The sequence below is a fragment of the Lithobates pipiens genome, unplaced genomic scaffold, assembly GCF_037356315.1.
Source record: "Lithobates pipiens isolate NorthernLeopardFrog02 unplaced genomic scaffold, aLitPip1_a1.2 Scaffold_1, whole genome shotgun sequence".
In the NCBI taxonomy this organism is placed as follows: Eukaryota; Metazoa; Chordata; class Amphibia; order Anura; family Ranidae; genus Lithobates; species Lithobates pipiens.
In genome coordinates this window covers 67,252,935-67,397,113 of record NW_027507685.1, presented here as the reverse complement: position 1 = coordinate 67,397,113, position 144,179 = coordinate 67,252,935, and the positions used below count along the sequence as shown (strand labels likewise).

Here is a 144,179-nt window from a genome sequence, read left to right as displayed (position 1 = left end):
AACCAATCTAGGCTGTTCATGTTGGGGGGTGTGAGTAGTGCAGGAATCAGGTAGGTCAGTGTAGTGGTCAGTATAAAACTCAGGTAGGTCAGTGTAGTAGTCAGTATAGGAATCGGGTAGGTTAGTTTAGAGGATAGTGTAGCAATTAGGTAGGTTAGCGTAGTGATCAGTGTAGGAATCAGGAAGGTCAATGTAGGGATAAGGTAGGCCAGTGTAGGGACAAGGTAGGTCAGTGTAGTGGTCAGGTAGGTCAGTGTAGTGGTCAGGTTAGGAAACCAGGTAGGTTAGTTCAGTGGGCAGGTAGGTCAGTGTAGGAATCAAGTTGGTCAGTACTACTGTACTAGTGGAAGGGACTCAGGGAGTGCTAAAAGTCTGGTGGGGGTGCACATTTCTTGCCTTATCCCGGGCGCTGACAACCCATGCTACACTTCTGACTGCATATGTAATTTGAGGAAAATATGCGTATAAAATATATATTTTTTTAAATTGGCAAATGGTAAACTATGTCCCCGGATTTCATTTTAAAAATATGGTCACCTTAGTTTAGGAGATTTGTTCATAGATTTTAAGTTTCAGCAATTTTTGATTAAAGTGGAACTGCAGTCTGCTCACATAATTTGTAATAAAAATATCTTTGCCATTCTGAAGCTTCCCTCCAATCACTTTGCATATTATTTTTTATATATTGTGATTCTGTACTTGCAAAATATTCTGCAGAAATCTCCCTCCACTGAGTCTGGCTGCAATCATTATAACTGTGGGCAGCTGAAGCCGCTGCCTGTTCACTTCCTGGATTTAGAGACACACAGAGGCACTCCTCCCAGCTTTGCAGCCAGACAAGAAACAGGAAATGGGCTGTATAAGGTATTTACTGGCAAAAAAAAAAATGATTTACTATCTAAAGTTAAAACAACAAGGGAAGAGGATTTAATAGATGAAAAAACTACTGAAGTTCTGCTTTAACTTAAAGCAAACGCTTTGTTTACCTTCCCTTTAATCACTCAATCAATCAATGATGAAAAATAAAATGGTATTTTCAAGTACATGGCAGTGCTGGAGCTTTACAATTGGCCAAAGAGACACCCAGTGTTGTCACATAGGAGTGGTGAGGGAAAGCCTTTAACCCTGTGTAAGCTGCAAGTCATGACTTGAAACTTACACAGGGCTTCCCTTTAGGGTTGCCACTTTTTCTTCAAGCCAAACCCGAACGTTTTAACAAAAATATATATTTTATACACTATAACAGTGGTCTCCAAACTGCGACCCTGGGGCCTTTGGTTGCCTTTATCGGGCCCTTGAGTCATTATTCCTACCATTGACACCAACAATGGGCAGTAATCCTTTCACTGACATCAACGATTGGGTATCATTTCTTCTAACAACAACAAAAATTGGGCACATTTCCTCCCATGGACACCAACTATTTCTCAGCCTAATACCAAAGATTGGGCATTGTTTACTCCCGCTGGGCACAGTCCGGCCACCCTAAACTGGCCCTTTCTTTAGAATGTTTGGAGACCTCTGATCTATAGGATTGTAACAGGCCTAGGACAACTTTGGGCACTCCAAAGAGAATAGTAATGTGGCATGCATAGTGCTCCAATCACCCTCCTATGTGGCCCTGTTCTAAGCCACATTCCTGTCTGAATATTGTGTCCGGGTTTCAGGTGGACTGAAACCCGAACACATGATTCAAAACCCGAACTGTCCAGGTGAATCCCAAACAGGTGGCAACCCTACTTCCCTTCCCTTGTTCCTGGTGATTGAATAAGGTCCTGAGGGAATAAGAATGAAGTACTGAGGAAAAAAAAAAGAAGTACGTACAGCTATTGGGGCTAGCAAGGTGAAGTTGGCATGGTTAGGTTCAATTTAAAGAAGCACCGTAACCTTCCCCATTCAAGGCAAAGTGACAGTACCTTTGAAACGTTATATTCACTTTACCAGTGCTTCCTTGCTGCTCCTGCAGCTGGTGACAATACACAGCACTTCCAGGTATGGGGCAGCATGTAATCTCCTTCTGTGTGACAGGACTAGGCCTAGCTCAAGCTAAGCCCAAGCACTTCCATATGACCAGGGGAGTGACATCACTGATTCTTAGCAGCCGACCACTTATATTTCAGTGCCAGCTGATGCTGGTAAGGTGAATACAAAATATGCAGAATCACTTTAGAGTCATTATTACTTTGTCTTGCATGGAGTGTCTCTTTAAGGGAATGCTGGCAACAAGTTCATTTTAAGCTGTTGGAATTTTGAATATTGTTTTGAGTGTTTATCATTGGTAAATTTCATTGGCCCTGAAAACTCCTGTGCCTAAACCTGGTGTGATTAATTGACAACGCCACAATGTAGCATAAGTGCTATGCAGTTGTCCTCTGCTGGCTCTAAGCCTCATTGGAACACTGGCTGGAGAAAGGGCGGGCGCAGCTGTCTCTCAGCCAAGCGAGCCGAAACCAGCTGTCAATCAGGCAGCTGGGTGAATCCTCACAATTAGTGATGGACGAACTTCCGACGGGACGTTTCCCGAACGCGGACCGCGAACGCGGCCGATAGTTTGCAAACCCTAACGTTCACGGCGGGCCCCATTGACTTCAATGGGAGGCGAACTTTGCAAACCTACAGGTCAAATTTGCAGCCACAAAATAATTACTAGCTGTGCAAACATAGTCCCACCACATGGCCAATGACATAACACATGTATGAGGTGAATCTGGGATCGACAACTAAAAGCATTCTTTTTTTATATGTGAAATTGTGACAATTCAGGACTGTGGAGCGCATGAAGGCAATGGAGGAGAGGGAAGGTCAGGGTAGGCAAAGAAGAGGGTGCAGGAGATGATCACCAGCAGCGTGACATACAGCAATGACACCTGCACCGTGATAGAGTGATCTGACACCAGCACCGTCATAGAGAGCACTGACATCAGCAGCGTGACATACAGCAATGACACCTGCACCGTGATAGAGTGATCTGACACCAGCACCGTGATAGAGAGCACTGACATCAGCAGCGTGACATAAAGCACTGACACCAGCACCGTGATATACAGCACTGACACCAGCACCGTGATAGAGAGCACTGACATCAGCAGTGTGACATACAGCAATGACACCTGCACCGTGATAGAGTGATCTGACACTAGCACCGTGATAGAGAGCACTGACATCAGCAGCGTGACATACAGCAATGACAGCTGCACCGTGATAGAGTGATCTGACAGCAGCACCGTGATAGAGAGCACTGACATCAGCAGCGTGACATAAAGCAATGACACCTGCACCGTGATAGAGTGATCTGACACCAGCATCGTGATAGAGAGCACTGACATCAGCAGCGTGACATAAAGCACTGACACCAGCACCGTGATATACAGCACTGACACCTGCACCGTAAGCAGCCCCAGGAGGAAGTCAGCAGAGCACAGGGATGGTGGGAGCCCTCATAATGAGCATAGCACAGGGATGGTGGGAGCCCCTCATAATATGCACAGCAGAGGTACAGCCCCAGGAGGAAGTCAGCACAGCACAGGGATGGTGGGAGCCCCTCATAATAAGCAGCCCCAGGAGGATGTCAGCATAGCACAGGGATGGTGGGAGCCCCTTATAATGAGCATAGCACAGGGATGGTGGGAGCCCCTCATAATATGCACAGCAGAGGTACAGCCCCAGGAGAAAGTCAGCACAGCACAGGGATGGTGGGAGCCCCTCATAATAAGCAGCCCCAGGAGGAAGTCAGCACAGCACAGGGATGGTGGGAGCCCCTCATAATAAGCAGCCCCAGTAGAAACATGACACTGCTCAACCTCTTCAAACAGGAGGGTACGGGCATATAGTACGGTGTGCTTTTTTTGGACAAGGAAGTGAGCCAAATGAAGAAAGAAGGTCTGTGTGCTCGATTAAAAAAATCATTTATAGACATATACATGGTCTACTGGTCACATGTGTTGAATTCCTCCAAGATCCATGCCTCATTCATTTTTAGAAATGTGCGGTAGTTAACACTGTCGTGAGCTAGGCGAGTACGCTTATCGGTCACGGACGAGGGGCAAGCCAACAGTTTGATTGCAAATTGGGCAAGCTCTGGCCAGAGGTCAAGCCTGCCCACCCAGTAGTCCAGGGGTTCATCACTCCTCAGAGCGTCCACATCGGCCGTTAACCCGATGTAGTCGGACACCTGACGGTCTAGGCGTTCCCTGATGCTGTATCCGGATGACACCTGCCGATGGGTCGGCTGAAAGAATGACCTCATATCAGAAGTCACCAACACATCTTCAAACTGGCCTCTTCTTGCAGGCGCTGTTGGATTGGTACCCGCAACTCCTTCTTTGTGAGTGGGAATTGCTCCTATGCCAGCGCACGCAAAATCAGAATGCAGCATTTCTCGAAGCAAGGCCTGGAAGTGCTCCATTCTGACAGCCCTCTGTGACAGCGGTAACATTTCCGACATTTTGTGTTTGTACCGGGGGTCTAAGTACGTTGCCACCCAGTACTGGTCCTTGACCCTTATGCTTTTTATACAGGGGTCCCTATTAAAACACTGGAGCATGAAGGCCCCCATTTGCACTAAACTGGAAACGGTGTGGTGGCCTGGCTCCTGCTCATCATCCAGGATAATGTCGTCCTCTTCATTCTCCTCTCCCCATCCACGCACAACAACAAGGATCTCAGAAAGGTTTAAAACACGCTCCATAAAGAAGGCATAAGGCATGTGCGTAATTTTGCCCTGTTTCAATGTGCTAAGCAGATTGGCACCGTTGTCACACACCACTTTACCAACTGTCAAATTGAGCGGTGTTAGCCACTGATCTGCCTGTGAACGCAAAGCTGAAAGGAGTGCCGGGCCAGTGTGGCTCTTGGCTTCCAGGCACAACAGACGCAGCATGGCATGGCAACGTCTCACCTGGCATGTCGAATAGGTTCTGGGGAGCTTGGGTGGCGCAGCGGAAGAGACGCTAGCAGCGGAAAAGGAGGAGTCAGCCGAGGAGGAGAGGGAGGAGGATGGTGTAGGAGGAGGAGGAGAAGAAGAGTCAGGCCTGCATGCAATCCGTGGCGGTAAAACCAAATCTACACGGGTGCCACGGGTTACATGCTTGACGGCCGTCAGAAGGTTCACCCAGTGGGCAGTAAAAGTGATATACCTTCTCTGCCCGTGTTTGCTAGACCACGTGTCTGTGGTCAGATGTATCTTGGCACCGACTCTGTGTGCCAGAGATACATTCACTTGCCGCTGAACATGGCCATATAGCTCTGGGATGCCCTTCTCTGAGAAATACTTCCTTCCTGGGATCTTCCATTGTGGTGTTTTAATGGCCACAAATTTTCGAAAGGCCTCTGAGTTCACCAGTTTATATGGCAGTAGTTGGCGGGCTATCAGTTCTGACAAGCCAGCCGTCAACCGCTGGGCAAGAGGGTTATCCAGCGTCATCATTTTTTTACGCTCGAACATTAGGCCCACGGAAGCCTGCCTTTTTGCATAAAAACGTGAGCTTGGCATGATGGAAGGTGGAGTGGAGGACAATTGTGAGGAGAGAGGAGGAGAAGGAGAAGTAGAAGACGAGGCTGGATGGTGAGAGCCTGGAGTGTGGCTTTGTGTGTTTTGTTGCTCCCACTGGGCTCAGTGATGGCAGCTCATGTGCCTTCTTAAGGCGGTCGTCCCTAGGTGAGTGTTGGGCTTACCGCGACTAATGCGTTGACTGCAAAGATTGCAGATGGCAACACTATTGTCAGCAGCGGACACGTTAAAAAAAGCCCACACTGCGGAGCCATGTGCCGGCGTCCTGGGAGCGCCAGATGTGACCGTACATGGTCGATGACTCGCTCCTGATACATTAGCAGTCTGCTTTGTCCCTCCTGTGCAATGTAAGTTATTCCTGCTTCTCCTCCCTATCTGCTGGTCCATATCTCCCTCTGAACTCCCCTCCTCTTCCTCTCTTGTGGGCACCCACGTGACATCACTAGACACGTCATCATCGACGTCACCTTCCCCACCGCTATAAGTAGAGATCTCGGAGTAGGCAGCAACAACGGGGACCAACCTCCACCTTGGGCTGATCTGGGTACTGTCGTCAGACTGCTGAGTGGCGGTTGTTGCTACCTCCTCTTCCTGATCCAATGCCAAGAGTGGCTGCGCATCAGAAATGTCTTGATATGGATCAGAAAATAATTCCTGTGACTCAAGCGGAAAGTATGTGGTGGTGGTGGTGTTGGTGGTGGTAGTGTCTTTGGGGGTGCACATAGCAGAGAGTGAAGAAGAGGGTGCAGATCGAGAGGATGAGGAGGGTACAGAAGAGTTAGGCTGAGTGAGCCACTCAACCAAGTCTGGTGCGTCCTTTAAAGTAATTGAACACACCTTCTGCAACTTCCCACTTTGGCTCAAGCCTGTTGCTCCTGCCCTACCCCTAACACCCCTGCGGAAGGGCCTGCCTCTTCCCCTGCCTGTCATTTTTTAAATGACCCTGTGACAAAACTCTCAGTCCCTATACTGATAAAGGACTGCTGCCGAATAGGGCAGCAGTCAGCAGTAGTGCACCTCAACCCTATATATTGTGGACCTATACCAATCCTTAAGGATTAGCAGACTGTACCTGACTCAACCCTATGTACTGTAGTACACTATACCTTACCAGTCCTTATAAGGACCTTTGTGGAACTAGTAGGTTGTGATTAGCAGACTGTACCACAGTCCCTATACTGATAAAGGACTGCTGCAGAATAGGGCAGCAGTCAGCAGTAGTGCACCTCAACCCTATATATTGTGGACCTATACCAGTCCTTAAGGATTAGCAGACTGTACCTCACTCAACCCTATGTACTGTAGTAAACTATACCTTACCAGTCCTTATAAGGACCTTTGTGGAACTAGTAGGTTGTGATTAGCAGACTGTACCTCAGTCCCTATACTGATAAAGGACTGCTGCAGTATAGGGTAGCAGTCGGCAGTAGTGCACCTCAACCCTATATATTGTGGACCTATACCAGTCCTTAAGGAATAGCAGACTGTACCTCACTCAACCCTATGTACTGTAGTACACTATACTTTACCAGTCCTTATAAGGACCTTTGTGGAACTAGTACCGTATATACTCGAGTATAAGCCGAGATTTTCAGCCTCTTTTTTGAGGCTGAAAGTGCCCCCCTCGGCTTATACTCGAGTCATCGCTGTCTGCCCGCTCGATCAGCGTGTCGAGCAGACAGACAGCGGCCATTCTATGATTCAAAAGCCGCGCCTCCGGCTCCGCCTTCGCCTGTGATAGGCGGAACACTGAATTTCCCAGCAGCCTGTGTTCCGCCTATCACGGGCATCTTCTCATCCTCGTACTACGGACGAGGATGATACGACGTCCATGATAGGCGGAACACAGGCTGCTGGGAAATTCAGTGTTCCGCCTATCACAGGCGAAGGAGGAGGCGCGGCTTTTGAATTTTACAATGGCCGCCGACGAAGAGGGCACGGGACGGAGGCAAGGCAAGGCACGGCACGGGACGGGACAGGACGGGACGGGACGGGACGGGACGAAGGCAAGGCACGACACGGGACGGAGGCTCGGGACAAAGGCTCGGGACACAGGTAGGCTGGACACACACACACACACACACACACACACACACACACACACACACACACACACACACACACACACACACGGATGGAGACACACACACACAGGGATGGATGGATGGATGGATGGATGGAGACACACACACACACAGGGATGGATGGATGGAGACACACACACACAGGGATGGATGGATGGATGGATGGATGGATGGAGACACACACACACAGGGATGGATGGATGGATGGATGGATGGAGACACACACACACAGGGATGGATGGATGGATGGACACACACACACACAGGGATGGATGGACGGACACACAGGGATGGACGGACACACAGGGATGGACGGACACACAGGGATGGACGGACACACACACAGGGATGGACAGGCATGTCTCACCCTCGGCTTATACACGAGTCAATAAGTTTGCCAGTTTTTTTGGGGGTAAATTGGGGGCCTCGGCTTATATTCGGGTCGGCCTATACTCGAGTATATACGGTAGGTTGTGATTAGCAGACTGTACCTCAGTCCCTATACTGATAAAGGACTGCTGCAGAATAGGGTAGCAGTCAGCAGTGGTGCACCTCAACCCTATATATTGTGGACCTATACCAGCCCTTAAGGATTAGCAGACGGTACCTCACTCAACCCTATGTACTGTAGTACACTATACCTTACCAGTCCTTATAAGGACCTTTGTGGAACTAGTAGGTTGCGATTAGCAGACTGTACCTCAGTCCCTATACTGATAAAGGACTGCTGCAGAATAGGGCAGCAGTCAGCTGTGGTGCACCTCAACCCTATATATTGTGGACCTATACCAGTCCTTAAGGATTAGCAGACTGTACCTCACTCAACCCTATGTACTGTAGTACACTATACCTTACCAGTCCTTATAAGGACCTTTGTGGAACTAGTAGGTTATGATTAGCAGACTGTACCTCAGTCCCTATACTCATAAAGGACTACTGCAGCAGAAGGGCAGCAGTCAAGTATAATATTCTTTCTATATTTGGAAGAAAGAATATTATACGTGTACAAGCCTATTACCATACCAGTCCTGAAAAGAACCTTTGTGGACCTAATAGTAACAGCTACTGATTAAACTGACTGTCCCTCACTGCTACACACAGCTTCCTGCCTGTCCCTATTTAAACTGACAAAACACAGGCTGCTGCAACAATAACTTGAATAGCACTCAAAACTATATCATGTACTACTACACCATACCAGTCCTGAAAAGGACTTTTGTGGACCTAATAGTAACAGCTAATGATTAAACTGACTGTCCCTGCTGCACACAGCGTCCTGTCCCTCTCTCTACACTGACAAAAGACAGGCTGCTGCAACAATGACTTGAATAGCAGTGCCTCAAACCAATATCCTGAACTACACCTAACACCTATACCATACCAGTCCTTAAAAGAACTTTTGTGGACCTAATAGCTAGCGATTTGGGTCACTGCAGTCTCTCCCTGCTCCACACAGCAACCTTTCCCTATAGTGACATATGAAAGAATGTAAAAAGGCCGCTGGATCGGGTCTATTTATAAGTTAGGGGGAATGTCCAAGTGTCCATGTGCTGTAATGTCTCAATTGCTGTCCTGTACCACATGATGGATGTGTCATCATAGGTCAAAGTTCTTTTACACAGTAAACACGGAAGTCCGCCGGGCGAACAGCGGCAATAGTCCGCTGTTCGGGCAGACCGCGAATAGCCGAAATTTGCCATGAAACGACCGCCGGGCGAACCGTTCGGCCATCCCTAATCACAATATGGTATGGATCATTCCAGAGCCTGGAGCAGCTCTTTACCATCAACAAACAGTGGGCCTTAGCCCACTGTTGGCTGAATGTGGGAAACAGGAGTGCAAAAGCAAGCAAACTCCTGTGATACAGCAAAAAAGTAGGGCCAAATAAGCTTTGGCCATACTTCTCTTTTAAAGCAATATCATTTTGATGGTGTTGTGACTTTGGTTGCAATTTCAGTTAGACCCAATAGCCAAGGAGGCCATAGTGCTTGTTTTTTTACTGTTCTTGGACAACAATCTTCCTGACTACTGCCACAAAGGAAGCCATTTTATTGTTTGCACCTGTGAACCTATCTAGGCACTATTAGCTGCTTAAATGTCTCTAGTCAACCGACCTTCTCACAGCTATGGTTGTCTCCAGTCAAACATATGACCACCAGCTACAATTAAATTTACCAAAGGGAATCAAAAATGGGGGCCCAGTTCCTAATTCTTTACTGAGAGTAACCTTACTTCCCCAGAGGAATCTAATGTCCCTTTCTTTATTTACATATTATTTTAGCTAGTAAAAAATACAAATTCTAGCTTTAATTTCATATTATTATTATTTCATAGGTACCACTTTGTAGCCATCAGGTAGAACAATAAATAATGTTGATGTTGTTTTCTTTCATGCAGCTGCTGTTGTGAAACCTGACTGTGGAGGGGAAGGACGCGTCCCTCTTCCTCCTCTGCTTGTGAAAAGTTAAATTTTAACAAGAAGAAAGGGCAGTGCTGGACTTTCTTATGAGAAAGCCCATCATTCCTTTTGAAACTGTCATGAATGCACTCTGAAATAAATTGCAGTTTTTTAGATATTCTACAAATATTTAAAAAAACATAGAAAACATTATATAAACTTGTAAACATTAAAATGGTAATAAAGTGATGAAACACTGATATAATACCATTGTATTAAAAAGAAACAAAAAAAACATAGAAAAGGATTGCAGCTAATGTCTTTATGATATATATCAGCCCCTTGCCTGGATCTGTGCCTGTAAAAACCCCCAGGATGACCGATACTAAGAAATCTACAACATTAACATGAAAAACGCCCCCCACTGGATTTCTTTGCATTGTATCTATCTTGGCTGTGGATAGGAGGTGACTTCCAAGGATGGGACCCTAAATATTTGCTTCTCATTAAAGCCACTTGGTTTCTAAGTTTTGAGAAAGAAAAATCCATCTGTTTTCCCTGCAGAGAAAAAGCCTGTTTATACATTTCTCCACAATATATACAGAATCATTCCAGATGTACTTGTTTCCTGGGGATTTTTTTCTTTCCTTTGATTAACTTGATGCATCTTACCAGGATGTTACACTTCAGCTTGGAGGGGATAAACATTTTCTTCCAGTGAAAACTAACTTATATGTATAAAATAAAATTTTCCAGTGTAAACCTTTTAAAGTTATGTTTTCACAAACTAAAGGCAGATTGAGAAGTACTATTTTTCAAGGGCATCTTGCCTTGGTCAGGTTACTTTGACAAAGTTGTTGCAAGTGGAATCATTTTTATATATTGTAGGGTCAATTTACTTGGTGTGTGAAATATTTTAAGGCATAAAGTAAAGCTTTTCTGAAAGAAACTGAACTCTAACCTAAAATAAATGATTAATAAAAATAATAATAGTTGAGTAATATTAACATATTTTTGAATATACAATGATTTTTTTAAGCTGTCATTTTATATGTATATATTTTACATCGATTTTTTCAATTTACACATATACCACAGGAAGACATCTTAATACAAGAAAATCAAATCCAACAAATAAAAAACATAACTACCCAAATGAACCCAATATTACAGATTTAAAATATTACTCATTCTAATCTATGCCATCCCTCTGGTTTTCCCATACAGAATGTTATTCCAACATTCCTAAGTATGTAGCATCTTTCAAATTCTCACCAATTTGGTACCAGATTGGAAACTTGAAGCCATTCTGCCCAAATTGTTTGCAATAATATAGATTTCACACATAGCCGGGTACTCGGCTGGCTGCTGGAGGAGTGTGCTGTTTGTGTGACTGCACCCACTCTCCTTCTCTGTCCCCCGCCGCCAGTATTTAGTCAGGTGTGCTGCTGGCTGCATGTGCATCTCTTCTTTCACTTCCCTGCTGGCTGTGAGTGGAGCAAGCTCTGTGAAAATCCCTCACTCTCTCTGGATTCTCCCCCTTCCATCCTTACTACAGCAGTGGAGAATCTGTGAGTAGGAGATTGGATGACATACAGTCACTAAGGATCATTAGATGTGTAGTCCTTAAAGGGGTGCTGTACAATGCAGGTAAATGGCTGCCAAACCTCCCAGGATACCTTGCAAATAAGGTAGGGCAGACAGTGTGGGGAAACCAGACTACATGGACCTGCTGCTGTGCATGTCTGCTCTAAGAATTAGAGCCTGGTGAGGACCGGAGCTGTGTGCTGCATCCATAGTGGCTGAGAGCTAAGCCATGGAGAGCCTTTGGTGATGTGGACTGTGGGACACAGACCTGATGCTTTCACCCATCTGTGTTCACCTTCTGAAGGACTGATCCTGAGAGAGCCAGTGCTGGGGCTGAGACTTGCAAGGACCCGGTCTAGAGGATTGACACTTCTGGGACAACTGACCGCCAAGCCTATGGGTCCAGACTAGTTGCATGTCAGGAGTGGTGGATAGAACTGCCAAGGTTAATCCCTTGCTGTATACAGTTAATGCTAGTAGAGGCGGTTCCTTGCTTACCGGCCCACCAGCCATCCATTGTACAGATCTAAAAAGGGACAGCTTTATGCTCACCGCCTTACAGAAGGGGCCCAATGATAGCCAATACTGACAATTAGGTGCGGGTACTTGTAACCTCCTGGGGTACCCCTTTCTCAGGATTGCATACATCCACCCACTATTGGGGCTGTATGTGTAGTGGGCACAGTAGGATGTTTATTTAATTTGATTAGTTAATACCTATACATTTAACCCTGTTTACATCAGTAAAAGTGACTTTAGTGTTGCTACAGTTCAGTTGATTGGCATCTTATGGGTCAGTGTTCATGTTCCCTTCCTGCTCGATAACCATCATTATCATTATCAGGCTTGAGTGTCACGGGTGATGAAGATGTAATTACATCACAGAAGTAAGAGGGTCTCATCAAAGTGGGGAGGAGTGATGTACGCAAGGTTGCTATATTTTGATGTGATGTTCGACTCTATCTAGAAGGATCACATCCAGCTTAGCAGGGATCATCACCTTAGTGATCCTATTTTTTGTTTCCACTGTATTAAGAGTATCGGTTTTCTAGACCTTTCTTTTGCTATTGTTTGTTTAGGGGCCATGGTCACTTGACGGACCAGTTTGTGTTCTGCCTGTGTTAAACTGGGGGGGGGGGGTGTAGATTCAGCAAGGCTAATAGAGGATCAGGTGCAAGTAGTGCCCATCAAAGTTGAAATGATTTGAAATTTGCAGCCACAAAAACATTTGGGCGAGTAATTGGGTACATATTTAGCCAGGCGTACAGTAACCAGGTACCAGTAGGTTAAAACCTTGTAGTTGTTCTCTAAGGCTATGATACTCTGAATGGAGGATTTAGTGGCAGTCCACCCGGCACCATATACAATATATTCTTTAAGCAGCCTAAGATATGTAAGAAAATTATTTATTATTACTGTATTATTATTATTGCCCTTTACAAAATACAATTAATCCTTGCTGGTTGCTAAAACCATAACTGACACATTTAAATCCAAAATGCTAATTAATATGCTACATTTTATATATTCACTGATAGTCTTCACAGAAGTTTGACTATGATATATGAGTTCCTTTCAGCACAAATAATAACCCTTTACATAATGTTTGTTTTACTAAATCTCCTTACAATAAACAGACATGAAAATAGGGTTTACTAGGGCATAAATTAAGGTAAAAATAGAAAGTAGGGCTTTGTTGCAGAATGAGCAGACTATGCAAAATGTATTAGTATTTGACCTCCATATAAATCCACGAATAGTTTATTAATGAATGTCTTCTTTTTAAAAGAACACTAAATCACAGTACTCTTGGTTGACTGTGCAGGCTGTTTGAAGACTTCCTTATTGCTGTCTGTTTTTATGTAGAGGATATGAATGGGCCAATGATAAATGGAGAATCAGCAATTCAGCATTCCTTCTTTAGAGACCTGCAGCTGTGCGGATTACCCTTTCACTTCCTGAGTTACCGGGACATCACTGCAAAGCTCCATTTTGTTGCATACTGTGGTTCGCCCAGTTAAGAAATGGTTATTATGCGTTATTTTTTTTCTTACTTGCAGCTGGTAAAGTCATCTGGCAGCGGCTGCCGGATCCTGACCCCGGTATCTTCCGTTCCTCTACTTTCCAGTTACATGAAAAGAAAACTGAAGGAGAAAACTTCCTACGGCCAAGAGCTGGGGCTAATAATGACAGAAATGTTATCTCTCTGTTCTGAGGCCGAATCCAAGGAGCCAAGTTGACTTCCAACTACTTTTACTCTTCTGCAAACAGACATCGTGCTGTTTGTAGGATGGCTTAGAAGATTTTTTTTACATATTTTTGAAGATTTTTAAAATATTTTAATTACTTTTATTACTTTTTTTTACACTTTTTTTTTTTTTATACATTTTTTTTTTTATACATTTTTTTAAAATTTCTCTTTTAATTTTTAAAAGATTGTTGGACGATTTTTAACAGATTAAAGCCCAACTTTACCTAAAAGGGGAAAATCTGCTTTTTTGGTAATATTTAGTAATGCAATTAATTGAAATGTGCCAGACAATAAGTGAGTATTTTGAGTGTCATAATAAAAAGAGCTCTCGGTGATTTATGTTAACAACAAAAAAATAGAAAAAATATGTGAATTTCCATGCACAAAAGTTACACAAATCCCTTCTTTTTCTGCAATGTCAGGTTTCATAGTTTCATAGTAGGTAAGGTTGAATAAAGACAATAGTCTATCCACTTCAACCTGTGTAGGTGTTCGTGTGTCAGTGCCTATAATTATTTACCATATCCCTGTATGTTGTGTTCTTTTAGATGCACAGCCACGAGTCTCTTAAATATATCAATACTTCCCGCAGCCACCACTAATTCTGGAAGAGAGTTCCACATCCTTATTGCCCTGACAGTGAAAACCCCCCTGCGCAGTTTAAGGTTAAACTGCTTCTTCTCCAATCTCATTGTGCGTCCCCCTGTCCTCTTACACTTCTTGAGGTATTTGTACCATATCTCCTCTCAAGCGTCGTTTCTCCAGTGAGAATAAATTTAATGCCTTCAGTTGTTCATCATAATTGAAGTCTTCTAGTCCCCTTATTAGTTTTGTTGCCCTTCTTTGGACTCTCTCCAGTTCGAGCACATCCCTTCTGAGGACTGGTGACCAGAATGGGACAGAATAATCCAGATGTGGTCTAACCGGGGTTTTATAAAGTGGTAGGATTATCTCTGAAGTATATCCCTTTTTTTATGCATGCTAATATTCTGCTGGCTTTGGTAGCTTGACATACTATTGCTCAATCTGTCATCTACTAGGACCCCCAGATCTTTCTCCATCCTTGATTCCCCCAGCGGTTCTCCCCCTAGTGAGTAGTTTGCATTTATGTTTTTTGTCCTCAAGTGCATTACCTTACATTTTTCCACATTAAATATAATTTGCCATGTATATGCCCACTCTCTTATTTTGTTCAGGTCCCAGCATCCTCTGGGACTGTGACACCATAATGGGCGGGGACATCATCCGGCGATGTCCCTATATAAGTCGGCGCACGTCGCGTCGGAGCCATTGTGAGCGGAGGATGCGACAAGGCAACATCTGAAGAGAAGAAAAGAAGAAGAAAAGAACAGAAGGCGGCGACGACAGCGGCGACAGAAGACCGGGTCACCGCCTGTAAAAGAGCTAGAAGAAGGCGCGGTGGCCCGGCAGAAGAACTGAAGAGGGGGACGAGACCCCCGAAGTCGGAAGAAGAGGGCGGCGGCGAGGAAGAAAGCCGGGCTCCTCCGCTAGTAAAAGAGCTAGAAGAAGATAGCGGAGGAGTCCGGCGAGAAGACCCCCGAAGACGGAAGACCCCCGGAGCTGTGCAATAAACGATTTTAACCCTTGTGTGTTGTGTTTTTTTGTACTTTATTTTACAGGTGAATGGGTAGGGGTACTTTGTACCCCATACTCGTTCACATAGGGTGGGGGGCCGGTATCCGGGGGCCCCCTTATTAAAGGGGGCTCCCGGATTCCGATAAGCCCCCCGCCCGCAGACCCCGACAACCAATGGCCAGGGTTGTCCGGAAGAGGCCCTTGTCCTCATCAACATGAGGACAAGGTGCTTTGGGGTGGGGGGCCACGCGGCCCCCCCTTCCCCAAGGCGCCCCCATGTTGAGGGCATGCGGCCTGGTACGGCTCAGGAGGGGGGCCACTCGCTCGTCCCCCCCTTTCCTGGCCGGCCGGGTAGCGTGCTCGGACAAGGGTCTGATGTGGACCTGGGGGGGACCCCCACGCCGATTTTTTCGGCGTTGGGGTTCCCCTTTAAGTCCATACCAGGTGGCGGGGCCAGCGACGCATCCTTCGCGGGCCCTGCCTACCTGGAGACGTGCTCAAAATGAGCGGACTTTTCTCTGGGCGGGAAAAGTCTGTTAATTTCAAAAGTACGGTGGACTGGTATACGCACGGCCGGATTGTCCGCCGAAATGCGAGTCCAGCGGGAAGATTGGAGTGCAAAACTACTTTCTAAGTCCGCCGTACTTTCGGGTCAAAAAAGTCCGCCAGAGGCTACACACGGGGGGATTGTCCGGCGGACTTGAGTTTGCCGGACTTTTCCACCCGATTGTGTGATCGTGTGTACGCGGCATAAGTGTAAATATATAAATATGTAACATATAAGGTGTCTCTGACTACTGCAGAGAGACAACTGCAAGAGCAAGGGTCCTACTTTGCAGCATGTTGGGAGGGAACAGGCTTTTTTAATCGGGTTGTGGCTGCTTTTAAATGAAAGCATACTGTAGGACTTTGAACACCTTCTGTTTCGATGCACTTGGAATGTATTTAGTTGAATTAAACTGAAAGTACAGTTGGGCTTTAAAAATAGTTAATCTGTTTACTGCTTGTTGGAGCTAGTGCCATGGTATGCAAAACTATTTAGTAAAAAGCTGAATCAGAATAACTTTCAAAATTTGGCATTGTTTAAGTCACAGAGTAGAACTGGCAGCTCATGACAGTATTAAAATTAATGCTATAACCCATATTAAGAACTTTATGGAAAGTATTTGGTTTATAATCTTCCTAAAGTAAATTCAAAACAACAGTTTTTTTCTGCAGTTGACAAAAATAAATCATATCTTGAAATTATCTCTTCTTCTCCCAAAGAAAAGAGCAATGATATAACCACTAGCCTACCGCCCACCATCATATGACAGCGGGATGGTAAGGCTCTTGTTCTGGGAGGATGTCATATGACGTGATCCCATTTAAACAGAGCACGAGCGCGATCATATGCGCGCAGCCCGGTACTGTCCATGGCAGCGTGTCAATGAGACATTGCTCGTCACCGACAGGGGTTAACAGCCACTGGGCATGGCTGTTTACCATGTGATCGGCCGTGATGAAGTCACGGCTGATCACAGGTGGTACCACCCCACTTTGCATGGCACATGCGCACGATCGGGAGAAAGCTGTGCGTGCACATCGGTGGCGGCATGTTCCCGGGAACACTGCTCGACACCGTCGGTGGTAAACAGCCAGCTGTTTACCACGTGATCGGCTGTGATCCTTTCACAGCCGATCACTAAATGTCAACAAACCGCGGTAACGAGATGTTACCGGGTTATCCTTCTCACACACCGATCGTGTGTGAGAAGGAGATTGCGGTAACATTTTGTTACCGCCTACAGTGTACACCAACACACACTGATTTCCCCCCCCCAATAAAGAGGACCTGTTACCACCCATCAAAGTACCTGTCACCACCTATCAAAGTACCTGTACAGTTCATCTGAGTACCTGCCACAGTCCATCAGAGTACCCGAGTACCTGTCACAGTCCATCAGAGTACCCGAGTACCTGTCACAGTCCATCAGAGTACCCGAGTACCTGTCACAGTCCATACGAGTACTCGAGTACCTGTCACAGTCTATATGAGTACCGAGTACCTGAGTACCTGTCTCAGCCCTTAATAGTACCAGAATACCAGTCACCAGCCCATCAGAGTACCCGAGTACCTGTCACCAGGCCATCAGAGTACCTAAGTACTTGTCACAAGGCCATCAGAGTACCCAAGTACCTGTCACCAGCCCATCAGGGTACTCGAATACAAGTCACAAGCCCATCAGATTACCTGAGTACCTATCTGTAGCCCATCAGAGTACCCGAGTACCTGTCACCAGGCCAACAGAGTACCCGAGTACATGTCACCAGGCCATCAGAGTACCCGAAGACCTGTCACCAGGCCATCAGAATACCCGAGCACTTGTCACCAGGCCATCAGAGTACCCGAGTACCTGTCATCAGGCCATCAGAGTACCCAAATACTTGTCACCAGGCCATCAGAATACCCGAGTACCTGTCACCAGCCCATCAGAGTACCCAAGTACCTGTCACCAGCCCATCAAAGTAACCAAGTACCTATCTGCAGCCCATGCCTCATAGAATATACGTTGGGGTGTTTGCTTTGCAAAATGGGGTCATTTTGTGGGTAAATCCACTGGGCTGGTGCTCAAGGACCTTCAAAAGTATGATAGGTAGGAATGAAATGAGTTTAATTTATTATCCTAGAACACCTGAAGGTACTACTTCAACGTTGGTCCTCTGTATGTGGCCAGGTTGTGTAAAAGTCTCACACATGTGGTATCGTCATACTCGGGAAGAGTAGCAGAATGTGTTTTTGGGTGTTATTTTTTCTATATACATGCTATGTGTTGGGAATATCTTCTAAATTGACAACTTTGTGTAAAAAAAAAATGCGTTTTCATTTTTTTCCCACATTTTCCAAAAACTTCAGGAAAAAAATGAACCATTCAAAAGACTTATTCTGCCTCAAAGATTATATGTTGGGTGTTTTCTTTCCAGAATGGGGTAACTTTGTGGGAAATTCCATTGTCCTGCTGCTCCAGGGCCTTCAAAAGTGTAATAGGTGGTTGAGAAATGAGATGTGTCATTTATGCTCCTAGAACGACTGAAAGTGCCACATCAATGTCGGGCCTTTGCATGTGGCCAGCCTGTGTAAAAGTCTCACAGATGTGGCATTGCCATACTCAGGAAGAGTAGCAGAATGTATTTTGGGGTGTAATTTGTTGTATGCATATGCTGTGTGTGAGAAATAACCTGATAATATGACAATTTTGTAAAAAAAAAAAAAAAAAAAAAATCTTCATTTTGCAAAGGATTGCGGAAAAAAATTACAACTTAAAAAAACTCACCATGCTACTTACTTAATATCTTGGAATGTCTACTTTCTAAAAAGGAGTCATTTGTGGGCTATTTGTACTTTCCTGACTTGTTAGTGCCTCAAGAATTGAGATACACCTGATGAGGCCTGATCAGATGTGATCAATTTTCAGTGATTGGCACCATAGTTTGTAGACTCTATAACTTTCACAAAGACCAAATAATATACACTAATTTGGTTTATTTTTACCAAAGATATGTAGCAGTATAAATTTTGGTCAAAATCTATGAAGAAAAATTACTAATTAGCAAAATTTTATGACAGAAACAAAGAAAAAAGCATTTTTTTCACAAAATTGCCTGTCTTTTTTTATTTATAGCACAAATAATAAAAATATAAAGGAAGTATAGATGGAGCCAAATACAGGGCAATCTTAGAAGAAAACCTGTTAGAATCGGAAAAAGACTTGAGACTGGAGTGGAGGTTCACCTTTCAGCAGGACAACTCCCCTAAACATACAGCCAGAGCTACAATGGAATGGTCTAGATCAAAGCATATTCATGTGTTAGAATGGTCCAGTCAAAGTCCAGACCTAAATCCAATTGAAAATCTGTGGCAAGACTTGGGAATTGCTTTTCACAGATGCTCTCCATCCAATCTGACAGAGCTTGAGCTATTTTGCAAAGAAGAATGGGCAAAATATCACTCTCTGGATGTGTAAAGCTGGTAGAGACATCCTCAAAAAGACTTGCATCTGTAATTGCAGTGAAAGGTGGTTCTACAAAGTATTGACTCAGGGGGGCTGAATATAAAATGCACCCCACACTTTTCACATATGTATTTGTAAAAAAAAAAAAGAAAATCGTTTATAATTTTCCTTCCCCTTCACAATTATGTGCCACTTTGTGTTGGTCTATCACATAAAATCCCTACAAAATACATTTACGTTTTTGGTTGTAACAAAATGTGGAAAATTTTAAGGGGTGTGAATACTTTTTCAAGACACCATAACAGGAGATATGGGTGTAACATGTTATGAAAGCTGAACTTATCCTTTAAATCTCAGTCATCGGGCAAAACAATGAGCGTTCACATTTACATACACTTTGGTCAAACTCTTGAAGCCTGCAGAGTAGTGATGGACGAACTTCCGACGGGACGTTTCACAAACGCGGACCGCGAACGCGGCCGATAGTTCGCGAACCATAAAGTTCACGGCGGGCCCCATTGACTTCAATGGGAGGCGAACTTTGCAAACCTACAGGTCAAATTTGCAGCCACAAAATAATTACTAGCTGTGCAAACATAGTCCCACCACATAGCCAATGACATAACACATGTATGAGGTGAATCTGGGATCGACAACTACAAGCATTCTTTTTTTATATGAGAAATTGTTGTGACAATTCAGGACTGTGGAGCGCATGAAGGCAATGGAGGAGAGGGAAGGTCAGGATAGGTAAAGAAGAGGGTGCAGGAGATGATCACCAGCAGCGTGACATACAGCAATGACACCTGCACCGTGATAGAGTCATCTGACACCAGCACCGTGATAGAGAGCACTGACATCAGCAGCGTTACATACAGCAATGACACCTGCACCGTGATAGAGAGCACTGACATCAGCAGCATGACATAAAGCACTAACACCAGCACCGTGAAATACAGCACTGACAGCAGCACCGTGATAGAGAGCACTGACATCAGCAGCGTGACATACAGCAATGAAACCTGCACCGTGATAGAGTGATCTGACACCAGCACCATGATAGAGAGCACTGACATCAGCAGCGTGACATAAAGCACTCACACCAGCACCATCATATACAGCACTGACAGCAGCACCGTGATAGAGAGCACTGACAACAGCAGCGTGACATACAGCAATGACACCTGCACCGTTATAGAGTGATCTGACACCAGCACCGTGATAGAGAGCACTGACACCTGCACCGTAAGCAGCCCCAGGAGGAAGTCAGCATAGCACAGGGATGGTGGGAGCCCCTCATAATGAGCATAGCACAGGGATGGTGGGAGCCCCTCATAATATGCAGAGCAGAGGTACAGCTCCAGGAGGAAGTCAGCACAGCACAGGGATGGTGGGAGCCCCTCATAATAAGCAGCCCCAGGAGGATGTCAGCATAGCACAGGGATGGTGGGAGCCCCTCATAATGAGCATAGCACAGGGATGGTGGGAGCCCCTCATAATATGCACAGCAGAGGTACAGCCCCAGGAGGAAGTCAGCACAGCACAGGGATGGTGGGAGCCCCTCATAATAAGCAGCCCCAGGAGGAAGTCAGCACAGCACAGGGATGGTGGGAGCCCCTCATAATAAGCAGCCCCAGTAGAAATAGGACACCGCTCAACCTCTTCAAACAGGAGGCTACGGGCATATAGTACGGTGTGCTTGTTTTGGATAAGGAAGTGAGCCAAATGAAGAAAGAAGGTCTGTGTGCTCGATTAAAAAAATAGTTTCTAGACATATACATGGTCTACTGGTCACATGTGTTAAATTCCTCCGAGATCCATGCCTCATTCATTTTTAGAAATGTGAGGTAGTTAACACTGTCGTAAACTACGCGAGTACGCTTATCGGTCACGATCCCCCCTGCTGCGCTGAACGTCCTTTCGGACAGGACACTGGACGAGGGGCAAGCCAACAGTTCGATTGCAAATTGGGCAAGCTCTGGCCAGAGGTCAAGCCTGCCCACCCAGTAGTCCAGGGGTTCATCACTCCTCAGAGCGTCCACATCGGCCGTTAACCCAAAGTAGTCAGACACCTGACGGTCTAGGCATTCCCTGATGCTGGATCCGGATGACACCTGTCGATGGGTCGGCTGAAAGAATGACCTCATATCTGAAGTCACCAACACATCTTCAAACCAGCCTCTTCTTGCAGGCGCTGTTGGATTGGTATCCGCAACTCCTTCTCTGGGAGTGGGAATTGCTCCTCTGCCAGCGCACGCAAAAGCAGAATGCAGCATTTCTCGAAGCAAGGCCTGGAAGTGCTGCATTCTGACAGCCCTCTGTGACGGAGGTAACATTTCCACCATTTTGTGTTTGTACCGGGGGTCTAAGTACGTTGCTACCCAGTACTGGTCCTTGACCCTTATGCTTTTTATACAGGGGTGCCTATTAAAACACTGGAGCATGAAGGCCCCCATTTGCACTAAACTGGAAGCGGTGTGGTGGCCTGGCTCCTGCTCATCATCCAGGATAATGTCGTCCTCTTCATTCTCCTCTCCCCATCCACGCACAACAACAGGGGTCCCAGAAAAGTTTAAAGCATGCTCTTCTTGCTCCTCTTCATTCGCCCCGGCACCATCCTCCTCCGACTCCTCTTCAGACTCCTGTTGTTGACTTGTCTCAGATAGAGTAGCTCCCCCTGGGAATTCATCCAGCATTGCGACTTCCTCATCTTCCCGCTCCTGCTCCTCCACAGCTTGATCAATGACACAACGCAATGCATGCTCCATAAAGAAGGCATAAGGTACCATGTCACTGATGGCGCCATGGCTGCGACTGACCAGTTTGGTGATCTCCTCAAATGGGCGCAGAAGTCTGCATGCTTCGCGCATGAGCAGTTACTGGTGTGGTGAAAAAAACCCCAGCTCCCCAGAACCTGTTCTGCCGCAGAGTTCATACAGGTAGACGTTAACTGCACGTTTCTGCTGGAGCAGCCTATCAAGCATATAGAAGGTTGAGTTCCATCGCGTCGGGCAATCACAAATAAGACGAAGGGGGCGCCTCTGGGTGTAGATTTTTAAAAGGCAATTTATTCACAGGTAAAACAAACAGATGATGCACTCACATTTTCCAAGGCATAAAAAAGCATGTAGAATACAAGGGGGGCGGTTTTTTCATCTGATTCGTCCGTCACATAGGATCCGGTCCGCAGGTGTCATGTTGTCCTCTCCTGGCGTTACCACGAGTTTGTTGTTAAGAAATGCCGGCTTGGTGGACGCAGAGGATGTGTTTCCAAAGCGAGGCTTGGTTAGCGGTGACACGCGGGTCGTGGGGTTGTGACGTCACGGCTTATGCCTTGGAAAATGTGAGTGCATCATCTGTTTGTTTTACCTGTGAATAAATTGCCTTTTAAAAATCTACACCCAGAGGCGCCCCCTTCTTCTTCTCTTTTCCTGCAACAGTCTAGGAGCCTGGTTTCAGCTCCCTGTGGTGGCAGCCCTGCATTCCAAAGTCCTACTCAAAGAACGAAAGACACTTTCACGGGACTTGAGAACTAAAAGTTCTCATTCATATTATCGTCCAATATAACTTTATACAGACAGCCCTCTGGAGTATATTATTTTCTGATCTTTTGCGCCTCTACTTGTCGTGTAATCACAAATAAGACGTCTGACCGGCAGATTGTGTCGCCGCTGAATGTCAGCAAGGCGAGCCATGGCCATGTAAGATCTTCTGAAATGGGCCGAGATTTTCCTTGCCTGCCGCAAGATGTCCTGGACCCCAGGGTATTTGACAACGAATCGCTGCACGACCAAGTTTAAGACGTGTGCCATGCATGGCACGTGCGTGATTTTGCCCTGTTTCAATGCGCTAAGCAGATTGGCACCGTTGTCACACACCACTTTACCAACTGTCAAATTGAGCGGTGTTAGCCACTGATCTGCCTGTGAACGCAAAGCTGAAAGGAGTGCCGAGCCAGTGTGGCTCTTGGCTTCCAGGCACAACAGACGCAGCACGGCATGGCAACGTCTCACCTGGCATGTTGAATAGGTTCTGGGGAGCTTGGGCGGCGCAGCGGAAGAGACGCTAGCAGCGGAAAAGGAGGAGTCAGCCAAGGAGGAGAGGGAGGAGGATGGAGTAGGAGGAGGAGGATAAGAAGAGCCAGGCCTGCATGCAATCCGTGACGGTAAAACCAAATCTACACGGGTGCCACGGGTTACATGCTTGACGGCCGTCAGAAGGTTCACCCAGTGGTCAGTAAAAGTGATATACCTTCCCTGCCCATGTTTGCTAGACCACGTGTCTGTGGTCAGATGTATCTTGGCACCGAAACTGTGTGCCAGAGATACATTCACTTGCCGCTGAACATGGCCATATAGCTCTGGGATGCCCTTCTCTGAGAAATACTTCCTTCCTGGGACCTTCCATTGTGGTGTTCCAATGGCCACAAATTTTCAAAAGGCCTCCGAGTCCACCAGTTTATATTGCAGTAGTTGGCGGCCTATCAGTTCTGACAAGCCAGCCGTCAACCGTTGGGCAAGAGGGTTATTCGGCGTCATAATTTTTTTACGCTCGAACATTAGGCCCACGGAAGCCTGCCTTTTTGCAGAAAAACGTGAGCTTGGCGTGATGGAAGGTGGAGTGGAGGACAATTGTGAGGAGAGAGGAGAAGGAGAAGTAGAAGTCGAGGCTGGATGGTGAGAGCCTGGAGTGTGGCTTTGTGTGTTCCGTTGCTCCCACTGGGCTCGGTGATGGCTGCTCATGTGTCTTCTTAAGGCGGTCGTCCCTAGGTGAGTGTTGGGCTTACCGCGACTAATGCGTTGACTGCAAAGATTGCAGATGGCAAGGCTATTGTCAGCAGCGGACACGTTAAAAAAAGCCCACACTGCGGAGCCATGTGCCGGTGTCCTGGGAGCGCCAGATGTGACCGTACATGGTCGATGACTCGCTCCTGATACATTAGCATTCTGCTTTGTCCCTCCTGTGCAATGTAAGTTATTCCTGCTTCTCCTCCCTATCTGCTGGTCCATATCTCCCTCTGAATTCCCCTCCTCTTCCTCTCTTGTGGGCACCCACGTGACATCACTAGACACGTCATCATCGACGTCACCTTCCCCACCGCTATAAGTAGAGATCTCGGAGTAGGCAGCTACACCGGGGACCAACCTCCCCCTTGGGCTGATCTCGGTACTGTCGTCAGACTGCTGAGTAGCGGTTGTTGCTACCTCCTCTTCCTGATCCAATACCAAGAGTGGCTGCGCATCAGAAATGTCTTGATATGGATCGGAAAATAATTCCTGTGACTCAAGCGGAAGGTATGTGGTGGTGGTGGTGGTGTTGTTGGTCGTAGTGTCTTTGGGGGTGCACATAGCAGACAGTGAAGAAGAGGGTGCAGATCGAGAGGATGAGGAGGGTGCAGAAGAGTAAGGCTGAGTGAGCCACTCAACCAAGTCTGGTGCGTCCTTTAAAGTAATTGAACGCACCTTCTGCAACTTCCCACTTTGGCTCAAGCCTGTTGCTTCTGCCCTACCCCTACCACCCCCTTGAAAGATTTAATTCTTTGATCAATTAAAATTTTTGTGATCAATCAAAATACCCACCTCTTCACTGGCTTCCGGGTCTTCAGGGAGTTCCAGTGACGTCACGGACATTGACGTCACCAGACTCCTCCCTCCTTCCCCAAGTGCTTCCATCTGCTAAAGAAGGGAAGTGGGGAGGAGACCGGTGATGTTGAAGTTCTGATTGAATGTAACGTGTACAGGGGAGGAGCTACGGATGACGCCACCTGCTGCTGCCCTACAGAACTAACACGATTGTTGGCTTTACATGCTATGTTTTTGTCATCTTTATGTGAGTAGTTTGTGTTTGACCACAAAAATGTAATCTTATACGTAAGCGATGAGCACTTAGATCTTTTCATTCTACCCATGACCTGGTGTCCTTGCTGAGATCTAAGGAGACGTGAATGAAGTTTAACCGTGTTAACCCTTTTGATATCCACTTGCATGACCACCTGTTTGCACAGGGGTCCATGCCATAAGGTGAGAGTGATTAGACCAGAGGTGGAGGGATTTTCACGCCACTGTGGAAAAAATTTTACTTATGTCAGTGCTACAGTTTGAATTTAAAACGTATTTGTGTGAACTGTGAAGTTAAGTCATGGACTGTGGAAACTAACTAGTGTCGGGTGATTGTATATAGTGTAGACCACATTTACCACTGACTAATACAGAGTTGCAATGCAAGAAGATCAGCTAAAAGTAGTTCTGTATGTGCGTTATAATTAATTGAAATTAGTCGATTAATTGATTAAAAAAAAACGATTAATCAAACACGAAAATTTTAATCAGTAACAGTCCTACTAGTTATACTTTATGAATGCGATAAACTGAATATAAATTGAATCATAGCATAATATAGATCCACCAATATCCAACTCTAACAAAAATACATACAGTATACCATACTAATTGTAACCACTTAAGGACCGGGAGATTTTCCCCCCTAATGACCAAGCCATTTTTTGCAATACTGCATTGTTCTAACTGACAATTGCGTGGTCGTGTGACTCTGTACTCAAACAAAATTGATGTCCTTTTTTTTCCTTACAAATAGAGCTTTCTTTTGGTGGTATTTGATCACCCCTGCTGTTTTTATTTTTTGCGCTATAAACAAAAAAATGACGACAATTTTGAAAACATTTTGCTATAATAAATATCCCCCACATTAAAAAAAAAAAAAATAACAAATTTCTTCAGTTTAGACCAATATGCATTCTTCTACATATTTTTGGTAAAAAAAAATCACAATAAGCGTATATTGATTGGTTTGCGCAAAAGTTATAGCATCTACGAAATAGGAGATAGATTTTCTAGTAATGGAGGTGATCAGCGATTTTTAGCGGGATTGCAACATTGAGGTGGACAGATCGGACATTTTTGACACTTTTTTAGGTCCAGTGACATTTAGGCCGCGTACACACGGGCGGACTGTCTGCCCAACTTAGTCCGCTGAACAGTGTTTCAGCGGACAATCCGCTCGTGTGTGGGCTTCAGCGGACTTTTTCAGCGGACAGTCTGACGAACAAAGTCTTACGGAATTTCCGTAAGACAGTCCGTTCAAACTTGGTTTTGTCCGTCCAAACTTGGTTTCAGCGGACAGTCCGCTCGTGTGTAGGCAAGTTGGACGGACTAAGTATGGCGCATGCTCAGAAAGGGTTTACACGGCCGAAGGTTGCATTGCAGTGTATAGGACGTCGTTTTTCTAGTCACGCACGCTTTCAGCGGACTGTCTGCTCATCGTGTGTGGTCAAGTCCGTTCATGCTAATTTTGAACGGACTGTCTGTCGGATTGTCTGCCGAACTTAGTTGGGCAGACAATCCGCCCGTGTGTACGCGGCCTTATACAGCGATCAGTGCTATAAAAATGCACTGATTACTGTATAAATGACACTAGCAGGGAAGGGGTTAACACTGGTGGTGATCAATGAGGAGACTGACTGGGAGTACAGAGAGATCGCTGTTCCTAATCACTAGGAACAGATGATCACTCTGTACTTCCCAGTCAGAATGGGGATCTGTTTGTTTACATTAACAGATCTCCATTCTGTCTCTCTGTGGAGCGATTGCAGGTGGCTGGTGGACATCGCGGCTGCTGACCACATGCATCAGCTCCCCCGCCGTACAGTACGTACGCCTGCTATAGCTGTAAAACGGGCTGGCGTATAGCTAAGGCGATTCGTGGGAATGAGCCGTCCTGCCACTGTATAATGTCGGTGAGCTGGTTGGCAAGTAGTTAAAGGATACCCAATTTGCTTCATGCCTGAAAGCCAGCAGAGGTTCATGAGATGTTTGTGTGATTTCTTTTGCTTTAAAAACAACTGTCTGACCTTCTTCTAAATGAGTATTTCTCAACCCTCAACCAGGGTTCTTTAGTACCCCAGGGCTCCTCCAGAGAATACTGGGTGTTCCATGAACAATAAGCAATCTATTGCTCTCAGATAAGCCACTCACAGAAATGATCTTTTCAGGTATCTGCAAGGGGGGCATAAGTCCCACCAATGTATGACCACCTTGACTGACCAATGTGTAAGTGGGTATTTCCCCACTGACCATCAATGTAAAGCTGGGCCTACAAGTATGGATACTTAGCCTTTTCAGCAGGAATTGGCTGATTTTCAGTACATGTGCTCCCCGTATGTTTAAAAGACAAGCTTCTGCCAAATGGTCGGGCTGGAAAACCAGCATTCAATCAGCGCTTTCAGCCCATTGGCTGCATTGCTGATCTGTGTGTAGCACTGACCCCCGAAGGGGCTGCTGGTTTTCTTGGGCTTACCGTTTACCTCCTCCACCTTGTAGCTCATCATTCTTGTCTAGGGGTTCCCGAGGTTGATGACCTAATAACTGCAGAGACCGACACTTGAATTCCTTTTGGAATTTTTATTTGCTTAAAACGCTGAACAGAAACACAGTCTCTCAGTTGGGAATAGAGGGTATAGGTATAGAAGCTGAGGCAGTTTGAAACTGCTGACACTTAATAAATGTCTCTCTCTAGGTCAGCAATTCTCAACCAGGGTTCCGTGGAACCCTAGGGTTACTACAGAGGTTGCTAGGGGTTCCTTCAGCATTGGGCGATTTCTCCCTCTCAGATAAGTTCCCACCAACACCATTGATCTTTTTAGCTATCTGTAAGGAAAGAATTCTTCGAAATGACCACAAATGTAAGGACCATTCTTCCCACTGACCATCACACTAATGTATCATGAGTTGTAGATGTCTAATTTTTAGCAGGGGTTCCCCGAGACTGGAGAACTATTTCAAAGGTTCCTCTGTGTTGAAAAGGTTGAGAAAGGCTGCTCTAGGTAATCCAGGAAATAGCCACTTGCAACTGGATATTTGCGCTGTCGGATAAGTCCTGGTTTATGGACTTAGTAGCCGACACATGACTCAAACTTAACAAAGTCTCTGCCACAGACTTGGTTGCAAACTTTTAGATGAACACAGAAAGTCTCTCACAGGAACTTAGTTGTAACAGAAGGATGGAAATAAGAACCTTCTTGCTACCAGTATCTTGCAGCCGGTCCGGCGATACCGTAAGAAATGTGGATTAAATTAGTGTCCATACAGCTCAGCATCCAGGGTCTTACCAAGCAGCCAGCCTCGTGCGTGGCCCTCTTCTGAAGAGTCCTCTCCTGGTTGCATGACGAGTTACTGGGCATCTACAAAACCCGAGATGGCACCGGACCACTTTAGAATCCTCCTTCCAGTTACTGTGCCTCAGACTAGCCAGTTCCGAGACTCGGAAATGGATGGATCCGCACCCCAGGCCATGAGGGCCTCTGGGGGCTGGTCAGGAGGACCAGGACCATGGAGTCAGTACATACTTCTGGACCGGAACCCAGAACCACGTGACTTCAGCACCTTAAGTACCCTCTCCCGGAATACACAGCGAGACAACACACCCACTGATTGGCTCAGAGAGAGAGATTGGTACCCAATGCGTCCAACCAGACTGCATTCCAATGCCTGTCAAAGGTGCTACCTACACCGATGACAAGGCAGAACATTAGTACAGCCCAGCCAGACTGATGCCAAAACCACAATTTAGAACAATTAACTCCAAGACTCAACTATAGTCTTGGGAAAAAACTAAATTTACAGACATAGCGTGTACTCTTCAGGAGTACTGGCACTACATGTGTATTTTGACGGGAGGGGAAGCCCGCTGTCAGAATACAGTAGTGCAGCGGGGGAGATCCCTGCATCCACATAGTTTGTGTAAATACAGTACATGAATCTATGAGTATTTTTATTTTTGTTTAATCCCAACTGTCTATGTATACCCTGCTTAAGGAGCCACTTTTTCACTGAACTCACTGAATGTGGGAGACCACCATTATTATTTGTTACATTTTAATACTATTACTGAAAATAATATTGTGGTATATTGAGGTCCTGAATGTTCAGCACACTAATTATACCACATTCCTTTTTCTTTCACTTATTTTCTCAATCTACAACCTACTCTTCACTGTAATGTCTCATGAACTAAAGATATAATATTTAATAGTAGGCAAGCCTTGAGATCTCAAGCCTATTTCAGGGATTCTTTTCTTTATGTTGAGAAATACTGCTGCAAGAAATTACAAATCAACACCGCGTTACTAACCAGAATACTGCTTTTATTGGTAGGAAAAAATGTTCCCTTGTGGTTACAAACTTATCTAAAATATTTTCATGTTTGAATCCTACGTACACATTTTTGAATATTTTATGCTGTTAGGATTACGTCCTATTTATGACCTTACCAAGTTTTACTTTTCTTTCTTTGAATCTTCTTGAATTGACTTTTTTTCTTTAGGAGAAGAGTCCACTCTGCAGCCAGTTCATCGGTTCATTTAGAGTGCACCCAACAAAGCTAAAAATGTTTGCATGCATTCTAATGGACAAACAAATATTAATAATTGCTTTTGACATCACAACATCTAGCTGTTGTTGATACAGCTGCACATTTCAGATGTCTATGCCAAAAAAACATTTGAAAGATTACATTTTACAAACAGCTAAAAAAAAAAAAGGCTAATTGTACCCAAGATACATTATTGTTATGAAAACCTCATGTGACATCTGTGCCGCTCTTCCAAGTGTTGGACAATAATCTGGACCTTGATCACGTCCTCTTATCTGGCTGATATTTAACAGAACGGTGCCCGTGTTTGAGAATTTCTCACGGGTTGGGGTGATTCATTTTTTCTCTTTGCTGTTCAGCGTATATTCTGGTGAAAGGAAGGAAGCTTTGCTGGGATGTTTATATGTTCTGTCCTGTCTGATACATCTTGGTATTTCTCCCAGTGGACGAAAATTTGGCATGGGAGTCCCATGTGGAGCATGAGAAAGTCTCTTTAGACTGTGGTTGACATCTGCCTTCTAAATAACTAAAAGTTCTCAGTGATTAGCTCAGAAAGGGGACACAAGCTCCCATATTACAGTGTAAATGATGATTCATTTTTGGCATTTTTCTCCACCAGGAAACTATGTGGTACATACAAAAGGTTATGTATTGGCTTTGCACTTTGCTGTGACAGGGCAGCTACTGCTGTGTAGAGAGGAAGCTCATTCTTTTTCTGTTGCTGAAGTTTATATACTGTATGTCATGAGAATAGATCATGTTGCCAGAAATTCAGATGGCTTCAAGACGATTCAAGAAATCACACATAAACACTGTATACGGTATACAGTGAGGGAATAAGGTATTTGATCCCCTGCTGATTCTGTATGTTTTCCCACTGGCACTGACAAAGAAATGATCCAGAAAAATGCAAATGATAAATTTATTTGCATTTTAATGAGTGAAATAAGTATTTGACACCTTTGCAAAACATGACTTAGTACTTGGTGGCAAAAGCCTTGTTGGCATTTACAGAGGTCAGACGTTTCTTGTAGGTGGCCACCAGGTTTGCACAAATCTCAGGAAGTATTTTGCCCCACTCATCTTTGCAGATCCTCTCCAAATTAATAAGGTTTTGAGGCTGACGTTTGGTAACTGGAACCTTCAGCTCCCTCCGCATATTTTATATGGGATTAAGGTCTGGAGACTGGCTAGGCCACACCAGAAACTTAATGTACTTCTTGAGCCAATCCTTTATTGCCTTCGCAGTGTGTTTTGAGTCATTGTCATTCTGGAATACCCATCCATGACCCATTTTCAATGCCATGGCTGAGGGAAGGAGGCTCTGGCCCTGTCTATCATCAATTTGATGCAGTGAAGTTGTCCTGTCACCTTAGCAGAAAACACCCCCAAAGCATAATGTTTGCACCTCCATGTACTACAGGAGGGTCAGAGCTAGTATTGCAGAGTAAGAGTAAAAAACAACCTTTTCTTGCACCTCAGAAGCATACTTGTCCACTTTACTGAACTAAAACTCTGGATGGACAAAACCCAGCAATTACATCTGTATGAACTTGAAATGCCCATATTCTGTTCACTATTCAGGTACATGAGATTGTTTTATACCTCATTAGTGATGGACGAACTTCCGACGGGACGTTTCGCGAACGCGAAATGCGAACGGACCCAAACGTTCGCGAAACCGACCGTTCGCCGCGGGCCCCATTGACTTCAATGGGAGGCGAACTTTGCAAACCTTCATGTCGAATTTGCGGCCACGTGGTAATTATTAGGGGGTAAAACGTAGTCCCACCATCTGGACAATGACATAATACATGTATGAGGTGAATTTGGGATCGATAACTACAAGCATTTTTATTTTATTTGGGAAATTGTTCTAACAATTCAGGACTATGGAGCTAATGAAGGCAATGGAGGAGAGGGAAGGTCAGGGACCAGGGTAGGCAAAGAAGAGGGTGCAGGAGATGATCACCAGCAGCGTGACATACCGGAATGACACATGCACCGTGATAGAGGCATCTGACAGCAGCACCGTAATACAGAGCACTGACAGCAGCACCGTGACATACAGCGCTGACAGCAGCACCGTGACATACAGCGCTGACAGCAGCACCGTGACATACAGCGCTGACAGCAGCACCGTGACATACAGCGCTGACAGCAGCACCGTGACATACAGCGCTGACAGCAGCACCGTGACATACAGCGCTGACAGCAGCACCGTGACATACAGCGCTGACAGCAGCACCGTGACATACAGCGCTGACAGCAGCACCGTGACATACAGCGCTGACAGCAGCACCGTGACATACAGCGCTGACAGCAGCACCGTGACATACAGCACTGACAGCAGCACCGTAAGCAGCCCCAGGAGGAAGTCAGCACAGCACAGGGATGGTGTGATCCCCTCATAATAAGAACCCCCAGGAGGAAGTCAGCACAGCACAGGGATAGTGTGATCCCTTCATAATAAGAACCCCCAGGAGGAAGTCAGCACAGCACAGGGATATCATAAGCAGCCCCAGTAGAAATATGACACCGCTCAACCTCTTCAAAGAGGAGGGTAGGGGCATATAGTACGGTGTGCTTTTTTGGGTCAAGGAAGTGAGCCAAATGAATTAAGAAGGTCTGTGTGCTTGATTAAAAAAATAGTTTATAGACATATACATGGTCTACTGGTCACATGTGTTGAATTCCTCCGAGATCCATGCCTCATTCATTTTTAGAAATGTGAGGTAGTTAACACTGTGGTGAGCTAGGCGAGTACGCTTATCGGTCACAATCCCCCCTGCTGCGCTGAACGTCCTTTCGGACAGGACACTGGATGAGGGGCAAGCCAACAGTTCGATTGCAAATTGGGCAAGCTCTGGCCAGAGGTCAAGCCTGCCCACCCAGTAGTCTAGGGGTTCATCACTCCTCAGAGCGTCCACATCGGCCGTTAACCCAATGTAGTCGGACACCTGACGGTCTAGGCGTTCCCTGATGCTGGATCCGGATGACACCTGTCGATGGGTCGGCTGAAAGAATGACCTCATATCCGAAGTCACCAACACATCTTCAAACCGGCCTCTTCTTGCAGGCGCTGTTGGATTGGTACCCGCAAATCCTTCTCTGGGAGTGGGAATTGCTCCTCTGCCAGCGCACGCAAAAGCAGAATGCAGCATTTCTCGAAGCAAGGCCTGGAAGTGCTGCATTCTGACAGCCCTCTGCGACGGCGGTAACATTTCCGCCATTTTGTGTTTGTACCGGGGGTCTAAGTACGTTGCCACCCAGTACTGGTCCTTGACCCTCATGCTTTTTATACGGGGGTCCCTATTAAAACACTGGAGCATGAAGGCCCCCATTTGCACTAAAGTGGAAGCGGTGTGGTGGCCTGGCTCCTGCTCATCATCCAGGATAATGTCGTCCTCTTCATTCTCCTCTCCCCATCCTCGCACAACAGGGATCCCAGAAAGGTTTAAAGCATGCTCTTCTTGCTCCTGCTCATCCGCCCCGGCACCATCCTCCTCTGACTCCTCATCAGACTCCTGTTGTTGACTTGTCTCAGATAGAGTAGCCCCCCCTGGGAATTCATCCAGCATTGCGACTTCCTCATCTTCCCGCTCCTGCTCCTCCACAGCCTGATCAATGACACGACGCAATGCACGCTCCAGAAAGAAGGCATAAGGTACCATGTCACTGATGGCGCCATGGCTGCGACTGACCAGTTTGGTGATCTCCTCAAATGGCCGCAGAAGTCTGCATGTGTCGCGCATGAGCAGCCACTGGCGCGGTGAAAAAAAACCCAGCTCCCCAGAACCGTTTCTTTCGCAGAGTTCATACAGGTAGACGTTAACTGCACGTTTCTGCTGGAGCAGCCTATCAAGCATATAGAAGGTTGAGTTCCATCGCGTCGGGCAATCGCAAATAAGACGTCTGACCGGCAGATGGTGTCGCCGCTGAATGTCAGCAAGGCGAGCCATGGCCGTGTAAGATCTTCTGAAATGGGCCGAGATTTTCCTTGCCTGCCGCAAGATGTCCTGGACCCCAGGGTATTTGACAAGGAATCGCTGCACGACCAAGTTTAAGACGTGTGCCATGCACGGCACGTGCGTGATTTTGCCCTGTTTCAATGCGCTAAGCAGATTGGCACCGTTGTCACACACCACTTTACCAACTGTCAAATTGAGCGGTGTTAGCCACTCATCTGCCTGTGAACGCAAAGCTGAAAGGAGTGCCGGGCCAGTGTGGCTCTTTGCTTCCAGGCACAACAGACGCAGCACGGCATGGCAACGTCTCACCTGGCATGTGGAATAGGTTCTGGGGAGCTTGGGCGGTGCAGTGGAAGAGACGCTAGCAGCGGAAAAGGAGGAGGCAGCTGAGGAGGAGAGGGAGGAGGATGGAGTAGGAGGAGGAGAAGAAGAGTCAGGCCTGCATGCAATCCGTGGCGGTAAAACCAAATCTACACGGGTGCCACGGGTTACATGCTTGACGGCCGTCAGAAGGTTCACCCAGTGGGCAGTAAAACTGATATACCTTCCCTGCCCGTGTTTGCTAGACCACGTGTCTGTGGTCAGATGTATCTTGGCACCGACACTGTGTGCCAGAGATACATTCACTTGCCGCTGAACATGGCCATATAGCTCTGGGATGCCCTTCTCTGAGAAATACTTCCTTCCTGGGACCTTCCATTGTGGTGTTCCAATGGCCACAAATTTGCGAAAGGCCTCCGAGTCCACCAGTTTATATGGCAGTAGTTGGCGGGCTATGAGTTCTGACAAGCCAGCCGCCAACCGTTGGGCAAGAGGGTTATCCGGCATCATCATTTTTTTACGCTCAAACATTAGGCCCACGGAAGCCTGCCTTTTTGCAGAAAAATGTGAGCTTGGCGTGATGGAAGGTGGAGTGGAGGACAATTGTGAGGAGAGAGGAGAAGGAGAAGTAGAAGACGAGGCTGGACGGTGAGAGCCTGCAGTGTGGCTTTGTGTGTTCCGTTGCTCCCACTGGGCTCGGTGATGGCTGCTCATGTGCCTTCTTAAGGCGGTCGTCCCTAGGTGAGTATTGGGCTTACCGCGACTAACGCGTTGACTGCAAAGATTGCAGATGGCAACGCTATTGTCAGCAGCGGACACGTTAAAAAAAGCCCACACTGCGGAGCCATGTGCCGGTGTCCTGGGAGCGCCAGATGTGACCGTACATGGTCGATGACTCGCTCCTGATACATTTGCAGTCTGCTTTGTCCCTGCTGTGCAATGTAAGTCATTGCTGCTTCTCCTCCCTATCTGCTGGTCCATATCTCCCTCTGAACTCCCCTCCTCTTCCTCTCTTGTGGGCACCCACGTGACATCACTAGACACGTCATCATCAACGTCACCTTCCCCACCGCTATAAGTAGAGATCTCGGAGTAGGCAGCAACACCGGGGACCAACCTCCTCCTTGGGCTGATCTGGGTACTGGCGTCAGACTGCTGAGTAGCGCTTGTTGCTACCTCCTCTTCCTGATCCAATACCAAGAGTGGCTGCGCATCAGAAATGTCCTCTTGATATGGATCGGAAAATAATTCCAGTGACTCAAGCGGAAGGTATGTGGTGGTGGTGGTGGTGGTCGTGTTGTTGGTGGTAGTGTCTTTGGGGGTGCACATAGCAGAGAGTGAAGAAGAGGGTGCAGATCGAGAGGATGAGGAGGGTGCAGAAGAGTAAGGCTGAGCGAGCCACTCAACCAAGTCTGGTGCATCCTTTAAAGTAATTGAACGCACCTTCTGCAACTTCCCACTTTGGCTCAAGCCTGTTGCTCCTGCCCTACCCCTACCACCCCTGCGGAAGGGCCTGCCTCTTCCTCTGCATGTCATTTTTTAAATGACCCTGTGACAAAACTCTTAGTCCCTATACCGCTGAAGGACTGCTGCAGTATAGGTGAGCGGTCAGCAGTGGTGCACGTCAACCCTATCTATTGTGGACCTATAGCGGTCCTTACAGAACAGCAGACTGTACCGCACTCAAGCCTATGTACCGTAGCACCCTATACCAAGTTACCAGTCCTTATAAGAACTTTTGTGGACCAAGCAGGTTGTGTATTAGTGTTTAGCAGACTGTACGTCAGTCCCTATACCGCTGAAGGACTGCTGCAGTATAGGGCAGCGGTCAGCAGTGGTGCACGTCAACCCTATCTATTGTGGACCGATAGCGGTCCTTACAGAACAGCAGACTGTACCGCACTCAAGCCTATGTACCGTAGCACCCTATACCAAGTTACCAGTCCTTATAAGAACTTTTGTGGACCAAGCAGGTTGTGTATTAGTGTTTAGCAGACTGTACGTCAGTCCCTATACCGCTGAAGGACTGCTGCAGTATAGGGCAGCGGTCAGCAGTGGTGCACGTCAACCCTATCTATTGTGGACCGATAGCGGTCCTTACAGAACAGCAGACTGTACCGCACTCAAGCCTATGTACCGTAGCACCCTATACCAAGTTACCAGTCCTTATAAGAACTTTTGTGGACCAAGCAGGTTGTGTATTAGTGTTTAGCAGACTGTACGTCAGTCCCTATACCGCTGAAGGACTGCTGCAGTATAGGGCAGCGGTCAGCAGTGGTGCACGTCAACCCTATCTATTGTGGACCGATAGCGGTCCTTACAGAACAGCAGACTGTACCGCACTCAAGCCTATGTACCGTAGCACCCTATACCAAGTTACCAGTCCTTATAAGAACTTTTGTGGAACAAGCAGGTTGTGTGTTAGTGATTAGCAGACTGTACGTCAGTCCCTATACCGCTGAAGGACTGCTGCAGTATAGGTGAGCGGTCAGCAGTGGTGCACGTCAACCCTATCTATTGTGGACCGATAGCGGTCCTTACAGAACAGCAGACTGTACCGCACTCAAGCCTATGTACCGTAGCACCCTATACCAAGTTACCAGTCCTTATAAGAACTTTTGTGGAACAAGCAGGTTGTGTATTAGTGTTTAGCAGACTGTACGTCAGTCCCTATACCGCTGAAGGACTGCTGCAGTATAGGTGAGCGGTCAGCAGTGGTGCACGTCAACCCTATCTATTGTGGACCGATAGCGGTCCTTACAGAACAGCAGACTGTACCGCACTCAAGCCTATGTACCGTAGCACCCTATACCAAGTTACCAGTCCTTATAAGAACTTTTGTGGACCAAGCAGGTTGTGTATTAGTTTTTAGCAGACTGTACGTCAGTCCCTATACCGCTGAAGGACTGCTGCAGTATAGGTGAGCGGTCAGCAGTGGTGCACGTCAACCCTATCTATTGTGGACCGATAGCGGTCCTTACAGAACAGCAGACTGTACCGCACTCAAGCCTATGTACCGTAGCACCCTATACCAAGTTACCAGTCCTTATAAGAACTTTTGTGGAACAAGCAGGTTGTGTATTAGTGTTTAGCAGACTGTACGTCAGTCCCTATACCGCTGAAGGACTGCTGCAGTATAGGTGAGCGGTCAGCAGTGGTGCACGTCAACCCTATCTATTGTGGACCGATAGCGGTCCTTACAGAACAGCAGACTGTACCGCACTCAAGCCTATGTACCGTAGCACCCTATACCAAGTTACCAGTCCTTATAAGAACTTTTGTGGAACAAGCAGGTTGTGTGTTAGTGATTAGCAGACTGTACGTCAGTCCCTATACCGCTGAAGGACTGCTGCAGTATAGGTGAGCGGTCAGCAGTGGTGCACGTCAACCCTATCTATTGTGGACCGATAGCGGTCCTTACAGAACAGCAGACTGTACCGCACTCAAGCCTATGTACCGTAGCACCCTATACCAAGTTACCAGTCCTTATAAGAACTTTTGTGGAACAAGCAGGTTGTGTATTAGTGTTTAGCAGACTGTACGTCAGTCCCTATACCGCTGAAGGACTGCTGCAGTATAGGTGAGCGGTCAGCAGTGGTGCACGTCAACCCTATCTATTGTGGACCGATAGCGGTCCTTACAGAACAGCAGACTGTACCGCACTCAAGCCTATGTACCGTAGCACCCTATACCAAGTTACCAGTCCTTATAAGAACTTTTGTGGACCAAGCAGGTTGTGTATTAGTTTTTAGCAGACTGTACGTCAGTCCCTATACCGCTGAAGGACTGCTGCAGTATAGGTGAGCGGTCAGCAGTGGTGCACGTCAACCCTATCTATTGTGGACCGATAGCGGTCCTTACAGAACAGCAGACTGTACCGCACTCAAGCCTATGTACCGTAGCACCCTATACCAAGTTACCAGTCCTTATAAGAACTTTTGTGGAACAAGCAGGTTGTGTATTAGTGTTTAGCAGACTGTACGTCAGTCCCTATACCGCTGAAGGACTGCTGCAGTATAGGTGAGCGGTCAGCAGTGGTGCACGTCAACCCTATCTATTGTGGACCGATAGCGGTCCTTACAGAACAGCAGACTGTACCGCACTCAAGCCTATGTACCGTAGCACCCTATACCAAGTTACCAGTCCTTATAAGAACTTTTGTGGAACAAGCAGGTTGTGTGTTAGTGATTAGCAGACTGTACGTCAGTCCCTATACCGCTGAAGGACTGCTGCAGTATAGGTGAGCGGTCAGCAGTGGTGCACGTCAACCCTATCTATTGTGGACCGATAGCGGTCCTTACAGAACAGCAGACTGTACCGCACTCAAGCCTATGTACCGTAGCACCCTATACCAAGTTACCAGTCCTTATAAGAACTTTTGTGGAACAAGCAGGTTGTGTATTAGTGTTTAGCAGACTGTACGTCAGTCCCTATACCGCTGAAGGACTGCTGCAGTATAGGTGAGCGGTCAGCAGTGGTGCACGTCAACCCTATCTATTGTGGACCGATAGCGGTCCTTACAGAACAGCAGACTGTACCGCACTCAAGCCTATGTACCGTAGCACCCTATACCAAGTTACCAGTCCTTATAAGAACTTTTGTGGACCAAGCAGGTTGTGTATTAGTTTTTAGCAGACTGTACGTCAGTCCCTATACCGCTGAAGGACTGCTGCAGTATAGGGCAGCGGTCAGCAGTGGTGCACGTCAACCCTATCTATTGTGGACCGATAGCGGTCCTTACAGAACAGCAGACTGTACCGCACTCAAGCCTATGTACCGTAGCACCCTATACCAAGTTACCAGTCCTTATAAGAACTTTTGTGGAACAAGCAGGTTGTGTGTTAGTGATTAGCAGACTGTACGTCAGTCCCTATACCGCTGAAGGACTGCTGCAGTATAGGGCAGCGGTCAGCAGTGGTGCACGTCAACCCTATCTATTGTGGACCGATAGCGGTCCTTACAGAACAGCAGACTGTACCGCACTCAAGCCTATGTACCGTAGCACCCTATACCAAGTTACCAGTCCTTATAAGAACTTTTGTGGAACAAGTGAGTTGTGAATGTTTAGCAGACTGCAGCAGAAGGGCAGCAGTCAAGTATAATATCCTTTCTATATTTGGAAGAAAGAATATTATACATGTACAAGCCTATTACTGTACCACTGATACCAGTCCTGAAAAGAACCTTTGTGGAACTAATAATAACAGCAAGTCTTTAAAATTACCCTCACTGCCTGACAACACTGCTTCCTTCCTGTCCCTATACAAATTGGCAAAAAAAGAGAACGATTAGTGGTTACTGGAACAGCTCTTTTGTGGACCTTGATAGTAACAGCTAATGATGATGATGATGATGATGATGATGAAAGACTAATCTGGCTGTCCCTGTAGCATACACCGTCCTTTCCCTTTCTCTAAACTAACAAAAGACACTCAGGCTGCTGCAAGAATCAGCAGCACAGCAAACCTATCAACACCTAACACCTATACCAGTCCTGAAAAGAACTTTTGTGTACCAAATAGCTAGTGGTTTATCTCTCCCTACTCCACACAGGAACCTGTCCCTATCTTAACAGAAGAAAGAATGTAAAATGGCCACCGGATCGGGTGTATTTATAGGTTAGGGGGAATGTACAAGTGTCCATGTGCTGTCATGTCTCAATTGGCTGTCCTGTATCACATGATAAACGTGTCACCAAAGGTTAAAGTTCTTGTATACATTAAACACGTAAGTCCGCCGCGGCGAACGACGGAAAAAGGCGTTCGAACGTGCGGACCGCGAATGTCGGAAATTCGCCGCGAAACGACCGCCGGGCGAACCGTTCGGCCATCACTATACCTCATTTACTGACATGGGATTTTCATGTTTGTTTCTGTTGTTCCTACATGGTTTATTAGTTTAGATTGGATACCAAACATCCAGAGTGGTCATATCTGTGTACACATGCAAATCTTTATTTCATACCAATGTTATATCATAAGGGTCTGTGCACATGGGCTTTCCGATCAGGCCCAGCTGTCAGCTTTTCAGGTGGACCTGATCAGAAACTTAATGTAGGTCTATGGACAGGCGAATGTAGGTGGACATATTTCCATATCCACCCACTTACCTCCAAGTCTGTCCAAGTTCCATTCTGCTATAATTTAGCAGGGGATCTATTCATGGATTCCCTGCTGAACAGACCCGGCATTATCTATGTGAAAAAACCTAACTATCATAAACACTCCCAGAAATAGCACAGCCTCCCTATTTCAGCTAAGACCCCACCACCACAACTACCTCAACCAGAATCATCCCAAAAAAAAAGGCAAATTATGCCTTCCTCAGACCACTCATTGGACAGTTAGGGAGCAGACTCAAAATAATTTGTTTTGATTAGTTAATCTCTGTTCTTTCTGCTCCTGTGAACATTTTACAGTGTTTGACTGACAACAGTGTGTAAAACCCCTGTGCAATTGTGGGACCCCTATTTAACTTTGGCCAAAACAAATATCTATTCATTATAGATATACAGTATATACCTACATAAAAGTAATCTTCAGTCTGCAATACCCTAAACTCTTGTTATGGTCCATAAAAGGCAAATATGGTCAGACAATAAACATATCACTTACTTCCAGTTCAACATTTCAAATTGTGTCAAAACAAAGAGGGTTAAAGCCTATCACCAAATAATAATAAAAAAAAAGTCCTTCCCACTAACCCTCCTTTAACTACTCACAATTTTGTTTTAAAAAGGGTTCTATGACAAGATTTTACTTTCCCAAGAACTTTGTCAAGTAATGATCCCCTTCACTTCTTCCTGTAGTAGAGACACAAGTTGGAAGCTGCAATCCAGGCCCACTGTCTGGTCTTATTGCTGTTCCACACATCATAATGTCATGATTACATTGCTTGAAATGGACACCTCTGACATGGGAAGTATCCACCTCCCCCAGCAAGGTGGGCACTAAAAAAACAGAAATTTTTACTCTAAGGACCAGAAAGAAGAAGACTGGGGCCTCAGCCTGTTACATGACTGTGATTTCTAGTGACTAGATAAATTATGGTGGGGTAGGAAAGGGTAGTGGGTTCGATTTTCTTTTAGATCAGCTGTAAGCCCCTGTACACACGGTCGGAGATTCTGCCAACCAAATCCGTCGGATTTTGTCCGTCGGATTTAGTCCGACGGATTGTGTCCAAAACTGTTGCATACACACGGTCGGACTAAGTTGTCGAAAAATCCGATCTTTCAGAACGTGATGACGTAATTTTGTTAAGATGGGACTACATTCAGGCTAGTAGCCAATAGCTTTGATGTAGGAATTTGATCTGAGCATGCGTGGCACTTGGTCCGATCAAAATTCGCTACACATGATCGGAGTATGTCCGATCGAACCAGTTGGTCGGGAAATATTTCCAACAAAATTGGGTCCGACGGATATTCCGACGGAATCAGTCCGATGCATACCACACACAGTCGGATTATCCGACGACACGGTCCGATAGGACACATTCCGACGGATTCTCCGACCATGTGTACAGGGGCTAAGACATTTTATATGTCTCAACCAATAAGTGAAAGAGATAGTCACTGGCCAACATCACGTGGATATTACAAGAGAACATTTAGAGCAGTGGTTGTCAACTTATGAGCTAAACAGGGCCTCAAATGTGGCTCCTTACATCACCAAACATAATGTTCCATATACAGTGGATAAAGAAAAGAATCATCCCCCCTTAAAATAATCACATATTGTTTCTTTGCAGCCTGATGAACACAGACACAGTTTTTGTTTTATCCAGCTGTATTTACTGGTACAACTTATAACATCCAAGAGAAAGATATTTCACATTCTAGAAGTGCCAACAATATTTCAACAGTCTAAATGCTGTAATTAAAGCAAAATGAGGTTCAAATTGTTATTTTTTTCTGACATCTTGGTTTTCTATCTTTCACTTGGATGTTATAAGTTGCACTAGTAAATACAGCTGGATAAAACAACAACTGTGTCTGTCTTCAATTAAGGCTGCACAGCACCAAAATGTGATTATTTTAAAGGGGAGTGATTATTTCTATACCCACTGTAGATCTAGGTGACAGCAAAGGTGGGTTCCAGCACCTGTCTGATCCATATCTAGTATAAACAGGCCCCAAAGTCCCAGAGGGTTTTTGTGCAGCTGCACGGTCTGTACAAATGGTACATTCTGTTAACAAATACATGTACTCAAACAATAAATATTGTTATAGGAAGTATATGGAAATAAGTGAATAGTAGAGAAAGTACGCTAAATTAGGTTAAACAGCTGTAAGAATGTGCATTGTATTTTTCTGATTTCTGATTTAGAGCTACAATACAATAGCAAGGCTGACAGTATCTGTTTTATTGTTTTTTTTTCACCCAGGAATAAAGTCCTGACTTGTTGTCTAATCCACTTGACACTGGAGCAGACACCTGTGTATTACTCACAAGTCATCTGCTGAATGTCCTGAGTATGCCTGAGTAAATGCTGAGGGCCAACTCCAGCATTTGCAGCTGCAAGGATGTGCTCTTCAAAATCAACCAATTCTATTGTATTTTTTAAGGTGTGTTTCTATATAATTTCCTTTTTCAAAGCACAGTATTAAATGTTGATCATCTTTATAGTATCAACACCTAAAGGAGAATTCACTACAACAATTAATTTGTTTTGTTTGCTTTTAAAAGGCTTGAAAGCTTGAAAGCCTTCTTCATTTACTTTTCTGGCTCTTGATATTTTTTGCTGCTGCATTTCCTGTGCACATAACTGCACTTCACTATTGCAAAACCTATTTAAAAAGTTGTAAACCAGAGTTGGTCAGCAGATATAGAGGGTATCTAGAGCACCCCCTGAGAAGGCCAATGAGCCGTTTATAAATTTTAGTGAATGTAATGCTACAGAACGCTGTCAGAGACTGCAGATACGCAACAGGAAATGGTCAAAGACTATCAGCAGACTACAGATATTCTATAAGAGATGGTCAGAGAGACTGCAAACATGCTAGAGAAGTTTAGACAAACAGATATCCGGATGGCTGCACTCTATTAGAACATCAAAGCAGCATAAAAACATCAACCAAATCCCATAGTGAGAGAAGGCCAATGCATTTTGCACTTCTAGCGTTTAATCATGACCTGGGCAGCCATCCAGATATCTGTTTGTCTACACTAAGCACAATGAGCTGGGCCTTGCACCTGAGGACAAGGGAGTTATGTGGGATCTGCCAAGCAAGCCAATCTGGTGCAGCGTTGCTTTTGTTCTATGCTATCGAAGATGTTGACGACTGGGACTTCATTCAGAAGACAGTTATGAACTAGAGCAGTGATGTCGAACCTTGGCACTCCAGATGTTTTGGAACTACATTTGCCATGATGCTCAACTACACTGCAGAGTGCATGCGCATCATGGGAAATGTAGTTCCAAAACATCTGGGGTGCCAAGGTTCACCATCACTGAACTAGAGATACATTACTTGAGACTGCTAGAAACCACTGCTAATACTTTACCTTTAGAAATCAATCCTTATAAATGTGCTCTACAATCCCCTCAAAAATTACTTGTGCCATGTGATATTTCTTTCAGCATGATTAATTATAAAAGATCAGAGTAAAGGGTTGACTGCAAAGTAAAAAGTAACATAGTTTAGTGAAGTGACAATTTACTCACCATGCTCATATGCAGGTGCAGGCCCTTTTAACTCAATTTTCCACAATTCCTCGGGTTCTTGGACACACCCATGGCATTTCTCATGAAGATATTTCTTGATGCTGACAACCGTGGACCATGAATGTGTAATACGTGTTGAAATGGCCAACTGTAGTCTCCATCCAAAAACCATGTGACAGGGTGAAAATCTAGAAGTACAACTGGCAAATAAGGGCAGAGTATTGTCACCCTTTAACGGGAAGTTCTGAACCCTAAGCAAGGACCTTCATGGTTTGATCACCAGGTTTTATCTTAATGGAAGCTGCAGATTTCAGAAATATGGAACTTACTTTCGAAATGCCATTAACGTGTTAAAGTTTGTTAAAGTTTCTATGATATTTTAGTGATTGGGTACACTTTAATTCCCTTTTTGATGGAATGTGATGGGGTGATGTATATGGTTATCTTTGAAATTGTGATGTAAAATTCCAATTCTGTAAAAGCCCTTCAGTGATTTCATCCTTAGGTGCTGTGACATAAATAAAATAAGGGTTGCAAAGGTGTGAAATAACCAGAATAACTTTAGTTCTTTCATTTAGGATGCATTTGAAAGCATTTTTCTAGAAAGTCTTGTAACTGTACTTTCAAATTAAAGTAAAGCTGTAATGAGAGATATATGAAGGCTGTCATTGCTGACCTCTTTTTGCAGATGATGAAATCCTGGTTGTCTTTGGTTTCAATACCTTGGGCACTGTCCTGGAAGAAACATATAGCCGGTTCAGTCAACGTAAACTCAAAACTCCTGATCTATATACTTGCTATGGGCCAGTAACTTATGTAGTACTACTCCTGTAGGAGCTACTGGAATTATGCCCAGGTTTTTCCCCAATGGATAGCCCTGAAGCCAGGCGCACAATCACAGCCATACTTTCCTCCAATGACCAGTCTAGGGGCGTTACTTTAATTTTTGAAGAACTTGGATAGAGATGAGGGAATTGTGTGGGAAACTGAAAAAACAGAAACTTTATACAATTTGAGGACAGGGAATTCATTTTTTGAGAAAGCTGTAGTAAAAATCATTGTTTGTATCAAACAGTGGACTCAGCTTTGTGGCAAAACATTTAAATGTAAACTCCTTTCTTTAGAGTCATAAGAGCAGAGTCCCTTTACAGAGAACCAAGTGGACTAAGCTCTTCAGAACACCAGCTGGTGTCCACTTTAAAAGACCCACATCTGACGCTCTAGCACCAGAGGGGTGCGAGCAGCCCAAAAGTCTCTAAGATCTCTTAAACCATCTGTATTCACACAAGGCCCAAGGACAGCTGGTTGCCACCTTCTAACTTCCAAGCGACACCTTTCTCTAGTGATACCAGACCAGATCTATAGCAGACAGCCCCTTAGTCAGCTCTCTGGAGTAGAGGTCGACCGATATGGGTTTTTCTCTGGCCGATGCCGATGCCGATGCCGATATTTAGAAATCATGGCGGCCGATAGCCGATATATGATGCCGATTTTTTTGGGCCGATATGTTAGGCCGATTTTATTTTATTTATTTATTTTTAATCCCCCTTGATCTAACACACCTTTCCCACTGGGGCGTTTTTTAAGGCGCTTTTGGGCTAAAAATAGCGCCTGTAAAGTGCCTGCAAAATGGCTCCCCTGCAGTCTGTGTGAAAGACAGAGTGCTTTCACACTGAGGCGATGCGCTGGCAGGATCTTAAAAAAAAAGTCCTGCAAGCAGCACGTTTGGAGTGGTGTATACCGCTCCTCCACCACTCCTGCCCATTGATATGAATGGGCACCACTGCCGAAGCGCATGCAATGCGATTTGGCAGCGGTGCTTCATGGGGGCATTTAACCTCTTCCTTGGCCGCTAGCTGGGTTATATGTGCCCCACTAGCAGCCAAATAGCACCGCTAAAATGATGGTAAAGAGCCGCTAAAACTTGCGTTTTACCATCAACGTCTGCCCGCTCCAGTGTGAAAGCAGCCTTCATAAGTGATACAGAAAATTTCTTACACTTAAAGCGGAGGTCCACCCTAAAATGGACCTTCCGCTCATCGGATTCCTCCCCCCCTCCGGCGCCACAATTGGCACCTTCAGGGGGGAGGGGGGTGCAGTTACCTGGATAATCCAGGTAACTGCACCCACTTCCGGGCTAGCTCTCTGCGGAAAGGGGCGTACATTACGCCCCTTTCTGCAAGTGCCCGCCTCCTTCCGCAAGTGCCCCGCTGCCTGCTGGGAAACACACAGTTCCCAGAGGCAGCGGGGACCATCCTCATTGCGCAGCGTGGCTCGCGCATGCGCAGTAGGGAACCGGGAAATGAAGCCGAAAGGCTCCATTTCCTGATTCCCATACCCAAGATGGCGGCGGCAGCACTCGAGAGATAAAAAAAAAAAAAAACCTATATATTAAATAAAAACGGGTAGTCAAAACTTTTGGACAAAAAAAAAATAAAAAATGGGCTAACTTTACTGTTTTTATTTTATTTTTATTTTTTAAATGGTGTATTTTTTTCCCAAAAAGATGCATTTGAAAGACCTCTGTGCAAATACCGTGTGACATAAAATATTGCAACAACCGCTATTTTATTCCCTAGGATCTCTGCTAAAAAAATATATATAATTTTTGGGGGGTCTAAGTGATTTTCTGGCAGAAAATACAGGATTTTTACTTGTAAGCAACAAGTGTCAGAAAAGATTTAGTCTTTAAATGGTTAAACTGAGAACTTCTACACAGAGATGACTTCATTCATTCAGAAGTGTAAACATTGTATCATTTAGTTCTTTTCTTGGCAGTCTGCCCAGAGAGGAGGAAAGTGTTGCTATGACGACTCAGGCAACTCACACTGACTTCTTACAGAAGTCATTTCAAAGTCCCGCTGTAGAATTGGCTTTTTATCAACACAATCGGCCGATGCCGATTATTTAAAAAAACGGCAAATATCGGCCGATATATCGGCCGGCCGATATATCGGTCGACCTCTACTCTGGAGTCCCAGCATCCAAGCCCTTAGTTCATCCATCTGAGGCCTCACAGACAGCAAGCACATGGCAGTATTGTCTTGGAGGGCAGCAAGCCCTCCAGGCTGGACTGGTTCTTTCCAAGAAGAAAGCCAGAGCTCAGTGTGCTCAGAGAACATATACATTCTCAGAGCATGCCTTCAGTGCACAGTTCCCTGGGGTTAGCCAGGGCAGTAAAAATATTCATGCTGCCATCTGCATAGATCCACACCTATGATCCAGAAAGTTCTCACAGCTTTTCTGGAAAGTAGAGGGAGTGAACAGACTAGCAGCAGCTGAGCACACTGAGCAGACCTAACTAGTCAATGGATGTACCTAACACAGCAATTAAAGCCACACTGAATACAGTGCGACAAGCTAAATTTACCTATCAAAAACACAGCTCCACAAAACAGAGTGAGCCAAGCAATACAAGGTCATCCAGCACCCAGGGCGAAGATGCCAAAACTGTGCCCCCTTCCCTTAGGGTTAGGGTTAGCAGTGATGATGCTGTCACTACTCCTATCAGCCTTGTAACAGAAGTTACTGGCACAGAGAGCTCCCCTCCCTGCAATAAACCATTGCGACAAAGGACAGCCACCCCTCCTGCAACATCCCTTGTCCCAGCCCTAGATCCAACACTAAATCTATCAATCTAACCCTAGCACCTATCTAGTATCAGCAGGTAATTGAATAATTATGCGCTGGGAGCTTGTCGTATGCAGCAGAACACCTTTACTGTCATGGAGGATATCTTTATCAATGTCTTTAACCCCCACCGTAGCGGCACTTTGCCAGCGGTATGGTGGCACTGCCCAGTGATTTCAATGGGCAGGGTAGATTTAGGAGTGGTGTATTCACTTCTCCTACAGTGCTGAAAAGAAGCTGCTTTCAGGACTTTTTGTGACGCTCCCCCTGCCAGCGCAGCTCCCCAGTGTGAAGGGGTCTTACTAAAGCCAGAGAATGCAAAATAGGATGCAGCTCTGCACAGAAACCAATCAGCTTCCAGGATTTTTGTCAAATCTTAATTGAACAAGCTGAAGTTAGAAACTGTTTGGCTACCATGCATATCTGCATCAGATTTTCTAGTCTTAGTAAATCAACCCTAGTAAGTCAATAATGGGGAAGGATTATCTACAGGGAGACAACAGTCTGGCAGTCTTTTTGGCACAGCTTGCAGAGTTCAGTTCCTCTTTATTTTGTCATAGAATAGATGGGGCATTTTCAAATGAGGGCACATTCCAGTAACAGCTTTCTAAATGGGGATTCATTTGAAGGGATTCACTCTCATTTCCTGTTCTGTCTACAGGACAGGAAGTTAAAGTGGTTGTAAACCCTTACATATACCTAGTGAAGTGACTAGCCTTAGGTGATACAGACATGAAATACATGTGTTGTCTGTTTGCCTACCACCCTTTCTCCTATACATCAGTTCAATGTCCAGAATTACACAGTGTTTCTGAGCTTCCAGCGGCAGAGGGCAGGATCTGACATCACACACTGCACAGCTCAGAGAGGAGAGCTGAGTGTAATATGATACCTGAGTGGAGGGAATGTACACACACCCCTCTACACAATCTCATAGGGAAATATGCACAGCTGAGGCTGTCAAACACAGGCTGTGTGCTGGAGCTCCTGTCCCCTAGATCCCTTAGGGTCCACACAACCTGTCAGAAATTACTCATGTGGTACAAACTGTAGTCAGAGGTTTTCAACCACTTTAAAATAACTCTCCCCACAGGAACACAGGTGATAAAATATCTATTCCCTGCTTTGTCCAAAACTAAAACAAATGTTTTGGCTATAGAAGCACTTCATACATTAGATATTCTTTAAGTGTCGAGCGTAGTTTAGAAAGGTGAAACAGCACATGGAAGTCAATGCAAAATTCATGCAAGCTAAAACAGGCAATTACCCAACCAGACACTAGATGGCAACCTAAAAACCCAAAGAGCAATTCTGACTTGCAGAAATCTAGATCTTATTAAATCTCATAGGAAAAATGTATGAGTGAGCGTTATCACATGGTGGAGAAGAAAGCAGCATTGATTCATAAAGCAGTGGTTTCCTGAACTGACAATTTAATCAGCTTCAATCTTCATTTAGCCTCTTGTATAATGTGTAATGTATCTGTGTAGTCAGAAAATAATGCTTCAGCATCTCCACATATAGAACAATATTTCTCAACTTTCGAAATGTCAGACTGAACCAGTCCTGTCTTGATAGTGTCCCTGAAGTGCTAGGAACAGCTTAGTGATATCAAACAAGCTACGTTAAAAGGTTAATGCTAAATTAGATTGACTATGAGATACATCCTGCATCATCAAACAAATTCAGTTCAGGCCATGATCATGTCTGCCAATGTTTTATATAGATCTGCACAAACCTAGATGTGGAGCTAGGGTATCTCATCCATTCATGAGAAATACTGCCCCAGTACTACACCATTACCTCCATCATGTTATGACACTTGAATTACTTTGACATGCTCATTTAAAAATGTAATTAGCATTTAGTATATATTGATTATTAAAAATGAAAAATCTTAATTAAAAAGGTCCCCAGAAATATAAAAGTATGCTAAATTGGCTAATACGCTTTCAAGCTGGACTAAAGCCAAACAGTTAAAATACTTACTTGAGAACTGACAGCCCAACCAGGTTCTAGATCCCCCAGTGCAGTCTAAGCACAGCGTGGTTAAAGGGATTGTAAAGTGAATTATTATTTTTTATTTTAAATAACAAACATGTTATACTTACCTCCACTGTGCAGCTCTTTTTGCACAGAGTGGCCCCGAACCTGCTCTTCTGGGGTCCCTCGGCGGCTGTCTCGGCTTCCTCCTGCAGGTGCTTCTCACGTTCATGCGAGCTCCCTCGCATGGTGAGAAGCATCTGCGGGCACGCTCCCGTGATACAGCCGGCGGCTATAGCCGCTCGCTGTATCACACGGCCCCGGCGCTCCGCGTCAGTGGATGTGATTGACAGCAGCGCGAGCCAATGTCTGTGCTGCTTTCCATCCATCCACTCCAGCCAATCAGCGGCTAGGCTAAACGGTGGAAAGGACGTCGGGGGACGAGCGCGGGACTTTCGAGGGGTGAGGTAAGTAAAACGGGGGGACTGGGGGCGCCGGGACTGTCAGATGTTTTTTCACCTTAATGCATAGAATGCATTAAGGTGAAAAAACATTTACCTTTACAACCCCTTTAATAATGTACAGTAGCGCTGCGCAATGATGGATGATCACTCTATCTCTCTTTACTTCTGTCAGCATGTTTACTGTTGGCATATGTGTATTTATTTCAGCAGAGCCTAATTGGCATCCAGTGCTGCCCCTCCATCTCACAGCCATGTTGTGTATGGGATTATAGGATGTTGGTATTAAAATTAATTCAAGCACTTTCTGTCAGGGATGGGCTCCTGCTACTTAACGAGCAACTACTTTCTTCCAGTGCTCAGAAGCTGCTCAGCTGTCAGTTAATTACCAGCCACTCTTTTTTACCACAGTGACTCATCTGGTTACCATTAACCTGCCTCATTAGTCCAGCCTACAGCCAGCCCCTTGCTGCTATTTAAGCAGCTTAGCTCATTTCTTCCTTGCCCTTGCATAGTCTATGATCTCTGTGTTCCTTCCCATGCTCCTGTGTAAGACTTGACCTGGCTGACTTCCCCTCCTATTCCTTTTCCGTTTTTTAGCTCCTTACTAAGCTGACTTCTGGTTTCCTGACCCCGACTCATCTGAGTACCCGCTCTGACATCCAAACCTTGGGGGGATTTTTTTGGCTACGTTCCTGAACTGTGTGATTTTAACTGCACTTTCTGTCTTTATCTGGTTTATTGTTCCAGACACTTTCATAAATTGTATTCAAAAACATAGTAATAAATTATTTATTTAAAGCAGTTGTAAACACGTACATATACCCACTGATGTGACACACCTCAGGTGATGCACAGAGATTAAAAAGAATCCTCCTTAATAAGTCGTACCTGTTTATCTGCAGCTTTTTTTCCTGTACAGTCATTCAAAGTACACTATTTCTGAGATCCAGGAGGCAGGGGCGGAGATCTGGCATCATATATCACACAGCATAGAGCAGGGAGCTGAGTGTAATCTGAGACCTGAGAGTAGAGGGAATGAACACACACCTCTGCACAGTCTCATAGGTAAATATGCACAGCTGAGGCTGTCAATCACCTTCTCTGTGCTGGGGGGGGGGGGGGCATCTCTTGGGATTCTGTCAACATAACCTGTTAGAAGTGACTCATGCAGATAGCAGAGGGAAGAAAGAGCCAACAGAAATCACTCTAGGTGCTTTGGATTGAAGCTAGTATACACTATAGAGGGTTTTGCTCTGTTAATTGTTCAGGTAAGAAGTTGACAACCACTTTTAATGAATACATGCCTGCAATGGTTGGTATTTTCCATATTGGCCTGAAGCTCAGCTTTCAAAGGGGGTATAGTGGTTTTATATATCATTTCTATAATTAGTTAAAGCTACAGGATCACTTGTGTGACATGGTCCTAAACGATACGGTGGAATTGAGAGAGTGCATAAGGCTCATCACTTCATACTTTGCGCTTTACAAAAAGAAGCCATCTAAAACTATTTTACTGTAAGCCCACGTACACACGGTCGGAGATTTTGCCAACCAAATCCGTCGGATTTAGTCCAACAGATTGTGTCCGAAACTGTTGCATACACGCGGTCGGGCCAAGTTGGCGAAAAATCCGATCTTTCAGAACGTGATGACGTAATTTCGTTACGATGGGACTACATTCAGGCTAGTAGCCAATAGCTTTGATGTAGGAATTTGATCTGAGCATGCGTGGCACTTGGTCCGATGAAAATGCTCTACACATGATCGGATTAGGTCCGTCCGGCCCAGTTGGTCGGGAAATATTTCCAACATGTTGGAAAATTGGGTCGGACGGAGATTCGGACAGAATCAGTCACACACAGTCGGATTATCTGACGACACGGTCCGATAAGACTCATTCCAACAGATTCTCCGACCGTGTGTACAAGGGCTTAGGCATGATTCAGCGCTAAACCATTTTTTAAAGCAATGTTTTATTTAAACTTTTTCTAGTCTTATTAAATGTAGTGTGGATTCTGTCTCAGTGGTGCCATCTAAGAACTTGTTTAGAAACATAGGTTATTGTGGGGTGTTGGGAGTATGCTCATGAGAGAAGCTGGATAACACTTTATTAAATTTTACCTACATCGAATTGTGTCTTAGTTTTGAATAGAGCAGTAGGATTATAGGCTTAGAACTCCCATCAGCTTTATTGTCATTTGAGGCTCCACTGAAGAGATTTCTTCACATCCTGTCTAATAAAAAGGTTGTCTCCATGACAGGAAGTGAGAGGAAATTTCTTTAACAGTAACACAGACAGTACAGATAATTTTTAAATGTTAAGTAGGGGAAGGCTAGAACCCATGCAAACTTTTTATTGTTGCTTTTTCCCTGTTGCAGATTTTCTCCCCACTTCCTGTCTGGTAAGTGGTTGTCCCTGGAACTGAAAGTGAGTGTAATCCCTCAACTGGAGCCCCAAATAGCAGAAAACATTGACAGGTGTTCTAACCTTTGTGCATTCTATCCAAAGCTACAAAAACGTAAAAAGTTAGACTTTAAGCTGTAAAAAAAAGAATTAAAAATTGAATCTAGGCAACCCCCGCACACTGGATTATTCCGTTTTTTTTCCAGAATCCAGATAGTATTAAAAACTAGCTTTATCCAAAATTTTAATTTCAGCTTTGCGCAGGTGCTGAATTATCACATGCTGGCTTTTCATATCTCTCTGGGAGGCTAGTGGAGAGATATCATGAAATTTAAAGTTGAAACCCGATAATAGAGTCATTACAAAGCGAAATATATTTGCAATATGCTAATGGATTTTCCATATTGTAGAACCAGAAATAATTCAGGAGGTCCATTTGTGGGATAATGACAATTTCAATGCAGCCTTCTTTGGTAGATGTTAAAGACAAAAACTATGGTCACAAAACCTTGTCATTGAAATCTCCAAGCTATATCAGTAGTGTTCAAGCAAACTGAAGTACCAGGGTAGCGTTGGCCTTTCAAGCACACCTTAGGATTTTTAACAGTTATTTCATATAATTAATCACTTAAAGACAAAGCCTCGTTTGAGATTTGGTGCTTACAAGTTAAAATCATTTATTTTTGCTCTAAAATTTCTTAGAACCCCAAACATTATATATACAATGGTGTGAAAAAGTGTTTGCCCCCTTCCTCATTTCCTGTTCCTTTGCATGTTTGTCACACTTAAGTGTTTCGGAACATCAAACCAATTTAAACAATAGTCAAGGACAACACAAGTAAACACAAAATGCAATTTGTAAATGAATGTGTTTATTATTAAAGGTGAAAAAAAATCCAAACCATCATGGCCCTGTGTGAAAAAGTGATTGCCCCCCTTGTTAAAACATACTATAACTGTGGTTGTCCACACCTGAGTTCAATTTCTCTAGCCACACCCAGGCCTGATTATTGCCACACCTGTTCACAATCAAGGCATCACTTAAATAGGAGCTGCTTGACACAGTAAGGTCCACCAGAAGATCCTTAAAAGCTACACATCATGCCGAGACCCAAAGAAATTCAGGAACAATTGAGAAAGAAAGTAATTGAGATCTATCAGTCTGGAAAGGGTTATAAAGCCATTTCCAAAGCTTTGGGAATCCAGCGAACCACAGTGAGAGCCATTATCCACAAATGGCGAAGACATGGAACAGTGGTGAACCTTCCCAGGAGTGGCCGGCCGCCCAAAATTACCCCAAGAGCGCAGCGACGACTCATCCAAGAGGTCACAAAAGACCCCACAACAACGTCCAAGGAACTGCAGGCCTCACTTGCCTCAGTTAAGGTCAGCGTTCATGCCTCCACCATCAGGAAAAGACTGGGCAAAAATGGCCTGCATGGCAGAGTTCCAAGGAGAAAACCACTGCTGAGCAAAAAGAACATCAAAGCTCGTCTCAATTTCTCCACAACACATCTTGATGATCCCCAAGACTTTTGGGACAACATTCTGTGGACCGATGAGACAAAAGTGGAACTCTTTGGAAGGTGTGTGTCCAAGTATATCTGGCGTAGAAGGAACACTGCATTTCATAAAAAGAACATTATACCAACAGTAAAATATGGTGGTGGTAGTGTGATGGTCTGGGGCTGTTTTGCTGCTTCAGGACCTGGAAGACTTGCCGTGATAAAAGGAACTATGAATTCTGCTGTCTACCAAGAGATCCTGAAGGAGAATGTCCGACCATCTGTTCGTGTACTCAAGCTGAAACGAACTTGGGTTCTGCAGCAGGACAATGATCCTAAACACACCAGCAAGTCCACCACCGAATGGCTGAAGAAAAACAAAATGAAGACTTTGGAGTGGCCTAGCCAAAGTCCTGACCTGAATCCTATTGAGATGTTGTGGTATGACCTTAAAAAGGCCGTTCATGCTCGAAAACCCTCTAATGTAACTGAATTAGGACAATTCTGCAAAGATGAGTGGGCCAAAATTCCTCCAGGACGCTGTAAAAGCCTCATTGCACGTTATCGCAAACGCTTGGTTGCAGTTGTTGCTGCTAAGGGTGGCCCAACCAGTTATTAGGTTTAGGGGGCAATCACTTTTTCACACAGGGCCATGATGGTTTGTATTTTTTTCACCTTTAATAATAAACACCTTCATTTACAAATTGCATTTTGTGTTTACTTGTGTTGTCCTTGACTATTATTTAAATTGGTTTGATGTTCCGAAACACTTAAGTGTTACAAACATGCAAAGGAACAGGAAATGAGGAAGGGGGCAAACACTTTTTCACACCACTGTATATATTTTCAGACACCATAGAGAATAAAATGGCGGTCATTGCACTACTTTATGTCACACCGTATTTGCGCAGAGGTCTCACAAGTGCACTTTTTTTTTTTAAAATACACTTTTTTAAATTAAGAAATAAGACAACAGTAAAGTTAGCCCATTTATTTTTGTGAAAGATAATGTTATGCCAAGTAAATTGATACCCAACATGCCACGCTTCAAAATTGCACCCACTCGCAAAATGGCGACAAACTTTGACCCTTAAAAATCTCCATAGGCGATGTTTAAAAATGTCTACAGATTACCAGTTTTGAGTTACAGAGGAGGTCTAGTGCTAGAATTATTGCTCTTGCTCTAGTGATTGCAGTCATACCTCACATGTGTAATTTGAAAACCCTTTTCATATGCGGGCACGACTTACGTATGTGTTTGCTTCTGTGCGTGAGCTCGGCGGGACGGGGGGGCTTAAACATTTTTTACACAGTTTTTTTTAAAACAAAATTGTGGGTCACTTTTATTCCAATTACAAGAAATGACAGGACCTCTTAAATGCGAGATCTAGGGTCAAAAAGACCTCAGATCTCGTATTTACACTAAAATGGAATAAAAATAATTAAAATAGTTGAATGCCATTTTTTCCCCAAAAAATAAAAATCCCATATAAAAGCATTGGGCGGAAGTGATGTTTGACATCGCTTCAGCTCTCCAATGCTATGGAGCTCAGTGGGGGCCATCTTTCCTTCCCTTGGCATCCAGGCTGTGAGGAGAGCAGACACTACCAACGCAGAAGCCCTCTCCCACCACAGATTAAAAGTGATCTTGCGGTGAATCCGGCGCTGAAACCATTTTTATCTGAAAGCCGACTGCCTGCTGAAGAAGAGGATACAATGGTATTCCTCTTCAAACAGCCGCCGAATAATGAAGGTGGGCGGTAGGCAAGTGGTTAAAGAAGAGTTCCAGGTATGGCTTTTTTTTGCATAGCTGCATGTAACTATGCATATACCATACCTGTTGGATCCCTGTAGAGTCTGGAAATCACTGTAGTAGACCTTGCTGCTCCAGTGATCTCTAATAGCTTCTGAGTCCCATGCTGAATGGCTGCCCTGCTGCATTGTGAATACAGGAGCCTGTCTCAGAGAATACATTGCTTTTCAATTACTGCAAATTATTCTTTGATTGGACGAGGTGGAGAGAGTGACATCACCAACCCGCCTTTCCACCTCATCCAATCAAAGAGCACTTTATATTCATTGAGAGAATGTAAAGAATTGTATGAATGGCACCTGTGCCAAGTGACCCACCTCCTGTATTCAGTAAGCAGCAGGGCAGCCACTCAACTTGGGACCTGGAAGATGGTGGAGATCACTGAAGTAGTGGTGACTACTACAGTGATTTTCAGCTGTTAGAGGGATACCACAGCTATAGCATATGCATCAGTACATGGTCCAAGCTGGATCAGTGTAACTATGTATAAAATGATATACCTGAAATTCTTATTTAAGATCTGTCAATTTTTTAAAGCTGAATTTATTGTTCAAACCATGGTAGCAATTTATAAGCAGAGATGGTGGAGTTGACTTTTATTTAACAAACTCAGTTTTACAGCATTATTTTTTTGCCCTTATATACAGATTACTTACTTACAATTTCTGATGTGATAAGAGTGGGCCAATTCTCTACTTTAGTCCCATGCAGTCGCCTACTGACACTCCCCTGTCTTATTGATCATTTGTTTTTTTAATGTTTTTAATGTTGGATGTGCAGTAAGTACACATAACATATAAGTTGGCATCTAATTGTTTCAGTAACGAAGTGATATATATGATATTGATATAGTGTAATAAAATATCTGATTATAAACTTAGAATCTGTACTCTCTATAGCTCCTGAGGAAGTGGACTTGCAAAATGTGTAGAGTTTATAATATTCCATCATTGAAGTCGTGAATAGTATTTTGTATTGTTGAATTTGAACAAAAAGCTGCTGAATTGATGTTATTAACTAAAGGGATATTATTAGAAGGTTATATGAACAGGTATGGGGGATATGTTGTACAACACTTTTTATGATCATTTATTAATAAACATTATTTTATTTATATTTGGATATTACTTAGTTTTTTTTCCTGTAATCAAAACCATCGACAACATAAATAGTCTACTTGGTGCTGTTACAAAATAAGACCATAGAAATAGACTGGACAATTGGCTGTAAACATGTCCAGTTTAATCCTTCTTCAATCCACATATTTTTTATAAATAGTTAAGGAAAGTAAATTCTTGTCAGCATGCACAAACATTTTCTCTTGAAAACACCTTTATAACCATTTAGCTAACTGCATTGCAGAATCAACATATATTTGGTGTTCAGACACTTCCTTATCTGATTATAACAATGAATGTTTGAATGTGATAAGACAATTCAGAAGGTAAACCACAACCAAGTGTTAGCTAAAAACAGCTGAGCCATCTAACTGGTGCTACTTCATTGTAGAATTGAAGAGGTTTCTTTTTACACTTAAAGACTTTTTGTACAATTATTGGGTTGATTCATGCTGGCTTGGACAAAATTCAAACAATGTATAGCCCTGCTATCACCGCTCTATGTGACAAATGTCAATTGTTTAACTTTTGTCAAAAGAACTTGTCAGAAAATTGTTGGCCTAACAGTGCCTTCATCCAATCAACTGCAGGCGCTTTATAGTTATCATGGGAGCCAGCAATGTCTGCTGTCAAAATACAATACATCCAATTTCGTTATCCACAAACTGGAGATAATTATTTTTGCATTTGGTGCATTAATAGCACCACTTTGTAAAAGTGCCGCTATTAGGAACTACCTGAATCTGCTACATGTCTCTGTAAAGTTAATGAAACTGGTGGCAGGATTTTGTGTGATGAAAGCCATTTTATCGGGCCATAGTGCCAGAAAAGTGACAGTAGGGATTTAATGAAATCCCCTGAATGTGTGTTGAATTTTTTTTTTTTTAACTCCTTTATTTTTTTATGATTTTTACAAAAGTCCATACAACCATTTGAGAAGCACCTCAAGCCATATACATAGTGTTATAATCTCATTACATTACATTGCCATGTATACATTTTCTTAAATAACCATCATTACATTGTTCTCCATCCTACATACTTATTTCCCTAAAGAAGGGAAAACAGGAAAAAAAGAGAAAAACAACAGAAATAAAAGAAAAAGAAAACAAAAAGTGGGGACCAAGAAAAAATGTTAAAAGGTTCACTCAGCTACTACCAGTGCCTCAACCCCCTCTCCTCTGTACTTCTCTAGCCTTTTTTTTAACCCCACTTTTTAAGATCAATCCCTCCCCCCACCTCCCCCAGAATCTCCATTGTAATAAAGTTCCGAGCATCACAACGATACACCATATCTATTTACTACCAGTGTATTATATATTCTTATTTCTAGCTTATTTCTCTCTCATATACCACTTCCGGTCCCCCTCTCCGCTCCCCCCTATTATTCCCTGATCGTATGAATGAATGAATGAATGAAATACTTGTATAGTGCACAATGCGAACTGAATCGCCTCTAGGCGCTGTGGCGAGCTTTGATCATCTGCTAAAAGAGGAAGGTCTTGAGTTTTTTCCTAAAAGCCAGGTGATTTTCTTCCAGGCGGATGTTGATTGGTAGAGCATTCCATAGCCGAGGCCCTTGGACAGCGAATCTCCGATCACCCTTGGATTTATACCGGGCTTTGGGCACGAGGAGGAGGTTTTTGTTGGCTGATCGAAGACTGCGGTTTGGTGTGTAATGATTTATTTTCTCCATTAGGTATTGCGGAGCTTCTCTATGCACGCATTTGTGGGTGAGGCAAAGGGTCTTGAACGTGATCCGATTTTTTACGGTTAGCCAATGTAAGCTCCTCAGTGAAGGAGAAATGGATTCCCAGGGTTTTTTTCCTGTTATCAGCCTTGCCGCGGTGTTTTGGATCAGTTGTAATCGCGCAAGTTGATATTGTGGTAATCCTATGTAAAGCGAGTTTGCATAGTCCAGTCGTGAATTAATGATTGTTCCAACTACCACTGCTTTGTCATTCTTTGGGATAAAAGGGATGAGTCTGCGAAGCATGCGCAGCAGATGGTGAGATCCACTGACTACAGATCCTATTTGCGCATCCATTGACATTTGTGCGTCTAAAATAACCCCGAGACTCTTCGCTTTGGTCTTTGGGGAGATAGTCTGCCCAAAGACGGTTGGTGGAGACCAGGAGGTTTTGGTTGCGGGCTTATGATTTGGGTGTAAGATAAGAAGCTCTGTCTTTGATTGGTTCAGCTGGAGGGAGTTGGTGGTCATCCAGTCCTCTATTGATTTGAGGCAGTATTCAAGTTGTTGTTGGTGATCTTTTTTTCCATTGATCCGGAAATAAAGTTGCGTGTCATCAGCGTAAGAGTGGAAGCAGAGATCTGAGCATCTGATGATTTGAAGGAGTGGGCGAATGTAAATGTTGAAGAGAACGGGTGACAACGGAGAGCCTTGAGGGACTCCGCAGGTGACTGCCCGAGTTTCGGAGAGGAAGTTTCCTAGTTTCACTGTCTGTGACCGATTTCCTAGGAAGGACGCGAACCATTGGAGATCTATGTCTTGGACTCCGGCTACTTCTGTGAGGCGGACGAGTAGAGTATTGTGATCTACTGTATCAAACGCTGCACTTAGGTCTAGCAGTACGAGGAGATACGGCTCTCCGTCATCTGCTGCTTCGAGGGCGTCATCCCAAATCTTGAGGAGAGCTGTTTCTGTTCCATGACCCGGGCGGAAGCCTGATTGCAGCGGGTCCAGGAGTTTGTGAGTATCCAGGTGAAGTTGTAGCTGATGTACTACAGCTTTCTCTATGATCTTAGAAATGGTGTTGAGGCTTGTAATCCACTTAGTCTTTGGGTATGGTCTCCCCCCCTAGTCTCCCCTTTAAGGAGGACATCCCATTTTATCTAACCAGGGCTTACAGATTTTTAAGAATTTATCCAGGTTCCTCCGTTTAATAAATGTCACCTTTTCCCTCCATACTGTAGCGTCCATCACTTTATTCCATTCTTCTAAAGTCGGAGGTCTCACTGATTGCCAGTTTTGGGCTATTATCTTTCATGCTTGGAATAGTCTTCTAATTGCTGTGGTTTTACTATTTACTGACACACTGTTGTCCTCTATCTTCCCCAACAAATATATAGTACCGTTCAGGAACAGTTTGACCGAAAGGTACGATTAATGTCCTCAAGTATCTCTGTCCAATCCCTAAATAATTTTGGACATCTCCACATCATGTGGATCAAGTCACCTGTTTCTTGACACCTTGGGCATTTGTCATCGGGTCTATATCCATACCGAAAAAGTTTCTTTGGGGTATAGTAAGCTCTGTGTAACAAGAATAGTTGCAACATTTTCTGTGAGGGAGAAACTGACACCTGGGAACTCAGATTTAATATCCTTCTCCACTGTTCTTCTGTTATTATTTCCCCCAGGCCCCCTTCCCATCACTTTTTGGCCAGTCTTTTCCCGTTGGTAAATTTGCTACATATCTGTTCGTATATCTCTGATATTAAACCCTTGGAAGATACTGTCATGGTGATTTTTTGTATAAGAGGTACTTCACACCATTCCACCCTTTGTGTTTTGAAATGGGTGCTGAGGGAGTGTCTAATTTACAGATATCGGTAGAATGATTGGCTTGGGATACCATACTCTCCCCTCAGTTCTTCAAATGACTTCAGGGTACTCCCTTCATATAGTTGTACGAGTTTTCCAATACTGCAAGCCTCTCACTCATTTATTTTACCCATGGGGTTCAAATCTGGAAAATATTTGTTGTCCCAGATTGGAGTATATTCTGTTAACCCCATATAGCCCATTACTACCCTAACCGCCTGCCATACTTTTGTTTCTAATTGTAATGTGGGGGAACTTGCTTCCAGCAAGCTACTGTGCGGGGCTCCTTGCAACATCATTCAAACATTTTTATTGCTCTCCCCTTGTATGTTACATCCCCTAAGATGCTGCAGCTGGGCAGCCAAAAAATAGCTGTGTGGATGTGGCACTGCTGCTCCTCTCTCTTTTATTGGTAGCTGCAATATCTGTAAACTAATACGAGCCTGCCTCTTCTTCCAGATTAGTTCCCAGAACAGTGTTTAAATTTTCTTGAACCATCCCATTCCGATCCAAACTGGGGAATTATGAAGCTGGTACAGAAGCTGGGGCATCCAGATCATTTTAATAAGGTTGATTCTTCCGGCAGCTGACAGGGGGAGATGGCTCCAAATGTCGCATTTCCGCTTGAATTTAAGCAAAAGGGGGGTGAGATTATCCTCAATATACTGAGTGTTGAAGAAGTTACTTGTTATCTCCCTCTAAAACCTGTATGACAGGTTGGCAATGCAGGAGCAAACCCACATACTACATTGTGAGAAGGGACAGTAAACCATAACCGCTATGTAGCACAGCTGAGCTAAGCATGAATAATATGCAAATGTGGCTGCCCTCACGTACATACAGTATAATTTACATGTGTATTGAAAAAAATATTTAAAGGACAATATAATCTCATATTAATGCACAGCTCTAGCCAAAACTGTTGAATATTAGTTTTAGGCAGAGATGATATCTTTTTGTTTGTGTCTCCATTCCTACAAGAGAGATTTTTCCTCACTTTTCGTCCCTGTGATACCTTGTCGCCAATGTAAAAGGAGATATTAGCTGGTATAAAAGACAACAATAAAAACATGAAAGTGGGCTTTACCCTTTCCCTCAATATCCAAAATGACATGTGTTGAACTTGACACAAGGCTCTCGATTGCTCTGATAGGGCCTTGCGAATCAACCTCTTCTTACTAAGAATTGTAGTTTTGTCTCCACAGCTACCAATGTTTTTGAAGCTTTTAGGAGGTTTGATGCTGATGGCTGAGGAGAACTATCTTCAGTTCTTAGAATACATTGATACATAAGTGTAGAGGATATACATCCATCACTACACAGAGAAGGTGCAAAACCAAGCCCAACCCTATAAGACACTTACAAATAAATACATTCATAGTTGCTGTCTGCATGGAACTCAATAGTTCCAGTAGTGTCCATCACTAATGTCTTCCAAAGCTCTCACTGGTTCCCACAGGCATCATTAGGGGGTGGCTATTGGGGCTATAGCCCCCGAATCTGGGGCCCATAGCCCCGAGTCTCCTACCGCAGGGGTCCCTGCCTAACCACCAGACCGCAATTGCGGCGGATGGGCTGCATGAAGGAGCCGAGCAGGCAGGTGAAAGGAGCGAGCGGGCGGACGGGTGAACAAGCAGAGATTACATCATCTCTCTCCACCTGCCAGCTCCGCATCACTACACTTCCACCTTGCGAAGTGACTATATGGCGGGAGACTGGCAGCGCTGCGCTGTATTATTCCCTGGCTAGCAGGGTGTGGGTGGGGCTAGGAGTTCCACTGTTGCTCTGACCCCGCCCCGTGTAGACCACATGTTTGGGACTCGGGAGGCCACAGGATATGAGTTGAGATTGAAGCTGGAGGGATTGGCAGTGGTGGTGACAGCTTTGGAGCTGGGATCCAAGTGGGAGAGAGCAGGTGCCCACTGTGCTGAAAGCCAGCGGATGGTGAGCCTAGCTAGGCAGGACCAGGTAGGTCATTCTCCCCAAATAGTCTGCCTGTGAGTGTGAACTAAATCCTGATCTGGCTGTGGCTGAACTATTCACCAACTGGAGCATTAGCATGGACAACCAGTGGTGCTGGCACATCTTCCACAGATAGACATGGTGAAATGCACCACTGCTTGATGGGCTTCCTTTAGGCCTGGTTCCCATCTATGCGGTTTTGCGGGCTGCGTTTGCGCTGGGATGGCAGCCCATTTATTTGATTGGGCTGCCATGCCTGCATTTCCTGCAGAGAAAGGGTCCATGCAGCATTTTAAAACTGCAGCGGCCTTGAAATCGCATGGTGCTTTTTGCACCGTGCAATTTCCCTGCAGGTCCCCCACCCACAAATGCGCTGCATTTTTTGGATGCATGGGGGTGCCATTAGTAATTCATTTTTTAAACAGCAGCGTGTGCAGGAATCTCAGCAATTCCAGCACCCAGAGTCAAAACATGCTGCTGTTTAAAAACACACAAGGCTGACATTCATTCTTAATGGCACCCCCACACATCTAAAATTTAACTGCAGGGAAATTGCAAAGTGGAAAATGCAGGCACAGCAGCCCATTCAAAGGAATGGTCTGCCGTGCCTGCGCAAACATGCGCTGCAAACCCACATAGATGTGTCCCAGGCCTAAAGCGTTAGTAAAGTCCTTTTTTTTTTAATGAAAAAGCTGTACCTCCTGCAGGTTTAACCGCTTGCCTACTGGGCACTTTCACCCCCTTCCTGCCCAGGCCAATGTTCATCTTTCAGCGCTCTCACACTTTGAATGACAATTGCGCGGTCATACAACACTGTATCCATATGACATTTTTATCTACAAACATGTATTTTTTTCACCTTCACTGAAGGGCCACACTGATCAGGGCACTGATGATTAGTGCCCTGATCAGTGCAGATGTCCCCTTTCACACAACCCGGTTACAGGCTCTCTCCTCTCCTTGCACTGTGACAGTGCAAGGAAAGGAATGCCGATAAACGGCAAGTGTGTTTACATCATGATCATTTGTAATTGGACACAGCGGATCATGTCACATGGTAAAGAGCTGCTGTGATTGGCTCTTTACCCCAATCTGTGATCAGCTGTGTCATAGAGTGGGCTGGGTGTGCACCGCCGTGAGCATGGTTTTGGGAGAATGTCAATAGACACCCTTCCAGAACTGGACCACGCCATTGAACCACTTCATTATATATTACAATATAACAATAGAAATAATGCACTTCAATTACCCTGACACCATATCAACCATATGCCGTGATGATTGAAGCGCCAACACCAGCCACTGCCCCGACAAATTGCCCACTAAAAATTGCTTACCACACCCCCGTGCCTGCAAAAAGGTTGGTGACCGCTGCTATGGGCTCTAGCCCCAGATCTTTTGCAGACCTAGCAACGCCCCCGCTGGTTTCTCCTGTTGATCTTTACAATGATGCTGTATCCTGTACAAAGTTGAAGATCTACAGCAGGAGGAGTCAATGAGAACAACAGGAGACAAAAGCTAAGCATTCTGTTGCTCATTTTCATGTTAGTCTGGTTCCAATTTGCGTTACAGACAATGTTGCTTTAAAGTATAACTAAAGGCAAAACTTTTTTTTTGGACAGTGGAGGGGGATTAAAACCCCTGTCAATTTGTATTGCTGTCTGTGTCTCCATCAGGGAGATTCATTCTCTCTATTTGTCCTGTTTACCATTAGCAGCAAAAGTCAAAGTAAAACAAAACACACATTTTGGGTTGTCCCCAGAAAAGTAATAGAGGGGAAGTTTTCCAATGGGGACACTAGTTCTGGTAAACTGGTGTTCCCCAAGGATTTTACTTAATCTGGGGGGATTATGCCTCACTTCCCGATTTGGCTATGGTACTGGAAGTGAAGGTAAATCTTCCCAAAGGGGCTCAGATGGCAAAAAATAAACTGATAGGGGCTATAACCCTCCCGTACTCTATCCAAAATGTAAAATAAGTTTTGACTTTAGTTCTACTTTATAGCTATGTCCATGTAGACAGCAGAGGGGCCATAAACCCCCCTTCACCAGCTGCCAACCACCAAGTAAACATGGCGGGTGCTTAGGTGAGTATACACTGCCATGCTGCCATGGACGTGATGCTTAGCTTTTTGGTGTGACAGTTTTAACTGCCATGCAGCATGTTGACAGGTGCTACCTGTCAAACTCTATTATTGAAATCAATGTAAGCCATGAACTTGCTATATGTCTTTTTAAATGCATGATCCAGCTTTCAGGGAAAAAGCAAAAAATAAAAATAAAGCTGGCATTCAGGAGGCACCTTCTGAACACCTGCAAACTTTCTATAAAATACGATCGCCCACAGATCATTTTTAAGCGGGATGTTAGCATTGCTGCACTTGTGGAAGAGGCCTAGGAAAATATAGCACAAGAAAGCCCTCTTCATCTGATACGCAATTTGCCTGGCTGTCATGCTGAACCTTAAAATTCTGCACTTTTGCTCACTGGCCTGGAACAAATAAAGAATTTAAGCATAAGGCCAGTTATGGGAGCTCTTATTTTTCTTTCATCGCAACAGAGTTACTTTAAATTCGAATAAGTGAGAATGCTATTACTTTAAAAATTATGAAGCACCTTGAACATTTTAAAAGGCTTAGAGTAAACCAACAGTGTTCAAGTAGCTTTACCTCAACAGGTGTTGGTGTTTTGAAGTTACAATCATAGAATGTGCTGATTGGTTTAGAAGGTCTAGATTTCGATCCTTTTATGGCCAGCTTGTTGCTGTGATGGCAGGAAATAATAAAAGAAAATGCAACATTTTAAAGTAGGGTGCTATAGGAGGCGACCAAAAACTCTTGTCTCACATCTTTGCCACAATAACAACTAAACACAATGAAATACTTAATGGTCCTTTCTATTTTCTTCATTGCAGGTCAGTAAATTTCATCACTTTAGCTTCACAAAGTACTTTTAGACATAGAGTTAAGGACGACTAAATCATAATTGTTTAATTAGTCTGAGCAGGACATATTAATAAACATTTTTTACAATTTTTTTTAAATGTATATCTTGCTTAAAAATGGGAAATGTTCATTTTATTCTTGTTGCCATGACGGTGACAGCTTATGGGTTTCTAGTTAGTTTTAGATTACTGTAAACTGTTGAAAAAACAGGCAATAGATCTACATCATAAATGTATGCATTTATCATTGGGCACAATTAATATAGGCTTATTGGACCCGTGTAGGTAATATACACAGTTTTTTTTAGGGTTTTGAATGCTCTGTTTTTGATCTTTTAAGTGATGGGAAGATATACAAATCTTTCACGTATGTGCTCTGCATTCAGTAGTCATTCAGTTTGGGAAATGGTTTGTAGAAACTCCCTGTGGCACACAGCTTGTTCAAGGAGAGGCCGATGTCTTAACAACCACTGTTTTCAGCAGGACATCTGGCCATATATAGCCACCCTTAATATGTACTGAAAAGTTACAAAGCATGAATTCAGATCTGAAGACCGCAAATATAATTTTTTTTATTAAAATGGCTTAGATAATTGTATAAATAAATATGGCAAAATATATTAAAACTATCCCAAAAATGAACAAAATTTTAAAGTGAACTTTATTGCTTTACACAGACATAGTCTACCTTTTTTGTTAAAATTTTATGGACAGGACATATTTAGGAACTTTGGCCATTTCTTATTTCATAATTTTACTTTGCTAGTACATAACATAACGGCAAAGGTAGAACCTTTGCTCTTGGAATTTTTCTACCATGCAAAAGCCAATATATACAGGATAAATATATATATATATATATATATATATATATATATATTTATTTCTCATAACATAGCAAAAACACTTTAGTCATGCACATATGTATGCTTGCTTGTATTATAAGGATCATAAGGATCAGTTCACAAAGCTAACACACCAGGAAAGTATCCTGATTTTCAAAAAACGTGACAGTTATTTTTTAATGGAATCCAATGTGGCTTAAAATTAATAGTCACATGGCTGAAATAAGATACTTATCCTCATTTAAAGTTTTGTGAATTGAGCCTAAAGCAAATCAACTATAATTCATACATACTTTATCATTAATTGAAATATGTTTGTGGTCTCTGCAACTATCAGGAGTTAAACAATTTAATAAATAGTGTCTTGTTCCTCAACTAATTTACTTGCTTTGTTTTCATAACTCACATTTTTATTAAAATAAATAAAATTCGAATTTGCTAAAATAATATATAAATTAAATGATTAATTTTTAATTTTTACAATGTACGTATTATACTAAAGTATTATATTCGTTTTCATCATGCAGGTTGCATACTAAAAATGTTAGTACTGATATAAAATATGACATCATTAAATATTTGTGGTAAACATAAAGTCTATTTATTTATTTAACTGCCATAAAATGCTAGACTTTGATACTTTCTTTTTTATGTAATTTAACTGATTTTATTTAGATTTATTTTATTACTTAATATTTATATAATGCAGGCGTTTTAGTGATTTTTAAAACAAAACTATACAATGTATGCAGGGTGTCTTTTCGTTATACTTATAATATACACAGTTAAAATGTTTTCTGTAGCATATTATGAACATGCAATATAGTGATAGAATAATAAGTAAGTACTGTGCCAGCATAATTTTAACTATAAAGAATGAATCTAAAAAATGTTTTTTTTTATTTTTTATTTTGAAACAAGTGCTGATTTATAACTGGAAAGGAAAAAGCTATATGGTTTATTAGTAAGGTCAGCAGTAAGATCAAAAGGGCATTTTTAATTTAATTAGGTCAGACAAATTAAATCATTATTATTGACACGTGAGGGCCTGAAAATCCATAGAAGCTGCTAAATAATAAACACATATTTGCATCTATGGCATTTATAGGACAGGTAACAAAACCAACAATGGGTGAAATGACAGTAACATAAATAATAAATGATACATGTAAAATAGTAATATGACAAACTGGATATTAAAGTCCTAGAGAATATTCTTACCAAAAAATGCCAGAAATTCTAAAAGTTATTTAAACAAATCATGTTCATTATTTAAACACATGGCTCAAAAGGCGAAATTAAGTAATTTGGTTTTAAGTCAATAAAAATATGTAGAAATACTTTAGAGAAATTGTGTTTTTTCATTTTGCCAATAAATATTTTGTCTTATCTAGATTTTAGGTTTCAGTCATACTGCTAACAAGATATCATGATGTTTAAAACATGTCTTGGTTAACTGTATATTTAAAAATATAAATGGTAAAATAAAGAAAGCTCTAGCAATTAAAATATGTAATGCCAAAATGCAATGTCTAAGAGTATGTTATGGTGAAATGTGCCACAGTACGAATAAAGATTGGATTGATAACACCAAACAAAAGAGCCTGTGGAAGTATAAGAAAGCTGTGAAAATAAATAACCATTTTCCCTCAAAAGTGTAAAGTGAAGAGTGAAAAAGTTGAATATCCCACAGACTTTTTGTTCAACATTTACCTCATAAAATGTAATGGCAAGATTTCCATATATAGGTTTTGCTACATCCAAGACAACAAAGCCTTCCTACTTTTAATTCCAGCCACACACCCCATTTTTTTGCTATTTTAGCACTATGAAGAAAATATCAGCCGTACATAAAACATGTTTATTTAACTTTGTAATGTTCATAACAGTAGTTTTATAGAGTGGAGAATTCTCATAGACATGTGTTAATAATTATAAGTAATATGAATTCAATAGATTTACATTTTTCTATTTGTGCTAAAAAGGTTCTTGTTAGAAAACAAAAATACAACTACCACATCTATGAACTGATAAGCTTCAATATAAAATTATATGTTTTCAAATAAATAAAAAGCATAGAATCCACTTTCCACAGGTTGATTTTATCAACATATAGATAAATAATTACTGATTCGTCAATCAGACCGGATACCTCCTAAACTCAGAACAATCACTATGAAAAAAGTTTTGGGTGGTGGAATAAAGAGATGTCGCAGAAAAGCAATAGGGAGGGTCAACCACGGCATATAGTATCAAAGGGTAGCTTTGTTTGTGTTACCGTGACACAATTGTGGACACCATCCAGCCGGAGTACCCAACAGTAAAAACCACACAAAGATTTTGACAACGTTGTCACAATATGGTGGCAATCTTGGGGCCCCACACACACATACACATACATTGACCAGCTAAAGAAAAGATGGTGCTGCTATTTGGAGTTTAAACAAAAGATAAGGCTTAATCCTGGGTATTCAATCGTAGTAAAACTACACATGCTGCATGTCATAAAAGGGGAAATCACTGGATGAATGCATATTGCTTGAAACCTATACATAGGTTGATTGTTTTGTACGTATGTGGGTTACAGTGCCCCTTTGGCCAATAAAGCATATCAAGCAGTTCACAGTTCAAATAAATCCACTAAGTATCAACAGGTAGTTAGAAAGGGAAGGAAAAAGGAGAGAAGGATATATGGTTTGCCCAGAGGCTCTCACCACTCCACACCACAGTATAGTGGCTGCTTCAGCTGATGGTGAATAGTCTGTTCCCCTCTGAAGTTGGCCTGTTGATAGATACTGTATCAACTTATGGCTGGATGCTGATAATGTCCGTCAGTCTGGTGTGGAGCGACTGTGTTCAGAGACTTCTGGTCAGGTGTCAGAGAAACTGGCTACGGTGGCCCATAGGTAGATACAAATGCAGACTTGTTCATTCAGTTCCTATGTAGATGGCAATACGAGATTACCTCACACATTAGCTGGAGCGCATGGTAGAGCGCGGGCGGAGATGTAAATTATCTTGCCTACATCAACACGTTTCGCACACGTGACCATGCGCTTTGTCAGGGCATTGGATGTAAATTATCTTCATCTTTTTAAAGGGACAATTGTCCAATCAGCATCAGCAATAATGCAGTTATTAAAAAGACAGGTAGCTAAATTAGAGAGAAATATATAAAGGAAGATTCTCGATATTGACCATTCAGTTATACCCTAATGTCCTATTAGATCTACAAGGGGCAATGGCAAGAGTCCAGGTCACTGGTAAGTAGCCTGATCATAGGCGTTAGGCTCTAACCAGTTAGATGGACCAAGTTATTTGGGTAACAATTTTCTAGCAGCACAGTGAATGAATACTAGATTATGGCTCAAGAGAGATTTTAAGACTCAACTCAATATTTAAGCCTTTAGGCTGTAAAGTATTGAGCCTGAATATCCAGGATTTTTCTTTCCTAAGTAGGATGGGGTCATAATCGCCTCTATGGTCTCTTAGGTTGAGGGCAAAAAAGCCCTTTACCCTCAGGCCCATTTGTTTTCCTCCGTGGTACTGTATAAAATTTTGGGCCACTGGGGTGTCCTCCTTTTGCTTTATTCTCTTAAGGTGTTCACCGAACCTGATACGAAGTTGGCATTTTGTTTGGCCAATGTACAGTTTTTTGCACGGGCACTCCAGAATATAGAGAACCCATGCTGTGGCACAGTTCATAAAGTTCTTACCCTCATATTCATGCTTCCCTTCAGAGTCGGTGAAGACCCTTGAGCGTTCAACGTAACTGCACATCCCACAGTGGCCGCAGGGATACTTACCCTTCAGTCTGGCCATATCAGTGAGCCAATTTCTATTCTGTGGATGGATAAACTCAGACTTAACCAGTGTATCATCTAAGTTCCTTGCTTGGTTTGCTACCATATGGAGCCTAGAGCCTCCATGCACTTAGAGCATGTCAGGATATGCCAGTTGTCCCATAGGATCAAGTCAATCTAGTCCCACGGTGCACCGTATTGTGTTATTAGCCTCACAGACCCCTCTGATTCAACAGTTGTTGTATCTAGAGTCAATAGAAGATCAGCCTTGATCTTTTGTCCAGCAATTTTCCTGGCTCTTCTGAGGGTACGGTGGAAGTAGCCTCTTTCCCTAAATCTTCCATACAGCAGATCTGATTCACATTGATAGTCTTCCTTTGTGTAGCAGTTACTACGTATCCTAAGGAACTCTCCTACCGGGATCCCTGGTCTGGGATGGTGGCTATATGCTGAGAGGAGGTTGTTAGCTGCTGTTTTTTCTCTATAGGTTTTGGTTACCAATTTACCCTTTTCTAATCGAATGGAAAGGTCAAGGAAAGAAATTTCATGGGGATCCACCACATAGGTTAGATGTATGTTTCGAGTGTTTTGGCCTAATTCAGACATAAAATCCACCAATTTAGTGCTGGAACTCTCCCAGACCATTAAAATATCGTTGATGTACCTTAGCCAGGTGCAGGCTTAAAAGTCCCCCTCCTCCCACCATCCTAGATGGAGGCAGGCATAGGCAGGCTCAGGGTGCCCCCATGGAGGTACCAATTAGTTGCTGGTAATTGTGTCCCAAGAATTGGAAGAAGTTAAGTTTCAATGCCAGTTCAAGAAGCTCAATGCCAAACTCATTCTGTGCCCCCATGGTGGGGATTTTTTTCTCCAGAAAATAATACACAGAGGAAATACCCCATTTATGTGGTATAAATGTATATAATGCCTCCACGTCGATCCCAACAAGGAAGACGTCCCCAAGAAAGGTCAAGTCCTTGATTTTATTTAGCACAGCATCTGTATCACGTACGTATGAGGGTAATGTTCTCACCAGATCCTTTATAAGGGATTCTATATACTTTCCATATATATATATATATATATATATATATATATATATATATACTTTTGAGAGTGGGCCCTTATTGCAGAGACAGTTGGCCGCTCTGGGGGGTCCTCCTAGTTTTTATGGATCCTTGGAATGAATAAAACATTGGGGTATTAAAATCATCCACTTTTAAGTAATTCAATTCTTTTTTAGTAAGTAGGTCCACCTAAAAGGCCCACTGGAGCTTGTCATTAATGAGTCCGACTAGTGATGGAAAGGGGTTGAAGTCCAGTTTGCTATAGGTGGATTTATCTGACAGGAGGCGGCGCACCTCATTCCCATATTTGTCATTTGACAGAAACAGCACATTGCCCCCTTTGTCACTTGGTTTTAGAACTATGCTATCAGCATTCTGGAGTTCTTGCAGTGCTAGTCGTTCAGTCAAGGAAAGATTATCGGTAGCTGTTAATGTCTAGTCCACCTTCTCAAGGTCCTCCTCGACCAAGTCCAGAAAAACACCCAGCCATTTATTCTTTCTAAATTGAGGCATGGATGTTGATCGTATTTTAAGGTTGGAGTTCCTTCTCCAGAGTATTGTATATATGGTTTCATCATCCTCCGATGATGGTCCACCCTCCTCCAGTAATGACACTAATGGTTCAATGGCTTCTATATCTTTTTTGTTGATTTCCTGAGTGGGTTCGTCATTAGCCTGTTTCTCTGAGTAGAGTATCTTGTAGTACACTTTTCTCAGGAATAGGCAGAGGTCCTTATAGATCTCAAAGTGATCCATTCTGGATGTAGGCGAGAAGGACAATCCCTTTCTCAGGAGATCAAGATGTCTATCTTCAAGTTTGAAATCTGAGAGGTTAATAACCTTCATGTCATCAAGGGAAGTGATATCGGATATGGGGTTGTTCAACGGGGATATTTCTGGCTCCTGGTAGTGGTCCGATACATTCTCCCAGGATCCCCTGTTTCCTTGTGTCGTCCTCTCCCTTTTCCCCTTCCTCCTTCTGTTGTACCTGCTTTGCCTCCTTTTAGCATGCCCCTGGATTGAGGAGGATCCTCCAATTCAAGTAGGTCCTTTCAGTAGACATGTGCACTCGTTTTCGTCCGAATGCATTTTCGTCCGAATTTCAGCTATTTTCGTTTTGACAAACGATAACGAAAGCACAAAATCCGAAAAACGAAAGATCCGACATAAATAAATGCTTTATTTTCGTTTTCATTGTTACAACAGTTCGATATAGAATAGGAGATTCGACATGACTCTGACAACAATCTGTGTCTATAGAACCTGTGTTCGAATGTGCCTAACCTTACCTCTATTAGTCCAAGATTATATAGAGAAAATATTCGACAGAGAAAAAAGATTTGACAGAGAGAAAAGATTCTGCAAGATACTGTCCTAAAAAGTGTTTGGGGACCCGGGTCCTGCCCCAGGGGACATGGATCAATGCAAAAAAAAGTTTTAAAAACGGCCGTTTTTTCGGGAGCAGTGATTTTAATAATGATTAAAGTGAAACAATAAAAGTGTAATATTCCTTTAAATTTCGTAGGGGGGGGGGGGTGTTGTCTATAGTATGCCTGTGAAGGGGCACATGTTTCCCGTGCTTAGAATTGTCCCTGCACAAAGTGTCATTTATGCAGGAAAAAAAGTCCTTTAAAATCACTCGCAGCTATTATGAATTGTCGGCTCCCGTAATACAGAGAACACTCATTGAAAGTCATTGATAAAAAAAAAAAAAAATAAATAAAAAAAAAAAACGTGGGGGTCCCCCAAATTTAATTACCAGGCCCTTCAGGTCTGGTATGGATATTAAGGGGAACCCTGCCTCAAATTTAAGAAAAAATTTGACGTGGGGTTCCCTCTAAATATCCATAACCAGACCCTTCAGGTCTGGTATGGATATTAAGGGGAACCCCGCGTCAAATTTAAAAAAAAATTGACGTGGGGTTCCCCCTAAAAATCCATACCAGACCCTTTATCCGAGCACGCAACCTGGCAGGCCGCAGGAAAAGAGGGGGGGACGAGAGAGCGGCCCCCCCTCCCTCCTGAACCGTACCAGGCCACATGCCCTCAACATTGGGAGGATGCTTTGGGGGTCTGTGACCCCTCAAAGCACCTTGTCCCCATGTTGATGAAGACAAGGGCCTCATCCCCACAACCCTGGCCGGTGGTTGTGGAGGTCTGCGGGCGGGGGGCTTATCAGAATCTGGAAGCCCCCTTTAACAAGGGGACCCCCAGATCCCGGCCCCCCCCTGTTTGAAATGGTAAGGGGGTACAAAAGTACCCCTACCATTTCACAAAGAAAGTGTAAAAAATGGTTAAATAAAACAAACACACTTTTGAAAAATTCCTTTATTAAAAATAAAAAAATAAAAAAAAGATTCCAGCGGCGGTAATCCACTCTTGCTATCCAGCGACGGACGGTCATCTCTCCAGCGATGTCTCATCTCATCCAGCGCAGCGCAGCATCCTTCTTCTGTCTCCGTGTAGGAGACACTGCAGGCATTCCGGCGGCTGACGTTTCTTATATACGGAGGGCGGGGCCACCCGTCACCTGACCCCACCCCCCTCTGACGCAAGGGGAAACCCGGGGTTCCCTGTGACGTATGGGTGACCCCGCACCCCTCTGATGTAACACAGGCAGGTTTCCGTTACATCAGAGGGGGGCGGGGTCACCTATACGTCACGGGGAACCCCGGGTTTCCCCTTGCGTCAGAGGGGGGCGGGGTCAGGTGACGGGTGGCCCCGCCCTCCGTATATAAGAAACGTCACGTACGGTTCAGGAGGGAGGAGGGGCCGCTCTCTCGTCCCCCCCTCTTTTCCTGCGGTCTGCCAGGTTGCGTGCTCGGATAAAGGGTCTGGTATGGATTTTTAGGGGGAACCCCACGTCAATTTTTTTTTTAATTTGACGCGGGGTTCCCCTTAATATCCATACCAGACCTGAAGGGTCTGGTTATGGATATTTAGGGGGAACCCCACGTCAAATTTTTTCTTAAATTTGAGGCAGGGTTCCCCTTAATATCCATACCAGACCTGAAGGGCCTGGTAATTGAATTTGGGGGACCCCCACGCTTTTTTTTTAATTTATTTATTTATTTTTTTATCAATGACTTTCAATGAGTGTTCTCTGTATTACGGGAGCCGACAATTCATAATAGCTGCGAGTGATTTTAAAGGACTTTTTTTCCTGCATAAATGACACTTTGTGCAGGGACAGTTCTAAGCACGGGAAACATGCGCCCCTTCACAGGCATACTATAGACAACCCCCCCCTACGAAATTTAAAGGAATATTATACTTTTATTGTTTCACTTTAATCATTATTAAAATCACTGCTCCCGAAAAAACGGCCGTTTTTAAAACTTTTTTTTGCATTGATCCATGTCCCCTGGGGCAGGACCCAGGTCCCCAAACACTTTTTAGGACAGTAACTTGCAAATTAGCCTTTAAAATGAGCACTTTAGATTTTGAACGTTGGAGTCCCATAGACTTTAATAGGGTTCTAAAGTATGCTATATACTAGCTCCGTCGAATCTTCTTTATACATTCGACAGACACCATAAGCCTTCAAAGACAGATTCGACCGTGATTCATGTGGATTTTCGGACGAATGCAATTTTTGAACGAAAAACAAAATAAATAAAAACTAATTTCGGGAGTAACTAAATAAATTAAGTTTTCAGATGAAAACGAAATTCCGAAACGAAATATTTTACTCTGCACATGTCTACCTTTCAGTAGTGAAGATGAATCACACCGCTCTGTCACTTTTTTAGAGAAGGTGATTTCTGCAGAGGCTGATATGCAAATAAATTATATTACATACAGTCTCTATACACAAGCATACCATGTAAATGCTCAATGGAATTGTCTAGGGAAAACCCCTTTTCCCCTGTTTAGAATGTTGCAAGGACTGTGTTCTTCTAGTGATTGACTCTCTGGGGTTAATTTACTAAAACTGGAGAGTGCAAAATGAGGTGCAGCTCTGCATAGAAACAAATCCGCTTTCAATATTTTTTTTGTTAAATGGTAATTGATCACTTTTGGGTAAGTTGAATTTTACCTGCTGCAAGATCATCCCTATGGGCAGGATTTTTTGTCGCTGCTTAGCAGGGCAGGGGTTCATTGTCCAAGGCACTATATCCATTTAACGGGGGAGCTTAGGTCTGACCTGTTGGTTTGGGAGCGTTTCTTGGAAAATTACAATGGGCGGTCATTGTGGATGGAGGGTCCCATTAGCAAAGTGGATATGGACCTTTTCACAGATGCGGTAGGTTTGGCTGGTTATGGAGCCTACGTCCAGGGGCAATGGAGCACTGAGCCATGGCCTGAGGAATGTCGGTTGGCCGACTTGCTGAGAAACTTAGTGCTGTTGGAACTATTTCCTATAGTTCTTGCGGTCGAGATTTTGGGTTATGCTTTTGTGAACAAGAAGGTCAGGTTTCACTGCGATAATATGGTGGTGGTCATGGCTATCAACAGTGTGTCTGCATCTTCACCCAGAGTTACCAGGCTTTTCTTGTACCTGGTTATGCTTTGCTTACGTTTAAATGCCTTTGTTTATGCTGTCCATATCCCAGGTACATCCAACAAACTAGCAGATTCTTTATCTCGCTTTCAGTGGGACAAGTTTTGCAGGTTAGCACCAGAAGCAGAACAACATGGATTTCCTTGTCCTCGGCAAATGTGGGGGATTACGCTGGAATCGCCGCAGGTCTGATTTGCAATTCGTTGGCTGCTACAACATGGGCAGCATATTCAAAAGGTATGGAAGAAATGGTTTGCTCTGCTGGAGGAGGTAAGTGTGGGAAGCGGTGACTTTGATCTGGGTTCCGTGGTCTTATACTTCATCCGTCGCAACTTTGTAGAGAGTACTTCAGCGTTGTTGGTTGGGCGCAAGTTAGCGGGTTTTGCATTTTTGTTTAAATTGGGGGGGGGGGGAAAGTAGTCGATTTCACAAAGTCTTTTTTCGGTACATCAAGTGCTTAATGGTTACCGCATTGGCTGCCGTGCTAGCAACATGCGCAGGCTAGTCTAATTTTCGGTGTTACACTCGGTCCTGGGGCAGTTGCCTGGTCTGTATTCGTCTACTTATGAGGTTCTTTTGTTCCGAGCAGCCCTTTTGGTTGCCTTTTTTGGGGCGCTGCAAATTAGTGAATTGGCGAGTCTTTCAACGTCGGTGCCCGGAGGCTTGCTGGCAGGAGACATGGCTTGCGGGGCTGATTCAGTTTAGCTTGTGATACGATGGTCCAAGATGGACCAAAGAGGCAGGGATATGTGGGTCATATTATTTTGTGGAAATTGCCCTGGTATATGCCAGGTCTTGATGGTGGAGGAATTCTTAAAAGTTTAGCTGCAGGTGTATGGTCCTTTGCTGCTGCACAGGGACGGCGCTTTGCTGTCCAAATTCTGATTTGCGGTGGTATTTCGAAAATGACTCCTGGAATCTGATTTCAATCCGAAGGAATATTCTTCCCATTCTTTTCACATTGGTGCAGCCACCGAGGCATTACCTTGGGGGTTGGATGCAGGTGATATTAAACGCATCGGTAAGTGGGAGATGGATAGGTACAAGTTATATGTCTGTCCTCATTTTATCTGTACTCTGTCTCTTTTTCTCTTTTATTAGTGTTGTTTGCATGTAGTCTGTGTGAGTCTGCTGCATTGTTCTGTGTTTTCATTTCAGTTCTTCCAGGATGCCTCGTCTGGATTGTGGGGCATTCATACGTGTTCTGGGGGACCAGGAGGGCTGACATGCATCCAAACAGCAGGCAGTTGGGACTATCCAGGGAGGTGGACACTGTCAGGTGGATAGGCCTGCCGGGTATTACCCGAGGTCCACTGTTTTGCCTGATTACACCTGGAAGTTCTGGTTATGCATGTAGGAGGCAATTATTTGGGACGCCATAACATACGGGAACTCATTCGGGACATCAAATATGACTTTTTGAGGCTCCATTTGTATTTGACCTCCGTGTTACATCGTTGTGTAGACATCGTTGCCCGCACATCTTGGCGGGCGGCGCTGTCCATGGAAGGTATAAACAGGGCACGCATCAAGGTCAACAAGGCAGTAGGATGTTTCTTTGTCAAGAATGGGGGCCTAGTGGTTAGACATTGTGAGCTGGAGTGGGAGACTTGGCACTACCTGTGGGGGGATGGTGTGCATCTGAACACAGTTGGCACCAATCTCTGGACTTTGGGCCTGGAAGATGATGTGCAGCATGCATTTAGGTTTTGGAGGTGTGCACAATTATAAGGCTTTACACTTGTGGTACAGTGGCTGTTGGGACCCCTTGGATGGGGTTAAAAAATCTGTCGGTGGGATACAAGTGGGGAAGCATCATTGGTATGGTGTACTCTGGTTGGGTGTGGTCTTCTAAGAGGGACCAGGTATTGGTAGACCTGTAGGGTCTGTGGGGCAAGTGTTAATGTCCCCGATTCGGTGTTCTCACAGCTGGGGACATCTAGTTTTGGTTTAGGTTACTCGTAAAAGTGTTAATTATTAATTTTGTTGTTTAACATCTAACAGGGGACTGATAGATGTGCTAGTAGGATTTAAATACACTAACAAATTGAAGCCAAATTTCAGCTAATACTTTATAAGCAGTTACAGCAAACATTTTTTTCCTCTTGGAATAAAAGTTTTACATAAACAAAGGCTGATCATTTTAAGTACCCATGTCAGTAGTAAATGGTTTGTCTCAACCCTCTAACTGATACATCTTCATAACAGCTTGTTCTTTTGAAAAACAACAGACTTAAAGCGGAGTTCCACCCACATTTCCATTTTTGCACCATCCGCTTCATAGCAGCATGTTAAAACCAGATTGGATGGTTTTTTTTTGGCTTCCATGAAGTAATCTGTTTTCTTCCTGTTTAGCACCACTGCCGCGACGTACTTAATTTCTGTGATTGGATCGTACACCCCCGTGCTGCCTTCTGGGATCTGTGTATGTCCCAGAAGACGACGGGACCATTCAGAAAGCGCTGCACGACTCATGCATGTGCAATAGGAAACCAGCTGTGAAGCCTAAAGGGACAGATCGGCTTGGGGTGCTGACATCGCTGGATCCCTGGACAGGTAAGTGCCCTTATATTAAAAGTCAGCAGCTACAGTATTTCAGGTTAACAACATTTTAAGGAAACACTTGTAAACAGCACTGTAAAAGTTTGCCCCACTTCCTCCCACCATAGTTTAGCAACATAGGTTACTTTCTGTGATTGGAGGAATCCTTAATTTTTATCAAGAGGAAGGGGATTGGTTGCTTGTTGATAAAAGTAAGTTCTGCAAAGGCTGAAGTACAAATAACTTCTATCCTCTGTGGTGAGAGATACACAGGCAAGCCATGTGATTGCTTAATGGAGTTTCTCCTTTCCTAGGGGGAACACGGGGCAGAAACTGTGTTGCTCTAGGGATTGGTTCTCTGTATCTTGGGCTACTTAAAGAGACTCTTATCGGGACTGACTATTAGACTTGCTTAAGATGCTTCACCTAAGGAATGTGATTACTGTTGAACTGAGTTACGGATTCGAAGATCAAGATGTTATGTTCTGCATTTAAAAGGATTTAAGTGAACACTCTACAGCACTATATGAAGCAATGTGCATTTTATCTCCAGCGTTGGTAACAAAGAATATGCTCCATGGGAAGTGAAATGAGGGCTAGAAGAAAATTTCCAGGCATAAAGCAAATGGGTTTCAAATACCTTTGGAAGGTAAAGTATAGATGAGGCCTTTGGCACTGATAAGTACCATGAACAACAACTATGATCAGTCAAGAATTTTTTGTTAACTCAAATTACATTTTCGTTTTTTGGGTCTTGTAACTGTGAATAATGATCTTATTGGTGAAACCCATACTTGTTTTTATGGTTTAGATAAATTCACCTTTTCCATTTACCCTTCTTTTTTTTGCAGATCTTGCTGTACCCAAGCAAATGTCTACCCCTTCACTGGAGCAACCTCTTCCTTCCATTAGCAGCACTGGAAAAAGTCCTACTTTAAAATGCATCATGAAAGTTAGCAAAGTGTCTAACCATGTGCTGTCCTGGTATCGTCAAACTGAAGGAAATGGGATACAATTTCTTGTGAGTCACAGGGATAAGAATCGCCCAGCTTATGGAGAAGGAATTGCAGAAAGATTCATCCCTGAGCTTGAGGAGTCTACAAATACCTTCACTCTTACTATTGGGATTGCAGAAAAGAGTGATGAGGGCTTGTACTACTGCGCAGTGTGGTACTCCAACCAGTACATCTTTGGGCAAGGCACAGATGTCAAGGTTCAGGGTAGGAGAACATTTCTTCTCATGATTTTTACTTTGAAGTACATTTATTAATGTTATTATTATTCCTTTTAGTTATTTATATTGCTTCTTCATCTCCAATAACTCTAAAGAAAGTACATGAAGCCAACAAGGGTGAACAATATGTATAATAAAAATATATAAGAGAAGTTCAAATAACTAGAACATATTGCTGTAGCAAAACCAACTGTATGCAGCAATAACAATGATGGGGAGATAAGTATGCCAGTTCTATGAGCATAAGAGAGTTTGCTGTTGTGCAAGAAGATACATACTTCCCTAAAATGCAGATTTCAGGTTATCTTTTCTGTGCAGCCTTTAAAGGTTTCAAAATGTTCTCACCTCTGTAACTGGCCACCAGTGTATGCACAGCCTAAACTCCATTTAAACTCCATTTGCTTCAACAGCAAAGGTCATCATCAACAGACAGACAAACTGCATACAGGTTTTCCATTGAAGTGAATGACCTTTTAGTAACACTGTGGTGAGCATTAGGTATAGGAGTTGAAAGAAGGGTTGCTGTTCTGTGCTTTGCCTAACAAAGATCACTTGTCAGCTGCATCAGAACTAGAATACTTTAAAAAGAAACTAAAATGATTTGGGGTCAATATTTTTTTTTATAGTTTTTTTTTTTAAATGTATGTATTAAATTGTTTTTTTATATCTTTTTTTTTACTACTATTCAGTTTTGCATTTTTCTAATGCAAAATGTAATGTAATATGCGAGTAAAGGCTAAAATAATTCTGTTTAAAAACATTGCCTTCCCCTCCTCATGTCTATGCTACATGCTGTTTGAAAATGAGATCAATGTAAATAATTTTTTTTTTTTTATCAGCTTTTGTGCAGTCACAAGATTAAAAAACGGTGGCATTCCCAAGTCAGTAAGTGCTTGACAACATATCTGAATTCACAGAGCCATGATGTCACCAGCCAGGTTGCCCCTCCATTGACGCATTCCCTCCTAATGTTTTTAACCAGGCTTATATTAGCCTTCACTTCACGGTTTCAAAGCACTATGGGTTGCCTAAAGAGCTAGCACAGCAGAGTTGCTTGCTTTGGCTCTCAAATGGTCTGATATAAACATTGGACAGAGTTGTGTAATTAGAATTCTTTCATCAAAGAAACAAACTGAGAGCCTTTAAATATGATAAGTACTCACCTACTAGTTCATATTAAACTAATAAATAAATAATGTGCAAAGGTACTATATATTCCCTTTAATAGCAATTATGCAGATAATGCTAATCACATAATCTGACTTAGAGCTCACCACCAGAAGTAGTTTATATACAATAAATCCATATGTGAAATACAATAATCAAAATTTTAAAAAGCAAGTAAGTACAAGGGGGAAAGTCACATCAAAATTGTTGTTATGAAAATGTTACAATAAAAGCTGAAAAATGTGCCTTTTCACAAAAGTTTACCTTTAGCAATACGGCTTTTATAAAGAAAAAAAAACTACTGAACATTTATAAAATGCAGTAAAGTGTTGCACAAAATGTGTTGGCTTTGGAAGTTTCAAGCTTATAGGGAGAAATAGAAATCAGTGGGAGGGAAGTTACATGGCCGAATCTGCTCTAACCATGGAGTAATATCTATTGCCCTAAAATGTATTTTCACATTTGCAGCCGAATCGGGATAACACCTACTTTATATTTGTTACACCTTTTTAAGTGTCTTTTACTTGCTTAAAAATCCTTACATGCTCTGCCTCCATTGTAATGCTTAGGAGGGGCTGTGGAATAATGTTTAAGATAATAAACCCTGGCTGTACTGTTTTTGCGTTTTTTTAATTATCAGCTGTATACTATATTTAAACATGGTCTGTCCCAGGGCTGTCTTTAATATTGATTGGAACCTGGGTAAACCTTTTCTTTGGGCCCCACTTGCTCTCCACTTGCTCTGAGACAAACAATAAATAGCAGCTAGACTCAAAATCAGTTTACTGAATCAGATTAGACAGTGATTGCGATTGGTTAACAGAGGTTACAGTGCCTCATTGCTGCTCACTGACTGGCTGCTAGAAGTTACAGCACACATTATGGCTCACTGATTATTTGCTACAGGTTACAGCACATGACTTCTGCTTGTTGATTGGTTGCTAGAAATCATTGATTGGTTGCTAGAGGTTGCGGCATATCCTTTCCGCTCAATGATTGGTTGCTAGAGATTATTGTGCATCAATACTGCTCACTGATTGGTTGCTAGAAGTTACTGGACATCCTTACCACTCACTAATTGGTTGCTAGAGGTTACTGTGCATTATTACTGCTCACTGATTGGTTGCTAAAGGTTACAGCACATCATTTCTTTTCTGCCTGCATGCCATGGACTGGGGAGGTGATCCAGCAGTAGACAGAAATCTCCTAGGGATCCAAGGACTCCTGGGATAAGTGGCAATGCTGGGGGGTGGGGTGGGGTGAGATGTGGCAATGCTGGGGGGTTGATGGTATCAGTGGCAGTGGTGGGGGGTGGGATTAGTTAGGAGGCAGTACACTGTGGCATATGGAAATCATTGGCAAGTATATGGTGGGCGATTCTACACTGACCAGTGACCAATGGGGAATTTACAATGAATGAATTTACAGGGAATTTTACGCCACCCACCAATATAAAGAGGGATTTCTACACTGACACCAATGTAATAGGAGAATTTACACCAACCACCAGTGTAAGGAGAATATACAATGACCTCAGTGTAAGGGGGAATTTACACTGACAATCATTGTCGAGGAGATTTGTACTGACCACTAATGTAAGGTGACACTTCTACACCGACCACCAATGTTAGGTGGAATTTACATTGTCCACAAGTGTTATGGCAATTTTGCACTTACCACCAATTTAAAGAGAAATGTACACTGATCACAATGTAAGTGTCAGAAACCATTAAATCAGACCGAGACAGAATTACAGTTAAATCACACTTGTTTAATAATAAAAGTAAATAGAACAAACGTAGTCAAAACATAGCCAGAGTTCAGGAACCGGAACGGATAGTCAGACAAGCCAAACGTCAGGTAGCTGGAGATGAGCGTAGTAAAACAGCAAGCAGGATCTGGAGCCAGAAGGGATGTCAGCCAAGCAAGTCTTTTAACAGGAATGCAGAAGAGCGTCTCTGTGATGTTGACTAAGGCGAAGTCAGAGATCCTCTGGGCTGGACGGCTTAAGTAGGCAGGACTGACGAGCAGGATATCATCAACAGCTGAGTAACTGTGGAGAGATAGGAGCTGGCAATTAGCGGACAGCTGAGTGGCCAGGTCATAGAAGAAAGGGCTGAGCCCAGCCCAGACAGTAATGAAGAATCTCACTGACCACCAATGTAAGGGCTTCACTGGCCACTAGTGTGAATGAAAGGATTGTACAGCAAGCCCCAATGTAATGAGAACATTTACACTGACCACCAATGCAACTGAGACATTTAGCCTGCGTTCACATTTCTTTGTGTCGGGAACATATGCAAATTCACTTCCCTGACACCACAGAAATGTGCTGCCCTTTAGTAGATACACAGCAGTGCTATTAATTGTTAATGACATCCTCACACATCTGCTGAGATGTGTGTATTCACATCCACCAAAATACAAGGTGCTGAGGCACCAAGTTATTTTGAAAAAGGGTCCCACCTCCAATTTGCTTACCTTTGCAGAACAGACTGATGTTAGGTTTAATGGCCACAGTTGTAGGCAGGACTTTCCAGCATGCCCCTTTACCTCCCCCATGGGCAGCATTCAGCAGAGATGATGGTGGGTATGACCTCATGATATACATATGAATGCTGCCTCTATTTACATATCAATGCCACCGGTCTGAGGCTATTTAAATTTTAATGTAACCGCTATTTACATATCAATGCCAGTTATTTACATGTAAACACAGGGTCTGCAGGTGAGTCATCTGTACAGAACAATAGGGCAGAGCTGAGCAGCATTAGTAACAGGACTTCACACTAAGATATAGGGACACAGCACGGGACTAAAACTTCAAGGGAATTTAAACTGGGATAGTTGGCAAGTAGGAGGCAGCTGCTTTGGGCCCCACAACAATGATGGGGCCCCGGGCAGCTGCCCCTTTTTGCCCTGCCTTAAACCCCACCCTGGTCTGTCTTAACAAAAGCTTAAACATTTAAAAACTGCTTTCCTGCATTGTATATTAATGAGAGATAGCTCAGTCTCAAGGCTCAGACTCTCTGAGACTATCTCCTTAGAAACATCTGAAAGGAAAGGAACTTTTGAAAAATATATTTTTGGTATACTGTGTGAATAGGAACACATAACAAATATATAGTTGGGTATTCCCAAATTTGACTGCAAAAGTATAAATACGCTTTAAGCAGAGAGAGCTTTGTGGGGTACCACAGACTGGGCCATAAAATGTGAGCTATGGTGGGCATATCTGAGGGGAGTATAATGGAAAGTGGATAGCAATATCTGCTCTCCATTATATATTGGTTCTACAGTAACAGTGTGCTGGCACCTATATTAGACATGTGTTTAACCACTGAAGGACTGGAAGATTTTCCCTCTTAATGACCAGGCCATTTTTTGTGATATGGCACTGCATCGCTTTAACTGACAATTGTGGGGACTTGCGACGTTGTACTCAAACAACATTTTTCTCCTTTTTTTTTACCACAAAGAGCTTTCTTTTAGTGGTATTTGATCACCTCTGCTTTTTTTTTAACTATAAACAAAAAAAAACTGACAATTTTGAAAAAAAAAAAATTTTTTACTTTTTGCTATAATAAATATCCCCAAAAAAACAAAAACAAATTTGTTCATCAGTTTAGGCCAAAATGTATTCTATTAGATATTTTTGGTAAAAAAATTGCAATAAGAGTATTGCTCTTATTGCTAATCAACATCCTCTTATTGCAATAAGAATATGTTGATTGGTTTACACAAAAGTTATAGCACCTTCAAAATAGGGGATAGATTTATGGCATTTTTTTTTATTATTTTTTTTTTTTTACTAGTAATAGCAGTCATCAGCAATTTTTAGTGAGACTGTGTCATTGCGGTGGGCACATCAGACACTTTTGACACTTTTTTGGGACCATTGACATGTATACAGCGATCAGTGCTATAAAAATGCACTGATCACTGAAATTTTACTGGCAGGGAAGGGGTTAACACTAGGGGCGATCAAGGGGTTAAATGTGTTCCCTGAGGGGTGTTTCTAACTGTGGGGGGATGGGACTAAGTAGCGAAGGAGAGCACTAATCACTAGGAACAGCAAGCAGATCTCTGATCTCAAACAGATCCCCGTTCTGACTCTCTGTGGAGCGATCATGGGTGGCCGGCGGACATTGCAGCCACCGGTCATGTGCATCGGCTCTGGCGTCACGCCGGGGGCGTGCGCGCGCCTCCAATAGCTCTTAAAGCACTTAACAAATCCCAGTGAATATGAAAATGTAGTACTTTTCAGTCTGTGTTAAGGGCAGCAGCATCAACAATTATGGTAATAGAGACAAACAATATCAAGCCAAATAAATCCCTAAGAGCCCTTTCACACTGAAAGCCCTTTCTTACTGTGAAGAAACCTTTCGGTATTTGGAGAATGCCTCCCCTGTGCTCGGTGTTGAGTTATTCACTTTGAGGTCATCACAAAGTTCATTTATATGGACCACTTATGCATCAAAACATGTTGATCATATCCCCCCCTTAATCTCCTCTTCTCAAGAGAGAATAAATTCAGTTCCTCTAATCTTTCCTCATAGCTGAGCTCCTCCATGCCTCTTATCAGTTTGGTTGCCCTTCTCTGCATTTTCTCCAGTTCCCTGATATCCTTTTTGTGAATTGGTGCTCAAAACTATTTCAGATGAGGTCTTACTAATGATTTGTACAGAGGCAAAATTATATCTCTCTCTGGAGTCCATACCTCTCTTAATACAAGAAAGGACTTTGCTCCCCGTGCTTGGCCGGCGGTCTGGTAGAAGATAAAAGTGGTCTCTGCGGTGGAGGACCAACCTCCCACTGAGATCCGGTGCCCTCCGCATCGGCGGAGGCAATCGCGTCTGTCCCCGTCCCACCGATTTTGCGCGCAGAAGCGAACGCATACATGAGTAGCTCCCACATATGAAAATGGTGTTCAAACCACACTTGTGCAGTATCACCGCAATCAGTAGAGCGAGAGCAATGATTCTAGCCCTAGACCTCCTCTGTAACGCAAAACATGCAACCGGTAGATTTTTTTAAATGTCGCCTATGGAGATTTATAAGGGTAAAAGTTTGTCGACATTCCACAAGCGGGCGCAATTTTGAAGCGTGACATGTTGGGTATCAATTTACTCGGCGTAATATTATCTTTCACAATATAAAAAAATGGGCTAACTTTACTGTTGTCTTTTCAAATTAAAAAAAAGTTTATTTTTTTCAAAAAAAAAGTGCGCTTGTAAGACCACTGCGCAAATACGGTGTGACAGAAAGTATTGCAACGACCGCCATTTTATTCTCTAGGGTGTTCGAAAAAAAAATGTATAATGTTTGGGCGTTTTAAGTAATTTTCTAGCAAAAAAAAAGTTTTTAACTTGTAAATACCACATCTAAAAAAGAGGCCGGTCTTAAAGTGGTTAAAATGTACAAATGTAGCAATTTAGAAAATGGATGAAAGGTTTAGCACTGGGAAAAACTTTCTGAAAAATAAAAAGTGCATTTTATATACAACTATATAGATCAGACCAAAATGAGGAATAAGACCCCTTTCACACCAGGGCGTTTTGCAGGTGCTATAGCGTTAGAAATCCGCTCTAAAAAAGCTGCACCATTGTCTGTAGTGTGAAAGCCCGAGGGCTTTCACACTACAGCGGTGCTCTGGCAGGAGGTCAGGAAAAAGTCCTGCCAGCAGCTTCTTTGGAGCGGTGATGGAGCGGTGTGTTTGCCGCTCCTCCACCACTGCTCCCCATTGAAATCAATGGGGCAGCGCCGTAATACCGCCGGCAAAACGGCGCTATTGCAGCGTATTGCAGGCGGTTTTAACCCTTTCTAGGCCGCTAGCGGGGGGTAAAAGCACCCCGTTAGCGGCCGAAATCCGCAGCAAATCCGGCAGTAAAACGCCGCTAAAAATAGCGGCGTTTTACCACCCACGCTATGGGCGCTGTGGTGTGAAAGGGGTCTAAATGAGGAGGAATGAGGGACAGGGGGGCATTGCTCCAAATCGGAGACAGTCCCTCCAAATCAGGGTCATTTGGGAGCTATGATTCAACCTTTGCTTGCCATTATGATTATGGGAAATGTGTTTTGGCAGACAGTTACTGAACACCTGCTGAAACGCTGTCCTGTATATTATGGCTCTTACAAGCCAATTGTTCTGTATTACTGATCTAAGTTATAAATAGCAAATAACAAAGTGTATACACAGATGAATAAGTAAGAATTTAGGAATTTCTACTTCTTTTCTAGAAACACAGGATATTCGTAGACCTTCCATTGTACTTTTTCAGCCTTCTTCTTTGGAAATCCAGTACAAGCATACAGCAACTTTTCTCTGCCATGCTAAAGATTATTTCCCCAAACCTCTAAGAATCAAGTGGCTCCTGAACAACAAAACCCAATCTCTGGAGTCTGTCCTCTTCCCAGCTGTACAAAACATAGACTGCTCCTATGATCAGACTTCTTCAGCCACAATCCCAGTGAAGCTATGGAGGAAAGGTGCACAGATGACCTGTGTGGTGGAGCATGAGTCAGGAGTACAGATCACAAGTCGTTCATCCTCTGAACAGGAAACCACATTTTCCTTAAAAGGTACACATCAAATTAAAGTAAACCTTGAAAATGAAAATATGGCATTTTGACTTTTATTGTCTGTATTCTGACAATTTATTTAAAGTATAATTTAGGGAAAATGTTTTTTATTTTTTTTTATTTTCCTTTTTGGCAGGGTAAAGAAAGATTACAGCATCTGTCAGGTTTTCATTACTGTCTGTGTCCCCACTGGAGAGATCCCAAACTTTGGGTTTTCCCCAGAACAGTAATTAAGGGGAAATCTTCCAATGGGGACACTGGTTTTGGTGACTCTTGGGACAACCAGGGATTCCCCTACTTTGGAAGGATTTCCTCTCACTTCCTGTTTAGGCTTTAGGACAGGAAGCAAAGGGGAAATCTTCCCGATGGGACACGATTGGCACAAATAACTGACAGGGGTTATAACCCTCCCTTACTCTATCCAAAATGAAAAAAAGTCTTGCCTTTAGTTCTATTTTAGGTTGGGTTTGCACTGCAGTACGCTCCGGCTCACAGCAGGAGTCTAGTGCATCCCCATTCACTGGTTCGGGTATGATTTCAGCCCACATTTTTGGCTGAATTCGGACCCGAAACAGACCAAAAGACACACAGGGCCCCTGTGCATATCGCACAGGAGCCGCTGCGGAGATGTGTGAACCTTCTCCATAGAGAGCCAGTCACAATCTCCTGCTATGTGAATTGGATGTGGAAGGCGCACATCCAATTCGCAGCACTGGGAACCCAGCCTTAATCAATCATTTTCATGAAGTAACTGAAATATGTAAAAAAAAATGTTTATGTTTTTGGTAGGGCAGCTGACCTTGCCTACTGCATGTTCCTGGGCACATCTTGGTATATAACACTGCCAAGCTAAGACCCCATTCACGGGATGTACCTATATGTACACTTGTGCGAAGGACTGTCTTTGCCCACACTGGATGCAAAGGTGTGCCGTGCATCCGCATGTAGGTCCCATTCATATTTATGGTAGCCAATCAGCTTCGAAATTCAGCTTGCTCAATTAAAGTGGAACTTCCCCTCATTTGTCTCCTCTGCCCCTTCGGTGCCACAATTGGCACCTTTCAGGGGGGAAGGGGGACAGGATACCTGTCTTTGACAGGTATCCTGTTCCCTCTTCCGGGAGTCCAGGCCGCGGCTCGTGACATCACCGTGGGCCTCCCTCCTCCTCTCCGTGTCGCAGCGTCAGTAGGAGAGAGGAGCAGGGCCTCGCGCATGCACAGTAGGATTCCTGGCGTGAAGCCGTAAGGCTACACTGCTGGGTACCCTTACCCGCAATGGCGGTGGCAGCACCCAACAGCTGATGGAAACATCAGCTGCAGTGCAGACATCACGGGACTCTAGGACAGGTAAAGCCCCATACACACTATCAGTTTTTCTGCTGAGTTTTTCCTTCAGATTTACCAAAATCATTTAATATGAGGTCAAACCTTAGGAGTTTCAATTTGTATGCAATCAGGCAGGCCCTTGCACTACATTGTTTTGGTAAACTCGGAGGAAAAACTCAGCAGAAAAACTGATAGTGTGTATGGGGCTTAAGTGTCCTATTGTTAAAAGCCAGCAGCTGCAGTATGTGTAGCTGCTGGCTTTTAATTTTTGGACGGAACACCACTTTTAGCTTTGGCAATAAAACCTGGAGGCTCATTGGTTTCTATGCAGAGCTACACCAAATTTTGCATGCTCCATCTTTAGTAAATAAACCCCAATTTGACATCTGCGGCGTGCACAAGATTAAATTGCATCATATGAATGAGAATGAATATATGTGAAGTATAATCAGCGCAAACAACCACTCAGCAGTGCAGCAAAATCACATTTAAAACATAAGATATAAACATAATTCCATAGCTGAAATATCTAATGTAGTATCAATAGTGTATCAGTCCCCAATATGAGGATTTCACCGTAGGGTGATAGTCAAAGTGATACTCTTTAAAAAACATCCAATGTGTTTGGTGCCCATCACCTCCAGATAAAATGCTTGCTCACCTCCAAGGTATGACCCCACCACAGAGTCACAAAGACCTCAGTAAACTTCACCCAGGATGGTACTGGAACACTCTTCAATTGGCATCCCTGAATCTACTTCTTGAGTCTCAATCATTACGTATACAAAAAATTGAAATGGAGAAACCATAGTGCTCTCCGCTACAATTTTATTAAAAACACTCACATAAATAAAACAAGCATGTATTCAGCTGACCATGCTGATACTAAAGTGTAGCTCCTCCCACCCATATATGTTACGCCCTCCTCGTGGGCTTCTTCAGCAGGTTTTTTTAAGGACTGTCACTTTGATTATCACACTATGGTGGAATCCTGATATTGGGCATGGTTGCACTTTTGATACTACATTAGTTATTTCAGCTATGGGATTATGCTTATGTCTTATGGTTTAATTGTGATTGTGCTGCAACTATATCTTGTCCTTAAATATAGGAATCAGTCTGCAATCAGTCTGGTGAAACCAAGAGCTATTTCTTCACAGCAATAAAAGGTAGGAATCTGATATGATGCTTGCTGAGGTACCGAAAATGTACATGGGGATTGTTCTTTACTCTTTTTTTCCTTTAAAACAGATAGACACTAAAATATAACTACCATATTCTGTACATATACAACAATTTTTGCACAATTAGGATTTTAAATTTACACTTGCTTTGTTTCAGAATGTAAACCAGCAAATGTGAGCCTGGAAGTAGTCACACGTACCCCGGAGTGGATGACAAATGTGACACAGGAACTGGCATCTAAGCAAGCTGCAGGTACATTATTGTTCAGATACTTTTCAAGCATTTTTATTTTATTTTACCAGGTGCTTTATTAGTGAATATGAGTACTGATCTAAACAAAATTCTCTGAAATGCTTTTCTTTGACATTTAGAACTTGGTACCAATAAAAAGGTCCTACAGATACTAAGGGGATGACTTAGTAAGGGCAAATAGACTGATCACTTTGGAAGGGAAGTTGCATTTTGCAAGTGAATTTTCTCTAGAGCTTAGTGAATGAGGTAAAGACCCGCTGATGTTCATCATCTAATGACCCGTAAGCAAAAAAGGCTCTTTTATTTTCTTTGAAAGTGGGTGGGTATTCTATTGAAAGTGAAATATGACGCTGAGCACTTGCACACAACTTCTTTGGCTGACCATGGTGAGGCCTGTTCTGAGTGAAACCTGTTCTGTTAAACCGCGTTATGGTCTTGGCCAGAGGCATCATTAGGGGGTGGTTATTGGGGCCATAGCCCCGAATCTGGGGCCCATAGCTCCGAGTCTCCTACCGCAGGGGTCCCTGCCTAACCACCGGGCCGTAATTGTGGAGGATGGGCTGCATGAAGGAGCCGAGCAGGCAGGTGAAAGGAGTGAGCGGGCAGACGGGCAAGCAGAGATTACCTCATCTCTCTCCGCCCGCCAGCTCCGCATCACTACACTTCCGCCTTGCAAAGTGACTGTGTATACGGCGGGAGACAGGCAGCGCTGCGCTGTATTATTCCCTGGCTAGCAGGGAGTGGGTGGGGCTAGGAGCTCCACTTCTGCTCTGACCCAGCCCCGTGTAGACCGCATGTTTGGGACTCGGGAGGCTGCAGGATATGAGTTGAGATTGAAGCTGGAGGGATTGGCAGTGGTGGTGACAGCCAGAGGCTTTGGAGCTGGGACCCGAGTGGGAGAGAGCAGGTGCCCACTGTGCTGAAAGCCAGCGGATGGTGAGCCTAGCTGGGCAGGACCAGGTAGGTCCTTCTCCCAAAATAGTCTGCCTGTGAGTGTGAACTAAATCCTGATCTGGCTGTGGCTGAACTATTCACCAACTGGAGCATTAGCATGGACCACCAGTGGTGCTGGCACATCTTCCACACATAGACATGGTGAAATGCACCACTGCTTGATGGGCTTCCTTTAGGCCTGGTTCCCATCTATGCGGGTTTGTGGGCTGCGTTTGCACTGGAAAGGCAGCCCATTTATTTGATTGGGCTGCCATGCCTGCATTTCCTGCAGAGAAAGGGTACATGCAGCATTTTAGAAATGCAGCGGCCTTTAAATCGCATGGTGTTTTTTGCACCGTGCAATTCCCCTGCAGGTCCCCCACCCACAAATGCGCTGCATTTTTAGATGCATGGGGTGCCATTAGAAATTAATTTTTTAAACAGCAGCGTGTGCAGGAATCTCAGCAATTCTAGCACCCAGAGTCAAAACATGCTGCGGTTTAAAAACACACAAGGCTGACATTCATTCTTAATGGCACCCCCACACATCTAAAATTTAACTGCAGGGAAATTGCAAAGTGGAAAAGCTGCTGCGTTTTTCTAAAAATGCAGGCACAGCAGCCCATTCAAAGGAATGGTCTGCCGTGGCTGCGCAAACATGCGCTGCAAACCCACATAGATGTGTCCAAGTCCTTTTTTTTTTATGAAAAAGCTGGACCTCCTGCAGGTTTAACTGCTTGCCTACTGGGCACTTTCACCCCCTTCCTGCCCAGGCCAATGTTCAGCTTTCAGCGCTCTCACACTTTAAATTACAATTGCGCGGTCATACAACACTGTATCTATATGACATTTTTATTTGAAAACATGTATTTTTTTCACCTTCACTGATGGGCCGCACTGATCAGGGCATTGATGATTAGTGCCCTGATCAGTGCAGATGTCCCCTTGCACACAAGCCGGTTACTGGCTCTCTCCTCTCCTCGCAATATGAATAGTGCGAGGAAAGGAATGCCGATAAACAGCAAGTTTGTTTACATCATGATCAGTTTTAATTGGACACGGCGGATCATGTCACGTGGTAAAGAGCTGCTGTGATTGGCTCTTTACCCCAATCTGTGATCAGCTGTGTTATAGAGTGGGCTGGGTGTGCACCGCAGTGAGTATGGTTTTGGGAGGATGTCAATAGACACCCTTCCAGAACTGGACCACGCTGTTGAACCACTTCATTATATATTACAATAGAAATAATGCACTTCAATCACCCTGACACCATATCAACCATATGCCGTGATGATTGAAGCGCCAACACCAGCCACTTCCCCGACAAATTGCCCACGAAAAATTGCTTACCACACCCCTGTGCCTGCAAAAAGGTTGGTGACCACTGCTATGGGCTCTAGCCCCAGATCTTTTGCAGACATAGCAATGCCCCTGGTCTTGGCCACCATGTTGCAGCTCAGTTTTAGGGTCTTGGCAATCTTCTTATAGCCTAGGCCATCTTCATGTAGAGCAACAATTCTTTTTTTCAGATCCTCAGAGAGTTCTTTGCCATGAGGTGCCATGTTGAACTTCCATTGACCAGTATGAGAGAGTGAAAACACCAAATTTAACACACCTGCTCCCCATACACACCCGAGACCTTGTAACACTAATGAGTCACATTATACCAGGAGGGAAATTTGCTAGTTGGGCCTAATTTGGACATTATCACTTAGGGGTGTACTCATTTTTGTTGCCAGCAGATTAGACATTAATGGTTGTATGTTGAGTTATTTTGAGGGGACAGCAAATTTACACTGTTATATAAGCTGTACACTCACTACCTTACATTGTAGCAAAGTGCCATTTCTTCAGTGTTGTCACATAAAAAGATATAATAAAATATTTACAAAAATGTGAGGAGTGTACTCACTTCTGTGAGATACTGTATATCTGAAAATCGATCACTCCTGATGTACTGAGGCCCTATCTTATTTCTTGAGGCCTGAGAATGGCAGGACAATACAATTACCCCCAAAATGACCCCTTCTTGGAAAGTAGACAGTCCAATGTATTTAGTAAGAGACTTGGGAGTTTTTTGAAGTTGTATCTTTTGTCACAAGCTTTCGAAAATTAAGAAATTAAAAAAACAAATGAATTATTCACAATTCTTTATTTTTTACATACTGTCAACAGTGCAGTACAGCGTCATCATATAACTGGTGTGGTGGTGACCAGGGACACTTTTTGGTGAAAGTATGTAACACTGTACTATTCTGGGGAGGTGATCAGGATTCTTTTTTTCTACACAGTATGATCGCTTATAACAGTAAAAATCACTGTTATAAGCAACCATTTTTTCTGAATGAAATCCATTCATTCAGTGTGTACTATTGTGATTAGGTGTGATTGACAACAGCTGATCACATGGTACAGATGGGCTGTGATTGGTCCTGTCTGTACCATGTGATCACTGTGACCAATCACAGAGATCAATATAATAGTACACAATGAATGGCTATGAATGGAAGCCTTCCATTGTGTACAATTGTCATGTGACCTGCTGTGATTGGTCACAGCAATCACATGATACCGGCAGCGGTGGACACAGTAGGTGACAGATTGTGCGGTCCATGGGTGTGTGCGATCCTGGGTTAGCGTCATATGACACCTACCTGGGATGAGGAAGCTCCCACTAGACCATCATCCTGCCAGACAAGAAGTGGTTAAAGAATAATTCTACGCATGGGTATTTTATACATAATTACTTTGGTCCATCTTGGTATATACAATATACCATACCTGGCCAATCTCCCTGGAAGCTGGAAATCACTAAACAAGACACTGCTACTCCAGTGATCTCCACTTGCTTTCAGGTCCCACTTCCCCTAATGCAGTGGTTCTCAACCTGGGGGTTGAATGATTTGCCAGGGGTCACCGAATCCAGGGCTGTTTCTGAAGCCGCACCACTCTCCCAGGCTTTTTGTGGCCGCCCAGCAGGGCTGTCCCTGGAGCCTGTGGCCTCCCAGCTGGGCTGTTCCTAAAGCCCGCAGCCACCCACTCAGCTTCTTCACAGCCGCCCTTTCATTCGGCATGGCTTGGGGGTAGGAGACTAGAGGTCAGCTGACTGGTGAGGAATGTGAATTGGGAGGGGCTGGAGAAGACCCTATCTCCTGATTTCGGCATAGGTGTCACTGCTATGAGACAGCACAAAGTTGGAGACACAGTGAGGTAACACTGCCTGTGATTATAGTTGCCATTAAAAGTCCCCACTACAGTTCTTAGATCAGCAGATGACCTTGATCAAGAGCACCTCTGGCTGATCAGAACTCCCCCCAGCACTGCTACTCATCCCAACCCCCCCCCCCCCCCCAGCACTGCCACTCATCCCACTTCCCAGCCAGCACTGCCACTCATCCCAACTCCCAGCACTGCCACCCATCCCATTCCCCCCACCAAGGAGTAAGAGAAGGAATAAAAATAGAGATTGCATGAAAGGGAGAGGAAAAGAGGGGAGGGGGGAGGAACAAAGAAAAAGGGAGAGAAAGAGTAAGGCCGCGTACACACGCGCGGACTGTTCGCCCAACCTTGTCCGCTGAACAGTGTTTGGGCGGACAGTCCGCTCGTGTGTGGGGCTTCAGCGGACAGTTTCAGCGGACAGTTGGCCGAACAAGGTCTTACGGAAATTCCGAAAAACTGTCCGCTGAAACAAGGTTTCAGCGGACTGTTCGCTCGTGTGTAGGCTTGTTCGGCCAACTAAGTCTCGCGCATGCTCAGAAAGGATTTTCACGTCGGAAGGTTGCATTGCAGTGTATAGGACGTCGTATTTTTCGTCCCGTCGTACGTGCCGTTCACGTCATCGCGCACGGTTTCAGCAAACTGTTCGTCCGTCGTGTGTGGCCATGTCCGTCCATGCTAAGTTTGAGCGGACTGTTCGCTCAAACTGTTGGACGGACAAAGTTGGGCCAACAGTCCGCGCGTGTGTACGCGGCCTTAGAGAAAGAACAAGAAATACGGCTAGAGAGAGGGATGGGGAAAAAAACAAGAAATTAGGCTAGAGACGGATAAAAGGGAAAGGAAGGAGAACAAAGAGAAAGAGTAGTACCTCCTAAAATGTACCACAAGGGGTTTTAATACTGTACAAGTGGAAGGGACTCAGCGAGCACTAAATGTCTGTGGGTTAGGGGCACAAATTACTTGTCTTGCCTCGGGTGCTGACAACCCACGCTACAAAAATAATTTTACTGTTAGGGGTCCCCACAACTTAGGAAATTCTATCAAGGGTTCATGGCACTAGAGAGGTTGAGAACCGCTGCCCTAATGTATTGCGAATATAGGAGGTTGGCCGCGCAGCATGGGCACTATTCACAGAATGCTTTACATTTTTTTGGATGAATGCAAAGAGTTTCTGATTGGACAAGATGGAGAGGTGACTTCATGCTCTCCACCTCATCCAATCAGAGAACGCATTGCATTCATTAGAATAAAAATAACTTTTGCTGCAATACTTACTTTGTTTCAATACATTTTTATTCAAGATAACAAGTAGCCAATGTGCAATAGTTGCGCCCATGTAGGGGCTAGCATTGACAGTTATCACACAAGTTGGCCAAAAAAATTGGCAAAAAATAAACATAAAGAAGAAAATGAGAACTAACACAGCAGCAGAGGATAGACTGTTTTATAAGAACCGCCAGGGGCCAGGGGTCCTGAGAAGGTTCCCCAAACCAGTGGGGCATCCCTTGGTCCCACCAATACCTATACAGTGGTGCCATATACAGGTCTGCAATAACCACTCTCAAGACCTATAGCCAGCTGTATTTCTTTTCCACCAGTAAATGTCTTTAGTCTTCTGGGTTAAATAATGACCTGGGTTGAATGATGTTCACATATCTCCGCTGCGGCTCCAAGGCGAATTTGCACAGGCGTCCTGTGCATCTTTCGGTCCGTCTCAGGTCTGAATTCAGCCTAAAAATTCGGGTTGAAATTGGACCTGAAGCGGTGAACGGGGACACGCCGGACCCCTGCTGTGAGCCACATGCGGAAATAATGTGAGCGCATCCTAAATGATTGTGGTGCTGTTCAGGTTCTATACCACTCTGTGTACAACGCTGCAAGATTCCGGTACCAAGGCACATTCAGGTACTGCTAGCATTAAACATATATTAAATGGTGTATTAATATTTACAATGCTGCATTAATTTGTGTATTTTATACTTGCCTAGAGTTTGACTTTAAACTTTGTTATCATTGGGACCCTTGTAGCCTGTGGGCTCTTTTGCAGCTGCACTATTATTTCTGGTTAAGTCTCCTCCAGTGAACAATAGTCATTTTAGACAAAGCGAGACATCTGTGTTGTCCAGGGACAAGCACAATGAATATTCCTGAGTGGTTAAATATCTAAAACTAACTGAAAAAAAAAAAAAAAACCCCAGAAAACTTTCCAACTCTCATCCCTGTCCCAGAGCAGCAGATGTCTGTAGAGGGAAGTGTATAATTCATTTCTCTTCCTCCATTTAGTTTCTCTCTGTCCCTTTCACTCCCCCGGGAGGTGAAATTACACAGTTGGAATTTCTCAATGATTTGCAAACTAACAGCTGTTTAAAAACAGAGAGATTGTAAAATTTGCAAATTCTTTGTAAACGGTCAAACACAGCACCATGGACTTGAATTCAGGAAGAAAACTGTTTTATTATTTTTCTACCAATAATAAATATATTTTAATTGTATGATAAAAATTCAGAGAAGCCTGAGAACTTTTGAAAGTGTCATTTAGCTTATAATGCTTCACGTTTTCCTTGAACTGACTCCACCAACAAAGTCTGAATGAACTTTCAATTTAAATCAGCTGAATACTTTCCAGGTGGATTAAAACAAAATGTGTATAAAATCTCGCATTTGTTTTTCTTTAGAAAGCAGCCACACCTAATGCCGCGTACACACGACTGGACTTTCCATCTGAATGAACTCTGACGGACTTCGAGGGAGTTCCTGATGGAGTTCCGCTGAAACGGACTTGCCTACACACGATCACACCAAAGTCTGATCGTTTAACACAATGACGTACAACGGAACTAGAAAAAGAAAATTCAATAGCCAGTAGCCAATAGCTGCCCTTGCGTCATTGTTGGTCCGTCAGACCTGTATACAGACAAACGGTTTTCTCGATAGAAAAATTTGAAACATGTTCTATTTCTAAAGTCCGTCAGATTTTTCGACAGAAAAGGTCTGATGAAGCCCACACACGATTGAATTGTCCGACGGATTCGTTCCATCTGAATTTTGCTGTCGAAAAGTCTGGTCGTGTGTACATAGCATTACTGAAAAAGCCTGTCTCTTGCTGGCATGCTGCAAAGAAAAATCTCTTGCTTTCTGGTAGAAAGCAATGCTCTCTGCAAAGGTTGAACATGCCCCTTGCTGAGCATTAAAGTGCTTGTAAAAGCAGAAGTTTTTTTTATCTTAATGCAGCAGCAGCCCCCCGCATCCACCCTAATACTTACTTGAGACCCCCTCTCAATCCAGCGATGTTGCACGAAAGACTCAGCTGTCTGGGACTCTCCCTCCTGATTGGCTGAGACAGCAGCAGAGCGCTATTGACTCCTGCTGCTGGCAATCAAAGTCAGTGAGCCAATGAGGAGAGAGAGAATTAGGGTCCAGGCGAAAGCTCCGTGTCTGAATAGACACACGGATCTGCGGCTTGGCTTGGGTGCCCCCCATAGCGAACTGGTTGAAGTGGGGGTACTTGGCAGGGGCCAAAAGCGCTGAAGAGGGACCCCAGGAGAGGAAGATCAGGGCTGCTCTCTGCACAGAGGAGGTGAGTATAACAAGCTTGTTATTTTAAAATGAAAAAAAATTAGACTTTAGTATCACTTTAACTTTGCTGCTTGCAGAGCTAATGCTCTGCCTCAGCACTGTGAGTATAAGGCCGCGTACACACGCGGGGACTGTTCGCTGAAACTGTCCGCTGAAACCAAGTTTCAGCGGACAGTCCGCTCGCGTGTGGGCTTTCAGCGGACAGTTTCAGCGAACAGTCCGCTGAACAAGGTTTTTCGGAAATTCCGAAAAACTGTCCGCTGAAACCTTGTTTCAGCGGACAGTCCCCGCGTGTGTAGGCTTGTTCGTCAAACAAAGTTGCGCGCATGCTCAGAAAGGATTTTCACGCCGAAAGTTATAATGCAGTGTATAGGACGTCGTATTTTTTGTCCCGTCGTACGTGCCGTTCACGTCATCGCGCACGGTTTCAGCAAACTGTTCGTCCGTCGTGTGTGGCCATGTCCGTCCATGCTAATTTTGAGCGGACTGTTTGCCGAAACTGTTTGACGGACAAAGTTGGGCGAACAGTCCCCGCGTGTGTACGCGGCCTAAGACCTCTGCAGAGAGAACTCTGCTTCCACACTGAGAGCAAGGGTCCTTCAGCATGCTGGCAGGGGACAGGAATTTCTACTCAGTGGATTACTGCTTTCTTAAAAAAAAAAAAGTTCGAATGTTGAACACCTTTTGTTTTGGTGTACCTGGAATATATATAGATCATTTAATCAGCATGCATGGACTTTAACACTTAACCAGCCATATATGCATTCATGGGGCTTTGCTGAGAGCACACTCACTGCATGTGCTCAGTACTGTAACTAGACTGTCATGGGTGCTCCCATGACTGAGAGCTTCAGATCATATGACTTCTGTGACAGCCAATCACAGCAGTCACACAATTGGAAAGCCCTCTTAGGCTGGGTTCACACTAGAACACGCAGCCGTTCACAGCAGTAGTCCGGTGTGTCTCCAGTCACCGTTTCAGGTCCGATTTCAGCCCAAATTTTGGGCTGAATTCGGACCTGAAATGGACCAAAAGACGCACAGGGCTCCTGTGCAATTCATACCGCAGAGATGTGTGAACCAGCTCCATAGAGAGTGAACCCAGCCTTAAAGTTTTGAGAGGTGACGGCTCCAAGGGGTTAAATTCAAAGCTCATCTGGGCTTTAATAATTTTTTTATGTTGTATAATTAAAGCCTTTCCTGAAATTTGCCAGAAAACCATCATATGTTCTGTTTTAATAAAGAAAAAGCAAATTTCACTAACCCATGAACAGCAAATAATCAGAAATCTTTCACTGGTCCTAAGAGCTGACCCTGAGTTTTGTACATTTGGCCGATAATTTAGGCAGATATCAATTTCTTCGATTCTATGCTGTTGACTTAATAAAATAATAGAAAGTTGACAAAAGTGTTGTTTGTGTTCAGACTTTCCAGAGATCCTCTCGACGGCTTTCATAGCATATAGCGTGCTCCTTGCCTGCAGTGTCATCTATGGAGTAGTCCTGTCCTGCTGTCTTATTCAGAGAAAGCTGGCTAAATCCAAAGATATGGGAAAAGCAAAAACCTTCAACCTTCAGCAAGTAGATCCCTGCCGCAACTGAATCTCATTCTGATGGAAAACTAACATCGCTTTTTCTTCTTTGGCTTATGTTTAAAAACGGAGTTCTCTTGATTTCTTAGAAAACGTAATATTTGCATTTCTATGACATTATCATTGCAAAGTCAAGCATTCACTTTGTTTGCAACACATTTCACATATACTTAATGCTATTGGCTTCTTATATCCTTGGGGACTGTAGTGATCTGATGTCTGTCAAATAAAACTCAGGTTCTCAGCAAGGGTCTAACTCTTCTTGTGGATCATTTCTTTACTTCAGATAACAAAAAATGCAGCAGCAAGGTAAGGCTTTCTCTGTTGTAGCAAGCAACTTTATGACAGCCAAAAAAGGATAAACAATAGTCGGTGCTTTTCAGAAAAAAAAGCTGCTAGCATTAAAGGTAAAATATGCCCAAACCCTGGTAAACAATAAAGACAAAAGGGTGCAGCCCTTAGATAATTATATATATTTAACACCAAAAATGATATCATAAAGTGATGTAAATAAATAACAACAAAAAAAAATCATATATAAGTGTCACTCTTGACTAGTGATAGTCCTTAGTGATCTATAAGTCTCTCTGGAGCACTCCAACAAAGTTCTTCCCCAACTATCCCACCTCTAATCCAATGCACTCACCAGAAAGTGTTGCTGCACAAGTCAGAGGCAGCAAACTGGGCTCAAAGGTATCACCCAGATTTAATGATGTGAACCTGGGGACAGACTCACAGGAGTAATGGCCTTCTGGAGATGACAACCGCCAGGTCAATAGCCTTTGAGAACAGCAAATGGATGGCAGGACTTTGTGGAATGGATGCTCTCAAGAGTCAAAAGAAAGCGGTGATAGTGTAGTATTTAAAAAAAAAAAAAGGGGGGGGGATATTTGTGTACTTAAATAAAATATGAAAGTTGAAACCATTAAAACTTTGTAATGCCCAAATCAAATGGCCATGCAAAGACCTGAGCAGCATATAGGCATAGTGAATAAGTACTAAAACACAGCAGTCCACACTTAAAGGACAATTCTCTAATAAGGGAATATTCAGTGAAAATATCACCACAGGTGTGTCCCACCACTAATATAATGCACTCACCAGATCAAATGGCTGTACAAAGATGTGAACATCAAATAAGCACCATACAAATCACCAGGTCCCCATTATGTACACCACTACTAGTATAATGCCCTCACCAGATCAGGTGGCTTAACAAAAAATGTGAACAGCAAGTAGGCACCAACGATCCACACTTTTTAGGGATGGTCCCCTTTAAGGGAAAAATCCTCACAAAGTGGCACCAACCAGGTATATTATATGCAGCAGCATATGGATAATGGGACTGTATGAGACAAAATGCTCACCAAAGACAGAGCCAAAATTAAGGTATAGTATATAGTGTAGTATTTAAAGTGGAATTCCAGACTAAATAGAAATTAGATCCTAAACAACTGAGCACTCACTGAATATTACCTTATTAGGGAATTGTCCTTTAAGTGTGGACGACTGTGTTTTAGTGCTTATTCACTATGCCTATATGCTACTCAGGTCTGTGCAAGGCCATTTGATTTGGGTATTACACCGTTTTAATGGTTGAGCACACAGTGGTGTTTTACCTTTCATATTTTATTTAGGTACTCAATTTTTTAGGTGTAAATGTATTTATTTATTTATTTTTTAATACTACACTATCACCAATTTCTTTTGCTTTAAATAAGCATTAAAAACATGCAAAAAGACCATATATTGCCTTTATAGAATTACATTTTTTACTGAGAAATTCTTTAAATTGTTCAAAGCCTTAGATGAAGATAATTTGCTACAGATGGCCCTATTTTTCAAGCAATAATCAAATTTGAAATTACTAGGAGTGTAATTCACTGAACCTCTATTTCAAGATCAGTTGAATAAAAGTAGACCAGCTATATAGGTTAGGTTACAATCAGATATGCAGTATGTGTCTCCAATCACTGAACTGGTACACAGAAATCCACACTTTTCCAAACAAATGTAAGTTTATGCCACCAGTAGAAGCCTTATTTTGGGACAACAATCAATTAGCTACATTGCTGCTTTCTTCAAGAACATTTGGCAGACTGGAAATTGGCAGCAGACCTGTGATAATCAATTGCTTTGGTTAAGATATGCTATATGCCTATAGGTGAAACCACAAAAAGACAGAGAGGGTGCACAGACCATGTGCATTATCCTAAAACCATTGCTTTAGTAATGTAAAAAATGGTTTGATACTCACAAGATGACAAATGTAACAAGCACATCACATAGTGCAGCGTTGTTGAATCCATGTGGCCTTATATCATGTGCTAGGAGAAGGTGAAGATCCAATAGGCTACTGCGTTTTGAGGACTAGCCTCTTCCTCAGAGCTCTGGTTTTAGGATAATGCACTAGGTCTGTGTGCCCTCTCTGTCTTTTATTTTTGGTTTTGGTTGTTCCAGACTTCCCCAGGCTTAAGAGGCAGCAAGCTGAAGTGCATCTATACAAGCCAAGACTGAGATATAGAATACGCACATTGTATGGGATATGTGGATATGCCTATAGGTACCTGTAAACAAAGTTATGTTTGTAAATGGCGCTGCCCTAGGCAGACATGGTAAGGGATGCTGTTTTCTTCATGCTCTACCCCTTTTGACATTTTACGACATTTTACGTGACTTTTTGACTATTTGGATGAATCATACTGTGTTATGCTCAGAACCTCCAAGAGACTATGCAGTCAGAAATCTGTGCACATAGGGAAGATGACTGTAGTTTGTTAAACTTCTCTCAGCAATCACTGCGTTTGCTGGTGGGTGATCCTCATTGCTGGATAGAACAATGTTCACATTGTGACATATGACCACCATTCTATCTAGCAGTGCGTCCAGCCTACATGATGGTGTGTCATTGACAGCCTGAGCTCACAGGAAGTGGTTGAGTGATGACGGGCGTCATTCAATCCTCAAGAAAAGTGACTGCAAATTGTTGGAGTTGAGGGTTTGTGGGAGACAATACCCAAGTGTAGAAGCATGCAGCTAAAGATGTATTTTGTTGGATGCTGGACATTTAACAACTTCAGCCCTGGAAGGTTTTACCCCCTTAATGACCAGAGCACTTTTTAAAATGTGGCACTGCACTGCTTTAACTGGTAATTGCACGATCATGCAATGCTGTACCCAAACGAATTCTACAAAACTAGGGTACATTTTCTGGAATTTACACAGCTTTTAGTTTATGACTGCCTATCTCAATTCTTGAGGTGCTAAAATGGCAGGGCAGTACAACCCCCCCCCCCCCCCCCAAATGACCCAATTTTGGAAAGTAGAAACCCCAAGGAATTTGCTGAGAGGCTTGTTGAGCACATTGAATATTTTATTTTTTTGTCGCAAGTGATTGAAAAATGACAAAAAAAAATTAAACATTTTTTTACACAAAGTTGCCACTAAAATGATATATTGCCCAAACTTGCCATAGGCATATGCAAAATTACACCCCAAAATACATTCTGCTGCATCCCCCGAGTACAGGGAGATGTGTGGGACATTTTGGAAGTCTATCCCCGTACAGGATCCCGAAAACCAATCACCGCCTTCAGGCTTTCTAAGGGCGTCACTTTTTGATTTCACTCCTCACTACCTATCACAGTTTCGGGGAGGCCATGAAATGCCAAGACAGCATAACCCCCCCCCCAAAAAAAATTACCCCATTTTGGAAAGTAGACACCCCAAGCTATTTGCTGAGAGCCATGTTGAGTCCATGGAATATTTTATATTTTGCCACAAGTCTCGGGAAAAGTAGAATAATATTTTTTTTTTCACAAAGTTGTCACTAAATGATATATTGCTCAAACATGGCATGGTTATATGTGGACTTACACCCCAAAATACATTTTGCTGCTTCTCCTGAGTACAGGGATACCACATGTGTGGGACTTTTTGGCAGTTTAACCCACCCCCCAAATGACCCCATTTTGGAAAGTAGAAACCCCAAGCTATTTGCTAAGAGGTGTGTTGAGTATTTTGCTAATCTCACTTTTTGTCACAACGTTTTGAAAATTGAAAAAAAAAAAAAAAAAAATCCTTTTCTTTCTTCAATTTTCAAAACAAAGCAAAGCTGCAAAATACTCACCATGCTCTTAGCAAATACTTTGGGTTGTCTACTTTCCAAAATGGGTTCATTTGGGGTGGGGGTCTGTGCTATCTTGACATTTCAGGGCCTCCGAAACTGTGATAGGTAGTGAGGAGTGAAATCAAAAATTTACACTCTTAGGCCGCGTACACACGGGCGGACTGTTCGGAGAGCTCGTCGAGTCAACATCTCCAGGAGAAGAAGAAGAAGAACAAGAAGAAGAACAAGAACGGAAGGCGGCGGCGGCGACAGCGGCGACAGAAGACCGGGCCACCGCCTGCAAAAGAGCTACAAGAAGGCGCGGTGGCCCGGCAGAAGAACCGAAGAGGGGGACAAGACCCCCGAAGTCGGGAGAAGAGGCCAGCGGCGGGGAGGAAGAAAGCCGGACTCCTCCGCTAGCAAAAGAGCTACACACAGATAGCGGAGGAGTCCGGCGAGAAGACCCCCGAAGACGGAAGACCCCCGGAGCTGTGCAATAAAATATTTTTTCCCTGTGTTGTGTTTTTTTTTGTACTTTATTTCACAGGTGAATGGGTAGGGGTACATTGTACCCCATACTCATTCACATAGGGTGGGGGGCCGGTATCCGGGGGCCCCCTTCTTAAAGGGGGCTCCCGGATTCCGATAAGCCCCCCGCCCGCAGACCTCGACAACCAACGGCCAGGGTTGTCGGGAAGAGGCCCTTGTCCTCATCAACATGGGGACAAGGTGCTTTGGGGTGGGGGGGCCGCGCGGCCCCCCCTTCCCCAAGGCACCCCCCATGTTGAGGGCACGCGGCCTGGTATGGCTCAGGAGGGGGGGCGCGCTCGCTCGCCCCCCTTTCCTGGCCGGCCGGGTAGCGTGCTCGGACAAGGGTCTGGTGTGGACTTTGGGGGAACCCCCACGCCGATTTTTTTCGGCGTTTTGGTTCCCCTTTAAGCCCATTCCAGGCGGCGGAGCCCGCGACGTCTGCTTCGCGGGCCCCGCCTACCTGTACACGCGCTCGAAATGGGCGGATTTGCCTCCTCCTTACGTGGGCGAGTCCGTTCATTTCAAAAGTTGAGCGAACTGTTTGGCAAACAGTTCGCTGAAACAGTCCGCTCGTGTGTGGGCAAGTCCGCTCATGCAAATTTTGAGCGGACTGTTTGCCGAAACTGTTTGACGAACAAGGTTGGGCAAACAGTCCGCGCGTGTGTACGCGGCCTTAGAAAGCCTGAAGGCGGTGATTGGTTTTCGGGGTCCTGTACGCGGCTAGGCTCCCAAAAAGTCCCACATGTGGTATCCCTGTACTCAGGAGAAGCAGCAGAATGTATTTTGGGGTGTAATTTCACATATGCCCATGGCCTGTTTGAGCAATATATCATTTAGTGACAACTTTGTGAAAAAAAAATGTATTGTCATTCTCCCCAAACTTTTGGAAAAATATAAAATATTCCATGGACTCATCATGCCTTTCAGCAAATAGCTTGGGGTGTCTACTTTACAAAACTGGGTCATTTGGGTGGAAGTTGTGCTATCTGGGCATTTCATGGCCTCTGAAACTGTGATAGGTAGTGCGGAGTGATATCAAAATAGTACACCCTTAGAAAGCCTGAAGGCGGTACTTGAGTTTCGGGGTCCTGTACGCAGCTAGACTGCCAAAAAGTGCCAAACATGTGGTATCCCCGTAGTCAAGACAAGCAGCAAAATGTATTTTGGGGTGTAATTTCACATATGCCCATGGCACGTTTGAGCAATATATAATTTGGTAACAACTTTGTGAGAGAAACTTGTGGCAAAATATAAAATATTCCATTGACTCAACATGCCTATCAGCAAATAGCTTGGGGTGTCTACTTTCCAAAAAGGGGTCATTTGGGGGGGGGGGTTGAACTTTCCTGGTATTTTATGCACAACATTAGAAGCTTATGCCACACATCACCCACCATCTTCTAACCACTTGAAGACCAGACTTCCTGGCACTTTTTGTTTACGTGAAAATGTATTTATTTATTTTTTGCTAGAAAATTACTTTGAACCCCTAAACATTATATGTAAAAAACACTTTTTGGAATTTTAGTGCACTAAAACACACTATATTGCCTAAATGTTTGATACAATATAAAATATGATCTTATGCCGGGTACATAGATACCAAACATGACATGCTTTAAAATTGAGCACAACTGTGCAGCTGCGACAAACTACATACATTTTTAAAAGCCTTTACAGGTTACCACTTGAGATGTACAGAGGAGGTCTACTGTTAGAATTACTGCCCTTGGTCTGATGTTTGATACCTCACATGCATGGTGCAATTGCTGTTTACATATGACATGGGACCGGCTCTTGAGTTCGCCTTTGTGCGCAAGCATGGGGGGACAGGGATGCTTTTTTTATTATTTATTTTGCCTTTTTATTTTTATTTTACACTGTTCCTTTCATTTTTTTTAAAACATTTTTATTGTTATCACAGAGAATGTAAATATCCCCTATTATAGTAATAGGTAGTGACAGGTAATCTTTTTTTTTTAAATTTTGGGTCTCTCCTCCGCCCTCAAAGCATATGACTGCACCAAGATCGGTGTGATAAGATGTTTTCACAACTTCCCAATGGCGCTGTTTATATGCGGCGAAACCGAAGTCATGAAATGCTCGTAGCCTCCGATTTCTTAGGCCATAGAGATGATTGGAGCCATTCTGGTCTTCGATCAGCTCTATCGTCAGCTGGCAAAACCAATGGCTGCATTTTCAGGTACCCCGGAGGGACAGGAAAACCCAAGAAAATCATGGAAGAAGGCAGGAGGGGGAGAATGTTCCCTCCCACTGCTTGTGAAAGCAGTCTATGGCTAATTAGCTGCTAGGATTACTTTTACATGAAAGCCAACCTCTGGCTGAAAAGAACGATACCAAGATGATACCTAAACCTGAAGGCATCACTCTGGTATAACCACTCAAAGTCCAGCAACATACCAGTATGTTGCTGGTCCTTTTTGGGCATATATTGTTTATTGTAATGTTCTTTTTTCATGCAGCCTGTGGGCTAAGCGAAACACTAGATTGATCGGTGGGTATGCCCACCATTAGAATACCGCCCTGCATCCACCCACTTCTAATGATGGGCATACATGCACTGTTTGTTTGTTTTAAACTGTGGTGGTGAAATCACCTCCTACAGCACTGGAGTCACTGATTTACGTATCGTGAGAGCAAACGCTGTTGCTGTCAAGATGGCATACCTGAAATGCAAACAATGGTAAAAATAAAACATTAACTCAATAAAACAATAACAATCTGTGCCAAAAAAAGAGTAAAAAATATATGCTGAAGCATGGGGGCAATCGGCCCCAAATGTTAGGGACAAATCACCCCTCCACCCCTGCCCCCATGCTTCAGCATATATGCTCTTTTTTTTAACTGTGGTAGTGTAATCACCTCCTACAGCTCTGGAGTCTCTTATTTAGGTACCGTGAGAGCAAACGCTTTTGGTGTCAAGATAAATAAATCAGTGCTGCAGCTGAATGGCGTACCTAAAAAGAAAATAATGGTTAACAATAAAACACAGTAAACAGTAAATTATAAAATAATTACATACCTGAAAAGCAAACATGATAAAACATATTAACAATAAAACATTTCAGTTATAAAATACAGTAAAACAGAGCAGATCAATAGAAAGAGAACAATAGAGAGAGACGAACAATAAAACGACAACTATTTTATAGGTCTCCAATCTCTGACAAGGGTCAACTGGGGATTGGCAGTGATGAATTGACCAGCATACAAATTGTTTTGGTCCTCAATAGATCTATAGAGATCTTCAGTGAAAAACAGCGAATAAAAATCAAGTGACAAAAAACTGTTTCCACCTGAATTCCAGATTGGCCAGTGAATGGGATAAGCATGGGTGCTGCAGAAGTGGTGGGCTCCCAACTCAGATTGGCAAATGCAGCAGGAAGGGCACTATGGGCTTGACAGGCCTGTCTTTGTCTTCTTGGTGGCTGCGGACACTACTTGTGCTAGCCAACTCACCAGCTTGAACTGCACTTATGGCACTCACCAAGTCACCAAGTGTTACAGTAGTGCTGGATGTACGACCAGGATGTACTAGGCTGCTGGTGCTTGCCAGTTCACTAGAAGGATGAGCGGCACTAGTACTGGCTCTCTGCTCCATACGAGAGCCCCGTGGTTCATGCACCTCAACAGCAGAAGAATGGGGTCAGGTACACCTGACCTTGGCAGGGAGCACTACTCCGTCATCAGAGCTATCTGTCAGGGTGCCGCTGCTGTCTAAAGGATCGTATTCTGAGCCTGAATCTGACAGATGGGTGACTTCCTCTTCACTCTCATCTGTCATGCTCAGAAACGTGTAGGCCTATTCACTAGTGTACCTTTGATTGGACATTGTGGCATTTAAATTTACTGGTACACTAGTGAAACTCACAGGAAAAAGAGCACCTGACTATCAGCGACTGCTTCAAACGCTACCAATTTTTTTTTAGCGTTCACAGGGATCAGGCATCAACGTGCGAACACAGCATTTATGTGTTTAGTGTTTTGTAAGAGACAGTGATCGATTGATACTGCACTTGGATAGGCTGGGCTGGGGGGCTAAACTCAGGTGCTAGCAGGTATCTAGTCTGATTCCACTACCACTGCGTTTTTGGGAACCCTAAACTACTGGGGACGCTAGTATAGATCTGATCAGATCAAAGATATTGATCCATTTAGGCACCATACTACTAAAGGGAGGTGTATGGTGCATGTGTGGGAGTTAGCACCAGGGGGTAATGGGGGAGTGACAAGTGTGCCTACATGTACTGGTGTTAGTGTAGTGTTGGTGTAACTTACTATGAGATGTTCTTTCTCCTCTCTCTGGGACAAAAAGAGTTCCACGAGGGGAGATGACCTCACTTCCCCTGCCTGTGTTTACGCTTACAGGCAGGGGAAGCATTTCATTCGTCAGAAACGATCAGCAGGTCCAGGCCAAAAATCATCAGCCTGGACCTGTAGATTGATTGGTTCTGTAACAAATGCGATCTTCGCAAGATAGGTACGGCGATTAACGCAGCTGTGACATTCTGCCGCTATATATTGGAGCGAGCCGGTCGGGAACCGATTAAAAAGTAAACATTTATTTCAGCCTTGCCTCTTCTTCCTACAGATGTTATCTTTTGTCTCTTTAAAATGTATGCTTTCCTGATGTCACTTTGCATTGTGAAAGATATGTTTTGTTTCTCTCACACTGGAAATAGATTGAAATTGAGCATCCTTTAAAATAGTAGAGGTAGACTTGCAGGCCTATGAGTCATTGCAAGCAGAGCGATTGCTGACTTTCTACAATCTAATGAACTTTCTCTTCTGTCTGATTATCCTCCAGCCAAGTGCTTCCAATCACAGGGTGAGACAGGGGCTCAGCCAGGCCTAACCTAATTACCTTTGATTATATCTAATGGGATGAGGAGTCTAATAACACTTAAGTTTCCTTCCTGTTGTAACAAGCAAGTCCATATCATCTGGCTGTGAGCTTTCATACATATAGCAATAAGAAATCTTTTCATCCAAGGTTTCTTAAATGCATGTACCTCACAAAAATAGAACACAGGGATCAGAGACAAAAGGGGCAACTGTGCTTGCCAGCATAACATAGATGTTCCACGAGTTCCTGATGACCTTGGCCATGTGTTATTATAGCAAAAGACATGCACAGTCATGGAGCAACAATACCATGTACCAGGGGGGCTTGCCCCCGGAGTGATATCTGCAAACTTTTCTGAGATGCGAGGCGTTAATATTTTACCAGGCAAAGCTACCAGCCCCCATAGCATTCCATGCTCACCTTCTCTTTCCTGAACCCTCAGTTTCTGTTGATAGGAGAAGAAGCCCCGAATAAGCTCTGAGATGTTCTTGGTCAAATAACCAGTTTAGCATAATGAAAATCACACATATCTTCTTACTATAATGCACAGCTGCTAGTGAATTTGCAACTTTCTTTCCAATATAACATGTGAATATAGCAGCCCATATATCTAATCCTGTACCTCAATGCTTACGTAGCTAGTAGCCGACTCATTCATTAGTGGTTGTTGGCCCAGTACATTAATGCTGGTCAAAAAGCGCTCATATGTCTTCTGGACGCTTGAGTTAGTCTCCCAACATTCCTGCAGTATGAGTTAAGCCTGTTATAAGCTATAATACAGTATGTGCTGCTAATCACATGTTAAAACCCATACAAAAGTTTGACAGGGTTAAGGACTCTCCCCCTGCCCCCATGTAACAGCCTTGGTGTCTGAGTGGGCATGGTTAAACTGAACCTTACCCGAGTTCGATTTCCCCTCTCCACACTCCTTGCCTTAACACTGTGCTTTAAAATAAGGCAAATGAGCATCATCTAGACCACAGTGTTCCCTTTTTCTGTGCTTAGTGTTCTATGGAGAATTCTACACTCTGGCATGTGTAGGCAAATACCTACAGACAGTATGTGCTAGCTTAGCTAATGGTCTGCCCAGGTTAGAGAAAGGGTTCTAGCACCTCAGTTCCTGGGCTTTTGGAGTTGGGCTGGCCTTCCACCCCATGTGATAAATAAATAGGGTGAGAGGTCCAGTTTGAGGAGAGAACTAGAGCTTAAAGGGTAACTCCACTTTTGTGGGGTAAAAAAAATTGCAAATAAAGAAAAAATAATATAGCGTATACAATTGTGACACAAGTCACATTGTGATTGAATGTTAATAAAAAGTACCTTTCCTTTTTAATCTGCAGCTCTGTAATTTTCTGACAATGCAATGTAATATGGCTACCTGGAGGTGAATGTGTACAGAACACCCACCAGAAACATAATCTCCTGCTTGTGGGATTGGCTCACCAATTTTCCCAGAAGTCTGCACTAAAATACAAGTCAGACTTCAGACATCCCCTGCAGCAAACATTTCATTTTTGGTGAGATACTTCCAATAGTAAATGACCCAGCAGCTTTCCTCATTAGAGACCTGCAGGTGCACAGCTGATTCATAATTATGAAACCATTCTCATTAGACTTACTTTCCCACATGGACACAGAATAACAGAAGGTAGGAATCTGCAACAAAGTTTGTTAAAATCCTTGTAACGTACATAGACAACCTAGGGGGCAATGTTTTTTCCCAACAAAAGTGGAGATACACATTAAGTTTGGGAGCAAGGGAAGCCCAAGTAAGGGGGAGAGGGAAACACCAAGTACATGGACCCAGAAGTCCTAAAGCCCGCATGTAATCCCATGAGATACTAGGCTTCTGGTGCATACTACCAGTTGTTGGAGATCACCAGTCATGGATTAACAGGCAAAGGTTTGCCTGGACAGCAGTTAGTTTAGGGTCTGGGCTATGTTGTGCCTGTTATTTGTTCTGCCATGAAGAATTTCAGTAAAGTTTCATAAGGTGTTTCATACCTGGTGTGAAGTCATTCAAAGAGGTGCATGATGGTTTCTGGCATATGAAAAAATGGGGTCAGTAAAGCACATTTGGAATATGAAGCAAAGCCACTACTAAAGGTAACACTGCAAGACAAGTTGGAGGAGAAAAGCAGTTGCTGTGTGTAGCTGTGTGTAGCCAGCAACTAGTTCAAAGTACAAAGCAGCCAGTCATGAAGCGTGGTACTTGGCGAAGGTGACAGGTCCTCCGGTAGTAAGGAGGTTGGTCAGTTCCCCAATAGCAATCGGGACTAAACTCGCAGTATGAATACCCCACATACCTAGCCGCATGGTATGGGAGAGTGAAGGAGTTAAGTAAGAGCACGCATGAGGTCTGCACTAGTGCTCGCCAGGACCCCATGCTACCACTGGGAGTGAGGTGGCAGAGGTATGCTGACCTGGTGGAGTGGGCATGGGCTTAGCGGTGTCCCTCCTAAATGTAAACACTTGACAGCAAGGTGTGTACAAAGTACTTTACTGAGGTCCTCTGTACTTTCAACTACTGCACAGTGCACACAGTGTATGGCTCATCTCTAAACGGGGTGCCGCCATAATGTTAAACTTTCACATGAACGGCAAACAACCCCCCCATCGGTGGAGTGGCACTAGCACAACTGCCACCTCCCCTGCAGTGCGGCACGGCACGGCACAACACTAACACCCCCCCACCCACCACCACCACCCGCTGTGGCAGGTTTGGGGAAAGCTGCTCCGGTGTCCTCTCCTGGAGCAGTTTCTGCTGTGTCTCCTCTCTGCTCCCTCCCAGCGCTAGGCATTCAATAGGATCGTCTGATGTTTTGGCAAATTCGGGAAACAGGTTTCATACCTGCCAGACACATGAATAGGGGTCGGCCGTGGATAGATTCATGCATAGCATATAGGGGGGTGGTTGGAGAGAGGAGGCGCACCCTAATGTATGAGCCACCACTGGAGTGCACCCTAAGTGGAAAACTGGCAAGCACTGACCCCATCACATTGGAGGATGGAAAGAGAGTCACATGATCAAAAGTACCCAGAAGTACCTGTTTTTTCTCTTTGCTCCCTAGATAGATTGTGAAGGGGTCAGCGATGGGAGGGAGGCAAAAAAGTTGAGAAGGGGTAAACCTGTTGCTTTGCCCTGCATCTGCAGGTTTACTTTAAGTTGTCTTATGGTGTTTTGAATTTTTTTCCTTCAGATTTACCAAAATCATATAATATGAGGTCAAACCTTAGGAGATTCAATGTGTATGCAATCAGGCAGGCCCTTGCACTACATGGTTTTGGTAAATCTGAAGACAATAATCAGCAGAAAATCTGATAGTGTGTATGGGGCTTTAGATTATCCCCTTGACAACACGAGCATTAAATCATTCATTAAAGGGTAAGTTCACCTCTTGCCAAAAAATAATGAACGCACATTGTTTTACAGGTAAAAAGAAAAGTGAATTTATTATTTTTTTTGTTTTGGGAGCCTGTAAAGCGTTGCACCGGTGATCAGTGGATCGCTGATGCCATGCAGGTCTCCTGCAGATCTGTCAGTGGATCAGCTTGCTCGTACCTCAAAGCTCATACATTCTGACAGGAAGACTCAATGAACTACCACAGCACTCTCAGCTCATTAAAAACTACAAGAAGCTGCCGAACCTTGTAGTTTTCCATTCACAGTGGACTGTGACGGAGTGATGCAGCCCGGGTGGGGGGGACCCCCCGCACGGCCGCGTCTTATTTTAACCGTGGAAGTAGACACGGGAAGAAGATCTGTGGGGGGGCCAGTGCATTCATAACATGCTACATGTTACACCCTAAATATGGGTGTAACATGCAACATGTTATAAAAATGTGAACGTATCCTTTAACTGGGTGGGGGCAATGGACCACTAATAGTATGTGTCGGGGAGTGGGGATGGTTGTTAACACTAGGGGATGAGGAACAAGGTGTAATATTTAACTTATTCCACGCGCTGGCAGGCTCCCTCCATCCGTGCGATGAGTCCCCCAAAGCCTCTTCTAGAAGGTGCCCAGGGCCAGAGCAGAAGAAAGTGCTGGAGCCTGCTTGAGTGAGGAGAAAAGTAAGAATTACACATTGTTCCTTTTACCATAGCTGTAACAGGCATTTAATCCATTGCAAGGGTATATTTTCTGAAATTCCTAGGTTTGGTCTTTAAGGGCCCATTTACTTTTTGTGGTGCATTAACACAGCCTGGCTGTAGTAGCTTGGGAGACAGAGGGGTTGATTTAATAAAACTGGAGAGTGCAAAGTCTGGGGCAGCTCTGCATAGAAACCAATCAGCGTCCAGGTTTTATTGTCAAATCTTTATTAAACAAGCTGTGGTTAGAAGCTGATTGGTTACCACGCACAGCTGCACCAGATCCTGAGTGCTCCAATTTTAGTAAATCTACCCCAGAGACTCTATCCATATGACACCCTGCAGATCGTAGAAAGTTTTAGGACCAGGTTCACACCAGGAATTCCTGTGTGATTAGAGTGCAGTGCATGAATGGGCTGAAATCGCAATGCATTGCACCATCGCACCAAAATCAGTATATGCACTACTTTAAAAATTCACAGTAACCAGATTGCAGAGTACTTTGCTTACTTGCTCCGGTGCAGGTAAAAGCACTGCCCTTGCTATTTGTGTTTAGGGTGTTGTTCATTTTACACCGGCACCCACTGCATTTTGCGGACACAGCGCGTTTTGAAAGGGGTACAAATACAGGTTTCCCGCATCGCATGCCAGTGTGAACTAGCACTTAATCCCAAAAATTTGTATAGATTATTATTATTATTATACAGGATTTATATAGCGCCAACAGTTTGTGCAAAGCTTTACAATATGAGGGTGGACAGTACACTTACAATAAAAATCAATACAGGAGGGATCAGAGGGCCCTGCTAATTAGAGCTTACAATCTAGAAATATCATAACAGATGGACATCAGATAGGTAAATAAAAATCATAGTATGTCTAGCTCCATCAGAATACAGTACATGTGGAGATTGGAGACTAATGCCCCATACACACGATCTGACATTGATCGGACATTCCGACAACAAAATCCATGGATTTTTTCCAACGGATGTTGGCTCAAACTTGTCTTGCTTACACACGGTCACACAAATCTTATCGGAAATTCCGAACGTCAAGAACGCGGTAACATACAACACGTACAATGAGCCGAGAAAAATTGAGTACAATATCCAGTGTGGACAAATTATGAGGTACTCATATTGGCCTATTCTGGTATTAAACGCAGTTTTCCACTTGTCGCCCACCTTAATCCTCATGAGATTGTATGCCCCTCTCAAATCAAGCTTCCTGAAAACCGTTGCTCCCCTGAGGCGGCCAAATAACTCCATAATCAACGGAATCGTATAGGCATTCTTAATCGTGAAACGATGGATAGCCCTATAATCAATACAGTTCACCACTCTTCTTCTTCACAAAGAAGAAACCAGCACCATCAGGAGATGAGGATTTACAGATGAAACCTCGAGAAAGTGTGTCTGCAACATACTCCTCCATGGCCTTATCCTCCAAGACCGACAAAGGGTAAACCCAACCACGAGGGGGTATAGCACCAGGTTGAAGGTCAATTGCGCAATCATACGACCGGTGTGGAGGCAAACTACTGTCTTGACCTTTGTCAAAGACATCGCTATAATCGTGGTACTCCTCCGGCAGGGAGGAGAGTAAAGAGGTGCACAGGACCCTGGCTACCTTCTGGAAGCATGTCTTACTGCATTGTGGCGAGCAGGAGAGAACCTCAGCATGGGGAAAATCAAATAAGGGGTTGTGCCTCTGTAACCAAGGATAACCAATAATGGCAAGTGGAGTGTCACACAGCTGCAGCGTAATCTAGTGCTTCGATACAAAGGCAGCATCAATGAACAGTCCTGCAACCTTAGAATCGATTAGAGCCTGTATCTCGATGGACGACTCAGCCCAAGAAAGGGTAACCGAAACCAGGGGCTTATCCTTCTGGATAATGAAACAACGCCACCTAAAGTCTGTCCGTGACAGGGCCTCAAGCTATTACCTACAATGTAAAACAGTGAGGTAGTGCCAGGTGAATGCTATATTCAGAATAAGGCTTCAAAAAGAAGGATCAAAAAATAGAGTGACTAAATTCCACTCGCCCGACCGTCTATATTGTTTCTAAAAACGCTAACCTTTCTGGATTTTTAACCCTATTGACATTTCCACCTAGTCCGGAGTGGATACTTAGTTAATTCCAGCCTTGCTTAATATACCCAGCTCTAATATATCTAAATATCTAAATATAAATTTAAAAACATTTTTTTTTTTTCATATACTACCCTATATATGCATGTTCAACCTGGGTGGCTTTGCTTCCTGACCCCAGGTGGGTTACCAGCCTTTTGTGGGTGGAGCCTTTGGCCAATCGACCCTACAGGTAGCATTCGTCTACATCTATAATCATTATTTTTTTAATTTTTGCTTGCTTTTTTAAGCTATGTTAATAATATCTATTTGTATTTGTTATCTCTCTTAATAGACATTTAATAGAACTTTAAGCTCCTGAGGAAGCGTATTCTTACGCGCAATATGTCGAACTAATAAATTATCAAATTGTACCCGGATCCAAACCCTGACCCACAGCATCCTACATATATGTCTATAATTGGATACTATGGGAACAGCTATTTTTACCTGTTTGGATGTAGTAATTTACCTCTTAAGTGGTATCAGAGTGTTTGTGGGGGGTACACATTATAAAGTGTTCTAAATATATGTATTTATTTGTAATAATTGTTTTCTACTCTAATTTTTACACTAATAAACATATTTAATTATTTCTAGTTGATTTATCCAGGTGCCTTTGACGTCTATTTCCGTTAGTTTATCTATACACATTGTTAGGAGGGTGGCACACTACTATTTGTACACTCACAGTGTCACCCTGTGAGAGGACATATTCAATTCATAATCTACTCTACCATACAGGCATAATTGGTGGGGTGCTCAGTTTGGCCAGGCTCTAGGAAGAGTTCTGGTGGTACCAAACTTCTTCCATTTACAGATGATCGAGGCCACTGAGCTCATTGGGACCGTCAATGCTGCAGCCATTTTTCTGTACCCTTCCCCAGATCTGTGCCTCAATATAATCTTGTCTTTGTGGTCTACAGACAAATCCTTGGACTTCATGGCTTGGTTTGTGATCTGACATGCACTGTTAACTGTGGGACCTTATATAGACAGGTATGTGCCTTTCCAAATCATGTCCAATCAACTGAATTTACAACAGGTGGACTCCAATCAAGTTGTAGACACATCACAGGGATGATCAGTGGAAACAGGATGCACCTGAGCTCAATTTTGAGTGTCATGGCAGAGGCTGTGAATATTTATGTACATGTGATTTTTTTTTTTAAATGCCAAAGATTTCAAACAAACGTCTTTCACGTTGTCATTATGGGGTATTATTTGTAGAATTTTGAGGAAAATTATGAATTTAATTCATTTTGGAATAAGACTGTAACATAACAAAATGTGGAAAAAGTGAAGTGCTGTAAATACTTTCCAGATGTACTGAATTAGCACTACAAAAGTGTAGTTAACCAGTTGCCGACCGCCGCACGCCGATGTACGTCGGTACAATGGCACGGGCAGGCATAAGGACATACATGTACGTCCCTTGCCTCCCGCGGGTCGGGGGCCCGATCGGGCCCCCGCCCGGTGCCTGCGGCGGTCGGTATTCGTTCGGGAGCGATCCCGGACGAGGGGACGGCCATTCATTCATGGCCACCCCCTCGCGATCGCTCCCGACGAATAGAAATCCCCGGTGACATCACTTCCTCTCCTGTAATGTAAACACAGGAGAGGAAGTGATGTATTCTCTCCTCCGTGTCGGTATTTTTCGTTCCGACACGGAGGAGAGCGGATCAGTAAGTTGCACCAACACTCACACACACAGTAGAACATGCCAGGCACACTCACACCCCCCCTTTACCCCCCGATCACCCCCCCAATTACCCCTGCCCCCCAGTCACAGTGACACCAATGTCATTTTTTTTTTTTTTTTTTTTTTTTTTTGCATTGGTGTCATTTGTGACTGTAATAACTGTTAGGGCAGTTAGAGTTAGCCCCCTTTAGTTCTAATGTACCCCCCTAACCCCCCCAATAAAGGTTTAACCCCGTGATCACCCCCCGTCGCCAGTGTCACTAAGGCTGGGTTCACATTGCAGCGGTTTATGAGAACGAATGTGATTCGCACCGCACTGCAGTGCAAATCACATCCGATCTCTGTGCGATTCGAGTTCAGCCATTCGCCGCACCCGCCATACCCGCCGCACCCGCCGCAAATTCGCACGGGACCCTTTTTTTGGCCCGCAGCAGAATCGGATCGCATGGGTGTTCACACCATGCGATCCGAGTTTGCAGATCGCACTGCGATATGCGAACTGATCTGGGGGTGTCAGTAACATTTCACTGACACTCCCAGCAGTTCGCATAGGGCAGTGTGAACTGCCGCCGGGAGGCATGCGATGCGGGAACCCGCCGCGGATTCGCGGCGTTTCCGCATCGCTCCAGTGTGAACCCAGCCTAATAAGCGATCATTTTTCTGATCGCCGTATTAGTGTCACAGGTGACGCTAGTTAGGCAGGTAGGTATTTAGGTTTGCCACAGCTTTTTATAGCGCCAGGGACCCCCATATACTACCGCATAAAGCCCCCTGATTGCCCCCTAGTTAACCCTTTCACCAGTGATCACCATATAACTGTTACAGGTGACGCTGGTTGGTTAGTTATTTTTTTATAGTTTCAGGGCACCCGCCATTTATTACCTAATAAAGGTTTAACCCCCTGATCACCCGGCGGGTGTCATTTGTGACTAATAACTGTTAGGGCAGTTAGGGTTAGCCCCCTTTAGTTCTAAGGTACCCCCCTAACCCCCCCAATAAAGGTTTAACCCCGTGATCACCCCCCGTCGCCAGTGTCACTAAGGCTGGGTTCACATTGCAGCGGTTTATGAGAACGGATGTGATTCGCACCGCACTGCAGTGCAAATCACATCCGATCTCTGTGCGATTCGAGTTCAGCCATTCACCGCACCCGCCGCACCCGCCGCAAATTCGCACGGGACCCTTTTTTTGGCCCGCAGCAGAATCGGATCGCATGGGTGTTCACACCATGCGATCCGAGTTTGCAGATCGCACTGCGATATGCGAACTGATCTGGGGGTGTCAGTAACATTTCACTGACACTCCCAGCAGTTCGCATAGGGCAGTGTGAACTGCCGCCGGGAGGCATGCGATGCGGGAACCCGCCGCGCATTCGTGGCGTTCCCGCATCGCTCCAGTGTGAACCCAGCCTAATAAGCGATCGTTTTTCTGATCGCTGTATTAGTGTCACAGGTGACGCTAGTTAGGCAGGTAGGTATTTAGGTTCGCTGCAGCTTTTTATAGCGCCAGGGACCCCCATATACTACCGCATAAAGCCCCCTAATTGCCCCCTAGTTAACCCTTTCACCAGTGATCACCATATAACTGTTACAGGTGACGCTGGTTGGTTAGTTATTTTTTTATAGTTTCAGGGCACCCGCCATTTATTACCTAGTCTCACTAGTGTACCCCTAAATTTAGGGGTGTCTACTTTCCAAAATGGGGTCATTTGGGGGGGGTTTGTGCCATCTTGGCATTTTATGGCCTTCAAAACTGTAATGCCCTTAGAAAGCCTGAAGGCGGTGCTTGGTTTTCGGGGCCCCGTACGCGGCTAGGCTCCCAAAAAGTCCCACATATGTGGTATCCCCATACTCAGGAGAAGCAGCAGAATTTATTTTGGGGTGTCATTTCACATATGCCCATGGCATGCGTGAGCAATATATCATTTAGTGACAACTTTGTGAAAAAAAAAAAAAAAAAAAAAAGTTTGTAATTTTCCCGCAACTTGTGGCAAAATATAAAATATTCCATGGACTCAACATGCCTCTCAGCAAATAGCTTGGGGTGTCTACTTTCTAAAATGGGGTCATTTGTGGGGGTTTTGTGCCATCTTGGCATTTTATGGCCTTCAAAACTGTAATAGGTAGTGAGGAGTGAAATCAAAAAATTACGCCCTTAGAAAGCCTGAAGGCGGTGCTTGGTTTTCGGGGCCCCGTACGCGGCTAGGCTCCCAAAAAGTCCCACATATGTGGTATCCCCGTACTCAGGAGAAGCAGCAGAATTTATTTTGGGGTGTCATTTCACATATGCCCATGGCATGCATGAGCAATATATCATTTAGTGACAACTTTGTTAAAAAAAAAAATAAAAAAAAAAAGTTTGTAATTTTCCCGCAACTTGTGGCAAAATATAAAATATTCCATGAACTCAACATGCCTCTCAGCAAATAGCTTGGGGTGTCTACTTTCTAAAATGGGGTCATTTGTGGGGGTTTTGTGCCATCTTGGCATTTTATGGCCTTCAAAACTGTAATAGGTAGTGAGAAGTGAACTCAAAAATTTACGCCCTTAGAAAGCCTGAAGGCGGTGCTTGGTTTTCGGGGCCCCGTACGCGGCTAGGCTCCCAAAAAGTCCCACATATGTGGTATCCCCATACTCAGGAGAAGCAGCAGAATTTATTTTGGGGTGTCATTTCACATACGCCCATAGCATGTGTGAGCAATATATCATTTAGTGACAACTTAGTGTAAAAAAAAAAAAAATATTTTTTTTTTGTCATTATTCAATCGCTTGAGGCAAAAAAATAAAATATTCAATGGGCTCAACATGCCTCTTATCAATTTCCTTAGGGTGTCTACTTTCCAAAATGGGGTCATTTGGGGGGGTTTTGTACTGCCCTGCCATTTTAGCACCTCAAGAAATGAGATAGGCAGTCGTAAACTAAAAGCTGCGTAAATTCCAGAAAACGTACCTTAGTTTGTAGATGTGACAACTTTTGCGCAAACCAATAAATATACAATTATTGACTTTTTTTTTACCAAAGACATGTGGCTGAATACATTTTGGCCTAAATGTATGACTAAAATTGAGTTTATTGGATTTTTCTAATAACAAAAAGTAGAAAATATCATTTTTTTTCAAAATTTGCGGTCTTTTTACGTTTATATCGCAAAAAATAAAAATCGCAGAGGCAATCAAATACCATCAAAAGAAAGCTCTATTTGTGGGAAGAAAAGGACGCAAATTTTGTTTGGGTACAACATTGCATGACCGCGCAATTACCAGTTAAAGCAGCGCAGTGCCAAAGTGTAAAAAGACCTCTGGTCATTTACCAGCAAAATGGTCCGGTCTGAAAGTGGTTAAATAAATAAATATCAAAGGAGAGAAAGTAATGTTCATGTGCACACAGTCTTATATAGTAAATGCTTTTTAAAAATCATAAAAGTGGGGGCAATTGGCAAAATCACTATGAAAGGTCACCTTAGTTCACCTTATTTTATGGTCATCAGTACCAGTTTGCAAACAGCTAATTTTTCTTCTATAACTTCCTAGCCATTGATGTACAATATATCATATACCATAATAAGAATGGATGCATCCTCTCCCATTTACAGTACATTTTCTTTCATTCAAGCTTCAATCACAGACAGTGCAATCATCATAAGCAGTGAGGTCATTGTCAATAATATCTCTCTTCTATTTATAGTCATTCACAGAAAAGTAAAATATTTCTAAATCCAGCAGACGTGAGAAGAGACGGAGACGGTGCTTGTCATAAGTAACATGGGACGGAGCTGCATTAGTCATATATTTTGCATCAGTACAGGAAATGCATTATGAATGAACATAGGAACACCTGCATAGCTGGATGCTGAGCCTTGCGGTTTACAGAAAAATGGATAAACAGACATCACGGACAGCTGGCAAAAAATATTAAAGGAATATTCCATTCCAACATGAAACATTTTTGTTTAAATGGACTGAAGTGAGACAGCTTGTCTACCAGCTGATTGCATTCTGGTGTTCTCTATTTTAGCTGGGTGCCCCATTGACTAAAATCTATAGTTGCCAATATGATCATTATCTGAATGGCCTGGAGTCTCAGCCTGTGATAGTGTAGGTAAGCAAGTACTGTGGTTCCAGCCCCACCTTCTCTCTGAGTCTATGCAACTGCTGCCTCATTCCCAAGCACTGCAGCATGAGAAGGAGATTACATAACACAAAATCGGGTGACAAGAATCTTCAATCAGATAAAATGCAGAATAAATAAAACTGAATGGCCCATCTGATTTAGCAGATTTTTAGATTAGAATTCACTAGATTTAATGTGTTCACTGGCATTGATCCTTAAAGAGTAACTCCACTTCCGTTGAGGAAAAATCAATCCCTTCTGGGTGATCAATGTACATTGCAGATTTTTTCTCAAATGTTGTAGCAGATTCCTACCTTTTGTTGCTGTGAAGAATTTCCTCTTTGTTTTACCAGACTGATCACGTATTCATTCTGAATGGGAGGATGGGGCTCATTATTAATCCGCTGATCCACTTTCTGTGTTCTAATGGGGAAAGTTGCAAAATCTGCATCCTGTTAGAAGCAATTCACTCTTGAGGAATATCTCACCAAAACATACATTTCTATTGCAGGGGATGCCTAAAATCTGACTTTTATCTTAGTGTAGACTTCTGAGAAAATCAGTGAGCCAGTCATATAGGAAATTACATTTCTGGAGGCGTTCCATATACAGACTGTGTGCAGAAGGCCTCCACGTTGCCATATTGCATTTAATTTTACAGACAGCTACAGTGTCTGCAGATTGAAAAGGAAAGGTAGTTTTTAATAATAATAATAATAAATTACAAAATGGCTCGTGTCACAAATATACATATATATATATATATATATATATATATATATACATACACACATTATATTTATATATATATATATATATATATATATATAGTATCTCACAAACGTGAGTACTCCCCTCACATTTTTGTAAATATTTAATTATATCTTTTCATGTGACAACACTGAATAAGTGACAAGCTGTACACTCACTACTTTACACTGTAGCAAAGTGTCATTTCTTCAGTGTTGTCACATGAAAACATATAATAAAATATTTACAAAAATGTGAGGGGTGTACTCACTTTTGTGAGATACTGTATATATACGTATATATAATTTTACTATTTTTTTCCATGAAAATGGAGTTACCCTTTACGTTACAACATGGCTTATGTAGCAATTGTGTATGTAATATTATAATTTTTTTTTTTTATTTGCTAATCTTTCCACAAATATCAAGTTGCCTTTAAAGGCCGGTTCATACAGCAGGGACTTCAAAGTTACATGACTTTGAAGCTGACATCCCAGGATGACATTGGCACGATTTGCATCCAAAGTCAATGCAAGTCATGCCAAAGTCACACCAAAACTAGTGCAGGAACCTTTTTCTATGTCAGTTGCTCCTATTGGAACAGTTCCATTGCACTTAATGGGGTGTGACTTGTCATGTGACTTGTGCCCTCAAAGTCGGAGCGCATGTTGCACCAGTATGAACCTGGCCTTTAAAGAACCCCATTCAGCAATGTTTGTATCTAAAATGGGCATTTAACATTCATGTAAACACACAAAATCTATGACATATTCAGTTTAAAAAGCCATAATCATTACACTGTTCCCATGCTTAGTGCCAGTCATCCAGTGCCCAGGTTGAAAATGGGAAATTGCAACCCTATCCCCTCTGTTGGGAAGAGAAAGAGAAAGTGATGGGGTCAATATCGACACATGCCAAAATGTTTGTAATCTTGATGGCATGCAATGAAATAGTACCAATTGTTTGTGGTACACTGCAGCAAAATGAGTTAAAATTGGTGCACAAATACAGGGCTCACGGTGGTGTCGCTGAAAGGAAACATTTTCCTGAGTTGGTGGTGTCACTGGAGAAAGCACGACTACAAAGCTCCCCACCAGTGCAGAGTTCTTCCCTCATCCACCCAAACTCCACCCCTTTCCCACTACAAAGTTCTCTTCTCTGCCTACGCCAAGTTCTGCATGGAAAAAATCCCTGCTGACTGGAGTGATACCTCAGTCACCAATGCTAATGAAGGGAATAGAAGAGGGAGCTGCTAGAGCTTCCAGTGTTCTGAGACCCAATGAGAGCTGGTCAATCCACAGCTTCCCCTAACACTTACATCCCAAAAGCACACAGCCACTTGGGGATCACAATTCAGGGGCAGTACTCACAAGTCCCCAGGACATTTGCACACCTTCCAGATTATTCCTGCCATGGTCCAGTGAGCGAGACAATATTTCTCCAGACCCAATCCCAAGGCCTGATTAATACCTACGCAGGTTGCAGTTTGCATATCCCAGGTGCATTTTGCGTTTTTCAATACACGTTTTGGATCCACTGAAGTCTATGGAACCAAAACACAGAAAAAAGTCCCTGGCCCTTTCAGATGTGAAAACCATGTTAAATGGACTGTAGTGTGTTTCTGCAAAGCTGAAAACGAACGCACTATAAATGCATAGGTGTGAACCAGGCCTTATGGTGAAATCCTCAGAAAGATCACTTCTGTTCCTCAGCTCTGCCACAGAAGAGACTTCAGAGAATGGCTACACAGTCCACTGGTTGCCTCAGGGGGCAGCATACCCAGAGGCTTTGGAACCCTCTCTGACAAAGAAAAAACAATCTCCCCAGGGATTCAGATTATTTATTGGCTCCCCAGCCTCCTTCTGGATACTCCTCTCCAGGGATTGGACAGGCCATGATAAATATTTAGGCTGGTCATTTGAATCTCCCTGAGTCTGACTATGTTCTGGAACCTTCTTCCAGAGGCAGGGGGAAGCAATCATACTCCCAGCCTGTGAAACCCTGAACAGACCAGAACAAAGAATTACTGCTCCCTTGACTACTGAAGCCCAAAATTTACCTAGCATCCTAAACTAGGAGGGTGCTACATATAAAATAACGGTGAATCTTATTCTAGGATTGTGAAAGTTGTAGGGAAATTAGATGTCCACCTTTTTTGCAAGGCACTGTCCACTCCATAAACATTTAATGCTCTATTAGAGGCCTAGTATTCATGTGCATGGCCATGTTTCATTTTTAAATACATCTTTCCTGAAATAACTGTATTGAATAGAATAATTTTATATTGAAATATGTTTAGAATTTCATATTAGTTGAGTATAGACAGGTGATATTAGCTGCCATGTTAGGAATGGTTGAACTTGTTTGGTATCATAAATGTGTGTATCTACATTGTGTTATTTCAAGTAGGCAGAATTTCCTGGCCACATGTAACTCTAGATGCTTTATCTGAAGCTCTCTCTCCATCCTGTCTCCCTTGGAGAGTGATGACTCAGGTTCTTGTAAACCGACTCAGGGGAGGTGGGCAGACTGTGAGGCAATAACAAGATGTGTCTGGATCTTGTACATGCACTTTTAAAGCTCAGATGTAAAAATGGAATTCCTGCCACACGAGAACACATTCTATCAGTCTTAGCTAATACTTTTTCCTCCACTGTGTATTAAAGGCCAATACCAAGCTAACATGAAATGTAAAAGGTTTATGTGAGCACCAATAGGTTGAATCACCTGCTTTTTTAAATTTGCCTTGGAGATGCCACTGGAGAAACTCCCCTATTGTAACTGAAGTCTCAATTTGCTTCTTCTGCAAGACCATAACATGTCATAATTGCCATTGGTTTTCCCTCATTATCTGTAGTATAAAAAAAAAAAACCACTAGTGAAGAATAACACCATCACTTGGCTTTGTAATTGTTGAGGCAGTTGAGTAAAACTGGAAGTTTTAATGGTAAAATCTTGCCAGTGGGAAGCCTGAGAGATAAATGCATGATTCATCTCACCAGCAACCATGAAGAATAAAATAACTGTGAGTTGGCCCTTAAAGTGACCCCATCCATTCCATTAAAAAAAATCCAAAAGGAAGTTGTCTGCAATAGAAGAGATAGTATACTCACCTCTCCAGTGGATCATGTCTCTTACCTTCCCTTATTTTTGTGGTTTCTTTCTCTGATCCCTACATCATCACGGAACTCAGCAGTGATGTAGGAGTTGGAGAGTAGAACCAAAGCTGTGGGCGACACAGTCATCTTATACTCCTGGAAGTGTTGAATGAATACTAAAGAGTCTGGCCAAGGCTGCAGTGCTGAAAAAGAGGGACGGAAGGAGACATGGCACACCCTATATTAGAGTATATAACCTCTATAATTATACTCTAAACCTAATAGTTAGGTATGAAATACAGTTTATTCTTTGTTGTCTTCTACACATCACAGACTCCTATGGAGACAAAAATGCCCTAAAATTGGACATCCCCTGAAGGCAGTCTAATTTGCATCCCCTGGCTGTCCAATTGGGTGCTGTAAAGTGAATAGAGATGGCGCTTTACTACAACTTGCTGCCTACTTTGAACTCTGAGGTATACAAGTTAAAGCTGATGTGAGCAACATTTGCTGCACCCAATCCTGGTAAGTGGGTTGAATGATGCTAACTGTCATTCAATTCAGAAGAAGAATGGTACTGGATGATGAAGAACATGACTGCAGAGGCACCTCTCTAATTAGGCAAATTAAGCGATCGCCTAAGGCCTCGCACTCACAGGGGCCTTGCGACCACCTAATTTAAGAGCCAGTTCTGTTGACAACAATGTCACTGCAGCAAGGCTGCGCTCCGGCCAACAGAGGGTTAATGGTGACTATGAGCTTCATGGTCAGCCAGTGGAGAGAGGATGGGGCTGTGGCTGTGTCTTGGGGAGGAGGTGGGGCCGGCCAGCACTGTGTTGTCCGGGGGAGGAGACTCATTCCAGCAGCCAGAGCAAAATGAAACTTATTTCCATTGCTCCGGAGACACAGGTCTCCCCCGTCACCCCCCCACTGGAGTGCTCCATTGAGCGATCCTGCACACCCGGAGGAGGCATCTGACTGGTAAACAGAGCTGCAGAGGGGAAGAGAAGGGTCCCACCAGGGAGGAAGCCTCACCAGTACGGTATATGGAGCCGATGGAAGGGAGGGAGGAGAGAAATGGTGTTTGGGTCTCCCCTCTCTGGGGCTGTCAATCAGGGCAGGGAAACCAGGGCTCCAGCTGCAGGGAGAGGCAAAGTTACCATGCCACAACCCCCTCTACAGCCAGCTACCACCATCATCAGAGAGAGCCAGCCCCCCATCCCTGCTCCTCCAGCATCCTTCAGCCACTGGCCTTTAAACCAACCCCCTGCCCTATCCCCTCCACTACCTTCCTCCTGGTTATTAGTGCCACAGTCAGGGCAGCTCAGTCTGTGCCAGTGTCCCAATGTGCAAACCTGTGCTTGACAGCCCCTTGCCCCTACCTATGTAGGGCTCCACTGCGGGGTCCGGGGGTGCCAGTCCAGTGCTGATCCTCAGCCATGATGCTAGCACTGCCTGCTGACTGGCTCCTCCGCTGCTATCTCCTTCACTGACACCAGCACTGAGATATAGCACTGACACCAGCACCAAGATAGAACACTGACACCAGCACCGAGATAGAGAGCACTGAGACCAGCACCGAGATAGAGAGCACTGACACCAGCACTGAGATAAAGCACTGACACCAGCACTGATGCCAGCACTGAGATAGAGCACTGATGCCAGCACTGAGATAGAGCACTGACGCCAGCACCGAGATAGAGCACTGACACCAGCAATGAGATAGAAAACTGACGACACCAGCACTAATATAGAGCACTGACACCAGCACTGAAATAGAATACTGACACCAACACAGAGATAGAGTGCTGACACCAGCACCGAGATAGAACACTCACACCGGCACCAAGATAGAGAGCACTGACACCAGCACTGAGATAGAGAGCACTGACACCAGCACCGAGTTAGAGAGCACTGAGATAGAGCATTGATACCAGCACTGAGATAGAGCATCGGGATAGAGAGCACTGACACCAGCACCGACATAGAGCACTGACACCAGCACTGAGATAGAAAGTACTGACACCAGCACAGAGATAGAGTACTGACACCAGCACTTAGATAGAGAGCACTGACACCAATTATTTTTCCCATGTGTAGGTTTTATGCACATGTTCGGATTTTCCGATGGAAAATGTTGGATGTGAGCTTGTTGTCGAAAAGTCCGACCGTGTGTATGCTCCATCGAACATTTGCTGTCACACTTTCCGCCAACAAATGTTTGATAGCAGGTTCTCAAATTTTCCAACCCGATCGTGTGTACACAAGTCCGTTGTACAAAAGTTCAGACATGCTCGGAATCTAGCAGAAGGAGCCCCACTGGCTATTGAATTTATTTTCCCTCGGCTCGTTGTACTTCTTGTACGTCACCGCATTTCTAATTGTTGGCCAACATTTGTGTGACCGTGTGTATGCAAGACAAGTTTGAGCTAATCCACGGTTTTGTTGGCGGATAAGGATGAGCTCAGGCGTGTTTGCAAACGGTGCGTGCAGAGCCCGTCAGGAAGTCGGCACTGCGCAGCACTAATCACAGGCAGTGAGACATTTCACGATCTCTGCAGCCACACATAGGGAACTGCTTGCGATTAGTGCTCTGCAGTGCCGTCTTCCTGGCAGGCTCTGCATGTGCCATTTGCAAACATGCCTGAGCTCATCCTTATTGGTGGAAAGTCAGATCGTGTGTATGGGGCATAAGACCTCACAAAACCTAGAGTTGCCTCTGCATGACTGGATCCAGTGGGGTGCTGGGGTGGGCCCCAGATTTTATTTGTACTTCTGTTCAACCTCCATCCACCTCTGGATGCTCTGCCCAGCCTTTGAATCCCTTTCCCATTCCAGTACAGCACACAGCTCCTCCTCCCCACACTACACACAATTGAGATCACATTCCCTTACACAAAGCCACGATCTGAACAGTGTGTAGCTGGCTGCTATTTTAGTTCTGACCTGTGAAATTTCCTTGTTGGAACAGCAGTTTAGCTTCAGTAATCATTACACCCTGTGCAGATTGTGGCTGTGTTTAAAGGAATGTAATCTCAACTGTGTGTAGTGTAGGGAGGAGGCACTGTGTGCAGTGCTGGGATGGTAAAGAAGCTCCGCCAAATGCCCTGCAAATGACAGCAGTAATCCCTATCCTCTGCCTAGCCACTAGTGATCCCTGTCCTCTGCCCTGCCAGTGGTGATTCCTGTCCTCTGCCTCTTCAGTAATGATTCCTGTCCTCTGCCTCTTCAGTAATGATTCCTGTCCTCTGCCTCTCCAGCCGTGATCCCTGTCCTCTGCCTTTTCAGTAGTGATTCCTGTCCTCTGCTTCTCCAGCCATGATCCCTGTCCTTTGTCACTCCAGCAGTTATTCCTGCCCTTTGCCATTCCAGTACTGATCCCTGTCCTTTGCCTCTCCAGCAGTGATCTCTGTCCTCTGCCTTGACAGTGGTGATCCCTGTCCCGTGTCTATTCAGGGGCGATCTGTCCTCTGTCTCTCCAGTGGTGATCCCTGTCCTTTGCCTCTCCAGCTGTGATCCCTGCCCTCTGCCTCTCTAGCAATGATCTCTGTTGGCTGCCTCTCCAGGGGTGATCCCTGTCCTCTGTCTCTCTAGTGGTGATCCTTGTCCTCTGCCCTGCCGCCAGTGGTGATTCCTGTCCTCTGCCCTTCCAGTGGTGATCCCTGTGCTTTGCCTCTCCATCAGTGATTCCTGCCCTTTGCCTCTCCAGAAATTAATTCTGTCCTCTACGTCGGCAGTGGTGATCCCTGCCACCTGCATCTCTGTCCTCTGTCTCTTCAGTGGTGATTCTTCTCCTCTGCCCTTCCAATGGTGATCCCTGTCTTCTGCCTCTCTAGTGATTGTGATCCCTGTCCTCTGCCTCTCTAGTGATTGTGATCCTTGTCTTCTGCCTCGTCAGTGATTGTGATTCCTGTTCTCTGCCCTACCAGCTGTGATCCCTGCCTTGTGTCCTGCCAGTTGTGATCCCTGTCCTTTGAGTCGCTGCCTTTCCAATGGTTATCCCTGTCCTCTACCTTTCCAGCAGTGATCCCTGTCCTCTGCCTCTCCAGTGGGAATCCCTGTCCTCTTTATTGTTGATTGTGATTCCTGTTCTCTGCCCTACCAGCTGTGATCCCTGCCTTCTGCCCTGCCAGTGGTGATCTCTGCCCTCTGCCCTGCCAACAGTGATCCCTGTCCTCTGCCTCTCCAGTGGTGATCCCTGTCCTTTCCTTCTCCAGCAGTTATCCCTGTCCTCTGTCCTGCCAGTTGTGATCCCTGTCCTTTGAGTCACTGCCTTTCCAATGGTTATCCCTGTCCTCTATTTTTCCAGCAGCGATCCCTGTGCTCTGCCTCTCCAGTGGTAATCCCTGTCCTCTTTATTGCTGCCTCTCCAATGCTAATTTCAGTCCTCTTCCTTTCCAATGGTGATCCCTGCCCTCTACTCTGCCAATGGTGATCCCTTACGTCTGCCATGCCAGCGATGATCCCTGCCCTCTGCTCTGCCAGTGGTATTTTTAGTCCTCTGCCCTGCCAGTGGTGATTTCAGTCCTCAGCCTCTCCAGCAGTGATCCCTGTCCTCTGCCCTGCCAGGGTTGATACCTGTCCTCTGCCCTGCCAGTGGTGATCCCTGTCCTCTGCCCTGCCAGTGGTGATCCCTGTCTTCTGTCCTGCCAATGGTGATTCCTGTCCTCTGTCCTGCCAATGGTGATCCCTGTCCTCTTCCTCTTCAGTGGTGACTCCTGGCCTTTGCCCTGCTAACAGTAACCACTTTCTTCTGTCCTGCCAGTGGTGATCCTTGTCCTTTGATCTGCCAGTGGTAACTTCTTAGTGATAATGCCTATCTTTTGCTTCTCCAGTGGTAACCCCTGTCCTCTGCCCTGCCAGCAGTGACCCCTGTCCTCCATACTGTTGACCCATGTCCTTGGCAAAGCTGACCCCTATCCTGGGCTCTGCTGACCCCTGTCCTCTGCCCTACTAACCTCCTATACACTGCCCTATCAATGATTCCTCAATCCAGGTTGTTTATGATAATGGAGGATTCTGCAGGCTGAATGATAAAAAATAATAATAACAAAAACGTGTTTGGACAGCTTAACTCTACTAGTACATCTAAAGCTGAACATACGCTAATAGAATTGTGTTTGAAAACTCTTGTTTTTAGGACATTGATTTGATTTTGTAATCATTATTAGGATCAAATCATTATTCGATTTTTACTGCAGTGACTAGAAAATTTGAATAAAATGTATGTCAAGGGCGCTCAGAATGTCAGGACCAGGCAGATAGTGTCTTTATTGGACGGATGAAGTGGTCTTCAAACACTTAGGGCTGCATTCAAAGAGGGGAGCAATCTCTAATAGAAAACAGATGAAAGAAAAAAGGTGCCACTATGTGCAGAATTAAAACTTTTAATATCCCCAAACAAGATTAAAAACACTTACAGAATCAAGGATAAGAAGAGGCATAACATGGATGTATGAAGCAGGTGATCCGGCATCAGGAGGTCCCAGTGTATCATCACAGCTTTCCAGGGTTTACGATATGGAGCAGCAGAAGGTCCCAGGATCAGGGCTGGTGCAAGGATTTTTGACACCCTAGGCGAAACCTCATTTTGCCGCCCCCATTGGCTCCACCCCTGACTCCACCCCCTTTGCCCTGCCCATGTAGTACCCACCTTTTTAATGACCGCTACTATTTTGCATGCAACACTTTGCTAGACCAGCTAAATTTTACAGTTTTGCCCCCAAACCAGGTTTTGGATCAAATAATTCAAACCAAATTTTTGCGCCCATCAATGCCACTTTACCAGTGTCCATCAAATACAGACTCACCAGCGCCCATCAATGCCACTTTACCAGCGTCCATCAAATACAGACTCACCAGCGCCCATCAATGCCGCTTCACCAGCGCCCGTCAAATACCATATCACCAGCGCCAATGAAATATAGACTCACCAGCGCCCATCAATGCCACTTCACCAGCGCCCGTCAAATACCATGTCACCAGCGCCCATCAAATACAGACTCACCAGCGCCCACCAAATACAGACGGATCAGCGCCTATCAATGCTGCTTCACCAGCGCCCGTCAAATACCATGTCACCAGCGCCCATGATCCAATAGAGACTCAGCCTGCACCCATAAAATACAGACTCGGGGGGGGACATTTTAGCAGTCAATATATAATACATATACACTCACACACATTTTAAAATTACATTTTATATACAATCTCATTAAGAGCGAAAGCAACAGTTTTTACTTATTCCACCAGTGACACCTGTTTCTCACTGGCACCCACTCTGCTGTGTTGTCTGTGTACGGTGTACCAGCGCTGCTTGACATGGCAGCATAATTACAAGGACAGTGCACTGTGCAGGAGTAAAATAACCAGCGGCTGGGCGCCCTAGGCGGCAGTGCGCCCTAGGCGGTTGCCTAGTCCGCCTAGTGGTAGCACCAGCCCTGCCCAGGATAACCAGCAGGTGAACACCCCAAGCTCTGAGAACACTGGTGAAGCAATTGCACTGTCTGAGTCAGCGTGGAGCATGAATCCCAGAAATGGCATCAGCGGGAGGGGACGTCAACCAGCATGGACCGCTAACAGGAAATATGTAATCAAAATGGGACGCGTTTCGGAAACCACTGATTGGTTCCTTCTTCAAGCCAATGACAACAGGTTTGTAGAAGCTAAGCTTCTTATAGTCTATGGGCGGAGCTGTGGGTGGGGCTATGGGCGGTGATGAGGGAAGAAAAACAATGCTGCAGCAGCCCAGGAAGTAGTAGGATCCATGGGCATACAACTGCACAGTAAACATAAAGGCAGCGCGGGATACAACCCACACACGAAAAACGGCAAGACAAATATAGCAGGACATTACAAAAATACATATGAGGACACTCACTCAAGTTGAACTGGATAGACTGGTATCTTTATTCAACCTTACTAACTATGAAACTATGAAACTTAAAATGAATGGAAAAATATAAAATAGAACAAAACGGTCAAACCGTACATTGCTCCTCAATAGCAGGTGCCACTGACTGATGGAATATTTCAGTCATATTACATATAAAATGCTAAGATATTCAATGCTAAAAATATATATATGTGGTTTATGTAAAATTCATATAAGGTTGATATCATAAAGTACATAAGTATACATGTGTGTGCATGCATGCGCACAGAAGAAACAATGGCAACGGATGCATAGATGCAAAAAAACGCATAGATGTAAAAAAAAAGCATAGATGAATAAATAAATAAACGCATAGATGCAAAAAAAGCATAGATGGAAAAAAATGAAATAAAAAAACGCATAGCTGCAAAAAAATGCATAGATGCAAAAAAACACATAGATAGAAAACACAAACGTCCGTTGGATGAATCACTATGCGCACACGCATACACACACACACACGTGCACACATCCTATAGGAAAAACAGAATACAATTGGCCAGTGGAGGACATACCTAAGGGGAATATGGGCACTGTATAATGAGCATACATATGAAAATGAGGATGTAATGGTGAATGAAATTCTAAAGTAAGGCACTGATTTCAAAATCCTCATTTAACCCTCCAGGGGCCAATACATTCAAAGAGAAAATCCAATACATCTCTCTGTGGCAAAGCTTTGGGAAACGCTTAGCTGGGGGGAGGTCTCTAGGCATCCCCTCAATAACCCAAACCATTAGACCATCAGTGGATTTGTTATGGTATTGAAGGTAGTGCCTGGGGACACTATGAGTGTCTAATCCATCAGTAATGAAGCGGCGATGTTCGCCAAATCGCTTACGTAATGGTCTGATAGTTCACCCAACATAAAAAAGGCCGCATGGGCATGTCAAACAATAGACTACATGGTCAGAGGAGCATGTGTGGAAGTCCTTGATAGGGTATGTTTTACCTTTCATACAAAGATCCTTCTGGCCATGTTTAACAAACCGACAGATCTTACATAGCGGCTTGCAGCATTGATACATGCCTGAGATGGCTAGAAAGGTTGGAAGAGAATAACCTGGGGGTAATGGCTTACCCTTAAGTTTACTAGGTGTCACCTTACTTTTAATATTAGGGCCTTTCTATAGGCAAATTTGGTCTTATTAGATAGGACATGAAGAAAGTGCTCGTTCTGAAGCAGCAAAGGCCAATGCTTCCGCACAATACCCTCCATCTGTCTGTGACGAGAGTGAAATTGGGTAATAAATCACAAATCATCCTTATTGTTGTCGGCATGGGTGAGAGGACGTGGTTGGATAGGTGTATCTCTGTAGTGAGAGTAAGCTGTTTGCACAATATCAGCTGGAAATTCTTTGTCAAGAAATTTTTCTTCCAAGATCTTACTTTGAATATCATAGTCACTAGGGATGGCTGAACGGTTCGCCCGGCGGTCGTTTCACTGAGAATTTCGGCTGTTCGCTGTCCGCCCGATCGGCAGACTATTGCCGCCGTTCGCCCGGCGGACTTCCGTGTTTACTGTGTAAAAGAACGTTGACCTATGATGACACATCCATCATGGGGTACAGGACAGCCAATTGAGACATTACAGCACATGGACACTTGGACATTCCCCCTAACTTATAAATAGACCCGATCCGGCGGCCATTTTACATTCTTTCTACTGTCACTATAGGGAGAGGTTGCTGTGTGGAGCAGGGAGAGACTGCAGTGACCCAAATCGCTAGCTATTTGGTCCACAAAAGTTATTTTCAGGACTGGTATAGGTGTTAGGTGTAGTTCAGGATATAGGTTTGAGGCACTGCTGTGCTAGTGATTGTTGCAGCAGCCTGTCTTTTGTCAGTGTAGAGAGAGGGACAGGATGCTGTGTGCAGCAGGGACAGTCAGTTTAATCATCAGCTGTTACTATTAGGTCCACAAAAGTCCTTTTCAGGACTGGTATGGTAAAGTAATACAGGATATAGGTTTGAGTGCTATTCAAGTTATTGTTCCAGCAGCCTCTGTTTTGTCAGTTTAAATAGGGACAGGCAGGAAGCTGTGTGTGGCAGTGAGGGACAGTCAGTTTAATCAGTAGCTGTTACTATTAGGTCCACAAAGGTTCTTTTCAGGACTGGTATGGTAATAGGCTTGTACACGTATAATATTCTTTCTTCCAAATATAGAAAGAATATTATACTTGACTGCTGCCCTTCTGCTGCAGTAGTCCTTTATGAGTATAGGGACTGAGGTACAGTCTGCTAATCATTCACAACCTACTAGTTCCACAAAGGTCCTTATAAGGACTGGTAAGATATAGGGTACTACAGTACATAGGGTTGAGTGAGGTACAGTCTGCTATTCCTTAAGGACTGGTATAGGTCCACAATATATAGGGTTGAGGTGCACTACTGCTGACTGCTGCCCTTCTGCTGCAGTAGTCCTTTATGAGTATAGGGACTGAGGTACAGTCTGCTAATCATTCACAACCTACTAGTTCCACAAAGGTCCTTATAAGGACTGGTAAGGTATAGGGTACTACAGTATATAGGGTTGAGTGAGGTACAGTCTGCTATTCCTTAAGGACTGGTATAGGTTCACAATGTATAGGGTTGAGGTGCACTACTGCTGACTGCTGCCCTTCTGCTGCAGTAGTCCTTTATCAGTATAGGGACTGAGGTACAGTCTGCTAATCATTCACAACCTACTAGTTCCACAAAGGTCCTTATAAGGACTGGTAAGGTATAGGGTACTACAGTACATAGGGTTGAGTGAGGTACAGTCTGCTATTCCTTAAGGACTGGTATAGGTCCACAATATATAGGGTTGAGGTGCACTACTGCTGACTGCTGCCCTTCTGCTGCAGTAGTCCTTTATGAGTATAGGGACTGAGGTACAGTCTGCTAATCATTCACAACCTACTAGTTCTACAAAGGTCCTTATAAGGACTGGTAAGGTATAGGGTACTACAGTACATAGGGTTGAGTGAGGTACAGTCTGCTATTCCTTAAGGACTGGTATAGGTCCACAATATATAGGGTTGAGGTGCACTACTGCTGACTGCTTCCCTATACTGCAGCAGTCCTTTATCAGTATAGGGACTGAGAGTTTTGTCACAGGGTCATTTAAAAAATGACAGGCAGAGGAAGAGGCAGGCCCTTCCGCAGGGGTGGTAGGGGTAGGGCAGGAGCAACAGGCTTGAGCCAAAGTGGAAAGTTGCAGAAGGTGCGTTCAATTACTTTAAAGGACGCACCAGACTTGGTTGAGTGGCTCACTCAGCCTTGCTTTTCTGCACCATCCTCATCCTCTCGATCTGCACACTGTTCTTCACTCTCTGCTATGTGCACCCCCAAAGACACTACCACCAACAACACCACCACCACATACCTTCCGCTTCAGTCACAGGAATTATTTTCGATCCATATCAAGACATTTCTGATGCGCAGCCACTCTTGGCATTGGATCAGGAAGAGGAGGTAGCAACAACCGTCACTCAGCAGTCTGACGACAGTACCCAGATCAGCCCAAGGAGGAGGTTGGTCCCCAGTGTTGCTTCCTACTCCAAGATCTCTACTTATAGCGGTGGGGAAGGTGACGTCGATGATGACGTGTCTAGTGATGTCACGTGGGTGCTCACAGGAGAGGAAGAGGAGGGGAGTTCAGAGGGAGATATGGACCAGCAGATAGGGAGGAGAAGCAGGAATAACTTACATTGCACAGGAGGGACAAAGCAGACTGCTAATCTATCAGGAGCGAGTCATCGACCATGTACGGTCACATCTGGTGATCCCAGGAGGCCATTGGCACATGGCTCCGCAGTGTGGGCTTTTTTTAACGTGTCCGCTGCTGACAATAGCGTTGCCATCTGCAATCTTTGCAGTCAACGCATTAGTCGTGGTAAGCCCAACACTCACCTAGGGACGACCGCCTTAAGAAGGCACATGAGCAGCCATCACCGAGCCCAGTGGGAGCAACGGAACACACAAAGCCACACTCTAGGCTCTCACCGTCCAGCCTCGTCTTCTACTTCTCCTTCTCCTCTCTCCTCACAATTGTCCTCCACTCCACCTTCCATCACACCAAGCTCACGTTTTTCTGCAAAAAGGCAGGCTTCCGTGGGCCTAATGTTCGAGCGTAAAAAAATTATGATAACCCTCTTGCCCAACGGTTGACGGCTAGCTTGTCAGAACTGATAGCCCACCAACTACTGCCATATAAACTGGTGGACTCGGAGGCCTTTCGAAAATTTGTGGCCATTGGAACACCACAATGGAAGGTCCCAGGAAGGAAGTATTTCTCAGAGAAGGGCATCCCAGAGCTATATGGCCATGTTCAGCGGCAAGTGAATGTATCTCTGGCACACAGTGTCGGTGCCAAGATACATCTGACCACAGACACGTGATCTAGCAAACACGGGCAGGGAAGGTATATCACTTTTACTGCCCACTGGGTGAACCTTCTGACGGCCGTCAAGCATGTAACCCGTGGCACCCGTGTAGATTTGGTTTTACCGCCACGGATTGCATGCAGGCCTGGCTCTTCTTCTCCTCCTCCTCCTACTCCCTCCTCCTCCCTCTCCTCCTCGGCTGACTCCTCCTTTTCCGCTGCTAGCGTCTCTTCCGCTGCGCCGCCCAAGCTCCCCAGAACCTATTCGACATGCCAGGTGAGACGTTGCCATGCCGAGCTGCGTCTGTTGTGCCTGGAAGCCAAGAGCCACACTGGCCCCGCACTCCTTTCAGCTTTGCGTTCACAGGCAGATCAGTGGCTAACACCGCTCAATTTGACAGTTGGTAAAGTGGTGTGTGACAATGGTGCCAATCTGCTTAGCGCATTGAAACAGGGCAAAATGACGCATGTGCCATGCATGGCACACGTCTTAAACTTGGTCGTGCAGCGATTCGTTGTCAAATACCCTGGGGTCCAGGACATCTCGTGGCAGGCAAGGAAAATCTCGGCCCATTTCAGAAGACCTTACACGGCCATGGCTCGCCTTGCTGACATTCAGCGGCGACACAATCTGCCGGTCAGACGTCTTATTTGTGATTGCGCGACGAGATGCAACTCAACATTCTATATGCTTGATAGGCTGCTTCAGCAGAAATGTGCAGTTAACATCTACCTGTATGAACTCTGCGGCAGAACAGGTTCTGGGCAGCTGGGTTTTTTTTCACCGCGCCAGTGGCTGCTCATGCGCGACGCATGCAGACTTCTGCGCCCATTTGAGGAGATCACCAAACTGGTCAGTCGCAGCCATGGCGCCATCAGTGACATGGTACCTTATGCCTTCTTTATGGAGCGTGCATTGCGTCGTGTCATTGATCAAGCTGTGGAGGAGCAGGAGCGGGAAGATGAGGAAGTCGCAATGCTGGATGAATTCCCAGGGGGGGCTACTCTATCTGAGACAAGTGAACAACAGGAGTCTGAAGAGGACTCAGAGGAGGATGGTGCCGGGGCGGATGAGGAGGAGCAAGAAGAGCATGCTTTAAACCTTTCTGGGATCCCTGTTGTTGTGCGTGGATGGGGAGAGGAGAATGAAGAGGAAGACATTATCCTGGATGATGAGCAGGAGGCAGGCCATCACACCGCTTCCAGTTTAGTGCAAATGGGGGCCTTCATGCTCCAGTGTTTTAATAGGACCCCCGTATAAAAAGCATAAGGGTCAAGGAACAGTACTGGGTGGCAACGTACTTAGACCCCCGGTACAATCACAAAATGGCGGAAATGTTACCACCATCACAGAGGGCTGTCAGAATGGAGCACTTCCAGGCCTTGCTTCGAGAAATGCTGCATTCTGGTTTTGCATGCGCTGGCAGAGGAGCAATTCCCACTCCCAGAGAAGGAGTTGCGGGTACCAATCCAACAGCGCCTGCAAGAAGAGGCCGGTTTGAAGATGTGTTGGTGACTTCGGATATGAGGTCATTCTTTCAGCCGACCCATCGACAGGTGTCATCCGGATCCAGCATCAGGGAACGCCTAGACCGCCAGTTGTCCGACTGCATCGGGTTAACGGCCGATGTGGACGCTCTGAGGAGTGATGAACCCCTGGACTACTGGGTGGGCAGGCTTGACCTCTGGCCAGAGCTTGCCCAATTTGCAATCAAATTGTTGGCTTGCCCCTCGTCCAGTGTCCTGTCCGAAAGGACGTTCAGCGCAGCAGGGGGGATTGTGACAGATAAACGTACTCGCCTAGCTTACGACAGTGTTAACTACCTCACATTTCTAAAAATGAATGAGGCATGGATCTCAGAGGAATTCAACACAAGTGACCAGTAGACCATGTATATGTCTATAAACGATTTTTTTAATCGAGCACACAGACCTTCTTTCTTCATTTGGCTCACTTCCTTGTCCAAAAAAAGCACACCGTACTATATGCCCGTACCCTCCTGTTTGAAAAGGTTGAGCGGTGTCATATTTCTACTGGGGCTGCTTATTATGAGGGGCTCCCACCATCCCTGTGCTGTGCTGACTTCCTCCTGGGGCTGTACCTCTGCTGTGCATATTATGAGGTGCTCCCACCATCCCTGTGCTATTCTCATTATGAGGGGCTCCCACCATCCCTGTGCTGTGCTGAGTTCCTCCTGGGGCTGTACCTCTGCTGTGCAGATTATGAGGGGCTCCCACCATCCCTGTGCTATGCTCATTATGAGGGGCTCCCACCATCCCTGTGCTGTGCTGACTTCCTCCTGGGGCTGCTTACGGTGCAGGTGTCAGTGCTGTAGATCACGGTGCTGGTGTCAGTGCTGTATATCACGGTGCTGGTGTGAGTGCTTTATGTCACACTGCTGATGTCAGTGCTCTCTATCACGGTGCTGGTGTCAGTGCTGTATATCACGGTGCTGGTGTCAGTGCTTTATGTCACGCTGCTGATGTCAGTGCTCTCTATCACGGTGCTGGTGTCAGATCACTCTATCACGGTGCAAGTGTCATTGCTGTATGTCATGCTGCTGATGTCAGTGCTCTCTATCACGGCGCTGGTGTCAGATCACTCTATCACGGTGCTGGTGTCAGTGCTTTATGTCACGCTGCTGATGTCAGTGCTCTCTATCACGGTGCTGGTGTCAGTGCTGTATATCACGGTGCTGGTGTCAGTGCTTTATGTCATGCTGCTGATGTCAGTGCTCTCTATCACAGTGCTGGTGTCAGATCACTCTATCACGGTGCAGGTGTCATTGCTGTATGTTACGCTGCTGGTGATCATCTCCTGCACCCTCTTCTTTGCCTACCCTGACCTTCCCTCTCCTTCATTGCCTTCATGCGCTCCACAGTCCTGAATTGTCACAACAATTTCACATATAAAAAAAGAATGCTTGTAGTTGTCGATCCCAGATTCACCTCATACATGTGTTATGTCATTGGCCATGGGGTGAGACTATGTTTGCACAGCTAGTAATTATTTTTTGGCTGCAAATTTGACCTGTAGGTTTGCAAAGTTCGCCTCCCATTGAAGTCAATGGGGCCCGCCGCGAACGTTACGGTTCGCGAACTATCGGCCGCGTTCGCGGTCCGCTTTCGCGAAACGTCCCGTCGGAAGTTCGTCCATCACTAATAGTCACTGCTTCTAGTACAGTTCTTTTTAAGTCTACCGTATTGGCTTTTAGTTATGTTATTAAGCCACTGGGGATGGTGGCAGCTTTTATAGTGAAAAAAAGAGTTTCCCGCTGTTGGCTTAGTAAAATTCCTAGCATGGATCTCCTTTCCAGCGAAGAATAACTCCAAGTAAAGAAAGGCTAACTTTTCCTCATCCATGACAGAGGTAAAGTGCAAACCCATATTATTATTGTTGCAATGTGCAACAAAATCAGAAACTGTAGATGCATTACCATCCCAAATGATGATCACCTGCCATAAAAGATGGGGAAAGAGAAGGGGTTGTTATGCCAAATATGAGAAGATTCCCAATACCCCATGGTAAGGTTTGCATATGAAGGTGCAAAGTTTGCCCCCATAGCTGTCCCATTAACCTGTAGGAAAAACTCATTGTCAGAATTGAAATAGTTATGGGTGAGACAGAAGGCAGTAGCCTCTACAATAAAGGAGGCTTGCCTGGGATTCAGCATGGGGTCCTTACACAAAAAGGATTGTATCGCACATAATCCCATATCATGCGGTATAGAGGTATACAGAGATTGAACATCAAGGGAAACCCACAAATAGGTGGGTTACCAAGAATAAGAGGAGAGAAGTTCTAACAGGTGGGTGCCATCTCTAATATATGACTGTAGGGATTGGGCAAGTGGCTGGAGGAAATGGTCCACATATTGTGAAAAACCCATCGTTATGCTTCCCATGGCTGCAACAGTTGATCGTCCGGGATGATTGACTAGATTTTTATACACCTTAGGCAGGTGGTAAAAGTATGGGGTGTAATGAACAGCCTTAACCAAAAAAGAAGCTTCCTGCTGAGTAATGATATGGTCGCTAAGTGCATCCTTAACCAGTGAAGTGGCCTCTAAAGTGAAACGGGGCAGTGGGTCAGTCTTTAACTTGATGTATGTGTTGGTATCTGACAGTAGCCTCTGCGACATAATCGGCTCTATTTTGTACAACTATTCCCCCACCTTTATCCGCAGATTTAATAACTAAATCAAAATGGCATCGAGAGCTTTCTTTTGAGAATATGTAAGATTATGAACCATCTTGTTTTTACTTTTTGCTGAGTTGCACATATCCTGAATCTCTGCATATACGATACAATAAAAGGCATCAATGCAGGAGCCCTTAGACGGAGTAGGATAAAAAACAGATACAGGTCTGAATTGTGTGTTTTGAATGGATGGAGAGGTCATGAGGTACTGAGTATACAATATATACAAACTGAGTATACAATATTTGATCATTTTCAGAGTCCTCAAAGGGGGGGGACAGAGGTTGAGTACTCACTACTAGATTCAGTGTTATGGGAATAAAGTTCTTCTAGAAGAGCCAAGCAAACATGGTCATCATGATTCATGATTTCATTAAAGGGACAATCAGCAGGGATGGAATTAGCCATAGAGTGGTTGTTGTTATGTTTAGTGGTCTGTATATTGAAGAATCTTTTTAGGGTAAGGCGACGTATAAAAATATCTATTATTATTATTTATTAAATATATATTTATTCAAATCCTTGAATAAAAGGAAGGGATTGGGCTGGGCGGAAGGAGCAAAATGCCACGTACGTACGCATGATCGAAATTTCAGCCAGCAAAAGACAGATGAGAGCTTTTCATCGGAAAATTATACCATGTGTAGGCTCCATCGGAATTTAGCTGGCTGAATTCCCGCCAGAAAAAATTTGAGAGCGTTTTCTCAATTTTCCAGATGGAAAAACTCAGATCGTGTGTATGCAATTCCGACGCGCAAAAACTCACGCATGCTCAGATTCAACTATGACATGAAAGCTATTGGCTACTGGCTATTGAACTTCCTTTTTGTAGTCCCATCGTACGCGTTGTACGTCACCGCCTTCTTGACGGTCGGAATTTGGTGCGACCGTGTGTAGGCAAGACAGCTTGAGCAGAATTCCGTCCGAATTCCATCGGGAAAACCATCAGACCTTTTTCCGACCATAATTCCGATCGTGTGTACGCAGCATAAGAGTCAAGAGTAAAAGAGAGAGTGCACTGGCCCTAAATTTCTAAGCCCACGTACATACGGTCTGAGATTTTGCCAACCAAATCCATCGGATTTTGCCCGTCGGATTTAGTCCGACGGATTGTGTCCGAAACTGCTGCATACACACGGTCGGGCCAAGTTGGCGAAAAATCCGATCTTTCAGAACGTGATGACGTAATTTCGTTACGATAGGACTACATTCAGGCTAGTAGCCAATAGCTTTGATGTAGGAATTTGATCTGAGCATGCGTGGCACTTGGTCTGATCAAAATGCTCTACACATGATCGGATTAGGTCCGTCCAGCCCAGTTGGTCGGGAAATATTTCCAACATGTTGGAAATTTGGATCGGACGGAGATTCGGACGGAATCAGTCCGATGCATACCACACACAGTCGGATTATCTGACGACTCGGTCCGATAAGACTCATTCCGACAGATTCTCCGACCGTGTGTACAAGGGCTAAGAGTGAATGCGATTTTCATTGCAGAGATTTATTCCAAAATTGATTGTTAAAAGCAAACCACTTTTGAAGTACTTTTGATAGACATTCATCAGGTCATTGAATGTACCGATCAGAATTTTGACAGTAATGTTTGTATGAACGTTCGTTCAGAAATCTGCTAGTGTATGGCCAGCTTAAAGTGATTCTAAAGGTTAAGGTATTTTTTTACTTTAATGCATTCTCCTCATTAAGGTAAAAAATCTTTAAATGTTGCTTCTGCTTGCCCCCACAAATACTTACTTGAGCCCGATCAGTGCTGTGCCTGGGATCGGCGGATCTCCTCTCTCTCTCTCTCTGTCCTCTCTCTCTCTCTTCACAGAACATGGAGGCAGCAGTGGGAGCCATTGGCCTCTTCTGCTGTCAATCACAGCCTGTGAAGAGAGAGCTGGGGGCAGGGCCAAACCTGGCTTTGTCTGTAGACAGGCTTGGGCGTGAACCCACACATACAGTGTCTTGCAAAAGTATTCACCCCCCATGACTTTATACCTATTTTGTTACATTACAGCCTTTAGTTAAATGTTTTTTTTATCTGAATTATATGTAATGGCTCAAAACACAATAGTCTAAGTTGGTGAAGTAAAATTAGAAAAATATATTGTAACCTGGGGGACAGGTAACAGGTACAAAGCTCCCTGGGATGAGCAGTTGCTCAGGCACAGATACCACATCCATAAAGGACATAAAGGATAAAGGACAAAAATAGCAAAACACAAATCCTAGCCGTGTCTTGGCTCTAACTACACAATATGCAGCCCCTAACTACTAGGCTGAACAAGCCTACCGCTTGTCAGTCTCTACATAAACTGCTTACCAACCTTTTCCTCTTCACAGACCATCTTTATCTGTATGTCCCAGGCAAAGAGCAAAGGCTGTCTGCTCAGGTGAGCTTAAATTAGCCTACGAAAGAGGACCAAGACCCGAACTAGATCATGGATCAGAGATTTCTGAATGTGTACTAGAGGAGCCTGGGAGACGTATAAACCCCGAACAGGACTTTTTCTGGCTCTCTCTGGGATGCTCTGCTACATATGTCCAATATACATAAAACTATTTTTCAGAAATAAAAAACTGATAATTGGCATGTGCGTGTGTATTTACCCCCTTTGTTATGAAGCCCATAAAAAGCTCTGGTGTAACCAGTTACCTTCAGAAGTCACATAATTAGTGAAATGATGTCCACCTGTGTGCAATCTAAGTGTCAAATGATCTGTCATTACATATACAAAACTTTTTGAAAGGCCCCAGAAGCTGCAACACCTAAGCAGGAGGCACCACTAACCAAACACTGCCATGAAGACCAACAAACTCTCCAAACAAGTAAGGGACAATGTTGTTGAGAAGTACAAGTCAGGGTTAGGTTATAAAAAAGATATCCACATCTTTGATGATCCCTAGGAGCATAATCAAATCTATCATATCCAAATGGAAAGAAAATGGCACAACAGCAAACCTGCCAAAAGACGGCCAAAACTCACGGACCAGGCAACAAAGGCATTAATCAGAGAGGCAGCACAGAGACCTAAGGTAACCCAGGAGGAGCTGCAGCATTCCACAGCAGAGACTGGAGTGTCTGTACATAGGACAACAATAAGCCGTACGCTCCATAGAGTTGGGCTTTATGGCAGAGTGACCAGAAGAGAGCCATTAGTTTCAGCAAAAAACAAAATTGCACGTTTTGAGCTTGCGAAAAGGCATGTGGGAGACTTCCAATATGTATGGAGGAAGGTGCTCTGGTCTGATGAGATTAAAATTTAACTTTTTGGCCATCAAAGAAAATGCTATGTCTGGCGCAAACCCAACACATCACATCACCCAAAGAATACCATCCCCACAGTGAAACATGGTGGTGGCAGCATCATGCTGTGGAGATGTTTTTCAGAAGTCGGGACTGGGAAACTGGTCAGAGTTGAGAAAAAGATGGAAGGTGCTAAATACAGGGATATTCTTGAGCAAAACCTGTACCACTCTGTGTGATTTGAGGCTAGAACGGAGGTTCACCTTCCAGCAGGACAATGAACCTAAACACTGCTAAAGCAATACTTGGGTGGTTTAAGGGTAAACATGTAAATGTGTTGGAATGGCCTAGTCAAAGCCCAGACCTCAATCCAATAGAAAACCTGTGGTCAGACTTAAAGATGCTGCTGGAGCAGTTTTGAAAGGAGGAATGGGCAAAAATCCCAGTGGTAAGATGTGGCAAGCTCATAGAGACTTATCCAAAGCGACTTGGAGCTGTGATAGCCGCAAAAGGTGGCTCTACAAAGTATTGACTTTAGTGGGGTGAATAGGCATGCACATTGACTTTTTCTGATATTTTGTCCTATTTTTTGTTTGCTGCACAATAAAAAAAAAACATCTTCAAAGTTGTGGGCATGTTCTGTAAATTAAATGAAGCAAATCCTCAAACAATCTATGTTAATTCCAGGTTATGAGGCAACAAAACACGAAAAATGCCAAGGGGGTGAATGTTTTTGCAAGGCACTGTATGTTCTTATTGCAAGCGCGTGCTATGGGAGGGCTGCAAAGACTGAAGAGGAGGAGAGTACAGCACCAATGGGGTCCCCAGAAGAGGAGGGTTGGGGCCGCTCTGTGCAATGCCATTGCGCAGAGCAGGTAAGTATGAAATGTTTATTATTGTAATGAAAAATTTAGCTTTAGTAACGCTTAAATGCTACTCTCTGAACAATGCTGCTGTCCAAGGGTGTCTCCATTGCTCCTTTATAGAGGACACACCCTAAGGCAGAAAATGTGTTACTGGCTAGACTTCTGACACTGACCGGCCCCCCAGCCCTCCCCGTTTTACTC

The 144,179-nt window shown here is 44.1% G+C and overlaps 1 protein-coding gene across 1 annotated transcript; it reads left to right on the top strand.

Moving 5' to 3' along the window:
* Nucleotides 1-65,020: 65,020 nt before the first annotated feature.
* LOC143988167 (immunoglobulin kappa light chain-like) lies at nt 65,021-99,220 on the top strand. Its single transcript, XM_077487530.1, has 5 exons — nt 65,021-65,118; nt 78,760-79,128; nt 86,550-86,891; nt 89,558-89,653; nt 98,804-99,220. Exons 1-5 carry the CDS (start codon nt 65,079-65,081, stop codon nt 98,977-98,979), a joined length of 1,023 nt encoding a protein of 340 aa, XP_077343656.1. The 5' UTR covers nt 65,021-65,078; the 3' UTR covers nt 98,980-99,220.
* Nucleotides 99,221-144,179: the final 44,959 nt, after the last annotated feature.

Bases quoted from the DNA above. Each gene is read 5' to 3' on its own strand.
- LOC143988167 (XM_077487530.1), top strand. From the start codon at position 65,079: ATGAAATACTTAATGGTCCTTTCTATTTTCTTCATTGCAG. The intron at 65,119-78,759 runs GTCAGTAAATTT...TTTTTTTTGCAG, and splicing joins TTCTATTTTCTTCATTGCAG to ATCTTGCTGTACCCAAGCAA. The intron at 86,892-89,557 runs GTACACATCAAA...GCTTTGTTTCAG, and splicing joins AACCACATTTTCCTTAAAAG to AATGTAAACCAGCAAATGTG.